General features: G+C 42.2%; 4 protein-coding genes and 1 pseudogene across 7 annotated transcripts; 3 read left to right on the top strand and 2 right to left on the bottom strand.

Moving 5' to 3' along the window:
• The first annotated feature begins 4,016 nt into the window (after nt 1-4,016).
• LOC127184792 (dynein light chain 1, cytoplasmic-like) lies at nt 4,017-4,285 on the top strand (annotated as a pseudogene).
• Nucleotides 4,286-41,106: 36,821 nt separating this feature from the next.
• On the top strand, nt 41,107-52,093 carry Tro (trophinin). Its single transcript, XM_051141209.1, is given in 14 exon segments — nt 41,107-41,239; nt 42,526-42,595; nt 42,840-42,872; nt 42,874-43,995; nt 44,651-44,755; nt 44,850-44,913; nt 45,119-45,198; nt 45,600-45,691; nt 46,375-46,454; nt 46,546-46,588; nt 46,991-47,053; nt 47,411-47,525; nt 48,322-51,746; nt 51,916-52,093. Coding segments are annotated over 12 exon segments (5,256 nt in total). The 5' UTR covers nt 41,107-41,239; nt 42,526-42,550; the 3' UTR covers nt 51,736-51,746; nt 51,916-52,093.
• Nucleotides 52,094-53,393: 1,300 nt separating this feature from the next.
• On the bottom strand, nt 53,394-98,726 carry Pfkfb1 (6-phosphofructo-2-kinase/fructose-2,6-biphosphatase 1). 4 transcript variants are annotated; one of them, XM_051141215.1, is made up of 16 exons: nt 98,594-98,726; nt 97,849-97,948; nt 96,835-96,966; nt 77,871-77,996; nt 73,933-74,026; nt 72,945-73,011; nt 71,889-71,963; nt 71,430-71,486; nt 68,766-68,887; nt 64,865-65,072; nt 63,868-64,014; nt 61,840-61,944; nt 57,756-57,885; nt 54,900-54,962; nt 54,036-54,100; nt 53,394-53,704 (listed from the first exon to the last, which is right to left on the bottom strand). In XM_051141215.1, the coding sequence occupies exons 3-16, from the start codon at nt 96,860-96,862 to the stop codon at nt 53,645-53,647; spliced, it is 1,347 nt and encodes a 448-aa protein (XP_050997172.1). In that variant the 5' UTR covers nt 96,863-96,966; nt 97,849-97,948; nt 98,594-98,726; the 3' UTR covers nt 53,394-53,644. The 4 variants fall into 4 exon arrangements, with proteins under 4 accessions (XP_050997172.1, XP_050997173.1, XP_050997170.1 ...); XM_051141216.1 differs by lacking the exons at nt 97,849-97,948; nt 98,594-98,726 and having other exon boundaries at nt 96,835-97,287; XM_051141213.1 differs by lacking the exons at nt 96,835-96,966; nt 97,849-97,948; nt 98,594-98,726 and adding an exon at nt 92,060-92,922.
• Apex2 (apurinic/apyrimidinic endodeoxyribonuclease 2) lies at nt 98,498-117,645 on the top strand. Its single transcript, XM_051141227.1, has 6 exons — nt 98,498-99,011; nt 99,763-99,846; nt 100,546-100,726; nt 101,212-101,358; nt 102,046-102,115; nt 116,450-117,645. Exons 1-6 carry the CDS (start codon nt 98,858-98,860, stop codon nt 117,362-117,364), a joined length of 1,551 nt encoding a protein of 516 aa, XP_050997184.1. The 5' UTR covers nt 98,498-98,857; the 3' UTR covers nt 117,365-117,645.
• An 869-nt stretch (nt 117,646-118,514) lies between these two features.
• On the bottom strand, nt 118,515-143,560 carry Alas2 (5'-aminolevulinate synthase 2). Its single transcript, XM_051141226.1, has 11 exons — nt 143,485-143,560; nt 137,450-137,645; nt 136,710-136,832; nt 135,749-135,859; nt 132,334-132,556; nt 131,414-131,598; nt 128,509-128,688; nt 125,864-126,028; nt 124,594-124,862; nt 122,437-122,599; nt 118,515-118,788 (listed from the first exon to the last, which is right to left on the bottom strand). The coding sequence occupies exons 2-11, from the start codon at nt 137,628-137,630 to the stop codon at nt 118,625-118,627; spliced, it is 1,764 nt and encodes a 587-aa protein (XP_050997183.1). The 5' UTR covers nt 137,631-137,645; nt 143,485-143,560; the 3' UTR covers nt 118,515-118,624.
• Between the last annotated feature and the right edge of the window lie 619 nt (nt 143,561-144,179).

Raw genomic sequence — 144,179 nt, 5'->3', positions numbered from 1 at the left:
AATACATTTTTAAACATTAAGAAATAAATTTCTTTGATGATGATTCTACTAGGCTCTGGTCCCAGCATGCACTGTAGGCAGGACAAACTGTAGGTCAAAGGTTTTTGTGGCTGTGCTGGTGTCCCAATCCCTTTACTTGAGGCCTTGCCTGGTTACAGAAGGTGGCTGGTTCTGGCACTGTGTGAATCTCCATCAAAGAGACCAGAAAGACTTCATCCAGAAACTGATGGAGCAGTTACAGATGCAAAGTCCCACAGCCAAATATTAGGTGGAACTTGGGGAGTCCTGTGGAGGAGGTGGGGAAGAATAGGAGGAACCAGAATGGTCAGGGACACACCAGGAGAACATGACCCACAGAATCAACTGACTAGCAATCATGGAAACTTGCAAAGATTAGGGATCCTGTAGGGGCCTGACTAAGGTCCTCTATGTATATGTTATGGCTGAATGGCTTGGTGTTCAGTGGGAGTGGGGTATGTTCCTGACCTATTTGGGTTGCCTCATCCAGCCTTGGTGTGATGCTATGTGCCTGGTCTTATTGTAGCCTGTTATGCTGTGTTTGGTTGATGCCCTTGGGAGGCCTGCTCTTTTCTGAAGGGGGTGGGAAATCTAGGGGAGAGTCTAGAAGAATGGGAGGGAGGGCAAATCGCAATTGGGCTATAATATATGAGAGGCAAATTTTAAATTAAAATTTCAAATGTCGTTTATTTTAATGATGACTTAATTTTTCATAGTCTTTTCTAAAATGGAAAAGTGTGTGAATACAAATTAAACATTGATTTTTTAATGTTAAAAGATTTTTTTGGATTATGAGTATATGTGTGTGAGTTAGTGTACATAAGTGCATTGCATGCTGAAGCCAAAAGAGGGTGATGGATCCTCAGAAGCTAGATTTCATGTGGCTGTGAGCCACCAAAGGAAGCACTAGGGACTGAATTTGAGTCCTCTGCGAGAGAAACAAGTGCTGTTTAACTACTTAGCCATCTTTCCAGGCTCTAAGGAATTTCTCTCTCCTTTTCTCCCTCCTCCCCTCACTCCCATTACTTTACAGCCTGATCCCAGCTGTATCCCTCCTTCCTCTCCTCCCAGTACCACCCTTATGCACCCCTCCCTCATTTTCCTTTATCCTTCTCAGAGAAGGGAAAGCCTCCTCATGGGTACCAAACCACCCTGGCACCTCAAGTTGCGGTAGGACTAAGAGCATCCTCTCCAACTGAGGCCTAACAGGGCAGCCCAGCTAAGGGAAAGGGATCCAGAGTCAGGCAACAGAGTCAGAGACAGCCCCTACTCCCAGTCTTTGGGGACCCATATGTTGACTAAGCTGCAATCTTCTACTGATGCATAGGGGGTCTAGGTCCAGCCCATGCATGCTCTTTGGTTGGTGGTTCAGGTTAGTTTACTCTAGATTTTCTTGTAGTTTCCTTTACCCCTCTGGCTCCCTCCATCCTTTCTCCCAGTCTTCCACAAAATTCCTGGAGCTCAGCCTATTGCTTGGCTGTGAGTCTCTGCATCTGTTTCCATCAGCTGCTTGGTGAAACCTCTCAGAAGACAGTTATGCTAGAGTCCTGTCTGCAAGCATAGCAGAGTATCATTAATAGTGACAAGGGTTGGCTCTCTCCTATGGGGTGGGTCTCAAGTTGGCCAGTCATTGGTTGGCCATTTCTTCAATCTCTGCTCCATCTTTATGCCTACACTTTTTGTAGGCAGAACAAATTTAGGGTTGAAGGTTTTATGAGAGAGTTGGTGTTCCCCTTCCCCCCATTGAAAGTCCCACCTGGCTACAGGAGGTGGCAACTTCAGGGTCCTTAGCCCCTGCTGCTAGCAGTCTCAGCTAGGGTCACCCCCACAGACTCCAGGGGTCTCTCCTGTTCCAGAGATGCACCCACACACACCAATTTCCGTTCTCTCACCCAGTCCGTTCCCCATTGCTGTTATCTTCATACCTGATCCCTACCTTTAATTACCTTCTCTCCCACCTCTCCCACCCAGTTCCCTCCATCCATCTACTTCAGTTGTCTATTTTATTTCCTCTTCTGAGTAAGATTCAAGCATCCTCCCTTGGGCCCTCCTTGTTACTTAGCTTCTTTGGGTCTGTGAACTGTAGTATGCTTCTTCTGTGCTATACGGCTCATATCCATTATAAGTGAGTGTGTGCCATGTGTGTCTTTCTAGGTCTGGGTTACCTCCCTTAAGATGATCTTTTCTAGTTCTATCCATTTGTCTACAAATTGCATGATGTCTTTGCTTTTAATAGCTAAGTAGTATTTCATTGTATAAATGCACCACATTTTCTTTATCCATTCTTCAGTTGAGGGACTTTTAGATTGTTTCCAGTTTCTGGATATTACAAATAAAGCTGCTATAAACATAGTTGAGCAAATGTCCTTGTGGTTTCGGGTATATGCCCAGGAGTGATATAACTGGGTCATGAGGTAACACTATTCCCAATTCTCTGAGAAAGCACCAGATTGATTTCCACAGTGGTTGTACAAGTTTGCACCCCCACCAACAGTGGAGAAGTGTTATCCTTGCTTCACATCCTGGCCAGCATGTGCTGTCACTTGAGTTTTTTATCTTAACCATTCTGACCAGTGTAAGACAGAATCTCAGGCTCATTTTGATTTGCATTCCCCCGATGGCTAAGGATGTTGAACATTTCCTTCAGTGCTTCTCAGCCATTAGAGATTCCTCTGTTGAGATTCAGTACAATTCCCATCAAAATTCCAGCACAATTCTTTACAGACCTTAAAAGAGCAATCCTCAACTTCATAAAGAAAGAAAAATCCCTGCATAGCTAAAAAAACAATCCTGTACAATAAAAGAGCTTCTAAGGTGTACTACAGAGCAATAGTAATAAAACCCACATGGTATTGTCATGGAAACAGACCTGTTGATCAATGGGATTGAATCAAAGACCCAGAAATAAACCCACACAGCTACAGGCATCCGATTTTTGACAAAGCCGCCAAAACTATACAATGGAAAAATGGAAGGATCTCTACAAATGTGCTGGTCTAACTGAATGTCTGCGTGTAGAAGATCTGAGTAGATCAATATTTATCACCCAGCACAGAACTCAAGTCCAAGTGGATCAAAGACCTCAACATAAAACCAGATACACTAAATCTATTAGAAGAGAAAGTGGTGATCAGCCTTGAACTCATTGGCACAAGAGACAACTTCCTGAACAGAACACCAATAGCTCAGGTTCTAAGATCAACAATTAATAAATGGGACCTCATGAAACAGAAAAGCTTCTCTAGGGCAAAGGACACTATCAGTAGGACAAAATGGCAGCCTATAGAATGGGAAAAGATCTTCATCAACTATACATTCCACAGAAGGCTAATATCAATATTGGGTTGGAGTGGAAACCCAGAAAACCCACTTCAGATGCTGAAGCTTAAAATTAAAGCTTTATTTTCTGACCTCAGGGAGGTGGTCAGTTTAGTATCGGAACTTCATCCTTTGAAGGGAAGTTGTATTGCATAGTTAAAGCTGAAAAACTCAATTAGCTCACACAGAGGGGTGGATGGTGGAACACCGTGTTCAGCTCTGACTCAAGTTATTTTGCTAACAACAAGATCTTGCTAACGTTGAAAGTGTGCCTGGTAGTGTTTAGGGTACATCCAAAGTGTAACCAAGTATATAGATAGCAAAGTATGAGTTATAACACCATTGACTCATAGATAACAAGGATACAAACAAAGTGTATCTTAGTATAAGGTCAGCTTGACCCTCAGGCTGGGAATTATCCCAGAGCTGGTGGTCTTTGGGATAGAGTTAGGCTGTTTCTAACAAAATGGAGTCTGACAGCTTTTAACATGATCTCTTCACCAAAAATGTATATAGAGCTCAAGAAATTAAACACCAACAAATGAAATACCCCAATTAAAAGTAGGGTACAGAGATGCGCCACGGCTTCCGTAGTAAGCAGCTCTCCCTGCTGCTTCAGCAGCGCCAACACCTCCCTCAGAAGCTCGCAAGAGCCAGCTGTCCCCTACTCCACAGTAACCATGTGCGACCGGAAGGCAGTGATGAAAAATGCAGACATATCAGAAGAGATGCAACAGGACTTGGTGGAGTGTGCTACTCAGGCGTTGGAGAAGTACAACATTGAGAAGGATGTTGCAGCCCATATCAAGAAGGAGTTTGATAAGAAGTACAGCCCCACCTGGCACTGCATTGTGGGGTGGAACTTGGGTAGTTATATGACACATAAACCAAACACTTCATCTACTTCTATCTGAGTCAGGTAACCATTCTTCTATTCAAATCTGCTTAAACGCATGGACTGTGCCAAACACCCAGTGATCCATCCAAAACCAAGGACTCATTCTAACTTCCAAATACCAGAGACTGAATCTTAAGCCTCATTTGATCTGCTGTTTTGTATAGAGCATCATCCTTTGTACAAGTTTGTGATTATAAAGTAATTAGTAAAACAGCTTACATTTGTATTTATTTTTTAGTCCTTACTTCTGTACCCCATTTTTCCCCTTAGGCCATTCCTTTAAAAATTAAACCTGTTGGAGATATAAGCAAGCAAACAAACAAACAAACCATGGGGTACAGACCTAAAATAAATTTTAAGTAAGAGAAGATTTACTCCCTTTTCTGCCTTGGGATAACTGTTGCACATATTTCCACTAAATGAATAATCCACTAAGTAAGCATATTTCATTGAAAGTAATATTATTAGCCTGACAATAAATATTAGTAAAACATTTATTCAGATAGTTCACTATTACTCAAACTTTGATTTATGGTTGTCAGCCAAACATCAGAATATATCTTAGATAAAATTGGTCACAATTAATATTGGTATTTTCTACCTTCTGCATTGCTGATGTTCCACAGCACAGTACTTTATGAAGAACTAGATGAGAGTCGCTATAGGGACCCAAACATGAATAATGAGAAAATCCAGGCCTGCTGGCATATGTCTATAATATCAAGACTTGAGGAATGGAGGAAGAAGGATTTCTATAAGCGCATTTCAAGCCACTTTCAGATGCAGAGTAGGACTCTGCTTCAAAACCACTAAAAAAAAAAAAAAAAACCAAAATGAAAATGCTATTAGTTCGATTTGACTTGTGTATGCTGTGTGCATTTTGAATTATCACATGATACCCAATTAATGAGTGATTACATGTTTAAAAATAAACATAAATGCAGAGTTCTGGAGTCCCACACCTGCAGCTCAGAGATCATTGTAAAAGAGAGGTCGGAAAGATTGGAAGAGCCAAAGGGTGAGGTACTTTGCTTTAGACTGTGTCTCCTAGAAATGGCAGAAGCTACACTCAGTCTCCCCAGCATGACTGTCTAAACATTAGCTGAACACAACAATGTGTGTGTGTGTGTGTGTGTGTGTGTGTGTGTGCACGCGCGCGCATACACGTGTAATAACAATTACTGAAACAGGAGGCCAGGAATTTCAAAGAGAGCAAGGAGTAGGAAAGGTATACGGGGGGGGGGGGGGGGGATAAAGGGAGGAAAGTAGGAAATGATGTAATTAGTTTTATGCTACCTTGACATAAGTTAAAGTCATCTGAGAGGAGGGAACACTGAGAAAATGTATCTTATAAGATCAGTCTGTAGGCAAGCCTGTGGGGCATTTTCTTAGTTAGTGATTAATGGGGGAAGGCTCAGCCCCTTGTGGATGGTGCCACCCTTTGGATGGTGGTCCTTGGTTCCATAAGTAAGCAGGCTAAGCAAGCCAGTAGGTAGTGCCCCTCCATGGCCTCTGCAATAGTTCCTGCATCTGAGTTCCTGCCCTGTTTGACTTCATTTGATGATGGACAGTGGTATGGATGTGTAAGCCCTTTCCTCCCCATCTTGCTTTGGCCATGGTGTTTCATCACAGCAACAGTAATCCTGACTAAGACAATAGTATAATCTCAAAGGAATAAAAAATAAAATAAAATAAATATAGTCAGGTGTGGTGGCACATGCTTTTAATCTAAGAAAGCTGAGGCAGGAGGAGCTCTGTAAGTTCCATGGCACTCTGGTCTCCATAGCCACTCCAGGCCAGCCAGGGCTAGTTAATGAGACCCTGTGCCACAAAACAAAACAAACAAGTATTAATTTAAAAATACTTGAAAACAATTTTTATAGCATTCAAATGTTAATGCAGAGAAAATAATTATGACATAATTAAGACAGCCAGGCATGGTGGCCCAAACCTTTAATCCCAGCACACGGGAGGCAGAGGCAGGTGGATCTCTGTGAGTTCGAGGCCAGCCTGGTCTACAAAGTGAGTCCAGGACAGCCAAGGCTACACAGAGAAACCTTGTTTTAAAACAAAACAAAGCAAAACAAAAAATAACTAAGACTGTTTTGTGGTTGTACTTCAGTAGGGAAGGGTGCCATCTAATCTATTGTAATGGTTTAAATTAAATATGCAAATTTGAGGGCCTTCATTTCAAAAACATGGCAATGCAGTCAAGAAAAGGGCATTTGAGTTGGGAGAAAAATTACACTTACTGATTGAAGCAAGCCTATATCTCTTGATCATGGTGGATGACCTTTTGGATGTGTTCTTGGATTCAGTTTCAAATAGTTTATTGAGTATCTTTGTATCTATAGTCATAAGGGAAATTTGTCTGCTACGCTTTTTTGAGTCTTTACATGGTTTGGGTGTCAAGGTAACTGTGGCCTCATAAAATGAACTGGGCAGTGTCCCTTCTGTTTCTATTCTGTGGAATAATTTGAGGAGTATTGGTGTTAGCTCTTCTTTGAGATTCTGATAGAAATCCGTGCTAAAACCAAATGGGCTCTAATTATTTTGGGGAATGGAGTGGACTGGAAGATTTTAATGATTGCTTCTATTTTACTAGGGGTTATAGGGTTGTGTTAATTGTTTATTTAATCTTTATTTAACTTTGGTAACTGGTATGTATCAAGAAAATTATCCATTTCTTTTAGATTTTCTATTTGGTGAAGTGCAGGGTTTTATGAATTTATGGATTTACTCGGTCTCTGCTGTTATGTTCCCCTTTCTGATTTTGTTAATTTGGATATTCTGTGGCTTTTACTTAGCTGTGATAAGGGTATTTCTATCTTATTGATTTTTTTAGAGAAACAACTCTTTGTTTAAATGATTTTTGTATTGTTTTCTTTGTTTCTATTTTATTAATTTTAGACCTCAATTAATTATTTCTTGCCATTTACTCCTCTTGGGTGTGGTTACTTTTTTGTTCTAGAGCTTTTAGGTAGGCCATTAAGTTGTTAGTATGAATATCTCTCCTTTTAAAAAGATTTATTTATTTTGTATATATGAGTGCCCTATATGTGTGTACACCTGTGTGCCAGAAGAGGGTATCAGATCCCATTGTAGATGTTTGTGAGCCACCATGTGGTTGCTAGTTATTGAAATCAGGACCTCTGGAAGAGCAAATAGTGCTCTTAACCACTGAGCCATCTCTCCAGCCCCCTTCCCTCACCCTCCCACCTTGCCCTTTCTTAATGTAGGCATTTAATGCCATAAACTTTACTCAACACTGTTTTCATTGTGTTCCATAATTTGGGCATGCTGCGCCTTCATTTTCATTAAATTCTGAAAGTCTGATTTCTTTTTGTTTCCATAAGTTTGTAGGTTTTCTGTTGTTTCTGAAGTCCAGCTTTAGTCTGTGGTATTCAGATAGGATGCAGTGTGTTATTTCAATTTTTTTTTTTTTATCTGACTTGAGAAAGTTCCATGACATGCTGAAAAGAAGATATATCCTTTTGTGTTTTGGTAAAATGCCCTGTAAATATCTGTTTGGTCCATTTGTTTTATAATGTCTTTTACCTCCAGCATTCCTCTGTTTAGGTTTTGTCTGGATGACATGTCCATTGGTGAGAGTGGGGTTTGATAGGTCCCACTATTGGTACCTGAGGGTCAATATGTGATTTAAGCTGTAGCAGTCTTTCTTTTACAAACTTTAGAGACCTTGTGTTTGGGGCATAGATGTTAAGAACTGAAATGCCATCTTGGTGGATGTTTTCCTTTGAAGAATATGTAGTGTGCTTTCCCATCTCCTTTGATTAGTTTTGTTTTGAAGTCTAATATGTAAGATGTTAAAATGGCTATACCAATTTGCTACTTATCTCCATTTCCTTGGACCTTAGGTCCATCTTTTCCAAACCTTTACCCTGAGGTAATGTCTATCCTTGATGTTGAAGTATGTTTTTGCATTCAGCAGAAGCATGAAACCTGTTTCATATCCATTATGTTAGTCTGTGTCTTTTTATTGAGGAATTGAGATAATTTATATAGAAAGATATCAATGGCCAATGAATGTTGATTTCAGTTATTTTGTTGGTGGTGGATGTAGTGGTGGGGGAGTGTGTGTTTCCCTTCTTTTGAATTTTCTGGTTGGAGATTATGTATTTCCTATGTTTTCATGGGCGTAGTTAACCTCCTTAGGTTGGAGTTGTCTTTCTAACATCTTCTGTATGGCTAGAATTGTAGATAGACACTGTCTAAATATGTGTCTATCCTGCAATGTCTTATTTTCTCTATGTATAGTTAATGAAAGTTTTGTTGGTAGTAGTCTGGGCTGGCATCTGTGGTCTCTTAGAGTCTGTAGTACATCTGTCCAGGTCCTTCTGGCTTTTAGTGTCTTCATTGAGAAGTCATGTGCTATTCTAATAGGTCTGCTTTTATATGTTATTTGCTCTTTTTCACTTGAGGCTTTCAGTATTCTTTCCTTGTTCTGTATTTTTAGTGTTTTCATTATTATATGGCAAGGAGACTTCCTTTTCTGTTTAAATCTATTTAGTGCTCTGCAAGCTTCTTGTGTCTTTATAGGCATCTCTCCTTTAACTTTTTTAGGTTAGGAATTTTTTCCTCTATGGAGGACATGGGAGGCAACAGGCAGTGGTCATGGTTCAACCTCTCACTGTCTCACGCAGTATTCCTCTTGCTGCCTCTGTGTCTGGTTTTATAAAAACCTATACATAAAAACACAGACACAGTACTCCTTAACAGGATATCATCTAATATTTCAATACATATACATTCCATAATACTTAAAAATTTATATCTTCAAACGTTTATCATTTCTTCATGATAAAACTTTTCAAAACTCTTTCTCTCCTCTTTTAGAGATGTGTAGTAGATTGTCATCTCCATTCATACACCATGCTTCTTGCCCCTGTCCACATCTTTATTAATATTTCCTCCATTCCACACTCCCTTTCCTTGTCTTCTGTGTCCACTGAGTCCCCTTCACTTTAACCACCACTGCATACAGCTGAAGTGGACTGCTTCCCTTCTAGTACAACAGGGAGGGGAGAAGCCTATACTTATATCCTCTACCAGTCACCGCTTCGAGACTACTGTTTTTCACCAAACGAGGCACCTTGGAAAACTTTAAGGTCCATCACTGGAGATGTGGAGTTGAGCAAACCTGGACAAACAGTGAGAGAATGGACTCCAGAATTGACACTTGGTCTCCATTACCTAGCTACAGAAGTATGGCCAAGTCCCATAGTTAGCTGAGGTCTCTAGACTTAGAGGTGCCTGGAATATCTGACATGAAAAGCACACACACACACACACACACACACACACACATTTGTACTAAACAAAGTGAAACTTAAGCTTCAGATTGCTGAATGGGATGAAGAATGTTGCCAATGATGACAACATGTTCCATTTTCTGATGGAATCATAACAACATAAGAGCCAAATTCCTACCACCAGAAGCATTAGAACAGGAAGTAGAAACATGCGTTTACTGTAGACATTTACATTGTTATGTTGAAACAGAGCACATCGCACAAAAAATAAAAGAAGTGAATTAGCTTTTATTGGTGAAGTATAATATATAAATACGTCTTTCTACACAAAAAATAAAAGAAGTAAATTAGCTTTTATTGGTGAAGTATAATATATAAATACGTCTTTCTAATAAGGACAATGATTTTTTTTCTTTATATAGTCATAAAACATGTTTTTGAACAACCACCAAGCTTTCATAATCTGGCTGGCTTCTGCTTTCTAATTTGGAAGCATCAAGATTACTTAGACTTAGCTTCGTGCCCTTGGTGAGCTAACCATTATTGATAAGGAAGATATGAAGAAAGCAAGTGACAGCAATAATTGGTCTGGATGACATTAAGACATCAAAATTAACTTACTGAAACACAAGGAAGACATTCTCCCTGCTCTGAAGGTGAGGAACCATAAACAGAGAAACAAAAAGGCTTCAGAGGGGAAAATGTCTATTTCAGTTGAGATAAAACATAAATGAAGCCTGACTTTCATTCCATGGGCATAGTTCTTCAAGGATGCTTCTAGTCAGAGAGGACAGCATGTGGAGAAACGTACCACACATAGAAGACCATGAAATAGCATGGCAAGTAGAAGGAAGCCTTTCACCCCTCAAAACAGAGCAGAGTATACTGCCACCAGGTGGCTAGAAAAGTCTTCTTTTTCTCTGAGGCAGAGGTGATAGTTAACTTAGAAAGTTTGGGCTTTTCCACTTATAACTATTTCTAAACTTACCTATATCAACAATACAAAAATCACACATCACATTAAAGGTGTAAGTTGTGCTCTATTTTATTTCTAACACTGATCCTTTCTTTTACTGTTGCATTGGATGGTGGACAATTTCATTTATTTATTGACCCCTTTCCCTTTGAGCCTCTGTTGCTGATATTTAATATCTAGAGTGGATGTGAAATGAGCATCTAATATTCCATGCTCTTTATCTACCAATGCTCTTTATCTCCCAATATCATTGAGATATTCTTATACGGCTTTTGGTCATTTGTTTGAGCTAGTCTCTCACACATCTTCCTTTTCTGATCATAGACTTCAGTTTCCTTTCCTAGGAAACGTGCCATTGTTTGTGCGCTGCTCCCACCTACAGGAAATATGAATAGGTTTATTTGCCTAAATCCTATAGAGACAATTCTTTACTCATGTAAAGATTTTGGAACCTTGCCAGATACTTATTCTCTATACTGGGGGTTGGGTGGGGTGAGAAGGGACAGTACTTTATCCTCTTTCCAATTTTCAGACCAATATGTAAGCTTTATATCTCAGCTTATGTTTTACCAGGCTTATCATTTCTGTCTTCAGAGTCCATGGTGACTAGATATAGTTTCTAGATAGGTCATTTTTACTATGGTGAGAATAAGGATTAAATTATTTTTAGTCTATTTCTCTTTACTTTATTCCTATAATCTTTTGAAATCTAAATGTTTCTTGTGCTCTTGGCTAAAATATAGTGTAAATCCAGATTCCCCCATCTGATACTGAAGAAATTTAAAACAACCTTAAAAGGGGGGGGAAAATGACTAGGGGATGCTTTACTGACAGATTAAGGCTTTTAAAATTCAGAAGTCAATAATTGACTTTGCTTTCCTTCTCTATTTCATCCCTGACCCAGTTGTCCTTGAGTAGAACATTGTTCAGTTTCCATGCTTTTTGTTAATTCTATTGTTGTTGATGCTCAGCTTTAGGCCGTGGTGGTCTGATAAGATCAGGAGATTATTTGAATTTTTTTGTATCTATTGAAGCTTGTTTGATGACCAATTATATGCTCTATTTTGGGGAAGTTTCTGTGTGGTGCAGAGAAGGAGGTATATTCTTTTCTATTTAGGTAAAAAGTTCTGTGAATGTCTGTTAGGTCCATTTGATTCACGATCTCTGTTAGCTCGATTATTTCTCTATTTAATTTCTGCCTTGAGGATCTGTCCATTGGTGATAGTGGGGTTGTTGAGGTCTCCCACCATTATTGTGTTGGGAACAGTGAGTGATTTAAACTTTAAAAGTATTTCTTTTACAAATGCAGGTGCCCCTTTCTCCACATCCTTGCCAGCATGTGCTGTCACTTGAACTTTTTATCTTAGCCATTCTGAAGGATATAAGATGGAATCTCAGAGTCATTTTGATTTGCATTTCCCTGATGACTAAGAATATTGAACATTTCTTTAAATGGTCCTTGGCTGTTCAGTGGTCCTCTGTTGAGAAGTCTCTTTTTACCCCATTTTTAATTGGGTTATTTGGTTTGTTGGTGTCTAATTTCTTGAGTTCTTTATTTATTTCAGATATTAGCCCTCTGTCTTTTCAACATGGTACTTGAAGCTCTATCTTGAGCAATAAGACAACTAAAGGAGATCTTTTCCCAGTTTGTAGGCTGTCGTTTTGTCCTATTGAGTGTCCTTTGCCTTACAGAAGCCTTTCAGTTTCATGAGGTCCCATTTATTAATTGTTAATCTTAGAGCCTGAGCTATTGGTGTTTGGTTCAGGAAGTTGTCTCCTGTGCCAATGAGTTCAAGGCTCTTCCCCATTTTCTCTTCTATTAGATTTAGTGTGTCCAGTTTTATGTTGAGGTCTTTGATCCAATTGAACTTGAGTTTTGTGCAGGATGATAAATATGGATCTGTTTGCATTCTTCTACATGTAGACATCCAGTTAGACCAGCACCATTTGTTGAAGATGCTTTCTTTTTTCCAATGTATGGATTTGGCTTCTTTATCAAAAACCATGTTTATAGGTGTGTGAGTTTATTTCTGAGTCTTTGATTTGATGCCATTAATCAACCAGTCTGTTTCTATGCCAATACCATGTGATTTTTTACTACTATTGTTCTGTACTACACATTGAAATCAAGGATGATGATATCTCCAGAAGTTGTTTTATTGTACAGAACTGTTTTAGCTATGCTTGTTTTTTTTATATGAAGTTGATAATTGCTCTTTCAAAGTCTATAAAGAATTGTGTTGGAATTTTGATGGGAATTGCATTGAATCTGTAGATTGCTTTTTGTAGGATGGCCATTTTTACTATGTTGATCCTACCAATCCGTGAGCATGGAACATCTTTCCATATTCTGATATCTCCTTCCATTTCTTTCTTCAGAGATTTGAAGTTCTTGTCATACAGGTCTTTCACTTGCTTGGTTAGAATTATACCAAGATACTTTATATTATTCGTGGTTATTTAAAGGGTGTTATTTCTCTAATTTCTTTCTCAGCCTGTTTTTTGTTTGTATAAAAGAGGGCTACTGGGTTTTTTTAGTTAATTTTTTATCCAGCCACTTTGCTGAAGGTGTTTAATAGCTGTAGGAGTTCTCTGGTAGAATGTTTAAAGTCACTTATGTATACTATCATATCATCTGCGATTAGCGATACTTTGACTTCTTCCTTTGTGATGTGGATCCCCTTGATGTCCTTTAGTTGTCTTATTGCTCGAGATAGAGCATCAAGTACTATATTGAAGAGATATGGAGAGAGTGGGCAGCTTTGTCTTGTCTCTGATTTTAGTGGAATTGCTTTGAGTTTCTCTCTATTTAATGTGATGTTGGCTATAAGCTTGCTGCAAATTGCCTTTATTATGTTTAGTTATGTCACTATGTCCCTTGTATCCCTGATCTCTCCAAGACTGTTAACATGAAGGTGTGTTGGATTTTGTCAAAGGCTCCTTCAGCATCTAATGAGATAATCATGTGGGGTTTTTTTCTTTTAGTTTGTTTATATGGTGGATTACATGTATGATTTTTGTAAGTTGAACCTTGCCTGGGATGAATCCTATTTGGTCATGGTAAATGAGATTTTTTATGTGTTCTTGGATCCAGTTTGTGAGTATTTTGTTGAGTAATTTTGTGTCAATGTTCGTAAGGGAAATTCTCTTTCTTTGTTGGGTCTTTGTGTGGTTTTGGTATCAGGGTGACTGTGGCTTCATAGAATGAGTTTGGCAGTGTTCCTTCTGCTTCTGTTTTGTGAGATAATTTGAGGACAACTGGTTTTAGCTCTTCTTTGAAGGTCTGGTTGAATTCTGAGCTGAAACCACCTGGCCCTGGGCTTTTTTTGCTTGGGAGGTTTATTAATGATGCTTCTATTTCCTTTTGGGGTTACAGGTATATTTATATGTTTACCTGATCTTAACTTAACATTAGTAAGTGGTATCTATCTAGAAATTCATATAATACACTTTGAGCAGATTCAAAATACATTAAAATATGCTGACCCCTCTCAGATGTTTTCTCATACATTAAGAAGAATGGCATTACCACAAAAGAGGTCACATTATTACAACACACACTGTGGCATGCCCTGCTTCTGAGAAGTGATTTCCAGACTCCAGCTAAACAGTTGTCTTTGTTATAGTTTATTCTGAAGAGGGTAAGGCTAGGTGCACCATACTTTATTACAACCAGGAGACAGCCTCTTAGGTAAGTCAGGAAAGCAAGTGGGAAATGGTTTTGTTCTACGCTCCTCATAATCCTCCCATCAGTTCATATTTGGGAAGGACAGACATTCAACCAAGACTGGCATTAAATAAAGTTAGATATGTGCGGTATATTGATTTGAGGCCAATCTGAGCTTCATAAGGAGCTCCTGTTTCAAACACCTACAATTTAAGCCTTTGTTTATATGATCATAAGGAGGTCAGAGTGCCATGTCAGAGACTCTGCCCTACTGTCCTCCCATCTCTTGTTTCCCTCTGAAGAAGGAAAAAGCAGGATCTGGCTCTGTAGCCAAAGGGTACCTGATGGCAGGGAAGAAGATAGGGTACTTTCCCAGAGTCTTCCTAGGACTTCAGGCCTCACATTTAACACTATAGGGTAGCCTCAGCCCCCAGTCAGTCTTGGACTCACTGGCCTAAGTAGATGCTGGACCTTGGAGGTTGTGGTGGTGAGAGTGGGGTGTTGGCCTTCTCCCTTCCACTTGTCTCCCTGACCCAGTCCTCAGGATCTGCAGAGGGAGAGGGGGAGTGAGGACAATGGACCAGCAGCCAATCACATCAGGACAGCCTGAGGCATCCATACCTGACAAAAACCAATTGTCTCTGGACAGACAGCTCAATTGGCCTTTGATGCACCCCTACCTATCTTGCTGTGCCCAGCAACTGCAGAAAATGGGAGAGGAGAGCCACCCAGGCTCCTAGCCCCCACTAAAGAATGGAGCTGTGCTTACATATTTTCTATGACTACATAGTCCAGTCTGTCCTCAAGCTGGCAATATTTGGCCTTAGTCTCCTGCATATAGAATTACAGGCATATGCCACCACAGTTTCTAGGTTCATTCTTTGGTGGAAAGAACACATTTGCTGGTAGCTCCTAGAGCCCAAGATCATCATGGTTACATACCCACGAGGACACTAGTGTGTTCCTAACACTTATATCTTGTTAGGAGGGAGGAAAGAGTAGTGGGGGGGGGGGCGGAGTGGAATATAAAAGAACCTATATTCAAGGTTCACTAGCCTCAACTTAGCTGGAGAGATAGAAATCTAAAATTGGAGAGGAACTCATTTTCCATGTTTCCCTTGCCTTGCCTCAAAGAATGATGGTCCTTCTCCCCACTACTGGGCTGACCTGTAGACTTTTATTTCACCACTATAGCTCCAACGTGGATTTGTAATAGAGACCATGTGCTGTCAAAGGACAAGTCAGCCACACAAGAAAGGGCCTGGAGCTATGAGATTTTTGTTGTGTTTGTTTGTTTGTTTAGTTGGTACCACCAGTCTAGGAGAGATAATTAAATCTCCTGTGCTTCTGAGATGGTCTCTAGAAAAGTACTTAGCTTTGGAAAAACAAAGTTCCAGAATGAAAGCCTCAACAGAGGACTAAGAAACAGGACCTTGGGACAAAGAAGAAAAGGATAGCAATTAACGGTTCTGTGGACCTGGCTACTGTACAGGAGGGTTCCAAAGATAGATTGATAATTTTTTTTTCCATGAGAAAAAGTCTGTCTTGTCAGGCCACAAAAGGGCTAAAAAATGGAAGGATTCTTGCAAAAAGATTCAGCAGAGGCCTCTGTGGTCAGCCTTTGCCGTTAGGATGCCCAAGAGGGAGAAGAAGTAAGAGAGAGCAGAACCTCTCACTGTGCTGATAACACTGATGCTTTACCCACTGATTTCAGTGCAATCTTGACCTGATCCCACCTGCTCAAAAAAGGTAAGATCAGGACACTCTAGTCAGAGCTTGTTGGGGATTTTATAACCACGCTGTCAAATTTTCTAATCTTTGGGGCTAGAGGCTTAGCACTTAATAGAACTTGTTTTTTTCAAGGGACCTAGGTTCAATTCCTAACACCTGCTTTGCTTCTCACAACTGTCAGTAACTCTAGTTGCAGGGGATCTGATCCCCTAACCTCCATGGCTACCAGGCATGCATGTGGTGCACAGACATACATCCTAGCAAAACACTCCTACACAGAAAATAAATCTTTAAAAACAAAAAAAAAAACAAAAAAAAAAAAACAAACAAAAAAACAACCTTCTCAGATCTTTTGGAAACCGAGAAATAAGCTACTGTGGTGTTGAGCTAAACCCATGGGCATGTTGGGGAAATGACTTTAACTAGATTTGGCACTGACTCAGATTGTACAATGGAATGATGTAATTTTTGAGTAAGTCTTCTGGGGCCAATGCATGTTCAAGTGCTGCTAAATGAACTAATGCTGGTCAATGAATTGCAGGAAGAGATGTGTTAAACATGTGTAACACTTCTCTTGTTTCTAAGGGATGTTCCAAATGGGGGTCATTCACAGTTCTAATAACAATAGAAGGATAAGTGCAGCACTGAGATCCAATTAGCTCCCCCAGCCCAGCCACACAGTCAAAATTCTCAATTGTCTTTTTTCTCCCTTACAGAGTCACGGACTACATAACAAATTGACAGCCACAGTGAAGGAAAGGTTAGATTTTGAACAGAGACGAAGGAGAAGCTGGGAAGACTAGATCATAGATCAGCTTCTAGTCTAAACAAAGAGCAGAAGTCCTTTTAAGAGCAAGGGGAGAAAAAAGGGGTAGGCAATGAGGGAGAAGGTTAGACTTCCTCACAGAAGGTGTCTTTTATATCTCAAGTCCATTTTGTCTGGTTCAGTTCAGGACCTGGCTTTGTAGCAGTAAGCAGCTAGCACCCCAAATGTCTCTTTGGCTGGCTAGGTAATGTCTTGTAAGAACCAGAACAATGGTTAGCAGGAGGACTTGTCGCTCAGGGTTTGAGACGGTGTTTTTCTAGAGACTTTAGAGACAAACATACTTAAGAAAATGATTTTGCAGACTTACAGTCATCCTCAAGAAGCCATTCTTAAATGTTCCAAGTGTCAGTGACTGACAAGTGGTGACAATGCCATGTGGCCAGCAGAGTATGTCTTCTGGGGTGCTGGGCACAGCAGTTGTCATACATGACCACATAATACACCCCATTTAGGTTGTCACGAGAAGCTAATAAGACTATTAGAATCTAACAAAGCAATAATCAGTATTGTGATCCTTGGGCATTACTACCATGAAATAGGTCAGAAATGAAACTGCCAACAAAGTGGTTGCTGCCCAGAAAAGTGATTGATACTAAGCAGAAGTGATATATCAAGAAATAAAGAAAGTTGAGGGTTACAAAGTCTTGGCTATGTAAAAATTTAGTTGGTTATATTCTAGATGAGTACATCTTAAATGTGGGGTCTATGCTGGTACCTTGGACTTTGGGGACTTTAGTGTGGTAAGGTCCTAGAGGATGTCTAAGCCTGCTTCACAGGTAGATCAGCTAAATTCAAAGCCAAAGGGTCCTAAGTCATTGCTGCTGTGGTGCTCCAAGAAAGCTATGCATTATAACTGTGTGTGGAACAGGAACCTCTGTGGTCAGTTGTGTTCTTCCCATGGTTTTTACCCTAGAGTGAACCCTGCTACACCTTTAATGATTCATGGGCAGGAGTGGAGAGGCTGACAGTATAGTGCTTAGAAGTAAGATGCCTAAACAGTGACACAGCCTCCTTCACGAAGACAAAATACTACTGCAGAAAATTACACAAGAGCCACAACCCCTGTTTAAGACCCACATGAACACCCAGTCCAAAGGATTCTTTAAGGATGAGCATCAAGGGCAATACGGGATAATCAAATCAGCACTACACAGAAGCATACATCTGGAAAAGTTCCCACTCAGTTATAGCCTTGCACAATTGTGATTTAGAACTGAGCCCCAAAATCAAGATGTAGTGATCTCAGAACACAAAGCCTAAAATTCTGGCAATTATGTCTAGACAAACAGCACATAGCTATGTGATAAAGGGAGGTCTGAGGCACATATTCAAAGGCACCAGACCTGGCCAGTTATGGAAAATGGGGTACCTATTGACAGCCTACCCGTGTGTGTGTGTGTGTGTGTGTGTGTGTGTGTGTGTGTGTGTGTGTGTTACTGAAGATTGAACTGAGGGCCTCATAGATGCTAAGCAAATGCTTTACCACTAAGCCACACCCCCAGCCTCCCCCTCCCTGCCTCTTGAAGATAGTACTGGCTTTTACAGATCATTTTTTGTACATCACTGCCATATCTCTATCTGCTTAGCAAATGTATTGGAGAGTATCTGATGAATCTTAGATTATGTTACATGTTCGGATTGTTCTGAACATATTAGACATTAATTAGCACTGCCTTTACAGCAAAAGCTGTTCAATAGAAAACAGGTCCACAGATATGGCTTATTCTTTTAATACTGTGTATCACCCTAAGTAAAACTGAAAGATAGGGTAGCCACTTATGTGTGTGTATGTACACACACACACACACACACACACACACACACACACAAGTGCAATGCACTCCAAGGCCAGAAGAGAATATTAGATTCTCTGGAGCTGGAGTTAAAGGGAGCTGTGAGCCACCTGACATGGATGCTGGGAACTGAGCTCTGGTACTTTATAAGAACAGCAAAACGTCTTAACCACTGACCCATCTCTCCAGCTCCTAGGTAGGCCCTTAAAGGAGAAAATCAATCCTTGAGGATGGCCATGACATATCTATCAGTGGACATACACTTAATAAAGCAGTTGGAGTTGTGATGCAATAAGGTACATGCATTTAAACTGAACGTTTAAGTATGAGTTTTGGCAGAGTAAAAAGATCCAGACTACTTTTAAGAGAATGAATTCTAGATTTTTCCCTGTCGTATCTACCCTTATGGAAAATGGGCATTGGAATTTGCAAATATCAGACTCAGTTATGTACAAGTAGGTGATTCTTCTAATTTGTAAAAATATTTTATTAATGCACTGTCTTCATTAGGGTTTTATTGCTGTAAACAGACACCATGGCCACAGCAACTCTTACAAAAGAAACCGTTTACTTCCCGTTACAGAGGTTCAGTTCATCATCACGGCTGGAAGCGTGGCATCCTGCAGACAGACATGGTGCTAGAGAAGGAACTAAGAGCTCTACATCTTGATCCTCAATCAGCAGAAATGAATGCCACACTTGGCCTCCCATGAACATATCTAAGACCTCAAAGCCCACTCCCACAGTGACACAGTTCCTTCAACAAGGCCACACCCCCTCCAATAAGGCCACACCTCCTAACAGTGCCACTCCTTATGGGCCAAGTATTCAAGCACATGAGTCTATGGGAGCTAATCCTATTCAAACCACCACAAACATTCATATTAACATTATACACATATTAATGTGGGTTCTATGTGGTATTTTAACACATTTGCATAATGTGCTTTTATCAAATTTTGTGTTTATCAACCGTCTGCCTACCCTCTAGTAAGGACCATTCCATAGTAGGATACTTGCCTTCCTGTTTCTGGTTCATTTAATAAAACTTAATGTTCTCCAGTTCCATTTTGCTCCAAATGTTAGTATTTCATTCTCTTATGGCTCATATATCTATGCCTATCTGATCACATTTTCTTTACTCATTTATCCAAACACCTAGATCTATGCCATTATTTTAGCTATTGTGAATAAACATACAGGTATCACTTTATAGCATCACTGTTATAAATAATAAAAACAATGTAGATAAAGTCTTAAATATTTATTCGAGTGTATTATTCTTATATAAATGGAAGAATAAGCTTAATATTTTTAGACCAACATGACTGTTAAGTTTTATATAATATCAACTCCATACAAGAACTGGGATATTTTCCTAAAGCTTATGGCATAGTTAAAATTTCTTCCCAAATCAAACTATATACACACATACCATCTGTGTGTGTGTAAATACACTTTAATGTTTTTATTGATTCTTTGAGAATTTCACACAATATGTTTTGATCACATTCTGTTCCTTCCCTGAGATCTTACCTTATGTATTAGTAGGGTTCTCTCAAGGAACAGAACTGATAGAATGGATCTATCTGTATATTTATAGGAAGGGGGTTTATTCAAGTGACTTACAGGCAGCTAGTCCAACAATGGCTGCATACTGATGAAAAGTCCAAGAATCCACCAGTTGCTCAGTTCAATAAGCTGGAAATCTCAGCTGGTCTTCAGTATATACTGGAATCCTGAAGAAGTGGGTTCTAATTCCAGTGAAGGAATGGATTTGCCATGTAGAGTGAGGGCAAGCAGACAAACAGCAAAAAGCCTCCTTCTTCCATGTCCTTTATAAAGGCTGTCACCAGAAGGTATAGCCTAGATTAAAAGTGGATCTTTATACCTCAAAAGATCTCAATGAAAGGTGGGTTTTCCTACTTTAAGTGATTTAATTAAGAAAAATCCCTCACAGGCATACAGAGCCAGTTGAGTTTTAGCTAACTCCAGATGTAGTCAAGTTGACATCAAGAAGAGCCATCATACCATCACACGATACCTCCCTATTCACCCAACTTTACTTTCTCTCTCTCTCTCTTAAAAAACAAGCAAGCAAGCAAACACCAGCTTTCATTGGCCAACTACTCCTGAACACGAGGTCTTCCCTGGAGTACACTTGATACACTCAGATCACGCCATTGATGCTAACTGATTTCCCTCTCCCAGTAGTAATCAATTGTGTATAGATTCTTGGTAGCAACTGAAAAAGAAACAATGGAGGGGTGCTGCTTACTGGCTTGCTCTCCATAGATGCTCAGTCTGCTTTCTTATAGTACCCAGTACCACCAGCCCAGGGATGACACTGCCCAAAGTGAGCTGGGCCCTTCCACATCAATTATAAATTAAATAAATGGTCCTAAAGAATTGCCTACAGGCCAAGCCTATGCAGGCATTTTTCTCAACTGAGGTTTGTTCTTTTCCCCAGATGACTCTAGCTATGTCAAGTTGAAATAAAACTAGCCAGCACTCTAGAATTGTTGAGCATTTTAAAAACATTTCCGAGCCAAAACCAATGGTGTATATTTACACAGGACTATTTATGACAACTTTACTCTGTTTGATTGGCCTATGTATCTATGCTGTTTTGGCTACTATTGCTTTGTAGTAATGTCTTGAAATCAGGTATTATGTCCCCTTCCTGATTCTGTTGGCTATATGGGCTCTTTTGTGATGCCATATGAATTTTAGCATTTTTCTACTTTTTTGAAGAATGTCATTGGTATCTTGATGGGATTCACATGGAATTTGTATATCATTTTGGAAACGTAACAATTTTAACAATGTCAATTCTGCCATGAACATGGGAAGTACTTTTTTTTTTAGATTTATTTATTTATTATTTGCACAGTATTCTGCCCTCATGTGTGCCTGCATGCCAGAAGAGGGCACCAGATCTTGTTATAGATGGTTGTGAGCCACCATGTGGGTGCTGGGAATTGAACTCAGGACCTTTGGAAGAACAGACAGTGCTCTTAACCTCTGAGCCATCTCTCCAGCCCGGGGAGTATTTTCTATCTGTCTTCAATTACTTTCTCCAGTGTTTTGTAATTTGCACTGTAGAATTTTTTCACTTCCTTTATTTGTTGCTGTGATTGAAGATGGGATTACTTTCATGATTTATGTGTCAGTCATTTCATTACTACGTATAAAATATTAGCGATGCTTGCATATTTTTGCATCTTGAAACATGACTGAATTTATTCATTAATTCTAATAGTCTTCAGGTGGAGTTTATAGGGCTTTCTATATATAATATATCTTCTGCAACAGATAATGATTTCTCTTTTTCCTATCTGTATGCCTCTTATTTCATTCTCTTGTATAATTCTTTTTTTTTTTTTTTTCAAAGCAACATATTGTCTTTACTACAACACAGTTTGAGAGGATCACAAATTTGGACACAGCATAGCTGGATTGTATAGTTTAATTTCTTTCAGGAGGCTACAATCCAGGTGCCTGGTAGGAGCTAGAGTCTAGTCTGAAGGCTCAATAGAGGAAGCATTTGCTCTAAGTCTAGGGCTGAAGCCCGATTAGTTTGTTCAGGCTGTTGTACTAAGGGCCTCAGCCTTGTGGTAGCTCATAGTCAGTTACCTTCAGTTCCTGGCCAAATGGGCCTTGCTTTATCAAAGGCAACAAGGGAAAGCCCATAAGCCAGCCTCCTTCTTTTAGACTCAGTCTTCATCTCCTTATTCCCATGTTCATCAGCCACAATGTCCCAAAGATGGGGACACTGCAGTGTCTCTCCTGTCTGAGATTCTGTCTACACACTTGTTGCAGTTGCTCTCAAAGGGGTTTCTCTGGGATGGTGGTATACCAGGAGGCAGGAAAAGTCCTGATTTGTAGATTCTGCCACTTTCCATGGTGTAACTCCTCCACTTTGTCACACCATTGACACAGTGCTGAGAAGAAATGCTCAGCGGCTCATCATCACAGTCCAGACACAGTTAAAAGTAAGATTCTTAGAAACGTGGACAATAGTGAAACACTTTTCCCTTTCTTCATCTGTAACGTGAGAATAATCAGAGCAGCTAGTGAGCATAACTTTTGTAAAGATTCAAGGGTATATGAGTCTGCTGTGTGCTTAACACAGTGTTAAGTTTTATTACTATTATGACTCGTGTTTCTTTTTGACCCAAAATATTGCGGGATCTATAGGTGTGATCAGAGGATAAAGGGTCTTAGATCTATAGGTGAAGGATTTGGGGGGCCCACAAGAAACCATATAAAAGAGCAGGGACAGGTGTGTGGCTGAACCTGTGCTGACGTGTCTGCTACTCTTTGGAGAACACCTTGGGTGTAGAGGTTAGGGGCACTTGGTAGTGTACAGTATGGATGCATATCAGCACCTGAGCAAGGGATTTTCTGAGTATTTTCTCACACGTAGCCATCATCAAGTATTAAACTGCATTAAAATCAAAGACAACCCATAGAAGGGAAGCTTTCCATTCCCTAAACATCTTTCAATGTTTTAGTCTTGGATAAGGCTTTTTTTCTAATTTTTTATTAAGTTATAAATTTCATAGCTACCTTTCCCTCCCTCCTCCCCTTCCAGTCTCTCCCTTCCCTCTCCTATCCCTTCCCATAACCATGCTACACTCCACAGACCCAAAGAAGCTAAGTAACAAGGAGGGGCTATGGGAGGATGCTTGAATCTCTCTGAGAAGGGGAAATAGAATAGTCATGGGGGAGAATGGAGGAAGCTAACAGGGTGGGAGAGGAGGTGGAAGGAGGAGCAGGAGCGATTAACCATGAAAAGGACAAAGGGAGAAAGAACTGGGAGGGAGAACTGAAATCGACTGAGATGAGCTAGAAAACCAGGACAAGGGAAACTCCAGTAATCAGTGAGGGTGACTCTAGCTTGTTTAATTCTTATGGTTTGAGCTCCTAGTACTGTGTTGAATAAGAACAGAGATAGTGAACATCTTTGTCCTGTTCCACAGTTCATTTCAGCATTTCTTCATTCAGTATGCCTACAGGCTTATTATACATATACTTTATTTACTGGCAAAATTTTTTTGTATGCAGTTTGTTCAAGGGTTGCATCATAAATGAATATTTAATTTTATGAAATGCTTTTCTGCATCATTTAAGTTGGTTATGTAATTTTAATTTTCTTTGACTTTTTTGTTTGTTTTTTGAGACAAGGTTTCTCTTTGTAGTCCTGACTGTCCTGGACTCACTTTGTAGACCAGGCTGGTCTCGAACTCACAGCGATCCGCCTGCCTCTGCCTCCCGAGTGCTGGGATTACAGGCATGGGCCACATTGTCCAGCTAATTTGTCTGTCTGTCTGTTTGTTGTTTATTGAACTGCTTTTGTTGAGCAGCTCTTGTATCCCTGGGATTAATGTGATTATGGTGAATGACATTTTTCATGTGCTAATGTGTTTGGCTTGCTAGTGCTTTGATGAAAATTTTTTGCATCTGTTTATCAAGACCAATCAATCATTTTCTTTTCATCATACACTTGTCTTGTTTTGGTGTTAAGGTCCTCAAAGAATGAGTTTGAAAGGTTTTTCTCCCTTTCAATTTGTTAGAAATGTTAAAGATGAATTAACATTAGTTATTCTTTTAAATTTGATTGATAGACTCAAACAATAATGAATGGGGTTTTTGGAGACATTTTGTTATACACAGAATATCTTTTAGTTTCTGTTTGCTTTTTGTCTGTTTATGTATTTATGGAAGTGAGTTTCTTGAACATGGTATATTGTTCAATTTTTATCTCACTCTGTCAGTCTTGAAATTTGAAAGCTTTATTTGTATCCAAGGTTATTTTCAATATGTGGGAAGTTATTCTTGTCACTTTGTTCAGTTTCTTCTTGATTATTGTTATATTTTTCTACTCTCTCTCTCTCTCTCTCTCTCTGTCTCTCTCTCTCTCTCTCTCTCTCTCTCTCTCTCTCTCTCTCTCTCTCTCTCTCTCTCTCTCTCTCGTTTGGTGCATTGTAATCTATTTAAACCTTTTGCATAACCATAGCCCCTCCAATGAGACCTACTTTAGTTCTTAGCCTAACTGTAGCTCCTCTGTTAGCACCTACTCTCACCCTTAGCACAATAGAAGTCATCTTGCCTTCAAGTCTCCATTTTGATCATAGGGTGAAATAAAGTTCAAGTTCTCAGGCTCTAGCTGCCTGAGAAAAAGAAGAGCCTTTACTTACAATCAATAATCCAGCACTTGCTGCCTAGATAAAACAATAGTTGATGAATACATGTTCTGGTTGGGTTAAAGATAAATGTATGTTCTCTTAGAGTTAAACTGCAGCATCCTGCTATGTTCCTGTCTCCTGGAAAGCTGGGAAGCCCCCAAGAGCTTGTCTACCCTAAAATGCCAGCCAATCACCTTAAAGTACTTTTCTAGCTATGAACTTAAGACAAAAATTAATACCTCTTGCTTGAATAAATACAATGAGCCTGTAATAGAAATGATTTTTCCTGCTTGGTTGTGGTTTTTTTTTTTTTTCCTTTAAAAACTCATTTTGAAAGTGACTTGGGGATACAGTCTGGTTCTGGAGCCTAAGTTGTACACCTGACCATCAGTTTTTGGTTCAGTGTTCAATAAACTTCTATCAATCTGAGTCTGGTGTTCGGGTGGTCAGTGTAAACCCTAATTGTGAACCCTAACAGGTGGCTTATTGTATTGATACAGTTTGAGTCTTTTCTAATATTCTCTTATGATAACACACTAGTAGAGGAGGCTTCATACTTTCATAAGATTTTATGATGGGAGGGAACTTTTGCTTCTGAATGGAGGATTTCTTCAAGAATCTTTTGTAAAGCTAGTATAGTAGTGATGAATTTCTTATACTTGCTTGTCTTGAAAAAAGCTGTACCCTGATTTAGTTTTTCTTTTTCTTTCTTTCTTTTTTTTTTTTTCTTTGCCTTTGAAGGATAGCTTTATTCAATGTAACTTTCTTGGTTGGGCTAGTTTCTTTTCAGAACTCTGAACTGTGGAAGATGTGGTACCAAGTCATTGCAGTTGGTCAGAATGCCATGCGTAATGGGGTAGTTTAGGATCCATACACGTGTTTTTTTCTGGGCCTCATAACTTATAGAGGAGTCTTTCTTGCTCATACCCTGCACCTTACTCTGCTTGTATGGTTGCCTCTCAATTGAAGGAAAGATGTTCTTGGGGATATTACTTGCAAAAGCTGCTTTGTAAATACCAGAGCCTTTGTCAATAAGAGTGCAACAATAATCCCAATCATGCTGAGCTGTGTGGTCGGTACGGACCTGCAGCCATTAATGGACTATGATAAGAGACCTGTTTTCTGGGGTTATTGCAAGTGTGGGTTGGTGATTCTAAGTGCTGCTTCTTTGGCATCCCAGATATGCCTGAATAATTTAGATAAATATAATATTGATAATAGTTACAAGTATGAGGGAACAACTCCAGAGATACTCCTATCACACAGCTAATATATTAGGAGTTAGGAGATGTTCTAGGAAGCTATAAGAAATATAAATAAAAATTACTGATGCACTCAGGGATATAAGATCGAAGGACTGGTAGATGGAAGACATGAGAGAATCACAAAAGCAATAAAATGGTTGCTATGGGCACCTGTCATTTTGGCCATGTGAGCATAGAAAGAGAAAAGCATCCCTGAGTCACATTAAGAGAACATTTTTACTTGTGGTGATGGAAGGTCCATTTATGAATTCATAGCTGTTTGCACCACTAGTATGTGTGACCTAATTAGAGGAAGTAAGTCACTAGGTACATCCCTGGCTCTTTTTTTTTTTCCCCTCCCAGTTTCTTGTCTTCCATGAGGACTTCATGGTCTCACCATCATGACCTGCCTTGTCTCAATTTTAAAAGAAATGGAGCCATCTGACCATGGACTAAAGCCACTGAAAAGATGATCCAAAATAAATGTTTCCTCCTTTGAGTTGTTGTTCTCCAGTGTTTTGTCATAGTGATAAAAACTAAGAGCAGAGAGTAAATGTCAACGAAGTGCTCAGCCACAAACGGGACATCTATCTCACCCCTTTCCAAGGCTCAGAGATCATCACAGGAAAGGAGACAGAAAGATTTTAGGAGCCAGAGATAGGGCAGGACTGGAGTAAAGTAGTGTCTTCATTGAACTCACAGCAGCTGAGGCTGTCTGCACAAGACCTGAATGAGATCAGCCGATCAACATTCTAGCATGAGGAGTGGAAGAGTCTCACAAGCTTCCCCTCATACCTGAAAGGCTATTGGTAGTTAATGGTCTCTGGGGGAGGGAAAATCTTTTTTCTGTAAGGGTGTGGCCTCTATAGACTAGGTTGACCAAACTCTAAGAGAGATGGCCCTACACCCGTGAGTATGTAGGCAGTACAAATTAGACTTGATGGGTTTTTTTCCAGAGGAAGGTGAGAAATCAGGGGTAGATCTGGGAGAAATTAGGGTGAGAAAGGGGTAAATATGATCAACATATATTGTGTGAAATTATCAAAGAATCAATAAACTATTATATTAGACACACCTTTAATCCCAGAACTCAAGAGGCAGAGGCAGATGGATTTCTGTGAATTCAAGGCTAACCTGGTCTACATACAGAACTTCAGGCCAGCTAGGACAATAAAGTGAAACTCAGGTTCAACAAACAAACAAACATCTCATTAACACAGTTGCCCACATGTTAGCATCTAGTCAGAGAAGAAATAACTCACTAAGTATTCTCAGAAATTTTACACCCACTAACTTTCAAAAATGACCAACCTCTACTTAAAACAATAAAGCACTAAATTTTTTTGTTTGTTTTTTAACTTTAAGCTTTAATTTATTCATGTGTATAAAAACAGTAGTGATAATTATGTTTGGGAGAGCAAAAACTGACAAACACCTCCTTGTTCTTACATTTTCTCTGAATTTTTACAATCAATCACATAATAGTAATCACTTCTGCCATAATATTCAGTCATGTATATTATTAAAATTTATTATTTAAGTAAATTTATTTAAAATTTGTCATAGCAATCAAATATATATCTCCATTTACCACACACCACTTCCAGGTCCTGGAGTAAGTTTAAATTTTAACAAGTACTTAGATGCCAGAATTTTAGGCAATGTGTTTAAAACATAAAGTTTCTCCACTTTCATAGAAGTTAATCAAAGCCTTAGGAATCAATTTGTTTTTGAATGGTTTTTATATAAAAAAAAAAAAGCAAAAGAATTGCTCAATACCCCATTGCTATGGCAATATACTAAATGAAATAGGGACAAAGAAAGTCACTCTAACGCTCAGTTGCTCAGAGTTCTTGATTCATCTTTATCTCCTAAATGGACTGACTGCTACCAAGTTCCTGGAACTCTGTGTCACCACTGAAAATTCAGACCAACTCAGCAAAAAATATATACTTTGTTCCTTGGTTCTATTTTCAAGCCTGAGTCTGAGGATCACAGAAGGCTGAGACTAGTGGTCTTCTTTTTTCTTTTTTATTAATTTATTCTTGTTACATCTCAGTGGTTATTCCATCCCTTGTATCCTCCTATTCTTCCCTCCCTCCCATTTCCCCCTTACTCCCCTCCCCTATGACTGTGACTGAGGGGGACCTCCTCCCCCTGTATATGCTCATAGGGTATCAAGTCTCTTCTTGGCAACCTGCTGTCCTTCCTCTGAGTGTCACCAGGTCTCCCCCTCCAGGGGACATGGTCAAATATGGGGCACCAGAGTACGTGAGAAAGTCCTATCCCACTCTCCACTCAACTGTGGAGAATGTCCTATCCATTGGCTAGATCTGGGTAGGGGTTTGAAGCTTACGGCCTGTTTTGATATATTATCTCTAGCCTTATGCTGTTGTCAGATACTTGTTTGTTTAGATAATATTATTTTAAACTCTTCATAATAATAACAAATTATATTGCTAAGGAGGGTTTTGCTATAGATGGGGAATGTGCACTTTTCAATACTTCCTACTGTGCCTAGGTGACATATTTAGCAATCCTGGCTCGATTTAAGAGCTTGGCTCTGGCTTATCTGCCAAGTAGACCCAAGTGTACTAAAAACGGACCTAAGGAATCTAATCTAGTTATACTAACCTAGTTACCCTATGGAATTTTTTAGTTTTATCTGTCTATGTATCTACTATCTATTATCTATCTACCTATCTATTGATCAATCTATCATCTATTGTTAGCAATCAAACCCAAGGCCCACTGCATGCAATACTGTACTTCAAATTATTAACAATTTGCAATGAGAGTAGGTAAATAAATATAATATTTATATTACAGGCTGCACTATAGTTATTGCTGCTTAATCTACTGCCCCTTGTAGTGTACTTGATAAGTGATTATTCTTTTAAAAAAGTAAGGATGAAAAAAATATAGTACATACTTTAGGGTATTAGGATGCATGTATTCAATAGTTTTTTAAATGACTCTATAAGTTTACTGTGATTAAAAACACAAGCCTGCAGAGCTGGTTGAAAACATAATGCTGCACTCTTTCCTGGGGAGCACTATTTCTTCCACTCTCACCATTCCTTAGTTGCCTGTAGTTTATTGTTTGTTGGTGTTTGGCCTTGTTCGGGTTGGTGAGACTTGCATTAATTGGTTATGCAATACCAAATGGTCAGCCCTGAAAATATTTACATACAAGTAACATCATACAGACTTAACAGGTTGTATTTATATATTTAGGAACACACACATATGTGCACACACACACAGACACACACACAGACACACACACACACACATGCACCAATAGAGTGCTTCTGGCCTCCATGCTCTCTCTCCCTCCCTCCCTCCTTCTCTCTCTCTCTCTCTCTCTCTCTCTCTCTCTCTCTCTCTCTCTCTCTCTCTCTCTCTCTGTGTGTGTGTGTGTGTGTGTGTGTGTGTGTAAAACGACAATTAAAGAAAAGGAGACTATGCATTTGAAGAAAAGGGGTTTGGTACATGGGAGGTGTTGGAGTAAGGAAAGGGAAGGGGGATACATGAGCACACACACATGTATAAGCACACATTCAAATAAAATCTTTAATAAATGTGGCTAGGACTTATTTAAAAGCTGGACCTTCTGTTTGCTGCATGTACAACTTCATGCTAAGCGAATTTAAGTTGTAGCAAAAATATCTTTTATAAGATTGGATTTCAAAGTGATAATCTATATGAAAAGTGAAATTTACTTTACCAGAAGCAAATTTGTATCTATGTTTAGTTTATTATTATAATTTTTTGTGGCACAAATTTATCAGCTGTGTTGGTACATGCCTTTAATCCAGCATTCAGGAGGCAGAGACAGGTGGATTTCCATAAGTTAAAGGCCCACCAGATCAATAGGGTGATTTCCAGGACTATATAGTGAAGATTTTGTCTCAAAACAAAAACAAAATAAAAAACCAAACCAAACCAAACAAAAAACAACAACATCTCGAGGTACAGGCTTGAATTGATTATGTTGACAAAGGTTAGTTTGAGAATCATTCTAAGATAGCTAAGAGTGAATAAATCTGGCTGGGTGTCGTGGCACATGCCTGTAATCCCAGCACTTGGGGAGGCAGAGGCAGGTGGATCTCTGTGAGTTCGAGGCCAGCCTGGTCTACAAAGAGAGTCCAGGACAGCCAGGGCTGCACATAGAAACCCTGCCACCAAAACAAAACAAAATGTAAAACAAAAAGAGTGAATAAATCTTACTATTTGCGTGAACAATATCCCAGTTTTCCAGGACCTTGTCTGATTTTTCGTACTAAAAGCCATGTATCCCAGGAGTACTCCTAGACAGACTACTGTGATGATACCCTAGGCAATCATATCTACAACCCACATTTCTAGTGGAATTGTTGGTTACTAATATCATTTCCATGTCTGTAAATTTTTTTTATTTGTGATTTCTTTTTCCTTTTCTATTGAAAAAAATTTCACACAACATATTCTGACCAGAGGTTCTCCTCCCTCCAACTCTTCCCAGATCTTTTCCCATCTCCTCGCCATCCCAACTCCATGCTCATTCTTTCTCAATGGCTCAATGTTTCTCATAGTCCCAATCTGTTTACCTCAAGAATGTAAATATCTTGTTGACTATAATAAAGTGTTTGAGGCTGACTATGTTTGTTATCATGCCCCATTCAACTCTGAATATCTTCTATAAGTCACACAAGAAAAGGCTTTTAACTACAGCTTATATGAGCATAGGTGGAATGTCTTGCTTATGTCATAATTCGAGATAATGGAAGGTCTGTGAAGACTTGTCATGTGACCATCTCACATGCCACAGAGCCTGGCTTTAAATTGCTTGGCTGAACTTTCAAGTTGGTTTCTTGGCACTGCTGTGTCTCATAATTATTTGCCCCCTTTCATTTTAAAATTCTTTTTAGTATACAGGTTAGGTATTTCCTGAGCTGGCATCTTTAGATCTTCTTTCTATCATTGTCTATGTATTTCATAAACCGTAAATCTAAAAGTAGCTAATCCATTGGCAAAGCAGTCAGGCCTTTGCATAGGACAAAATATTTTTAAGAAGTCTTCAGTTTTCTTTATCATGTTGTTTACAGTGCTAAAGGATTAGGGGTGCTTTAGGGCTAGCAGCTGGTTCGTTATCACATTACATTCTAGCACTATTTTCTGCAGATGACCCTTGTATGTTCTGGCCCTGGACTGCTAGGAATGTATGTTTATGTAAATGTAAAATGCAGCAGCACACTTGTATGCAACCTTTTAGTGCCCCAGAACAACTGATCTAGACCACCCTCACCCTAGTGAGAATGTTGGGAAACAGGAATAACCATTCATCTCACAAAGACTTGTAGGACTATGTTCAGTGGCTAAAAAAATTTTGGTAAAAAATAACAGCAAAAGAGTAACAAGAAATATTTGTATACTTTATGCACTAGCTATTTCTATACTATAGAAATTTGTTCATGTGCACCCCACCACAACAAGAATACCAAAGCAGTATTATTTTGGAATAGCAGAAAGAAATGCAAATATCCACCAATAGAATGCAAACAAGAATGTGGTGTTTTTATATAATATGAATTTCAATTCTGATTTCCAATTCTGGTGTTTAAATCCCTATGAGTATTATTTTTTTCTATACAGTAGCATAAGTAAGGTTGTAATAAAATGTATGTAAACATGTCATTTTTAAAAGGAAAAACACACATGTAAGGTCAGATAAAACTGACCTTGAAATTTCTATAATCTTTTTTTTTAAATTAATTTATTCCTGTTACATCTCAATGTTTATCCCATCCCTTGTATCCTCCCATTCCTCCCCCCCCCATTTTCCCATTATTCCCCTCCCCTATGACTGTTCCTGAGGGGGATTACCTCCCCCTGTATATGCTCATAGGGTATCAAGTCTCTTCTTGGCTACTTGCTGTCCTTCCTCTGAGTGCCACCAGGTCTCCCCCTCCAGGGGACATGGTCAAATGTGAGGCACCAGAGTACGTGAGAAAGTCATATCACACTCTCCACTCAACTGTGGAGAATATTCTGACCATTGGCTAGATCTGGGAAGGGGTTTAAAGTTTACCTCCTGTATTGTCCTTGGCTGGTGCCTTAGTTTGAGCGGGACCCCTGGGCCCAAATCTGCCTATCATATTGTTCTACTTGTAGATTTCTAGGACCCTCTGGATCCTTTTATTTTGCTATTCTCCCATGCGTCTCTCATTTAGAGTCCCAATAGGATGCCTTCCCCTCTGTCCCAGTTTCCTGGTAAGTGAAGGCTTTCGTGGGACATGCCCCTTGGGCTAGTATGCAGATATAAGTGAGTATATGCCATTTGATTCTTTCTGCTTCTGGGTTAACTCACTCATTATGATCATTTCTAGCTCAATCCATTTATCCACAAATTTCGGGAATTCCTTGTTTTTAATAGCTGAGTCCTTGGAATATACCCAGAAGATGCTCCAGCACACAACAAGAAACTTTGCTCAACCATGTTCATAGCAGCCTTATTCATAATAGCCAGAACGTGGAAACAGCCTAAGTGTCCCTCAGTAGAAGAGTGGATAAAGAAACTGTGGTACATATACACTATGGAATACTACTCAGAAATTTCTATAATCTTTAAACAGAGTTTATTTAGGAATGAGTTCAGATTTATAGGAAAGATTCAAAGATGGTGCAGGTAACTCCCGTCTACCATTTACTAAATTGTGACTAATATTATTACTTTGTATTACCATGGTGCAATTGTGAAAACTAAGAAACTAATATTGGTATGTATTCCTAATTAAACTCTTGCCTTTTGGTTTTGCCTGTATGTGTGCTTTTCAGGTTTTAGAATCCAAATCAGGATGCATTTCTTAGCTCCCACTTTCCTTATGTCTGTAACAATCTTTCCTTATTCTTCATGACACTAAAAAGAGTGCTGGGCTAAAGAGTTATGAAGAGTTTGTTACTGTCCTTCAATTTGGGTTGATCTGATGTCTCTCTTAGCTCAGCAGCCTGTGGTTAGGAACTTTCACATCATCTTGGGAGTGCAGGGCAGCCACATAATAGTGGTGTCAGACTTGTGCATTTGCTTGTGGTACTATTTGCTAGTTTGTGCACTATAAAGTTATGATTTTTCTCTTTTTGTGTTGTATTCTTTTTAGAATGCACTCACTTCATGCAACCCAAATTGAAAACGGGGTGGGGGTGGCATGGTTAGCACCATCTCCTGTAAGAGGGGATATTTTACTTGAAATTCTTCTACATTTAGTCATTCAGTTGTTTACTTTCTATTGGTGAGGACGTGTGGATGCTTGAAACTTTGCATATGCATATTCTTCTATAATCTAGTATTACAGCATTTACTTTCTCACTCAAAGTGAGCTTTGGCCACTGGGAGATCTTGTGGATAGGCAACAGTGATCTTTTGGCATAACCCTTTCTATGTGTGTAGTTTGGGAGGAGGGAGAGCATTCTTCAATAGCTTTATTGAGATTCAAGACGCTTTTCATTTGCTCCACAATTTGAAGCCCATGGTTTACGGTGTGTTCACCAAATCGTGCAAATGTCCTTACCATCAATTATAGAACATTGTCATCACCTAAGAAATGCACTCTGTAACCATTAGCAGTCATTCCCAATTTTCTCCCTCTTTCTACCTTTTTTCCTCCTGAACCCCCGACCAAAAATAATCATTTATTTACATTTTGCCTATTAAGGTGTGTTGTTTATGTGTTTTTCCTGTTATGAAGTTTTCTTTTTTATATATATATAAGTGTAATTGCTTATTCTTGTACCAACAACCCTTTCCCAGCCACATAACCCTTTAGAAACCATCATTCTATACCATTCTATGACAACAGCTAATATAATTTCCACATGAGTGACTTTATGTGGTACTTATCTTTTTGTGCCTGGATGATTTCACTTAACTTAATGTCTTCCATGTTCACCATGTTGTCTCAGATGACAGGATTTTTCTTTATTTTATGTTGATGTGTATGTAGTTATGAATGTACGCACACATCTTTATCCATTCATCTGTTGATAAGTACCTCAATTCATTCTCTGCCTTCATTATTGTGAACAGCACTGTATGAACATGGGAGTATAGGTAGCTCTTTAAGATGCTGACTTCATTTTTGGATATATAATGACAGTAAGAGTAATGGGCTATACAGTAGCTCTGTTTCTAATTATGTGAGAGACCTCAATACTGCTGTTCATGATGCTATGCTAATTTATAATCCCATGAACTGGGCCATGAGAGTTCCTTTACTCCACATCATTGCCATTATTTATTTTTTAAATACATTCCATTGCAATAAGTATGAGATGAAACTTATTCTTGTTTTAATTTCCCTGAGGGTTAGTTAAGCTAAGCATCTTATTATGTACCTCTTGGCCATTTGTGTTTTCCTTTCAGAAATGTTTATTCAGATCTTTTGCCCAACTTAACTTAGCTGTCTGGCTTTTGCTATTGTTTTGTTTGAGTTCATTATATAATGTGGACATTAACCCCTAATCAGATGTATGGTTGGTATCTAAGGTTGTATCTTTATTCTGCTAATTGCTTCTTTAACTGAACAGAACCTTTTCTGTTTCAAGTAATCCAATTTGTGTATTTTCCTTTTTGTCTGTTATATGGAATGGATATCACCACTCAGACCAATAACATACATAATTCTGTGATACTTTCTTCTAATAATTTCTGCCTTTTATTCACTTTGAGTAGTTTTTTCTATATGGTAATAGACACATCTACTTTTATTCTTCTTTGTGTATACATCAGTTTTCCAATATCATTTATTAATGAGATTGTCCTTTTACCATTTTGTATTCCTGTCATCATGGTCAAAAATCAGTTTGCTGAATTGTTTGCATATGACATGAAAGTAGAAGGGGCACTATTGGGAAGAAGAAGTGGCATATAAGGAGGGGGAACAAGAGAAGGCTATAGAGGTAAGAAAGACAAATGTCACATTTGTTCTTAGGCTGAATCTGAATCAATACTACTATCTCTCTATGACTTGAAAGCAAAAGAGCGACTATTTCATGAAGGGGGAGGCCTAGCAGGAGGTACAGGAGCAGAAGAGGACAACGAGGGATGAATATGAGCAAACTACAAAGACGTGTGTATGGGTATATCATAATGAAATCCATTATTTTGCATGATAACCAAAAGTCAAATAAAAAGCATTTGGCTGTAGAGGTGTGGATTTATTTCTAAGATTTTTTATGTTGTTTAAACCTTGCTCTCTGTTTTTATAGCAGTACCATGCTGTGCTGTTCTATATAACCTATTAGTATATTTTGAAATCAGACAGAGCAGTATCTACAGTTTTGTTAAACAATGTTTGACTATTTGGGCATTTTGTGGTCTTAAATAATTCTAGATTTCTTTTTTTTATTATTTGTGGAAAACACACTCAGTACTTTAATTGGGGTTATATGAATATGTAGATTATTTTGATTAGTATGAACAGTTTATTGATCGTGGCTCTTTCAAATGGTGAGCATTAGATATTCCATATACTTTCTCGAATTTCCTTCATTCATGTTTGAAAGTTTTCTGTTCTTATATATAACATAATGTATAGTGTCTGATCTTATATCTCTTTGGACCACTTTACCCCTAATTATTTTAAAATTTGTAGCTATTGTGAATGGGATTTTAAAACCACATTTTTTATAAAAAGTTTTTATTATGTATTCAGTATTCTGCCTTCAGGCTAGAAGAGGGTATCAGGTCACATTATAGATGGTTGTGAGCCACCATGTGTTTGCTGGGAATTGAACTCAGGACCTCTGGAAGAGCAGCCAGTGCTCTTAACCTCTGAGCCATCTCACCAGCTCGGGATTTTAAAACTTCTTTTTCATTAATTCACTATTGATGCATATAAGTACTGTTGACTTTTGCATGTTGACCTTGTAGCATACAGCTATCTCTATGTATTGGATCTGGCCATTTCAACTGATACTTAGAGTTTTTCTCATAAGATTACTTTGTCTACGAGCATGGATAATTGAAAATTTTCCTTCCTTGTTAGTTACTTTGGCTAGTTAAGTACATCCAGTATTGTGGTGAAAAAAGGTCTAATGACAAACATGGCTGTGTTATCCCTCATAGGGAAAAAAACACAACTCTCCATTCAGCTTTCCCCCATTAGTATAATGTTGACTGTGGGTTTTTCACACATGGCATTTATTTTTATTGAGGTATATTTCTTTTTTTATGTTTTGAATATAATATGTTCCACTAAAGTTTGGTTCCAAGGTAATGAATGGTAATGAGAGGTCTTCAGGGGTGTGGTCTAGTGAAAAGTTCTCACGGGGATACCACTTTTGGAATAAGTTAATATGGTCCTTATAATGCTCTTACTTTCCATGAAAACAGGCTTCTATTAAGTGAAGTTATTCCTTAGGTATATCTTACTCTGCTAATCTTCAGCTCCCTTCCTGCTTCCACACTATGTCGTAATGCATCATTAGACCCTCACCAAGATGATAGCACCATGATCCTTAGGCTCTCCAGGCACCTCAATCATGAGCCAAATAAATCTCTCTACTTCAGAAGTTACTCAGATATGGGTCTTTTGTTAAAGCAATACAAAGCCGACTAAAAGGGAAAATTGGTATTGAGGAGTGGGATGATGTTATGAAACTTGAAATTATAAAGACAATTTGGGTCTAGATAATGAGCAGAGGTCAGAAGAATTTGGTAGAAGAGGCTTCAAAAGGCGCATTTTGCTTTACATGAAGAATATGAGCAAATATAATGAGAACTCAGAAAATGAGAAAACTAAGTATTAGCTAGAACTGCCTAGAGATGGGCTATGCTGCTGTGATCAGAGTGATGAACAGCGTATAGACAGGAAGAGACATGCTAATAAAGGCTCAAGAGGAAATGAGAACCATGCTGTTGGAAATTGAAGTTAACACCACTCTTAGCACACTTTTGCAAAGAATATGGTGCTTTGTGGAGAACTGAATTTTATAATGACTTTTTAAAAAGCTGATGAAAGAAATTTCTAAACATCAAAGCACTCAGGCTGCTACTTGGTTACCTTTACCCACATATGCCCAGATAAGAAATATGAAGAAGAATACAAGGACTAATATTTAATAAAAGAGTAGCAAAGCATTCAACTTTGAAAAACCTCACAGCCTCACCAGAGAAATAATAAAAGGTACCTAGGAGTGTGGTTCAGTAATAAATGTTAAAATAAATCAATAAATGAATAGCAGTAATAAAAGAAGGATGGGTGGAGAGGAAGGGACTTAGTTCATGGGGACATTACCATTAAAAGAGATTAATATATTTCATAAAGGCAGATGCCAGACACTCCACATGCATGGACTTCTTTTCATGCATCCAATTTCCTCTCTATTTCTCTGGCATGTTGTGATGTATTTGGGGACTCTTATTAAAGTGAAAGTTCCGTGCTACTTGGACCCTTCAGGCAACAAGAATTATGAGCCAAAAATGTATTTCCTCTTTAAGTTATTTAGCCTCTGTTATTGTTTAATAGAAATATAAAACAAAGACACATTATATATAAAATTTGTTAGAAATACACACACACATACATACACACAAAATGAAGGAGTATAGAATTCTGTTCAATACCTTTTCCACATCTATTGAAAAGACAAAGACATTTTAGTCCTTCACTTTGTTGATGTGATGTTGTATCCCCAACGTGCATCCTGCTGAACTATGCTGAATAATATTTTAAACAGCTGATGGAATTCGATTTACTACTATTTTGTCAAGGAATTTGTATCTATGTTGATCACACACAGCGTGTCCTAGTAGTTTCTTTTTTTAATTGTTACTGCTGTGTCCTTGGCTGGTTGTGATGTCAACTTAATGTTATTGTTTTACAGTGACTTTGCAATTATTCTCACCTCTCCAGTTCTTTGAAATAACTTGTATTAAACTTGTAAATATTTAGTAGAACTCAGCAATGAAATCCTGAGGTCATAGACACTTCTTTAATAGATGACATTTTACTGCTGATATAATTTCTTTCATTATTAATCTGTTTCATATTTTTCTATTCTTAATAACTAAATCTTAGTAGATTGTGTCCAGAATGTTTTCTATGTTATCCAACTTGTTGGCATACAGTTGTTTCTTATAATCTCCTATGTTCCTTTCTTTTTCTGTGGTTTCAGTTGTCATGTTCCACTTTCCAGCTGTGATTTTATTTGGCCCTGAGTCTACCTAAATATTTGTCAGTTTTGTGTAATTTTTCAAAACCCTCCTGTGTTCTTTAAACAGCTCACTTGAGTTTCATGGTGGCACTGTGAGGTAGCAGCTTGGATCACAGAGCACCTCACCATGTGCTTTTCCTCTGAAGTAAAGCAGCTTGGTGTGGTCCAGGCAATTCTACAAATTATGCTAAAGGCCTGAGAGGACATCAGAGGTGTCCCATGGCAGAGACCATAGGTGTCTACAGCAATAAAGAATACTAGAAGGCGTCCCTTTCTTACCTTCTCCTCCACAGAGAGAAGTCTTTGGTGGTTTCAACTGTGAAGACAGAGTGACAAAAGACAGAGTGTTTTGATGCTTGATTCAAATTTCTGTGCTCCATGAAGTTCCTGCTCACTCTTGTACTCCAGCAGTCTCCTTTGATTAGTGCAACCAACCTGTAGGTGTTTATCATTGTTTTTATCCTCTTGTGTATGAGGGACAAGTGTTCGGTACCTCTAGTCATCCATCTTGTTAATGTCCTTTCCTTGATGTATTTCTGTTGTCATTTTGTTCTCTTATTATTCTAGTCTTCTTAGGCTTATAAGGCAAGATGGCTTGGCCAGTAGAAGTGCCTGCTGCCAACTCTGACCACCTGGTTTGGGCTGACATGGTGGAAGGAAAAAAACCAATTCTCACAAGTTGTTCTCCAACTTGTACATGCATGCTGTGGCATAGACACACACACACACACACACACACACACACACACACACACACACACACACACACACAATAAATAAATATTAAACATTTTTAGAATTAATTTACTAATTTTCATACATATTTAGTTTTGATTGATTCCCCTGCTGATTTCTGCTCCCCCCATTTTGCTGTCCCCCTCTTTCCCCTGTGTACCTATCTGGCTCCATTATTCCTCCCTGCACTTTGATATTTTATGAGCTCTATGATCCTTCCCATCACCCTCCTTTACAACCTTTCTATTTTGTCTTGTTTGGTTATCTCTTAAGAGCCTGTTCTTTTCTAATGAGAGACAGAAAAGGAGTGGTTCTGGAGGGCTGGAGGGGAAGGAAGGTCAAGGGTTCCTTGGCTCATATTTTTAGTTTCCAGCCAATCAGTTGTCCAAATATATTAAGGTAAACTGCTCCTTTTTTCACCTTTCATAACATTACCTAGATGCTTTCAATAGTCAGTTGTTTTTTGATCCTTCATTAGAAAAATGTATTATTACAGGATACCTTTATAATAAAGTTAGATTTACTTGTCACAGACTTTATTTCATCAAGGAATCACTTGTATGCTGTGGTTAAGTTTTTGTGTATATTAAAGTTCACATTTTGTGATGTACAATCCTATGGGCTTTGGAAAATACTCTCCTTAGGTTTGGTAAGACTTGTTTTGTGGTTCTACTTAGGATTTGTGCAGAAGAATGCTGCTGCGTGTAGATTTGAGGAGAATGTGTATTCTGCAGCTGTTGGCTGGAATGTTCTAGAGATGCCTGGTAAGTTCATTTCGCCTGAAGTGAAACTCAAGTCCAGCCTTTCTTTACTGCTTTTCCATCTGGATAATGCCTACATTGTTGGAAGGTGGGTATTGAAGTCTTTTCTAGTAATTTACTGTGCCCTATTCCTCCATTCCTTCTTAACATTGTGCTTCAGTGTTGGATTCATATATATTTGTAATTTTTATGTGGTCCTTTTGAATTATCTCTTATTGTATAGGCTTTTGTTGTTGTTTTGCTTTTTGATACAGGACCTCACTGTATAGCCCTGGCTGGCTTCTGAACTCAAAGAGATCTGTCTGTTTCTGCTTGGGATTAAAGGCATGTGCCACCATACCCAGTCTATAATGTCATTCTTTTTATAATGTCTCATTTTAGTTTTTGAATTACTGGCTTTTTTCTTTATCTGACATAATGATCTCTATTCAGTTTGGCATGATTGAATGAAAAAGGTGAATGTCACAAAATGTTTCCTGCACTGCGGAATAGTGCGCTATAGCACAAAAGACAGCCTAAGTCCTTGCCCAGTGCATCAGTCAAAGAAGAACATGAGAAAAAAAAAGGCATGTATATACTTGTATGTATATATATATGCATGTATATGTATATATTTTTAATATAGAGTCTCACTGTAGAAGGCTGTACTTGAGTTCAAGATCCTTCAACATCTCCCTCCCAGGTAGTTCTGGAATTATATCAGTGTTTTGTTAAATGCCCACTCGAATATTTTTCAAATAATTTGCTTTTTAAAAGGCATCAATGAAATTATTTTGAGATAAATAGGGATTTTTATTTATAATAAATCGAGTGTGTGTGTGTTCGAGCACATGTGTGCATGCACATATATGTTTGTGTGCAAGCAGAGTTGAGAAGACCACCTGTGGGAGTAGGTTTTCTCCGTCCGCCATGTAGGTTCAGGGAATAAAATTCAGGTCCTCAGGCTTGGTGGTAAGTGCTTTTACCCGCCGAGCCATATGACAGGCTCTAATTGATTTTTCTTACATCTGCTTTAAAAATATATATTTAACATACATTTACTTATTTATTATATATTATTTAAGTATATACGAATGATTTGGGAGCATCCTTAATGTTTAGAGCCTCTAAATATCTTAATCTAGTCCTATTTGAGAGTCAGTAATGAATGTGACATAATCCTCTGTTCTCAGTGTATCACGCCATGTAATTAGTGTTATCGGGACAGCCGTGGGAGCTCTGAGGTCATTCTCTTCAGGAGAAACAGAAAAATCAAACAGAAACAGGGACTCAGAATGGGGAGCGGAGAAATGAAATGGAGAATAGGTGTGAATACTGAACAAGAGGTAGTAAACAGAAAAGAGGAGCTACACAGAGGCGATCGGGAAGTCCTTAAGCAGGGAGGGGGCGGGGCGGGCCGGTAGGGACGGAGACCCCCCTCTGGAGGCGGAAAGAGGCAGGACCACTTCCGGCCAGGGGGGCGGGTAACAAGCTCAGACCTGAGGAGAGGCTTGGAGGGAGCAGACGTCCTCTCGACTCACGAGGGCGAGGTGAGCTGAGGTGGCCAGCTTTGGTAAAGACCCTGCAGGGGCTTCAAGGCTGCGGCTTCGGGGTCACTGGCTTCATACATTAAGGTTTGAAGAAAACCTGCCGGGATTCGGGATCTAGCGACTTCGATGTGGTGGGTTTAGAGGTGCCTGGACCCAATTCTCACGGGGTAAAGGTGGGGGTGCGGGTGGGGGTGCGGGTGGGGGTTGGGGGTGGTGGAAGGTCTGGACTCAGATTGGGGATGGAAAGAAGAGATGCAGACCTGGTTGGGACTGTGGAAAGGAAACGTCTAGAAAACGTTCTAGCTGGAGCAAAAGGGGAGCAGGACCGAGTTCGGGAAGGAGGTAAGGGACCTGGATCAAGCTGAAGAAAGGGGGCTGGACCCCATTTGGGCTACGGAAAGGATGGATCGGATCGGGACCAAGAAAACAGCAGCAGCAGCAGCGGCAGCAGCAGAGTCCTCTTTAAACGGTCAAAAGACCAGTCTCGGAAGGGAGAAAGGGCGGGCTAGGATCCGGTTAGCACTGGTTTGAAAGGGGGAAATGACCTGGGAGGGTTAGGGAGCTGGGAATCAGGAAGGGTATCCCTGTTGGATTTGGGGGTGGGGTATCCATGTTGCAGAAAGCGGGGCGGGGCCCTTGCAGACGTGGACTGAGGTGGCGGGGGGGGGGGGGATAGTGTCGGCGGAGGCGACTGCGGGCGCGGGGGGGGGGGGGCTTGCGGAGGGGTGGGAGGTGCGGAGGACTGCGGAACCACAGCCAGGCCGAGTGGCTGACAGGCGGCGCACGGCCGCGGAGGAAGGGGGAGCGGGCACGGAGGGGGGGGGGGACGTTGCTAGGGGAGGAGGGGGCGGCTCGAAAAGGCCCTGCGGAGTCTGAGCCATTCTTAGGGGAAAAGGTGGACTGAGAAATGGTGTAGTTAAAAGGAAGAGGAGGCGGGTGGGACTGAGATGTTCTGTAGCTTTGAGAGCTGGGGGCATATGTGGAAATGCGATGGTTAGAGATGGTCCTGTCCGCCAAAGCGCATGCGTACTGAGGACCTTGAGGACCAGGCGCATTTGGAAAACCTGTTATCCTGAGTGTGTGTGCGCGCGCGCGGGAGCGCGCGCTCGCCCCTACTCTCTGCGCATGCGCACTGTCAGGTTGCGGTGTGGTGGAGGGTATTAAGGTGTAGGTCGTAGGACTGATTTGCCATCTTGGAAGCGAAAGACGCTGGAGCTCAGAAACCAGGTGTCCTAGGCTTCTAGGTAGGCAAACCCAGAAAGGTTTGGGTTCCAAAATTAGGCAAATTCTTTCACCTTTCAAATTTATCAAGATTTGACGAATCAACCCCTTTTCCTTATCCCCCTCTAACTCAGGCCTATTTTCTTCAGGCTCAGCTATTAGCCTCTCAGAAAGATGGATAGAAGAAATGACTATAATTATCGGATGCCCACATTCCAGGTGAGACCTCTCTGAATTCTTACCAGGCTGTCTGTCCTGCCCTGAATTCACTTACCACCCTGAAGCCCATTACCACTGTGTAGTTCCATAATTCCCTACCTACCCTGTCTCAGTCTTCCTTTGCATGGTGCTCCCTCCCCCTTTCCCCATCCCATTTCAATCAAACCGCTGGGAGGAGAGGCCATTGTAGAGAGGGGTGGTTATAGGGAGGTCTGGTGACCCACAGGATCATAATCCTATGTAGGGCCCTCTGCCTCCCTCTGGGAGCCTAGGGCTTTCCTTTCTCTCCAGATGTACAGACTGAGACGACAGAGAAGGACAGTGTCCTGCTGATGCATACCCTGTTGTCGGCAACCAAGGACCCACCAATTGCCAGCCGACCTAAGAAAAGCAAGACCAAGAAGACTTCTATTAAGGCTATTGCTAAGACCACACCCGCTCCCCCTCCAGTCCCATCTGCCAATGACATTGCTAGCAACAAGCCTAAAGTAACTTTACAGGCTTTAAACCTACCAATGTTCACCCAGATCAGCCAGGCTTCAGGTACTACTGAGGCAGCCAATGTCCAGGCTTCAGTTACTTCTCAGACCAAGAAAGCCAAGACAAAGAGAGTTACTCCCAAGGTATCCCTAACTGGCAGTGAGGATGTCACTCCACAGCTCACATCACCCCTACAGGCCCTAAACCTACCAGTTACCCCACCGACTGTCCAGTCTCCAGTTGCCAATGAGTCAGCCAATTCCCTGGCCTTGATAGCTGTCAGCAAACCCAAGAAAGCTTCTAAGTCAAAGAAGGCTGCCAATAAGACTGTACCTAGTGCCGCTGAGATCCCAATGGCTTCAACTACTGCCCATGCAGCCACAACCCAAGGCCAGGCTGCCAAGGAGACAGGTAGTATCCAGGCCTCAGCAGCCACTATCCGAACCAGGAAAACTTCCAAAGCTAAAAGGACAACTACTAAGACCACAAATACTGACACTGAATATGTAGAGTCCTCAAATGCCATCGAGGCCTCTAGCAGACAGATTGAGGCCTCAGCTGTAGTTCTAAGGCCCAAAAAGCCCAAGGGGAAGAAGGTTGCCAATAAAGGCTCAAATTCTGCTTCTGAGCTCTCTGAGGCCCCACCTACCATTCAAATGGTAACAAACCATGCGCTGTCTGTCACTGTACGGATCAGGAGAGGGTCTAGGGCTAGAAAGGCTGCCAGTAAGGCTCGGGCAACTGAAAGCCAGGCTCAAGTCACTGACCAAGGAAATCAGGCCAAGATGGCTACCTCTCAGACCAGCATAAGTGCCCTTGAGACTCAGGTTGCTGCTGCTGTCCAGGCCTTGGCAGATGACTATCTGGCTCAGTTGAGTTTAGAACCCACGACAAGAACCCGGGGCAAGAGGAACCGGAAGGTGAGATCTGGGACATTATCCTTAACTTTGTGCTTCTTTCCCATTCCTATCCTAGGTTGTTAGTTTGTCCTATTAGTGTTTCCTGGACCATTTCACTTCGAGAGAGACTCTGTATGAACAGGATATAGGATCTGCTGAGAAGAATGGGATACAATTTTGTGTCTTCTAGTAGGTCATAGATTGGTAGGGAAATACATTTGTGTATTTAGTCAAGGCCTACTTGTGACTCACTTTGGATTTACAGAATGTTTAACCATGTGCCAAACTTGGTGTCACATACCCAGGTTTTATGTGGCTATCTTGAAAAGAAACTCTTATTAACTGGGGACCCTGAGTCCCAGTTTTACAGATAAAACAACAAAGGCCTAGAATCCATTAACCCATCTCAGGCCTGTAATTAGCTGAGTTTACTGGTAGCCAAAGAAAAGAGGAGAACCCCAGGCCATGCACGGCCTTGGTTAGCTTGTGAAGGACACTCTTGCCTGGAAGCCTGTGAAAGATAAGCCTGGGAGTCAGGGTAGCCAGGGTTACGGACCCTCCCCTTTGGAGGGGGAGGGTCTAGGCCCTCTAGGCTCTAGGGGGCATTTTCTAGAAGAAACAGCCTTCTCTTTCATTTGGTAACTCCAGACATTGTTTTTCTTCTCCGTTGATAAAGTCTAAGCATCCCAATGGAGAAGAAAGAACTGGGAGCAATTACAGGCGGATTCCGTGGAGCCGGAGGCCTCCCCCACCCCGAGATGTAGCCATTTTGCAGGAAAGGGTAAGAATCTAATCTGCCAAGGTCCTGTTTTTCTGACATTCTTGCAAGCTTTCTGCCACTGGAGTGATACCTCCCTCAACTATTCCTTTTTTAGGCAAATAAGTTGGTGAAATACCTGCTGGTTAAGGACCAGACAAAGATCCCTATCAAGCGCTCAGGTAGCCTTCTTGAGCATTCTTCTCCACTACTCTATTTCCCCATGGCCTGTGGGTAATCGTTTACATCCATCACCTCTTCTCATACTGCCTCAGCTGCCACGCTCATATTACACTATTGCTGCCTTGGCCACACAGGGCTGGTAGAGGACCACAGTCACCTGGCCTTTGTACAGTTTAGCATCTCCTGTCTCCTCCTCCTTTGTAGACATGCTGAAGGATGTCATCCAAGAATATGATGAGTATTTCCCAGAGATCATTGAACGAGCAAGCTACGCTCTGGAGAAGGTGAAGGGGCAGCCGTGGGGGATGGGCGCACCTACTGTATCACCATCACTGTGTAGAGGAGCACATGGTAGCCTAGGGACGGACCACCACTGACCACACAGCAAGTCACATGGAAACACCGCTAGTACTAAAGCCATGCAGCTTAGTCCTGGCTTCTGTCTGCTGCTGGATACCCCATCACATGTATTGCAGAGGTCACTAATAACAAAGATGTTGTGGATGTCTATCTTATGTATGTTACATGTTTAATGTGTGCTTGGTACTGAACTATATGCTTTATATGCATTTTCTTTCTCACACACAACCCTTACTTAGGGATACAGTGATCTGCAGAATCCCCAACACACTAACTGATATCTGATCTATTTTGAGAACTCACGGGTTATTCTTTTACTTGGCAGATGTTTCGAGTCAATCTGAAGGAAATTGATAAGCAGAGTAGCTTGTATATTCTTATCAGCACTCAGGAGTCCTCTGCGGGCATACTGGGAACGTAAGCTGGGAAAGTGCTAGGGTGGGAACGGGCTTCTGCTTCCAGCCATCCCTCTCTCCATATCCTCTTAGGAGCTCAGGGAAGAGGGTCTAACCGCCCCTGTCCAGCTCCCACATGCGGCTGGATCGCTGTGGGCAGTAGTGGGGCCAGAGTGTGACTTGAGAGAAGGGTTTCAGAGCCTGGAGTGGGGCATTCCTGCTGTCAGGTTGGCTTTCTTCCCAACAGACTCCCTGGACATGAGCCTGCTGTTGTTACTTGTGCCTTCTACCGAGTGCCCGGCCTGGCTGTGGAAGCGCAGCTTGCAGAGGAGGGAGGGGTTTCTGGTGTGGACCATGGTGCCTGAGGGCGGGAGTGTCACTAGGGCTCCATCTGGGAGCTTGGGGCTTTGGGAGAGAAAGAATGGCCCCTGTTGACTGAATGCCCACGTGGCCTAGGTTGACAGCATTCTTCCCTGTCCCAACCCTAGGTGGGGTAGGGTAGCAAGTGGTTTCCTGTTTCCGGGAATGGAGTTTGGCTCTAGAGTGAAAGCACCTTGCCTGGGGCCATAGATAGCTGGGACTGAAGAGTGGCGGCCGGAAGTCTTTGTATCTGAGGAATCTGGGAGAGGCTGACCTAATGAGTTAGGCCTTGAGCTATAGATGATTCCTGGATACAAACTTTCTCTTTGTCCTGTTACTTCCTAGGACCAGGGACACACCTAAGCTGGGTCTCCTCATGGTGATTCTGAGTGTCATCTTCATGAATGGCAACAAGGCCAGTGAGGGTGAGTGACTGAGCATGCAGTTGAATAGGTGACTGTTGTGTGAATTCCAGGTGCTCATTTTCTGTCTTTGTCTCCTTGCCTCCTTTTGCAGCTGTCATCTGGGAGGTGCTGCGCAAGTTGGGGCTGCGCCCTGGGTATGATTGGGCTCTCTCAACACTTGCTGTCCGTGTTGTCTTTTGGCAAGAGAGGACGGTCCCAGGATTGCTTCAGCCTGGTGGTCTGATGGAGGATGCATGGGGCAGGGATGGCGGGTTTCTTACCTGGCTGAATGACAAAATGGTTCTGAACTCTGCTTCTTTTCTCCTTTATGTCTTCTGTCTGTTCTGAGATGAGGTGTAAGGTGGACCTTTAGGCATCCCTGACAGTGCCATCAGGCCTCCACTGATTTTTTTTCTAGTGGCCTATATGCTCACTACTCTCTTCACTTCGCTGAGACGGCCTCATTGGCTATAGACTGTGTTCTATCTAGGAAAGATCTCTGCCTTCATCTGGGTAGTTCTGGTTCGTATTCACTGATTCTTTTTCTCCTTTGCTAGGGTAAGACATTCCCTTTTTGGAGAAGTGAGGAAACTCATCACAGATGAATTTGTGAAGCAGAAGTAAGTAGTGTTCGAGGCTTTGTGGCATCCTGTGTCCTAGACCAGAGTTCTGTCTAAAATTCCTGTGGCGAAGCCCTATTAAAACCCTTGCAGTGGGGTGTAGTCAGAGCAGGGCCCCACAAATGGCCAGTCTATTAACAACACACTGACAAGAATCTAGGGGTTAGTCTTCATAGGAGACAAAACCCATCTGACTTCTGCATAAGTATTGCTATTAGCTACTTTGCATGGAACCATGCATAGGAATGAATCTGGATCTGGAAAGCCTTTGTCTAGAGGAGATTGTTTCATCTGAGGCCTCGTCGTTAAACAATAGTTTTGCTTGTTTAGAAGCAAGTTTCATTTCCTTTCTCTAAGATATCTGGAATACAAGAGGGTCCCCAACAGCAGACCACCTGAATATGAATTCTTCTGGGGCCTGAGGTCTTACCACGAGACTAGCAAGATGAAAGTCCTGAAATTTGCATGCAAGGTAATGAACTTCCTGAGCTTGGCACTTTAAGGGAATGGGATGCTCCTGGCTGAGGCAGGTTGTGTGCAATGATAGATGTGGGACAACAAATGGTCTGCGTATAAATATATAAAGCCTCATCAATGTCCTGGATATATACAAGCTATGTATCTTTCATTGGCTAGTTACTTTCATATATTTATTAGTCGATTCAGGCTGCTATTATAAAATATTATTAACTGGATGGCTTAAAATACAGAACTTGATGTACTCACAGTTCTGGAGATAGACACCCTAGGCTAACATCCAGTACAGTCAATTTCTGGTATAGGCTCTCTTTCTGACTTGCAGATGCTACTTTGTCTCCATCTTCTTTCACATAGCATAGAACAAGCCCGAGTTCATTTTCACGTCTCTTCTTATAAGGACACTAATTCTATTTGATCAAGGCCTCACCCATTTCACAAAAGTTATACCCATGAAAGGCCATGTCTGTGAATACAGTTTGATGAGTGATTGGATATTCAACCTAAGACTTTTGGGTAAACACACTCAATCCACCATGCTTAGTCTCTTATCATTTCCCATATTACAAATGGGGACATTTGAGCTCAGTGCTATAAAGTAACTTGTCCAAGGACATAACTCGGGTGCCTAACTTAGCAGAGCTGAAGTTTGACATCCAAACTGACCCATTAGAACTCTAGAATTTTTCTACTTATCACTATTAGTTTTGTGTGGATCCCATAATGGGTGCTTCGCACATATCTCTTAAGAGCTATTTTTCTTACAATAATAATTACAATTTCCATTTTAGGTACAGAAGAAGGATCCCAAAGACTGGGCTGCTCAGTACCGAGAGGCAGTTGAGATGGAAGTTCAGGCTGCAGCTGTGGCTGTGGCTGAGGCTGAGGCCAGGGCTGAGGCAAGAGCCCAAATGGGGATTGGCGAGGAAGCTGTGGCTGGGCCCTGGAATTGGGATGACATGGATATTGACTGCCTAACAAGGGAAGAGTTGGGTGATGATGCACAGGCCTGGAACAGATTTTCCTTTGAAATTGAATCCAGACCCGAAGACAATGCAGATCCCACTACTAATGTCAACTTCAACCAAGGAGCTAGCACCAGAAATAGCTTCAGTGACGGTGCTAGTATTAGCTTTGGTGGACTAACCAACCCCAGTGGTAGCTTTGGTGTCATACCCAACTCCAATGGTGGCTTTGGTGGCAGAAATGGCATTACCTTTGGTAGTGTACCCAGCACCTCTGCCAACTTCAGCAGTGCAGCGAGCATTAGCTTTGGTGACACACCCAATACGAGCACTAGTTTCAGTGGCGGAGCCAGCATTAGCTTCAGTGGCACACCCAGTACAACTGCCACTTTCTGCAACACAGCAAGCATTAGCTTTGGTGGTGCATCAAGCACTAGCACTAGTTTCAGCAGTGGAGCCAGCATTACCTTTGGTGGTGCACCCAGCACTAGCACTAGTTTCAGCAGCACAGCCAGCATTAGCTTTGGTGGGGCACCCAGCACTAACACTAGTTTCAGCAGCACAGCCAGCATTAGCTTTGGTGGGGCACCCAGCATTAGCAGTAGTTTCAGTGGTGGATCCAGCATTAGCTTTGGTGGTGCTCCTACCACCAGTACCAGTTTCAGTGGTGGAGCCAGTATTAGTTTTGGTGGTGCACCTTGTACCAGTGCCAGTTTTGATGGTGGAGCCAGCAGTGGCTTTGGAGGCACACTTAACAGTACCACAGCTAGCTTTAGTGGTGCACTCAGCACAAGCACCAGTTTTGGCAGTGTACCCACCACAAGCACTGTCTTCAGTGGTGCAGTTAGTACCACCACTGGCTTTGGAGGCACACTTAGTACCAGTGTCTGCTTTGGTAGCTCTCCCAGCTCAGGTGCCGGCTTTGGAGGCACACTCAGTACCAGTATCTGCTTTGGTGGTTCTCCTAGCACCAATACTGGTTTTGGTGGTACACTCAGCACCAGTGTTTCCTTTGGTGCTTCTTCTAGCACCAGCTCTGACTTTGGTGGCACACTAAGCACTAGTGTGAGCTTTGGTGCCTCTTCTGGCACCAGTGCTGGCTTTGGCGGTACACTCAACAGCAGCACCAGCTTTGGTGGTGCCATTAGCACCAGCGCTGGCTTCGGCAGTGCACTCAACAGCAGTGCCAGCTTTGGCGGTGCCATAAGTACAGGTTTTGGTGGTGCACTCAATAGCAGTGCCAGCTTTGGCGGTGCCATCAACACCAGCGCTGGCTTCAGCAGTGCACTCAACAGCAGTGCCAGCTTTGGTGGTGCCATCAGTACCAGTTCTGGCTTTGGCAGTGCACTCAGCACCAGTGCCAGCTTTGGTGGTGTACTCAATGGTAATGCTGGCTTTGGCGGTGCTATCAGCACCAGTGCCAGCTTTGGTGGTGCACTCAATAGCAATGCTGGCTTTGGCAGTGCCATCAGCACCAGTGCCAGCTTTAGTGGTGCACTCAATGGTAGTGCCAGCTTTGGCGGTGCCATCAGCACAAGTGCAAGCTTTGGTGGTACACTGAATAACGGTGCAGCCTTTGGCGGTGCCATCAGCACAAGTGCCAGCTTTGGTGGTGCGCTCAATAACGGTGCTGGCTTTGGTGGTGCCATCAGCACCAGTGCCAGCTTTGGTGGTGCGCTCAATAACAGTGCTGGCTTTGGCGGTGCCATCAGCACCAGTGCCAGCTTTGGTGGTGCGCTCAATAATGGTGCTGGCTTTGGTGGTGCCATCAGTACGAGTGCCAGCTTTGGTGGTGCGCTTAATAACGGTGCTGGCTTTGGCGGTGCCATCAGCACGAGTGCCAGCTTTGGTGGTGCGCTCAATAACGGTGCTGGCTTTGGTGGTGCCATCAGTACGAGTGCCAGCTTTGGTGGTGCGCTTAATAACGGTGCTGGCTTTGGTGGTGCCATTAGCACCAGTGCCAGCTTTGGTGGTGCGCTCAATAATAGTGCTGGCTTTGGTGGGGCTATTAGCACCAGTGCCAGCTTTGGCGGTGCAATCAGCACCAGCCCTGATTTTGGTGGTGCATTCGGTAACAGTGTTGGCTTTGGTGGGGCACTTAGTACCACTGACTTTGGTAGTACTCATAGCAACAGCATTAGCTTTGGCAGTGCTCCCACTACCAGTGTCAGCTTTGGTGGTTCTCACAGCACGAACCTCTGTTTTGGTGGAGCACCCAGCACCAGCCTCTGTTTTGGCAGTGCATCTAACACCAACCTATGCTTTGGAGGCTCTTCCAGCACCAACTCCTTTAGTGGTGCTACCAGTGCCAGTTTCAGTGAGGGGCACAGCACCAGTGCCATTTTCAGTTTTGGGAATGGGCTAAGTACCAGTGCTGGTTTTGGAAATGGTTTGGGCACCAGTGCTGGCTTTGCCAGTAGCCTAGGTACCAGCACTGGCTTTGGTGGAAGCTTAGGCCCCAGTGCTAGCTTCAATGGTGATCTGGGAACCAGCACTGGCTTTGGTGGGGGACTAGGCACCAGCACTGATTTTGGTGGGGGACTAAGTCCTAATGCTGACTTCAGTGGGGGATTGGGTACCAGTGCTGGCTTTGATGGTGGACTAAGCACTAGCACTGATTTTGGTGGTGGACTGGGCACTAGCGCTGGCTTTGGTGATGGACTGGGCAGTAGCACTGGCTTTGGTGGTGGACTGGTTACCAGTGATGGCTTTACTGGTGACCTGGGTACCAATACAGGTTTTGGTGGCACACTTGGCACTGGTGCAGGCTTTAGTGTAAGCCTCAGCACTGGCGATGGCTTTGGCAGTGGGCCTAATGCCAGCTTCGACAGAGGACTGAATACCATCATTGGCTTTGGCAGTGATTCTAACACCAGCAGTGGCTTTACTGGTGAACCTATCACCAGCTCCAGCTTCAGTAATGGACCCAGTTCTATTGTTGGCTTTAGTGGTGGACCAAGCACTGGTGCTGGTTTCTGCAGTGGACCAAGCACTGGTGGCTTTGGTGGTGGACCAAGTACAGGAGCTGGCTTCGGCGGACCAAGCACTGGAGGTGGCTTTGGAGGACCAAGCACTGCAGCTGGCTTTGGTAATGGACTGAGTACCAGTTCTGGCTTTGGTGGTGGACTGAGCAGCAGTGCTGGCTTTGGTGGTGGACTGAGCACGAATGCTGGATTCAACGGTGGACCAAGCACTGGTACTGGCTTTGGTGGTGGAACCTGTGGCTTCTCCTACGGCTAGCGAAGTTTCAGGTAACTGCAACATTCCCATAGCTAGAACCCATGGGGAGTACTGGAATAGCTAGGAGACACTGGAAGAAACCCTAAGATAGGAGGGCCAAGTGAGAAGATGAGGACAAGAAAGGAAATGTGAGCAAATGGGCTTTCTGCTAGTCTCTGGGTATTCTGCTTTGTTTTTCAGGTCTGTTCCCCATGTTTACAGATAAGGCTAACTACAGCAGTACTTCCCATGGAGCCAATGTGCAGCTTTGGAATCATCATCCACACAGCAGCCTAAGCAGCTACTACCCATCAGCTGAGTGAAACACTATGAAAAAAAAATCTGCTGTTCCTGCTTTGTGTTTGCTTCTTGTGTTGTTGTCATATTTTGGTATCAGAGTAACATTAAATTTGCCAAAGGAACCTGAGTTTATTCCATCCTTTAATATGGTTAGATGTGATGTTTTGGGGTTTACAGAACAGCTAGAGTTCAATTTAGATTTTGGGGGCCTGTGGGGTTCCAGCTGAAAGATAGGTATTTCTCAGGGTCAGAGAGCTCTGGGAAAAGTGTGGTAGGCCAAAGGATAAATAGCTTGAGCATATGGAAGGGGGAAGCCTGAGATACAGGGCAAACAGAAAGAGCTATGGATAGTAAATTCACATTAGTTTTGGGTTGTTGTGTCAGAATATAGGAATAAGGGAAGGAACCAGGAGTTGACATGAGAGCAAGAAGACATTGAAAAATCAGTATGGAGGGTAGGGCCAGAGCCAATGGAGAGGCTGGGGATTGATATGGAAGAGTTAGGGATTGACTGAGATGGTGGAAAGGGACAGGGTGCCAGAAAATACAAGGTGACCCTGACTTTGAACAGGATTTAAGGGTAGCTGTAGAAGTGGATAAATATATGTGTTTCAAGCAGCAAACTACAAGCCTAGTAAGTCCCAGAGGGGAAAAAGCTGTGGATAATTCAAGGCTTGAATCTTCCTGGGTGGTTGTGATGAAAGGAATAGGGGACAAAGACAGCAAGATTATGAGCCTGTTTATCACAGGGACACTAGCACATGACCTATGATGGTTGTATGGGCAGTGGCTGAATACATAGGTTCAAACTGGTTAGGGATGGAAGAATATTAAACTAATGAACTAGGAGAAAATGGAGGGCTCAAAAGGAGCATACTGATGAACGAGGGCAGGTGCTGTTCACTAAGAAAATACCACATAGATGCCTATCGTGTGGAGGCATGTGCTAAAGTCTTAAGCATGATACAGTTTTATGGACTCATGGGAAGTTTTCCATCAATAAGTTAGCTCAGAGAGAGGATGCCATAAATAAAATCAGATAACCACCGAAGTTGAGGAAGTCACAGCCCAGGGAGGGTGCTGATGGCATCATTAACATAGGCAATGAGATTACTCAGAATGGTAGCAAGAGTTGGAGGAGACCGAAGCCCAAGTACTGCATTCTTCTCTGAGTGTTATGGTGAACCCTGACTACCAGGGCACAAAACCAACAGGAATTCACAAGGACCTGTCTTTTCCATCTTTGAGGGTGCTACCCCAGGACTCTCCCATCTCAGATGTCCTCACCCATTCTTCACCAACAGCACCAGAGTTGGGTTAGAATTGAGATCTTGAAAACAATGGGAGAAGTCTTATAACCCCTCCCTGTCCTATAGGCAGGAAGAAACATCTTTATTCATCAGAGAATAGTTATTTTTTATTTATCAGAGAATAGTTATTTTAAAAGAACTTTATCCATCATTAGGTAGGCTCTTAGGAATTGAGGCCTGTTTGGGAGCTGCTGCGAACTTCTTCACTGGAGGTAGGGCACTCTCAGGCCAATGCCAGAGTTTGCATAGGGAGAACAAGGGCAGCAGTTCCTACAGGCAGAAGGCAATGAGGACAGAGCGTCTCATTACTTGGAAATGGCTCAGTAATGGGCCGGGACAGTGTCCAGGGCTTCTTCAGGTTCGCGGGTGATGTCCACGTTCTAAAGAGAGCACCCAGGGTTAGTATGAAGCATAGGGCCCTAGTCCCTGACCTGTCTCCTGTCCTTACTGCCAGGCATCCCTCTTTCAGCAGGGCATGGGTCCTGGCCCTCTTCTTAGGCATGCCTGGGGAGTCAGCCTGAGGCCTACTTGGCAGAGACTGTCACAGCCCCGAGTCTCTGGGCCTGGACTGTGGTTCTTGCCAACTCTTGAGTTCTGGTTAATTTGAAACATCTGGGATGCCTGGGGCAGGAGACAGCCTTTCCATGTGCGAGAGTACTTTCAGCATGTACCTGGTTAACAGTTATCTTGGGTACAGAGCATCCCACCTACCTCAGGCTTGTCCCGGTGTGTGTTCACAGCCTCCACATTCAGGTAGATGGACTCCAATCTGCAGCCTTAGAAAAGAACAAGTCATATGTCCATAAATGCTCAGAGGCTCAGGTCTTCCCTAAGGTATCATAGTGCCCTTTCCCATCATCACTGCCCACACCCAGGAGATGATCTCTGTGACCTCCCACAACTCTTGTGACCTATAGACAGTGATGGAATCTCTGTATGATGCACAGAGTGCTATGGATCCTCTAAGCCATGGTAGGTGGAAGAGTCCTGGACTGCAGTACTCAAACCTAGGCAAGGTTTATTTAGAAGACAATTATAGCCATACCAGAGGTGATTCCTGGAAAGTTATATAGAACCCGAAGAAAGGCCCAGGGCTGGCAGAGGAGCACCACTGTTTAATGGTAGCCCCTTCAGCACCATTCCTTTAAACTACAGGGTTCAGTAAGTCCTTTTACCCTGTTCACACCCTGGACTAGCCTTTTCCTGCTTATGAAGCTTTCACAGTTAACTATGACCCAGTGGTGTCTAAACTGTCCAGAATGTTCTTGGAGCTCTTTCTGCAATATTGCCCCAATCTATAATTTTCCTGAGGTCTCTGATGGGGACACCTCTGCCTCAACACAAATAGAACAATGTTCTGTACTCAGTGTCCAGGCAGAAAGAGACAGAGCCAGGCTCCAGATTTGGATACTAACCTAGTTACACCTTGTTATCTTACTGTCACCAGCCCCACCTTTATCAGGACATCCTGCCAGCCACCTAGGGAACCTCACCCAGGAGCCTTCTAGTGTGAACGGTAGAGGCAGTCCCCTGGCTTGTACGTGCCTTTCCATAGATGAAAGTGGGAGTACTTACCATAAGCCACAGGTGTGAGTTTGAGCACTGTGTGCAGAGGACACTTGAGATAGGGCAGCTCATCTGGAAAAGAGGAAGCAGCAGCCCTGAGAGATGTGCCACATTTGGACTGGTTTGGTACTTGTACCTCCGCTTCCTACTTGGGCCCCAGCACAGATGTATACATGGTATTCTCTACAGTGGTATGTAGTTGTGAGAGAAAGATAAACAGGGCTAAATAGAGCAACACAAGCTGCCTGGGAACAGGGACAAGACAGCCTTAGGAAAGGTGGACAGAGTGTGACCCCCCCATAGCAGGGCTAGCTACCCACAAAGGGGCCTCAATTCTTGACTCTCAGAATCAGCAGGAGATGAAATCAAGCCTCCCTCCTACCCCAGGCCAAGTTTCCATAGACCCCCTACAACAACCTCTACTTCACGAGGGTTCACAATTCTGGAACCTTCCTATGTGCTACTTGCATGGCAGAGGCACATGTGGCATTTGACTATTCCTACAGTCTTCTCAGCTCATGCAGCAAGTTTTCATCCTTGTCTCCCCCCCCCCCGTGTGTGCGTCTTACAATTTGTTTATGGACAAGACCTGATTGATTCACTGGTTTTTACTGGTTTCGTTTATTGACGATTATGCAGAAAGTGACTCTGAACATTTATGTACAATTTCCTATTTAGACCAGTGTTTCTACTTGTCAGACAGACTGAGAGGGGTGATCTAGCTCATTCCATAGATAAGGAAATAGGCTTCAAGGGAAAACATACCATGGCTTGGGAGTGGCAGCCTGGGGCCTCAAATTTAGGGTAATCTGAAGATAAGATACCTATTCTGCCCTTGCAGTCTATAGCTGCCACCATGGAGGAATTTAGAGTTCTGGGGATGCACACCTTTCTAGGCATTTTATCCTGATATCCACCTCACCATTATCCAGGCTGCAATAATATCCATACCTTCCTGATTTAGCTGGAATGCTATCACATGTATTGACTTCTTGTCCCTTTGGGTTAACTGTAGGCTTTGAAGGCATGCCAACATCCTCCCAACATCCTGATATATCAGGATGGGGCATTTTCCTGAAAATTTATTCTGTTCCTCCTCACTGTCAATTATAATCAAGCTCTGTGTGTGTGTGTGTGTGTGTGTGTGTGTGTGTGTGTGTGTGTGTGTGCGCGCGCGCGCGCACATGTATAATGTACCCTCATGATGCTCTGGGTCCTGTTCACTGTCACTTTCCATATGAAGAAACAGAGTCAGAGAACAGAAGTAACTTATCTAAAGTCTCTGAGCCAGCTCTGCCATGGTTATTCCTCTCTCTGGCCCTCAATGTGCTCATTTTAGAAAACAAGGTTAGATTAGGTACAATCTGAAGGTGTCTTAGCCCTGTGGTTCTGTGGGTATGTATTCTAATTCATAGAATTTCTCTGGGCTTTCTTCCACCACTCTCCTGAATAATGAAACAAAACCACCTGTCTAACCCTGTGTAGACTCTCCCCGGCAAGTTCTGAGCAGCTAGAATGGTCTCTGTGTGAAAGAGGGTAAGAAACGGAGACATAAATAAGGAACTACAATGCTCCTGTATATTTGAGCTGGGAGGGCTTCTGGGATTAACTCCCATCCCATGAATTTGGGAAAGTCACTTTGCTGCTCTGTGCCTTAGTTTTCTCAACTAAGCAATGGGAATATACCCTGCCTCACACTCAAAAAACAATGCTCTAAAAAGCAGAAATGTGAACATATCAGAATTCTAAGACTGAAAGAATCTCCATCACACATTCCACTACCTATTTCAACTGAGAACACTGAAGACCAGGTAGAGAATATGACTTATCCAATGTCAAGTTCTCAAGTTCCCTGGATTCTAGTCTTGAATTATTCTATACTTTATATATTCTTTATTTTGAAATTAGCATAATGAAATTGACTCAAGAGTTCAGGACACTGTAGGCATTAATTAGTATTTAACATGGTTTCTAAACACCTTCAAAATATCCTGGAAATTCTAACATTTCAGTATCCACATTAGAAATGGACTGTCATACGAAGGTGGTGCCAGGCCACCTAAGAAGTAGATATAGTATATATAGTCTTTGTATACATGCATATAGCAGTATATGAAGTCTGTGTATATATAATGTATGGTAACATGTGTAGTATATGTGTGTGTGTGTCTGTACTGAAAGTCTGTATTTATACATATGGCAATATATGAAGTCTTAGTGTGTATATACACACACACACAAATACACAGCAATATATAAAGCCTGCATATATAAGCAAGACAGCATAGAATAAGTAGTCTGTGTATATATACATATATATGTATTGCAGTATATAAAGTGTATATTCATACTTTCATAAATACAGGGTCTAGATATTTTTAAAAGACAAAGTACTACTTAAAAATAAATTATAGACATTGCTATTTTGAAGAAATTATTTCTATAACAAGGCACAGGTTTCACTACTAGCTGAAACTAGTGTGCTTCAGAGATCTACTGGGTCAGTAGTTGTAGCTGTAGCAGACTGTTTATGATGGCTTTCAATATGCAGATTCTGCAGATTAGCTAAAGTAATACTAATAATGGCAATTATAACCCATATAATGCATCATACATTATAGGCTTTTAACATGTTTATTTCAACTGTATCATTAATTGTCTCCATTTTCTAGTTGAGAAAGCAGGCTGTGGGGCAATAACAGTACCTCTTGAAGGTAGCACAGATGTCTGCAACAAGTTTGAACCTAGATATCCTTATTTTAAATATTGTACATTGAACCATAAGATACAAACTTCTAATTGCTAGGATCAGAATCTCAAATCATATCCAGGTCTTCATAGTAGGAACAGACAGGAGGGTGTTACCTGAACTTTTATCCAGGAAGTATGCCAGAAGGCACCGCATGACAGCCTGGTGACAGATGACCAGTACGTTTTCTTGCCGTTCTAGCTCCATTATAACTGGCTCAAGACGCTGAACCAGATCCTCATAGGACTAAAGAAAAGATAAATCATTGGTAAGAATGGGGGTGTGGAAGCATATTCACCAAGAGAAGAAAACTTGGTCAGGAACCAGAATTGCTGACCCAACAGTTTGACTAGGCAGATCATATGTTTCTCAGGACTTTACTTTCTCATCTGATAAATGAACCAATCAATAAGTGTGGGCTAAAAGACAATATGGCCCCAACTATAAAATATTGACTTAACTGTACAACTGGCACTTCAAAAAATAAGAAAAATTCTGGTCTGTAGTATTCTAAAATTAAAAGCTAAAACAAGAAGAAAGAAAGAAAGAAAGAAAGAAAGAAAGAAAGAAAGAAAGAAAGAAAAGAATAAATGGGTATAGATGCCACAGTTATCCTGGGACATTTGGCAATATCATTAAACAAGGAGATAGGGTTTCAAAAAACTTATAGAAATAGAAGTTAAACTAGGAGTTGGGACTCAACATAAATGTAAGACATATCATTATACCCTCCCTGGGAGTTTAAAATGCACAGGAAAAAGGGAAACAGTGAGAAAATGTATCTGCCTCTCTTTGATTCTGATGGAAAAATATGGAAAACTTCCTGTAAAAATTTATTTTAAAAGGCTGATGGTGTAAAGGACATGTAGAAAGTCTTGTATGTGAACCTCAGACCCAGAAAGAAGCAAAGAAAGCAAGAGAGAAGGAAGCAAAGAAAGAAAGAAAGAGGAGATAAAGGAGTGGAAGGATGTCAAAGAGAGGAGGAAAAATAGAAAATGGGGGGAGGGAGGGGACTAAAGAAATGTAGGAGAAAAGTGGAGGAGAGAGTGGGGAGGAGAAGGAAGAAAGGGGGAGAAAAGAGGAGAGGAGAGGAGAGGAAAGAGAGGGGATGAGGTGGGCAGGGGGAAATCAAGTAATATATACATATAGAAGAGTGAAGTTTAAAGCCAACGAAGATATAAAGACTTTCCAGTTACCTAATGAGCAAAAGAAGCTGAAAATTTTCTTAGCCACAGTACAAACAAAAAGACAATGAGAGAAGTATCTTTAAAGTGCTGAGAAAACAACTGTCAACTGAGAAATTTATATTCAACCATTTACCATCAAGGATTGAGGACACACCCAGAGGCTAGTTTTGGATAAAAGGAAGAGTGAAAGTACTACTGACATATTTTTAGTAGAGAAACTTCTAGAACAAGGTAGGAAAAAATGGAGCTTGAGATAGAAGCAAAATGATCAAAGGATCAGTAAACAGTTAAATGAATCATAAAGTAATATAACAAGGACAATGACAGTAATAGTTCATTTAGGGGTTAAGGTTGAAGCCACATGAAAATATAAAACAACACGCAAATTAGGAGAGGAAGTTAGCAAAGTCTGAAAGATCCTATATTAATTAGGGTATGGAATGGCAGGGTAATTGATTTTAGATCTTGTCAGTCATATATATTAAAATACTAAATGTTCCTATTCTAGTTTCCCCTTTATCTCTCCATAATACTATATTCTATTTCCTTTTTCTTGGGGAGGGGTATGAGAAAGCAGGGTAAAAGAGGGAATATGAGGAGAGACAACTAACACTCAAGGCCTTTTGAAAAACTACATGTACACCTACTACCATAGAAGCTTCTTAAAATATATACACATATGAAAGCAATTTAAGTGAAGTCACCATATAATAAAGGAGACAATTTCCCAATTAGACATCTTATGCTACCAAATAAAACTTCCAGTCCCAGAAATGGGGCTCACAACTGGACAATGTGTGAGAGTGAGAGACTTTGGAACACGCAGTCCTAAACAGGATTCCTTCATCAAACCCTTCCCCTCAAGGCTCAGGGATCTTATGCTGAAGAGGAGGTAGAAAGATTGTAAGAGCCAGGGGTGATGTATGACTCCCAGGAAACAGTGTCTCCCAGATACAACAGGGCTGATAACAAATAAGAGACACTGACAGCATGTACAAGACCTACATAGATTCAAACCAGACAGGGTCCCAGCACTGAGAGAGGGAAGTGGACATGGGCTCCCGCCCCTAACCAAGAAGCTATTTGCAATTAATACCCACCGGAGAAGGGAAAATCAATTTTCTCCAATGGATTGTCAGTGGATATCAAGCACATTTCAGAGCAGACCCTAAGACTCTATACTCGAGTAGCTGGCCAATACAAGATGAACTCCATGTTTTTATTTTTGTTTGTTTTGTGTGTATGAGCTTTTTGTTTTGTTTTGGGATTTCTGTCTTACTGGTTTTAGTTTTCATTTTTATGTTTTTGTGAATTTTCAAAGGTACAGAGAGGGGGAGGAAGGGAGGGAGAGAGAGGGACAGAGAGAGGGAGAGAGAGGGACAGAGAGGGAGAGGGAGAGAGAGAGAGGGCAGAGGGAGAAGGGAGGGAGAAAATGGATAAACAACATAAAGTTAGGCAAGTAGGGAGGTAGAGAGGATCATGAAGAGGTTGGGGGAAGGGAAAACATAATAAAATATATTGTATAAAAACATTTAATTAAAAAGGAGAATGGAGAGGAGGCATGAGGGTGGGACTGGGAGGAGAGGAGGGAGGGGCTGGGATCAGGCTGTAAAGTGATTAATTTAAAAAAAGGATGACTGTATAACACAATACACAACACACTATTGTGAGTGATTGTAAAGTACAATATTTTGACCTCATACCCTTAGTGGGATATCTTCAAAAACAGAAAGAACCATGATGAGTTTTTTAAGTTAAGCGTAACCTCCACAAGAATCTGGAAACAGATTATAACACATAGTGATGAAAAACTCACTCCTGAGGAAAGCAAGAGAAAAATAAAGTAAGCATAGAAAGTTCAAGACAATAGAAATAAATGTTACAAAGTCAGTAATACCAATAAAAATATATGTACCAAGCTTAGCATTCAAAAGTCATATCCTGGTTTGGATTAAAAACAACAAAATCCAACTATAAACTGCTTATAAGAAACAAATAAAACAAAAGTACTAAGAAAAGTTGAAAGTGAGTAAATAAAGGTGAACTCAACAAATGGTTAGAAGCCAACATGTAGAGCTAGATTTGTGTTAGAATACATTTTAGGTAAATAGCATTAGTAAGAAAAAAAAAGTTTAGTCACTCTTACTAAAAAAAAAAGTAATTCAATGAGAAGACAACACTGCTTTTAATTTGTATGCTTCTAATAACATAGTCTAAAAATGTATAAAGGAAATGAGAACAAATTAATATTGACTTTATAAAGTCCATTCTGATGATGAAGATGAAAATATTAAGGTGATTTGTGACTGAACATAACATCTACTGTTTTATATCCCAGCTGTCCATATTTTCATGGGGTTTTGGATCAGAAATGGAGTATGACTAATAAATACATTAAAATGCAGAACTGGCTAAGTAGAGGCTGGATTGAAAGCAATAAGCATTCATCTCATATAGAGACAGGAAAATTATAGTCTGGTAGCCAAGAAGTTGATTAAACTAATAGCTTTTGTTCTTTGGAATGATGCCACCTGCGGAGAGAGCCTGGAGCATTAGGCAAGTTGGCAACAGAATATTACAGAATTAGAGTATATTGAGCTATTTCAAGTTGTCCAGTAAGGAAATGACAAATACAAGGCAGTGGATAAAGTAAGTACGTAGTGCCTATAAGCAGGCAAATATGTAGCTTTTACAAAAGAAGAGTAGCAGGTCCTAGCACCTGCTCTGCTCCCCAGGATTCCCATGGTGAAAAGAAAGAACCAAGTCCCATGGCTTGCTCTCTAACCTTCACAAGCACACAGGCCATGGCATGCATGCACTCACACACTGAGTGAGTGAGTGAGTGAGTGAGTGAATATTTTTTAAAAGAAGAGGAACTGCTTGCCTACAGCTAAGGACCAGATGATCATGTACCTTGATGGATGGCAGCTATTGAAAACATGCTTCGTCTTGTTTCTGAAGCTCTTTAAGAAATTCTGGCTGTTGGAAGTTAGGCCACCCCTTCAAACTTTACCTCTCCCTTGGGATAGCGGTAGCGATATTTATCCTGGTCCCGTAGTGCAAATTCTTCAGGGTAGTGTTCCTGAATTTCTTCATAGGTCATCTCCTCACAGACACCCTACAAAAAAGTATTTGTGAGCAATATATTCAACAGTGGAATCCGTTTAGGTACCAATGATTATGGAATCGTATACCTGGATTCCTGTTACTGTAACTCTTGGGTTATACCTGTTGCCTGGGTGTGTATGGGTGTGTGGGATACATGGCTTGTGTGTGTGAGGACAAACGAATGGATGTGTTCAGACCGAGTAAATGGTATGTTCCTATGATTCCTTCAATAGTTCTGTATGTGTACACTTTATATATAGGTACATGTTACTATAAATACGTAGAAATAAGGACTTGGTACTGTGTTTGTAGGCATGTGCAGTGCTTATGTGTAATTAAGATATGTTTAAAGCCTTGTGTTTGTGGGTATAGTGTATATCTCATTATGCGTATGTAGTACACTTGTATTCTGTGTGTATGTACAGGGTGTCTAAGCATCTGAGAACATGCCCATGTGGGTGAGTCTGTGGTATGTGTCCTCGTGTGTGTGTCGGTGGCATATATCCATGAAAGTGTACATTCTGAATTATGTTTCTGCTATATATCTGTATTTGTATGCCTGTCTGAGGTCTGTGAATCTGGAATAATATGTATGAAGCTATGTATTAGTGCTGTATATATGTCACTAGTTTGCTCACTTGTGTTCATATGAAATGCATATATATATATATATATGATGTGTATACACTTGTTTCTAGATGCATGTGCATATACGGTGCAGGCAGGATTAGCAGAAGAGTTCTGTAACTGTGAAGTGAATTAGTGCGCGCGCGCGCGCGCACACACACACACACACACACACACACACACACACACACACTTGTGGCAGGTGTCTGGAACGCTATGTGCAGTAATGCTCTCCCATTGTGTAGCCTTTCTGGCCTGCCCATATTTTAGTATTGCTGGGAAAAATGTATCCACAGGTACTTCATAAGGCAAAAACTAGTAAATTTTTAATGGTTTCAGAGTGGGTCTGAGAAGATAAATTCTGAGAGCTTCCAAGTCTACTGAAAAATCCCCACAGGCAAGGCTGCTGTTTCTGACATTTCCTTCAAAGTGTGTGAGTTTCAATTAAATCCTGCTTGTTTGGTGCTCATGGTCACCAGACTCTGGCTGTTGTCTTTTTGGTCTATCTGCCAGGCTTCCTTCATGGATAAGGAATAGAACACTTGGAATTTACAAACAGCTCTACAGTGTCAGGCTTTCTGAACAGACATTGCTCATAGGAGAGAAAGAACACAAAGATCCTTTTAGACTGCTCTCAATCTTCTATTCTGAGGCTTATTGTGAGGCTTTAGCCTGTCGAGATACCCATTGCCTTCTTGTTTTCATTCTAGGCGACCTACTTAACCTTGCTGAGTATTATCCTCCTCATCTGCAAAATGTAAAAAATAACAACTACCTTATACAAGTTGTCTAGTTTGGTTTCTCTTACTGTGATAAACCACAACCAAAAGCATCTTGGGTAGGAAACGGTTTATTTCAGTTGACCCTTCTACATGACAGTTCCTCATTAAGAAGTCAGGGGAGGAACTCAGGCAGGAACAGCAGCAAGAACCATGGAAGTAATATGATTACTAGCTTACTCTCAGGCTCACATTAAGACAGCTTTCTTACTCAGCCCAGATATACCTGCCTATGGATGGTACTATCCACAGTGAACTGGTCCTATATATAAATTAAATATCGTGAAAATGACCAACAGACATTCCTATAGGGCAATCCTTGGATTGCCTGGCCCTCAAAAGATGTCCATGACACAGAATATTCTCTTATATGTAGTTGGCTAACAAAAAACAAAAACAAACAAACAAACAAACAAAAAACCACCAAAAGATCTGATGGACTAATTAAGTTCCCTGGAGTAGAGGTAGCCCATGAGATAGAATTACCCCCTCTCTACATGCCACGACATTAACCCTTCCCATCTTACCGCATCAATCTCATTCAGGGCCTTCCACTGCTCATAGGGAACACCCAGGGCCTCAGCTGTCTGAATGGTCCTCTTCATGTGGCTAGTCCACACCTTCAGAGATCTGATGCCTTGAGACTTAATGAAGTTGGCCAAAGCATAGGCATACTAGGGGTACAAAGGAGAGGAAGGAAACAAAAAGAGGGGTGAGAAAGGTAAGACCAAGGGAGGAATAAGAACATGTTCAAATCTCTTGTGGATGGCAAAGTACTAATGGACAAGCAAGGAAATGGGGATTAAATTTATATAAAGATAAACCTGGGACTATAGCTCAGAGGTAGAGCACCTGCCTAACAGATATTGAGGTGCTGGGTTCTATTTCTAGAACTACAAAAAATTACATAAAGACTCACTCTTGAGAGGGTGAGATACAGACAAGCTGATGTTCCCAAAGGCCAACGACAATCCACTTCCCTGGGATGAGAAGTGGATAGGGAGGACTTCCTGGGGGACTAAATCTTGGAGCAGGAGCTGAGTCTTGGAAGGTAATAGAGAGAGAAAGAAGAGGCAGTAGAGTGGGAACCATGTGGTTTCTCAAATGGAGTAGGGGACAATGTCAAAACAGCCATGGAGAAGAGGGAGTTAGGCTGAGGCCCTCAGGTCTATCTATGTGTTTGACAGCTACCAGCTGGCAGAGGAACCGAAGAGGACAGCAAGGTGGGCATAAGCAAAGGACAGAATGGTGAGAATTATGAGCGGAGACATCAGGTAGGAGAAGGCACTGTGATGGAGTTTGGGAAGCAGCCGGATTAGGGCAGCCTTGGAGGACCGGTCTTGTAGAAGCAGTAGGTGTATGGGAACCATTCATTGTCTGTGACAGGACTAATGGCGGAAGAGAAGGACTGATCATAATTAGCTACTTTCCCATCAAGGGCTACTTCTCCTCACAACCCAGTCATTGGCCAACACAGCTGGGCTGGCCTAGTGCACCCACCAGGGTCTTTGGAGCCCTTCTTACCTGCTTGCCCCGAGATGAGAGGCCAGAGTCACCTCCAATGCGGCCTCTGAGGTTGAGTTCACTCTCGCCATGACGGCATAGGTAGATGGAACGAGGAGTGACATGGATGTTCATGAGGTAGTAGGCTGTGCGGCTCTGAACATGGTCCTGCACTCGATTTACCATGTAGCGTGTACCCACGTCGAAGATCTTGATGTAGGACAGGTGGCTGGGACAGACCCAAGCAGGAGCAAGCATAGCTTAGGTACTGAGATTAGGGAGGGGTGATTCCAAGAAAAGTCCCAACCACACACCCTGCTTCCAATTCTCCTCTGCAGTTCAGCTGCTACCTAACAGGATGTTACACCTAGTCTTGCTCTGGGTATATTTCCTAGAGATTTTGCTCCTGACAACCCCAAGGAGCTCATCACTTGAGTCAACAGTCATTTGACCTTTCCTAATTTCAATGCAATGGGCCAAGGTTCTTCTCTATAGTCTACACCTGCAATTCACAAGTACTTTTATCTGAATAAAGCACTGTGCTTTGGGTAGAGGTTAGCTACCCTTTGGGAACTCTTAGAGCAGTCAGAAACATACACTTGGAAATATGTGAATAATAGCCAACATTCTTGTCACAAACAACACAGTATGCAACTGTTGGTGTGAAGGGATACAGAAATGGTCCAGAACATCACTGGCAAACTTGAGGTCCTGGCCCCAAGTTCCGGGTGGTCTCCTTAGTTATGTGCTCAGCTCTAGGAACTAAACACTGAGTGACAATCAAATACAACAATCTGTCTCTGAAGGAGCGGGGAAGCAGGAGTGAGGATACGAATGGGTCAGAAGACTTAGAGTCATGCAGTAAGACTTCTACATCTTCGGTAACAGCCATAAACCCTCTAGTTATGTAGGAGCTGACAGAGCTCCGAGGGAAGAGACGTGGGAATTGGAGTCATAGGGTGGCACAAGCAACCCAGGGCCCATCAGGCTGCTGATGGTTTACACTTCAGAGAGCTTCTTCCTTGCCCTTCCCTAGAGAAGTCCTCTGTATCTACAGCCTCATCCTTCAGAGCTCTGGGATCCATGTGCAGTGGCTCCCACAGAACACTTGCATTTGTTGAATTTTTTTTTTTTATATCTTGCAGAGACTGGGGGATTTTAAGATGTATGAATCCTCACAGCCATCATTCAGAGAAGAGACCATCATGTAAAACTCTTAAGCACACAGAGAAGTGATTTGCTATAGAATGTGTCCCACTTCAGTCATCTGTCTTGGACCCCCTGCCCCAGAACCCAAGAGCAGAATATCTCTGATACAATCTTGTTGCCTGGTTACGTGGCTCTAAGGGGACTTTTGTCTGACATCCTAAGTGGTTTTACTTGCTATCTGCAGTTGGTCTCACCTCACAGCACCACACTTTACCCATGATGTTTTAATTCTTGTATTGCTGTTGCATTTGGAATACTCTTTGTATTATTCTTTTTGTACTTAGAGCTAATTAGGCCAGCTGTCACAAAGCACTTTTCATTTTGCTTGAAAGGATGTTGCTTGCCGATTTCCAAAGCTGAGCTCCTATGTATATATCTTTCAAAAGTCAGGGCATTTACTATCTCTAAGAAATCTTGGAGATTAGACCTATGTAATGCCATTTATAGTTGCTCAATAGCAATTATTATAAAAGTTCCCCAGCACTTGGGAGGCAGAGGCAGGTGGATTGCTGTGAGTTCGAGGCCAGCCTGGTCTACAAAGTGAGTCCAGGACAGCCAAGGCTACACAGAGAAACCCTGTCTCGAAAAACCAAAATAAATAAATAAATAAATAAATAAATAACTTGTGTAATTTAGTTTGTTTGGGCGGGGGGAGACAGGGTTTCTCTATATTAGCCTTGGCTGTCCTGGACTTGCTTTGTAGATCAGGCTGGCCTCGAACTCACAACAGAGATCCACCTGCCTCTACCTCCCAGAGTTCTGGGGTTAAAGGTGTATGCCACCATGCCCAGCCCAACCTATGTGATTTAAAATAAAAAATATAAACTGTACTAATGAGGCCCTATAAAATTCTGGGTCCCACCCTGTTTTTTCTTGTTGTTACTTTTAAATACTAATTGTCAAATGGCTGTAGGATAGTTTGCTTCTTATTTTTGGAAGATCGGTATCCTGAGCACATGTTTCTTGCCTACTGAATAATCCAGTTCTTCCAGATAGTCTCCCTCCAAGGTGGGCCAAGCTCCCTGCTTTGAGTTCCTCTAACCATCTGGCCTACTGCTTCCACAACTAGGGTCAACTGTGTACATACCACCTTCTCCAAATTACTGGGTATTCTAACAAAACAGGGACAGTATTGCCTCTTTGGCTTCCTTGATGCATGAACTATAAATGTCTATTAATGAAAAAACACTTAAATAAGGCTGGCCTTCTACATCTGCCTTCTTCAGGCCCAATGGGCTCATCAAAATAATAACAGAAACAAAACCCAACAGTGCTCCTCTAGGTCTCTAGACTCAGGTCTGGGGGCTTCCTTAATGCCATTATTTCTCTGCATCACCCTTACTTCAAGATCCTTTCAGTATATGCTGTTAGCCCACAGAATGCCTCTATAGAGTCTGAAAAAGTCACACTTTCCTCAAAGCATGAACAACCCCATTCTAACACATGTCTTCCTGAGAGAAACAAGTGTATCTGTGATCAGGGAGCAGGTACAGTGAGTAATCTCTACATTAAGCATGAAGGCCATGCCTCTTGCACTGAATGTGTGAGTCCCATCTGATATTTCTTATGATACAAAGATGTGAGGGGTAAAACTAAGTTGGAATTTGGGAAATGCAGGCCTCATTTCATATAGACTGTATTGCAGACTGTGAGGCTACAGGCAAGTCTTGACCTAATCCTTGGGTATCACTTTCCGAAACTATGAAGTGATATACCCATCACCTTACATGTCCATTGGATAAGACTGGAAGGACGCTTTGAAACTTCTTAGGGTAATAATGACCACTTATGGGCTTTTTGTGCTTTAAACTTGGGTTTCAGAGAGTATGGGCAGCCAGAGTCTGTTTTCATTAGAACTCATTTTGAAGATAGGGAGTTTCTTTGGACACTTTCCATCTAAACTAACATCTGTCTTACACTGCCAGCCCATATTTGTCTATCTGTAGCTGGTATTATAAAAGAAATTTTTTTGTTTCCTTCTGTAATGAGCTGCTTTATTTAAATTGACAGCATTATCATGTCTCACCATCTCTGCACTTGTTTTATTGCTTATACATGGGTCTTTCCTTATGCTGAGACTCTGTAGAATCTAACTTATTTGTCCCTATTTACACCTTCTGTGAGCAAAGCTTTCAAAGACTTGTTGATTAGAGAGATGATACATGAGGGTTATGAGAGACAGAATGAGTGGAGGAGACAGACTGTATTGTTAGACTTCTAGCCCCACTTCTGACTTATGGTGGAAGCCTTGAAGTAGCTTAGCTCCCCAAGACTCAGTTTCCTCCTTTTGGAAATTTATGGTCATCAGATCTACTGCAGCCTCCTTAATGGAGGTACCATGGGAATGTGATGAAAGAAGGAAGGTGAATGTGTTTGGGGAATGAAGTGCAATCCATGTGAAAAGAGTATGTTTATAAAAACAACAGCAACAGCCACAGAATGAAAGCATTTGTCCTCAGAGAGCAAAGTCCCGATTTGTACCTACAGCATAGGAAGGCATAACATAGGCAATTCAGGAATACTTCCCACATCAAGGTATCACTGCCTCGTTGAAAACTGGACAGCAGAGAGTCATAAAGACATATCAACTCCCACTTCTGATATTATAATAGAAAAGTTAAGGCTCCCAAAAGGAGGGCATTTCCTAGGTCCCATAAGCCATCAAAACTGGACTAAGGCTCCAGCTCCTGACTATGGGGTTTTGGGTTCTTACCTGTCCAATTCCTCATCCAAAGGTTGGTAGTTGATCTCATAGCACTCAATTCTCTTTAGAAAGTCTTCCAAAACCTTTTCTTGGTCACAGTCTGTGTAATCAGGACTGCCGAGTTTCACTTGCTGTGAGAAGAAGATAAATGCGGGGAGACAGAGACCCTGATATTGTACTTGGAAAAGGCCTTTATAAGACAACTACCATCCACCCCATTACAAGGGCAAGGAAACAGTTTGACAAAGGGTTACTTAAGTTGACAAAAATTAGGCAAGAGAAGTTGGGCTGTATGGTACAATGTATTTCTTCCCAGAGCACACAATGCTTAACAACATTTGTAAGAAGACAGAAAATTGTGATGCAGAAGAATCAGGTATCCTGACTTGATACCTACCATAAAGGCTTTCATGTATTTAGTCATTGCTGAGAAAACAGGCATGCTGTCATTGGATTTCACAAAGGCTGGCATCTGCTAATCCCCCAAAATCAACCATCTCCCCCCTACCTTTCCCACTCCTCCACTTGAGCCTGCAGGAAGTCTCACTTGCTAGCAGGAACTAAGCCTTGCTAATCTCTTGTAAATAGCCATTCTCTTTGCCCATGTTCACTTAAGCTTTGTGATTGATTGCTGGCAGCCAGAAAGATAGTCCTTTTTAGATTTAATTTCTTCTTCTTCTTCTTCTTCTTCTTCTTATTTTCATGTCCATGTGTATGATGTAGTGTTGCGGGACATATGCTTGCCGTGGTGCATGTATGGAAAACAGAGGATAACATTGTGGAGTCGGTTTTCTCCTTTTACATTTATGTGAGTTCTGAGGATAGAACTCAGGTCAGGAAGCTTGTATGCCAAGCATTTTTACTCATGGCCCCAGAAGAATGTTTATAACATGGACATTTGACAATGAGAGTCTCCTATTTAAACTCCTTCACTATTTCCATGTGTCTTTTAGGAAAAAGCATTAAGTATTTTAGCAAATTGATCATGACAACTAAAATTGCCTTTCACTACCATCTCTTCCTTTTCTTTCTTTCTTTTTTTTTTTTTGAGACAGTGTTTCTCCACTGCACTGGCTGTTCTGGACTTGCTTTGTAGACCAGACTGGCCTAGCCTCTGCTTCCCAGAGTTCCGGGATTACAGGCATATGCCACCACATCTGGCTCACTACTATCTCTTAGTGCTCTTCTATTTGGACACACATTTGCCTTATCAAAGCTAAACTACTTATAGTTCCCTGGAGATATCATATTTAGTATATGTTACTCCCCATATGAATTGTTTACCTGTAAAAACTCCTATACATCCAGCAGGGCACGGCTGTTACATCTACTAGGGGCATACCACCATGGCATACCACCACATGCAAGATTGGCCCTCACCACTGTCTTCCTACAACCTTCTTTTTCCCTTTACCTCAGCTCTAATCTCAAGAGTTCTGTCAGTTTCCCTAACTAGACTGTGAGTTCAATGGAAGGGCTTTCACTAACTGTTTCTATATCTTTAATACCCATTACAGTTATCCAGATATACATTTTTACCTGAACACCTGCATCAGTAAGTGGAGGGATAATTGGGTAGATAAAGATGAAAAAGATTTGAACATGCTATATATTCCAACAGATAGAAATAAAACCCACGGGGCGAAGTTACAGGGAGACAAATTTCACTTTGATTGGGCTACATTTTTAAAAATAATGAGTTGTTAGTATAGGTGTGAATGGAAAATATAGACAAATACTTAGCTGAGATTTTAAGTATGTGGTGAAAGGTTGAAAGAGATGGTCTTAAGGCCTCTTATGCTCCTAAGCTTCAGTAATTTGAAAGGGTAGGGAACAAAAGTTTGTGAGTGATCTAATTCTAGACCATGCAGTTAAGAGGCTAAAAGTAGCAATGATTCTGAAGCAAATATTGGGTACATGGGCTTTTGAGAAAGACATTCAAGCCTGGGGTGCATTCCTACTTTTGTTTTTCAAACCATACCAGTTTTTGCCAACTCACTGTGAATTGCAGTTTCCCCTCTAAAACAGGGAAAGAATGCCCAACATGCAGGTTTGTTGTTAAAAAAAAAAAAAAGTTTAGTGCTTGATCCATTCTCAGGGCTCTCTATATGCTGGCTGAAGCTAACTTTATAGGAACACTGTGGGCAAGGGTGGTCAGAGGAGTGCTTCTTCTACAAGTGGGAGGAGCATCTCAGGGGGAAATGCTTTCTTTAAGTTTATAGTAGTCTTTTAGGTATGACCTCAGCATGAGACAAAAGACAAAGGATGACGGGTTGGAGAGATGACTTAATGGGTAAAGAGCTTGCCACACAAGTATGAGGGCCTAAGTTCAGATTCCCCAAACCTATATAAAGTACTGCTTCTCAGAAACGAGAGGTGAAGATAGGAGAATGCCTTAGAAGCTTGAGGGCCAGCTAGCTTGGAATATGCAACAGAGAATAAGAAGAGACCCTATCTCAAACAAAGTGGAAGGTGAAGACTGACACCTAAAGTCACCTCCACATATACACTACGGCATGTGCATTCCACATTCACACAAGAACACACATATGTATAATATATGTGTACATATATATGTATATGTATACATATATACATGCAGATTTAAAATGTAAATTAAATTAAAATTTCTTTTTAAAAGAATAAGGAAGAAAGGTAATTGGTGTTCCTTACCTTGATGTTTTCTGCAATGATGTCAGGGTCATTACAAATAGACTCAATAAAGAAGACCTATAAGAGAAAAAGAGAGCTTTCCAGCAGGGGATTATGTTTTCTGGGAGCCAAACAGTGTTGATAGCCCTGAACCATCCCTAGGGACATTTCCAAAACATTTCACACAACAGTGCTCTCAGGATTCTGACTCCTATGAGGAGCCTGGCTCTAATTGGACTGCCCCAGATTTTTGTTGGCTTTGGTTCTCACATATGTTTCTCATGACTCCTTTGTCATTGCCACCTTACTATCTTTAGCATCAGCCTGTCTATAACCATCTTCTACTGCCCAATGTGGCACCTCCCCTGTTCTGTTCTGCTGTTTCTGAATCTACCATGGAGGGCTAGGTGTTGAACCCATGGTGTCCAAATTGCACTTCTTTGAATTTTGCTCCAGATAAACATGGCCATGTCACTCTACCTTGTAACCATGTTCTTTAGCAAACTGCAGAATCAATGATCGGCGTTCTCTGGTAGTGTTGGTGGCATCAAAAACCTAGAGACATGTAATAATTGTATCAATCTACTGTTGACACAATAGCATTCTTTGTTTACTCTTTTTCTAAGTGGAGGGCTTCCAGAAGGAGGCAGAACTTAAAGAGATCCTTAAAGAAAAAGAAGGGTTTGGAATTTGCTTGTGTCACTTTCAAAAGCATGCACTGAGCCCTTACTATCATGCTCAGAAATGTCCTCAACCTATGACTGTGGGGTTCTATTAGGATCATAATATAGGTCACATAGCAGGTCTAGAGGAAGAGCTTGCTCTCACAACAGCCATGGATGATTTACTGCTAGAGCATTAGTAGAGCTGGTTCTCCAGATGAGGCGTTTCCTTCCTAAACCCTTAGAAACTCCTGGGAATAGGAAAAATTCCTTATACTTAGCACCTGAGAAGGGGTCATTCGCATATTTATCTCTAATCCAAGGATTTAAGATACTAAATTGCCAAGATATTTAGGCAAATCTCTATTTAGGAAAAAAAAAAAAGCTTTACAGCTTCTCTTCTGCATTGTATAGAAGTTCATAGCATTGCATAGACGTTGGGCCTTGTTATTTTGGTATGGTATGTTTGTATTTGTTTGCCAGGATTTTTAATAAAAAAGTTTATAACATTTTGAAAGGAGAAAAGAAAGCAATGTTTGTACTACAGCCTTAAATTTTTATAGCACTGTATTTTGATGGCAAATCAATAAAGAAGAGGGCTTAGGAGTATGGATTTTGCAACCGTACAATCTGGATTCCAGTCCTGGCCCTGCCACATATATATTGTGCTGCCATTGGAAATAATCTTTCTGTGGTAATTATTTTGGAATATAAAATAGAGAGCATAATAATGATACATCTCATGAGACAGTGTAAATTATTAATATAAACAAAGTACTTAGAATAACATATGGCATAAATAAATACTTAGCATGTATTATCTATTTTCCATACTGACAGATAGTCCGAGGGGCAAAACCGGAAGATTATTTACCGCAACATGACCTTCCTCACGGCTGAGGTATTTGTGGACATCCTTTAGGGCTGCTAGAGCACATTGCCTGAAAAACAGAGAAAGACGCAGAGAATCCCTATCCCAAAGATCAGGCCCCCTCACTGCTATTCTCAAGCCTCTCTCCTATGTCTTATAATAACTATCTACTGACCATCTACACAGTGCCCTTTGGTCCAGCAAAGTGGTCAGAGTTGAAATTGGTTCTGTGTGTAGAGCTTAGGGGTGTGTATAAGATGGCATACCCAAGAAGAGCAGAGCAATGAAATCATCCTAGTTTTAGGGTTCTAATCATGTGCTACTGGAGCTCAAGCTGAATTGGTTATAGAGTACAGGTATGGCATAGGGATGTGCTCTCTGAGCTAAAATCAATTCCTGACATAGGCAACATTGTAAGTACAGGTGCAATAGTGACAATGTACCTAGGTTTTCAGCACACACACAAAAAATCTTTATTGGTTGCTGGGTTCTATAACGAGCACCAGGTTGCATGTAGAAGTACTTACAGGCACAGAGGTAAAGGAGACTTTAAAGTTGAAGTGATGCACTGCAGAGGCTGAAGAGGCTGAGCTACTGAAACACTCATCTCAAAGGCTACAGTAAGAAATTTCAATGCTTGCTTACCAGAAATGGAAGACTGTAAAATCTTCTTGATAGGGAACAGCTTCAACTAGAGCAGACTTTCAGCAGGATGACAGAAAGGTTCAACTCATGCCTTAGGATAACTATGAACTATGGTCCAACACAAATCATGTGGACCTAAACACGATTAGAATTTTTGCATTTTTCTATTCATAACTTTATTAAGGAGTCCTTGAGCATGAGCACTGCAGATGACCACACTATATGGTAATGTCAAAAGTTTAGACACTCTGGAAGAGCAGGTTACTCTATACTACTCCCCTAGGATGTGAAGAAAGATCCCCCTTAGCCAAAGGGCAGCACAGGTTCTTAAATGTTGGCTACTTACTTCCTGATAATTTGGGCCTCCATGTTGTCTGGGAGAAAGAATTCATAGTTCCTGTAGCTCACTGCCTCTCGTCGATACTGGCCTAAATTAAACACTGAAAACAGGAACCCCCAGTGAAAAGGTTGGAACCCCAAGTGAAAAGGTTCTTGCTGGAAGGAGTCTCAGAGGTAGAAGGCATAATGAATAGCTGGAAAATGTATATATAAAACTTCAAATTATGGGTACCAACTCATTTCCTCCTTCATATTAATCCTGCAAAGTAATATTAACAATATCACCTTTACAAATGAGGAAAGCAAAGCTCAGAGGTGTAAAATGACTTTCACGGTTAATTACTGGCAATCCGGAATTCAAACGCAGGTCTATTTTATTCCAAGCTATTTTACTTTATATACTAGGTCTCCTGACTCCCAGTTACCAAAGGTATTTTACTACTTTACATCATGAGGGAAAATCTAAATGTAAATCTTGAAACAGCACTTTCCTGTTAATAATGGGGGAAAACAAAGAAGGAAGGGAGAAAGAGGATAAGCAGCCAAAGAAATCACATTCCATTAATTCATTTGCCCAACAAATAACCTTAGGATACTGTGCTGGTTTGAATAAGAATGGCTCCAATAGGCTCCTATATTTGAATGCTTAGTCATGAGGGAGTGGCGCTATTTGAGAAGGGATAGGAGGTGTGGCCTTATTGTAGGAAGTAGCTCACTGAGAGTGGGATTTGGGGTTTGAGAAGCCAAGCTCACAGTCACTTTCTCTTCCAGCTGCCAGTGGATCTGGATAAAGAACTCTCAGGTACTTCTCCAGTGCCTTGTTTACCTGCATGCTGCCACTCTCCTTGCCATGATGATAATGGACTAAGCCTCTAAAACTTTAATCAAGCCCCTAGTTAGATGTTTTCTTTTATAAGAGTTACCTTGGTCATAGGACAGTAACAAAGACAGAAGTTGGTACCAAGGAGCTGGGTATTGCTGTGACATGCTTGGCCATAGTGTTTGAGGAATATGGAAGCTTTTGGGACTTTGAACCAGAAAAGTGGTTGGATGCTTTAAGTGAAGCTTAATGGGCCATCCTAGTAAGAAAATGGAAGACAGTGCTAACAGTGATTTGAACTATAACAGCCCAGCTCAAGTTTCAGAGGGGAAGATAATTAGTAAGTCACCTAGAGACCATTCTTGTGATGTTTTGGCGAAGAAATGTAGCTGCTTTTTGTACTTTTCCTAAAAATCTGCCTGAGGCTAAACTGAAAAGTTTTAGTTTAATGGCACTGACAGAGGAGATCTCAAGGCAGCCAAGTACTGACTGTCTTGTAGATATTGTAACCACTCTTATGCAGATCTATAATAAAAAGGAACACGCTGAGCAAGGAAAAACACAACATGTACAGTTTGAGGAGAAAGGGGCACCAGGAAGTGTAATGAAGTGAAGTGTTGTGTTCAAGGAGATAACATGTTTAAAGAAACGCCTGGTGCTAAATGGAATAAAGGGAGTGATGATCTCTGGGAAAGTTTACACCCAGCTAAGCTTCCAACTCGTGAAAAGGGATTAAAGAAAAGCTTCAACAGTGAAGGAAACTGTCAGGAACAGAAAGCTGATGAAAAAATATATTTGAAAGAGGGGGCCAAATTCCAGCCCCAGCAAGGAGAACTTGGCAGCTTTGGCCACATGGTTCTGGCTTTAGAGTCCAGGATATAAGAAAGGAGACATGGATTCTCCCTCTGTGGCTACGGAAAGCAGCTAAGGCCACATGTGTGGCAAGGCAGCTCCTGAATGGAAGCCCAGAGAGGCCACTGCATAGAGCTGTGAAGTCTGGATAGTGTTGTAGACCCCCAAGATGTTGGAGATGGCAGAGTTGTAGGATACCTGCCAAAGAGAACTTCAGACTAGGTGTGGAAGCAGCCCAGGAAAGAAAAGGATGCTGCAGTCAATAGGAGTTGGATTTCTAAAGAATACTTCAACATTAGACAAGTTGGTGCAAAATTTGGAGTTTGCCCTGCTGGGTTTTGGTCTAGCACTTCCTCAGTATCTCCCTACCCCTCTTTTGGAATTGTAGTTTGTATTTATTCTGTGCCATTATATATTGGAAATGTGTGATCTACTTTTTTATTTAATGGGGGATACAGTTAAGTGATTGCCATGAATCTCAGAGGAGAGTTTGAACCTCAGACTTTTAAACAATGTTAAGACTGGGATAGACTAGGGACTTTTGAAGTTGGAACAAATGCATTTTTTTTTGGTTTTTTTTTTTTTATTATGATATGGCTACAAGCCTATGGGGACCAGGGAATAGAATATGGTGGTCTGAATAAGAATGGCCCCCATAGGGTCATATATTTGAATGCTTAGTCATCAGGGAGTGGCACTAGGCACTGTTTGAGAAGGATTAGGAAGTGTGGCTTGTTGTAGGAAGTGTGTCACTAGGGGGTGGTCTTTGAGTTAGAGAAAACAGTATTTGAATAAGGCCTTTTAGGATAGGTGTCTTTTATTGGTAGGTATGAGTGTGAGGGTGAGGAACAAGGACAGTGTAGGTAGCCTACAAGTAGGTATACAGTATTTGAGCAAAGGCAGAACATCTGCTGAAGGCAAAACATATTTTGGGGGAAGGGGTCAAGCATTGTGGCTGGGCCTGCAAAGCTGGAACCCATCAACTGTGGATGGTCTTGAAAAGAAGTAAAGAGGCTTGGGTTCAAATCTGTAGACCAAAGGAACCCTTTAAGACTGCGGGTATTACCAGTCTTGTACTTTGAAGTATGATTCTGAAGGCCTATGTGAGCAGTTAAGTTGAATAGACAGAATAAAAGGCAGATCAGGACAGAGACCTATCTGCCACAATGCCATGCACCTCTTCAGTAGAGGCGCCTCAGGCTTGCAATTCTGTATGAGAGTGGCTCCTTCCTGCCTTTGCTTCATCAAATGTTCCCCTCTTCCCACAGGACCCATCTCAGACATATTCTTATTCATGAAGCTTTTGATGCCTGTCAGTCAGTAACTCCCTCTGTGAGCACCCTCAGCACCCTGTCTGAGAATTCCTAGTCCAGTGTAGGTCATGTTATGGATACCATTTGGAGTTAGAACTCTTCAAGGGCAGGGCATGAGTCTTACCTCTTTTTATTTCTTTCCTATTGCTTGGCATGTGTTTTGGCACATAGAAAACTCTAGTGAATTAATTAGATAAAGTGGATGAAGAGAAAAAAAGGATAAATTTGGCAAGGGGGGAGGCGGAGATTTGATGCCAGGTGTAACTCGGTGGTGGAGTGTTTGCTTATCATTAAAAAAAGCCCTGAATTCAAACCCTAGCACACAAAGAAAAGGAGAAACAGAGAGGTTTGAGGGGAATGAGGGAAGGGTGACTGGATGGAAGGGAGTAGATACAGTGTTGGGATGAACAAGAAAAAGGAAGAGAAGAAAATGATGGATGAAAAGAGAGCGAGCACAGGATCCCTCTCTCTTCCTTTCAATGCAGCCATGCATAGACCTAGCAGAGAATGTCAAATTTGAAATCAATTACATCCTGCCTCTGTCACTTATACTGCATCCTTTAGGAAAAGGTATTTCACCTCTTTTTTTAAAAATATGAAATGGTAAAAATTATGATGAAAATAGTGTTATTGCTTAGATAATATAGTTGTGATTTTTAAAAATGCTTGAAGCACTCAGAGTGTTGCTTTGCATTTGTGAATCTTCTGAAGATTTAGTTTTAATACTAGTTTTTCTATGCCTAAAACCAGCATGGTATTAGGTACAGAAGACATTCCATGAAACGATATGATTTAAAAGACCATCATGACAGTGATAGGAGTTGTGGTAGAAGTAGTTCTAATCCTGGAAACAAGGCTGTGCAGCATTTTCAGTACTGAAAGGTTTGGCCTTCTACCTTCCTCAGTGCTCAGTTAGTGGCCTGCAGTGGGGGTATATAGCAAATGATTTCTGAGACATACCTTTAGTTGGTGTTCCTATCCAGTTGAGATAGCGTGTGAGCTTCGTAGAGATGTAGGTCTTGCCTCGAGCTGGTAAACCCACCATGATCACCATTGTGGGGGAATTGGTGAACTGTGGTATGGTTGCTGGAAGACAAACAGATCCTCAAAAGCTTATCTCACATTTGGAGGCTCTTCTGCCATGACCTTAGAGATGTAGAGTTAGAAACCACACTGTTTTCATCATCATGAGGGGGAGGTGGAAGCTTTAAAATGGGCATCACAACTTTTTTATACTCATCAGAGAACTGAGGTTGCAGTGCAGATAGACAATTTAAACTTGTAAAAGCAGCCATCTGCAGAGGGCAATAGGACTCAGGCATTTCTTAGTTGATATGGACACTGCTGAACAACATACCAACACATAAGAAGGTCCAGATAAAACTAACTAATGAATTGCTAAGGCTGGTTGTGGGCCAATGTGAAGCTCAAAAGGACTGCAAACATAGCTAGCTTTACATATTTTTCAATTTTCCTCCAGGTGCTGGCAGAGAAGATTGAGAAAAAAATCCTGAGAAAAGTACTGTATAATTCTGGCTTGAAGAAGACAACAGAATAACCACTGCTTAAATTCTGCCCAGAATTTTTTCTCCATGTTCCTGTTGGGAAAGCCTTACTATTCCAAGGGAACGGTAATAAACTGTAGCTCCAAAGTACTGGTGGTAACTTACTGCACCTGGCAGCAAATCCTGATCAATCTACCCCTGGATTTCTCCTGGAACTCAGGCCAGATCATTTTACCTTCTCTCACCTGGGAGGGAAAAACATCTCAATCTGCAGAAGGAAGGAAACAGAAGTTCAGGGCACTGATGAAAATTCTCTGAAGTGGAAAGAAATACAAAATGTACCTACTTGGCAGGGATATGAACTGTGCTAGGCTTACTCGTTACACTTGGAGGGCAAGAACACTTTAGTCAGTCACACCTCCAATGCTCACGGTAAGCCTGCCTAAGGCTGAGACTTGCGAACATAAAATATCTCAGTTCCCCATTCTTCAGCATGGTACAGGGCTTCCTTGCAAACTGTAGGGAAGGAGGCTGGAGAGATGGTTTAGCAGTTACGAGTGCTTGCTGCTCTTGCAGAAGTCCAAGGTTCAGTTCTCAGCAATCATGTGTCAGACAACAACCACCCATAATTACAGTTCCATGGAATCGGATGCCCTCTGCTGACCTCCACAAGCACATACATGCAGCAAAGTACTCATACACATAAAAAAATGTAAAGACATCTAGAGCCGAGCGTGGTGGCGCACGCCTTTAATCCCAGCACTCGGGAGGCAGAGGTAGGCGGATCGCTGTGAGTTCGAGGCCAGCCTGGTCTACAGAGTGAGTCCAGGATGGCCAAGGCTACACAGAGAAACCCTGTCTCGAAAAACCAAAAAAAAAAAAAAAAAAAAAACAAAAACAAAAAAAAAAACAAAAAAAGACATCTAAAAAAGAAAAAAATAGTAAAATGTATTTTTAAGAGATACAAGAAAGGGTGGTGCCGGGGGTACACCTTTAATCCTATCACTTGGGAGGCAGAGGGAGGCAGATCTCTGTAAGGCCAGCCTGATCTACAGAGTAAGTCCAGGACAGCCGGGGCTACCACAGAGACTCTGCCTCGAAGAAACAGAGGGGTGTGGTGGGGAGATGTAGTGTCTCTAGGAAGCACCACAAAGGGAAGAATTAAGACCAAACAAAAAGGCTGAAGAGAGAAGGAAACCATCAGAAACTGATGCTGGAATTATCAGACTAAAGATTTAAACTAGCTATGACTATTATGTTAAATGCTTTATATGAAAAGGTAATCACACAGGATCAGACAGTTATCTACCACTACTTTACTAAAACAGATAATCTCTAACAATAATCTAAATATCTGCCCTTATTCCCACAGATAAATACAGTCTTCTCCCTTCACAAAAGAAACTTTTTTTTTCCAGACAGAGTTTCTCTGTGTAGCCTTGGCTGTCCTGGACTCACTCTGTAGACCAGGCTGGCCTCGAACTCACAGCGATCTGCCTGCCTCTGCCCTCAAGTACTGGGAGGGATTAAAGGCGTAAAGGCATGCTCCATCACGCCCAGCAAGAAACTTCTTTTTGCAGCATCCATAGACCATTAAAGAAAACCACAATCAATCAAAATGCAGAGTTGTGGTGCCCAGTACCAAATGAATACATACACAAAATAACTCTCTTATCTAAGGCTCAGGAGACATTGTGGAAGAGAGGGCAGAAGGACTGTAAGAGCCAGAGGATCAGGAAGCCCCTAGTAACGACAGGAAGTCTCATCAGCATGACTGAATAAACATGAGCTGAACAATGATGACAACAATAAACACACCAAAGTACAATGGGGAAAGGCTACGAGGCCCCAGCCCTACACAAAGAACTACATACAGGCAACTAAGGGGTGCTGAGAGCAAGAGCAATGTCAATTGGTAAACCAATACCAAATGGTCAGTCCTGAAAACGTACATATGAGTAAAATTATACAAACTGAAAAGGTTATATTGAGGAATATATGTGTGTACACACACACACACACACACACACACACACACACACACCAGCGATCAATGAAAAAAGAGCCCATGAATTTGAAGGAGAGTGGGAGGAGTATATAGGAGGATTTAGAGGGAGGAAATGGAAGGAAGAAATTAGGTAATTATAACATTAAAAATAAAAGAAAAATACAAAAGTATGCAACCATAATAAGGAGTAAAATAATGTACTTATATTATACATAGGGCAAAAGAAGAGACAGAAGAAATACTTGGAAGACATGATGGACTAACGTTTCCAAAATTAGTGACCGACACCAAACTGTAGATCTAAGAAGCACTGAGACTCTAAGTACAGTGTGTGTGTGTGTGTGTGTGTGTGTGTGTGTGTGTACACAAGTACATGTGTACACATGCACATGAGGATAAAGAACTATGGAAATATGGAATTAAAATTAGCACAATCAGCACAAAAAGAAACACTTGAAAGCAGTGAGGAAAGATAGCATGATTGAGGAACACTTTTCTTACTGAGAAACAAGAATTATGCTGCTTTTTCCTTACTGCCCCTTTCAATACATCATTATAGGCCATCTCCACTCCTTTGTCACCCGTTGACCTGCAGAACTACTGTTTACCAGGATCCTCAGTGGCTACACTAGGCTGAAACTCAAGTAGATGATGACCTTTATTATCCTTCTGTTCTCCACTATGGTCTCTCCAAAGTTAGTGATTATACTCCCTTAGACCTCCTGCAGCCTGCCCACAGGAGCCCCTCTTCACAGGTCACCTTCATCCCCTCACAACTCTGCCTCTTAGTGTGGACCCAGGACGGACGTAGTTCTTTCTGGCCACCCCTTTCCGGCTTCCCTCCTATCCTGTATCTCCATACTTTTGTGATATCTACTGACTCCGTAAACATTCAGCACCAAGGGACCTCCACAGCCACAATACTTGGCTAGGACTCAAAGTGAGCAACAGCAACCAAAGAACAGACCACTCACCCAATACTGACAAGACTAGTTATCTAAGCCAAGAAATAATCCAAACATCATTACTTTAGCTGCTTAGAACTCAACACAAAAACACAAGCATGAACAGCCAAGATAATATGCCTTCTCCACAAACCAGCAACTCTAGTGCAATAGGTCCTGCCTGAGAAAAGAAATTTGGCTGAAGCACAAGACAAAAAGTTCAAAATAAGAATTATAAATATATTCAAGGACCTTAAAAGGGGTATGAATAAAATGCCTTAACAAAGACTGCTAAAATACAAAGAGTTAAATGAAAAAATGTAAACACTTAAAGATATGAAGGCAGAATTTAACAAAGAAATAGAATCACTAAAGTAAACTCAAACTGAAATAAAACTGCAAATGAAAAATTCTGGGTGTCAAACAAAACCTCAGAGGTAAACCTCACCAATAGATTAAAAGACATGGAAAAGAGAAGTTCAGGTCTTAAAGACAAGGTAAAAGAAAGGGATAGATCAGACAAAGAAAATGGTAAGTCTACAAAGTTCCAGGCACAAATGTCCAGGAAATTTGAGACACTATGAAAAGAACAAACCTACAAATAATAGAAAAAGAGAAATAAGAAACCAGGTCAGGGGCTGGAGAGATGGCACTGGCTGCTCTTCCAGAGATCCTGAGTTCATTTCCCAGCAGCCACATGGTGGCTCCGAACCATCTATAATGAGATCTGGTGCCCTCTTCTGGCGTGTAGGTGTACATGCAGGCAGAGCACATAGTACTAAATTAATAAAATCTTTAGAGGGGAAGGCATCCTATTGGGACTCTAAATGAGAGACGCATGGAAGAACAGCAAAATAAAAGGATACAGAGGGTCCTAGAAATCTACAAGTAGAACAATATGATAGGCAGATTTGGGCCCAGGGGTCCCGCTCAAACTAAGGCACCAGCCAAGGACAATACAGGAGGTAAACTTTAAACCCCTTCCCAGATCTAGCCAATGGTCAGAATATTCTCCACAGTTGAGTGGAGAGTGTGATACGACTTTCTCACGTACTCTGGTGCCTCACATTTGACCATGTCCCCTGGAGGGGGAGACCTGGTGGCACTCAGAGGAAGGACAGCAAGTAGCCAAGAAGAGACTTGATACCCTATGAGAATATATAGGGGGACGTAATCCCCCTCAGGAACAGTCATAGGGGAGGGGAATAATGGGAAAATGGGGGGGGGGGAGGAATGGGAGGATACAAGGGATGGGATAAACATTGAGATGTAACAAGAATAAATTAATAAAAAAAAAAAAAGAAAGAAAGAAACCAGGTCAAAGGCAAAGAAAGTATTTTCCACAAAACCATAAAAGAAAAGTTCCCTAGTCAAATAAAACAGATGCCTATAAGTTACAAGAAACATATAGAACACTAAAAACACAGAACAAAAAAAATTTCCCATGATACATAATAATCAAAATATTAAATATACAGTAAAATGAAAGGAAAGTAAAAGCTACAAGAAAAAAAAAAAACACCAAGTCACATATAAGGCATTAAAATAGTACCTGACTTTCCAATGGAGGCTTTGAAAGCCAGGAGGGTCTGAACTGATGTTCTAAAACCTCTGAAAGATCACATATCAGCCCAGAGCGCCATGTCTAGTAAAACTATCAATCACAATAGATGAAGGAAGAAAAATATTCAAAGATAAAATCAAGTTTAAGCAGTATATACTGAACAATCCAGCTCTACAGAAGGCACTGGAAGGAAAATTTAAATCTTAAGAGGTCAACTACTACCAAGAAGAAACAAATAATAAATAATCCCAAAGCAGTAAATCAAAATGGGGGACATTTACATCACAACAACAAAATAACAGGAATCAATAAACATTGACCACTGATGATTTTCAATACTAATGCTCTCAATTCCCCAATAAAAAATATAGACTAACAGATTAGACTCCAAAACAGAATCTAAATTTTGGGATGCACATCTCACATCTACAAACAAATGCATCCAAGAAGCAAGCAGGCATAAAGATTTTAATATCTGTCAAAATGACTTCAAACCAAAACTAACCAGAAGATAGGAAAGTATATTACACACTTATTAAAGAAATATCTACCAAGAGGACATTATAATTCTAAAAATTAAGGAGCCACAGAAAGAGCCCAAGTTTATAAAACAAACAAGCCAAAACTCAAATGAAACAAAACAAAAAATACCATTGCAGCTAAAATCACATATTGAACCCAATACAGTTATAGTGGGTGGCTTCAATACCTGCCTCTTACCAAAAGACAAGTTATCCACACAAAAGCTCAATAAACACTAGAGTTGTATAATGTCATAAATCCAATGGCTATAACAGACACCTAGAGAGCACTCCACACAAACTCTAAAGAATATAATTTCTTCTTAGGGGGCCATGGAACTTTCTCCAAAACCGACCACATATTAAGGCACAAAGCAAACATCAGCAATTGCAAGATAACTGAAATAACACCCTGCATAGTATCTGACCATATTGGATTAAAACAAGATATGAACAACAACAAAACCGCAGAAAGTATGCAATTCATGGAAAATTGTGTCAAGATAGAAAAATCACTTGCAAATGCACAGGCCACTACAGACTTGAAAGTAGGTAGGCTACCTGCAGAACTTCACCTCTCCTGCTTCCCAAAAGCAATCCACCAGTCTCATCTCCAGCTCTGCAACAGAAAACCTGGTGCAACCCTACCCTAAGGTGGAAGTTTTGGTTTCTTTAAAACCCAGTTACTTTATGTTTTTGTTTTAATCCCAAGTGTGGGATACAGAGATGCTTTTAGTTTCTCCATAGCTCATAATTTCCTAGTGAGGCTCAGAGAGGGGTGTGGTCTTTGCCAGCTGCTGTTAGTTTAATTCTGAGGAGAGAGAAGCGGGGGGGGGGGGGGGGGGGGGGGGGAGAAGAGAGGGAGGGAGGGGGAGGAGAGAGAGGGGGGGGGGACAGAGAGAGGAACAGACTAAGCAGATCCTGGTGGAACATCTAGCTTTCTTTCCTCTTCAGAAGATTCCCCACCATTTCAGCTCACCCCCACTCCTAAGTCTTAGGTGTCAATACCCGGAAAAACATTTTACCTAAACCCCCACTGCCAATACCTATCAAGATACCAGAAGAATTTCCTACCAGGTAACACATAGCCACCACACTCTCCTAAGAACCAGAGAGTAAAAGGAAATGAAGGAAAAAACACCCACCCAACAAAGACAAGACAGCGCCTGGAATTAGAATCTTCCCTAAACCAGAAGCCTAGGTGCCAGTGTAAAAACACAGTAACAGTCAGGATAATATGTTTCCAACTACAGCCCAGAAACTCTATCATAGCTGTCCCTGAGTGTTCTAACATGGTTGAAGCATGCACACACATATACCTTAAAACAGACAGCAGAAAATAATCAAACTCAGGGATAAAATCAATAAAATAGAAACAGTACAATACAATGAATCAATGAAACAAACACTTGGTTCTTTGAGAAAATCAGTAAGATTGACAAATCCATATAAAATTAACTAAAAGGCAAAAAGAATATCCAAATTAACAAAATCAGAAATGAAAAGGGGGACAGAACAACAGACACCAAGGAAATCCAGAGAATCATGAGCACATATGTTAAGAACCTATACTCCACCAAATTGGAAAATCTAAAAGAAATAATTTTTTTCTCAATAGGTACCACTTACAAAAGTTAAAGGAAATTCGGAAAAGCAATTTAAAGAGACCTGTAACTGCAAATGAAATAGAAGTATCCAGGAAAAGTCTCCCAAGCCTAATCCCCACCAAAAGCCAGGGCCAGATGGTTTTAGCACAGAATTCTAGCAGACATTCAAAGAAGAGTCAATGCCAGTATTTCTCAAATTATTCCACAAAATAGAAACAGAAGGGACTATGCTCAGTTCATTTACGAGGCTATAGTTTCCCTGACACCCAAACCACATAAAGTCCTAACAAAGAAAAAGAATAAAAGAACAATTTCTTTATGAACATAGACACAAAAATACATAATAAAACATTTGCAAACTGAATCCAAGAACACACAAAAAAGATCATCCACCATGATCAAGTAGGCTTCATCCCAGAGATGCAGGGATGGTTCAACATACGTAAATTGATAAACGTAATCCATTCTATAAGCAAACTGAAAACAAAAAGGCCTTTTAAAAAAATCCAACACCCCTTTATGATAAAATTCCTGAAGACAATAGAGATACAAGGACATATCTCAACATAATAAAGGCAGTTTAAAGAAAGCCCATCGACAACATGAAATTAAATGAAGAAAACTCAAAGTATTCCCACCAAAAGCAGAAGACAACGTTGTCCACTCTCTCCATACCTATTGCATACAATACCTAAAGTCTTGGCTAGAGCAATAACTGAAGGAGATCAAGGTGATACAAATTAGAAAGGAAGAAGTCAAAGTATTTTTACTAGAAGATGATATGATAGTATACATAAGTATATATACCCTAAAATTCCACCAGCGAACTCCTACAGCTGATAAACACTTTCAGCAAAGTAGCTGGATATGAAATTAATTCACAAAAATCAGTAGCCCTCCTATATACAAGTGATAAATGGACAGAGGACAAAATCAGGATAACAACACTTTTCACAATGGCCTCAAATAATGTTAAGTATCTAGTGTAATTCTAACCAAGCAAGTGAAAGGCTTTCATGATGAAAGCTTCAAGTCACTGAAGAAAGAAATTGATGAAGATATCAAATAGGAAGATCTCCCATTGTTGATCTCATGGATCAGTAGGATTAACAGAGGCCATAGTAAAATGGCTATCCTGCCAAAAGCAATCTACAGATCAATGCAATTTCCATCAAAATTCCTACACAATCCTTTACTGACCTTGAAAGGACACATTTCAGCTTCATTTGGAAACACAAATGCACAAGGTCTGAATAGGTCTGCACCAGATCCTCTGAGTACATATTATGACTTCCAATTTAGTGGGATTCCTGACTGTGAATGAGTAGGTCCCTGAATCATATTCCTTCTCTTGGGTTCTTTTCCTTCTGTTGGTTTGTCTTGTCCAACTTTGATGTCACAGTTTTTATAATATCTTATTATATTATATTTAATTTTGTTATATTTTTTAAATGAATAAATTTATGAATGAAAACATAGCAGGTATGGCAAAAGTTAACAACTGAAGTGTCATTTATACCTGCTTGGAGAAGGGAAATCAGTTTTCTTTAATAGAGTGATAATGGTTATATCAACTACTCCATGACAAGCCTCATGCTCAGAAGGAGTTGACCAACACATAAGAGAGAAGATCCAAATTCCAAATTAATAAAAAAATTTAAAATGATCAGAGGAGAAAAGTAATCATCAATTATTTTCCACCTACAATTTGTGACCTATAACAGAGACCTACCTGCAAGATATACTAGTGATATAGCTCCACAAACATTATGGTAATAGCAAACCACTTTTTGATTGGATTTAAGGCCCACTCCATTAGAAGACTATATGACATTACTAAAGAGTAAAAAAACCTGAGACTAGATAGGTCTAGTGGTAAACCTATTATTTTACTAAAGGCATACAGCCATAAATAATTTCAAATGACATATTGCTTCATCCACACAGCAGATCATCACTCAGGCCTAACCAGAGAAGCTTCTTTTTAAAAAAATTTTTTATTAATTTATTCTTGTTATATCTCAATGGTTATCCCATCCCTTGTACCCTCCCATTCTTCCCTCCCTCCCATTTTCCCCTTATTCCCCTCCCCTATGACTGCTCCTGAGGGGGATTACCTCCCCCTGTATATGCTCATAGGAAATCAAGTCTCTTCTTGGCAACCTGCTGTCCTTCCTCTGAGAGCCACCAGGTCTCCCCCTCCAGGGGACATGGTCAAATATGAGGCACCAGAGTATGTGTGAAAGTCATATCCCACTCTCCACTCAACTGTGGAGAATGTCCTGTCCATTGGCTAGATCTGGGAAGGGGTTTGAAGTTTACTGCCTGTATTGTCCTTGGTTGGTACCATAGTTTGAGCGTGACCCCTGGGCCCAAATCTGTCTATCATAGTGTTCTTCTTGTAGGTTTCTAGGACCCTCTGGATCCTTCTACTTTGCTATTCTCCCATGCTTCTCTCATCTAGAGTCCCAACAGGATGTCCTCCCCTCTGTCCCAGTTTCCTGGTAAGTGAAGACTTTCCTGGGACATGCCCCTTGGGCTAGTATGCAGATATAAGTGAGTATATACCATTTGAGTCTTTCTGCTTCTGGGTTAACTCACTCATTATGATCATTTCTAGCTCAATCCATTTATCCACAAATTTCGGGAATTCCTTGTTTTTAATAGCTGAGTAGTATTCCATAGTGTATATGTACCACAGTTTCTTTATCCATTCTTCTACTGATGGACACTTAGGCTGTTTCCATGTTCTGGCTATTATGAATAAGGCTGCTATGAACATGGTTGAGCAAATTTTCTTATTGCAGTAGATGGTGATTAACAAAAAGATCCACAACTGGACACCCTGTAGAGTGTGAGAGACCGCAGAGCACTTAGCCTTAAATGGTATGTCTTCATTAGCTAACCCTCTACCCTCAAGCCTCAGGGAAGAGGAAGCAGGAAGACTCTAAGAGCCAGAGGTGAACTATGCGCATCCTTTCCCCGAGGCCAGACAGGACAGCACAGCTCTGGGGGAAAGACCATGCAGACAACAGGGTCAGAGATAGCCCCACTCCAATTGTTAGGGGACTCACATGCTGCACATCTGCTACAAATGTGTAGGGGGTCTAGGTCCAGCTCATGCATGCTCTTTGGTAAATTGAATGTAGATATATTAGTATAAAAGAAAAATAAGATTGCAGTAGGACAACAATAACCAATGATTTGCTATTAACAAAGATATAGCAGTATCAAATTTATCTGTAACAAGCTGGCAAAACTAGTAGAATTATTAGGAGACTTTAACACATTTTCCACTATGATAGGCAACCCAAACTCCAGCAGAATATTATAATACTTTAGCCAGATTAACAAGTAAGATTTTATTAAGATAAATGCAACACAAATGTAAAATATATGTTCTTTTCGAGTGCCCAGAGAACAGTCACCAAATGCCCCATAAAGCAGACTTCAAAGACTTTGGCTCATACAAAGTTTGTTTTCTGGCAGGAATGGAATTTGAGTAGATATGGCAATGACACTGACCTATGTAAACAGAAGCTGGCTCAAGGGCTGGCACTAAGTCCACGAGGTGCCCCGCTGTTCCAAGCATTAACCTCTTAGCTGCTACATGACAATCAGTAGGCTCCTGGCAGTCCTGGCATAGAGACTGAGGCAATGAGGGCAACTGGGCAAGCGATAGACTAAGCAAGTCTATGGCAGTGTCTATCAAATGGTCTGGAAGGATTCATGCACATAAAGAGCACAATCCCTGTTTGGTAGGCCAATTGTAGATCAGAATAGAAGAAAGCTTGAAAATAAATGAGATGAACACCTAACTCTGTTACAAAATGTTCAAAGAAAGCAAGATATGAATACTTATAAAGATAATGAATCAAAAAAAAAAAAAAAAAAGATACAGCAGGAACAAACAAACAGAAACCCCGAAGCTTAAAAAACAAAACAAACCACAAAGCTGATTTTTTTTTAAAGAACCAAAACCCGAAACTTTTCACAAGATCTGTCAAAGGGATAAAACAAAGGTACAAACGAACAATATTGTTAGAGAATATAGTGTGTGAATATTTTTCAATAAAAAATATAATAAGTGAACCTTAGGAAAAAAAGAACATATAACAAGACAACAGAGCTTTTTAAAAGATGCACATACAAACTTTAAATAAACTTGAAAACTTGTGAAACAGAAAATTCTCAGAAAATCATTACTTAACAAGTCTGATAGAAATACAAGCAGCAAACAAACAAACAAAAATCCATAACTTTCAAAGAAACTGTAACAGTTAAAAGTTTTAAAAGACACACTAGGACTAGACTGTTTGATCTGGAAGTTCTGCCAAATATTTGAGGAACAGATAGTTCTCGGACAAACTCTGTCAGAGATGGAAAGAAAGAAAATAGTTCTCACCTCATTGCATGATGTTAGTATAACCTTGACATCAAAACCAGAAAATGGCAACATGGGAAATAGAATCTCTCTACTGCTCTAAGATACAACTTTCTACAAATAGACTGCTTATAGTAATAATTGAAATAACCAAGAACTGTTTAAAATGGCATGCAAGCCCTTTGTAGAATACATAAATGTATAATAAATTATAAAATGTCACTCCAAATAACGTGAAAAAAAGCCAAAATTTGTGAAGAGATATATCATGTTCAAGGAAAATTAAATGTCACAAGATGGTTATTCTCCCCATATTGTTTCACAGATTGTGATTACAATCTAGTCCTTAAAATATTGTCTCTCTGTGTATATAACTTGAAAAGATGATCTCAAAATTTATGGAGAAGAGCAGTTGGCTAAGAATTATCCAAGATATGCCATAAGAATGGCAAGATGGAAGGACTTAGTGTACCAAGATAAATGTGCAAGCATGTCCACTGCACTATTGTGTAAAGCTAAAATTTAAAGTCACCTAAATGTTCATCAGTAGTAAGATATATACCCACAGATAGTCACAAAATGGGATAGTACACAGCAAGAAAAGATACGCAAGCTATGAATACACACAACAATAACAAGGGTGGCTCATAAATAGAACGTTGGATAAGACAAGAGCATATGCAGCTACCCAAGCACTTTGCACATGGTTATACATCTAACAGTCAGAACAAAAGTCTTGATTCTATCCTCCAGAGAAGATGCTATAAGCAAGGGGTGACTTAGACCTTTCTGGAGTCAACAGCCTGCTGACCTAGCCTGGGAGGAAAGGTGGACATTGTCAAAGACCATAAAAATCAGTTTTTATGGAGCGTCTTGTCTATACAATACAATGGTAAAAGTAAAAGTAGTCAAGTGATCCTTTACAGAGCATCTGTCCTAGGCCAGGCTCACGTCTTCATGCTAGCTATGATGGTGAATAAGAGCAGCAACCATGTTTCTGTTTTCTGAGTGCATATTATGCGCTGGTCATTCTTCCAAGCACATCACCCACTTCAGTTTATCTAATCTTTTCAACAATACTTTTAGGAACATCAGTTTACAAAAGAGGTTAGTTAATGGGCTTGTCTAAGTTTACAAAGACAAGAGGTGGGCCTCAAAGCTATATAGCCTTGCATTTGGTAAGTATTCCTCTTATGCACACTTAAACAAAGTGGAGCTCAGAATGAAAATAAACACATTTTTCTGTTTTGTGCGGGTTTGTTCTTACATTGCTTTTGGAATGGAGTCTTGCTATATAGCCCTGACTGGTTGAGAACCTACTGTGCAGAGAAGACTAGCTCTCAAACTTGTAGCACATCCTTCTGATCTGCCTCCTGAGTACTGGCCATGGCCAGCTCCATTCTCTACCTTCTATATGACTGCAAGCTCATTCATGTACATGGTCTCTTCAACTTGAAAGGCAGATTTCTCAGGAATATAAGGGTTTTCACTCTGGAAGACCCATGCATACATAACAGCATCGCTGCTTGTCAACTAAACCCAACAGAATCAAGAGTGGCTGGATGGGTAAGGGTGGAATGAGGTTCTATCTCATCTAGACACCTACATCTCCAGATGAGTAACTGGATTGCTGATGGAAAGAACAACGGAGAACAGGATGCTAAATTTTGTCCTCCACTCTACTTCTATACATATCCTTCATCCTATGCACTAATCTAATATCCTCCATCTTCCTGGAACTGCTATGATAATGTATTGCTCCCAGAATGCCTTAGGCCTACCCTCCTCTAGCATTTTGAGAGTCTGGCAGCTTCCTCAGCTGCTGCCTGAGCTGTCCGAGTCCTGCAGTCCACAGATGTCTTATCTCTAGCCCCCTTCTGGTCTCTCAAGCTGGGCTGAACACACATTGTTGCATGATTATCCTCGCTTATCCCTGTGAAACTGAATACTTCAGTTTTAAAGCCCATTTACAAGTTTTGCTTATGTTCCCTTTGCCCGTGCTCCTCCTTAAAATTTCAAAGTGAATAATACACTGGCAGGCTGGGCTTGGTGATACTGTCTTTTCCTTCAACTCCTCAGGACAGCTAGACTGTCTATACATGCCAAGACTGACCAAGTACTCAATCTTTCCCAGCCCAGGCAGGTAGACTTATTTTAAAAAAGATAGTGAAACAGGACGGGCAATGCTGACCTATACTCTTAAGATGCGATGCCAGGAACTATCACCTTATTTCACCCTGGCATAAGTTAAACAAGAGCCATTTCTAGATCTTTCATAAAAGAAAAATAAAATATTCCCAGGTAGCACTATACCAGAACCCTCACATTCTGGACAAGAAGTATTCTCAACAAGCTCTTCATTAAAGGGGGACAGCCCTTAGTCAGGGGTCCCTGTAGCTTGGGTTCTCTTTATCTAATCCTCATTCTTTGCTCCTCTACTTGCCTTTCTCTTACTTCCTTACCCATTCTCATATTAGCCTCTTGTTATGCTCTAGCTATTTCATTCAATTGCTCATCCACCCAACCTCTATGTGAGGGTAGGAGTACATAGGGAGCACCATTTGTTCTTCCAGACCCACCGACCACCACCACCCACAAATGTAAACCCCCACTTACAGCCCCTTCGCTGCTGCAGCCTGCTGCTACTGCTGCTGTGTGGAATCCAGATCTTCTGTAACCTGGTTTGAGTGAGCTCTCCCATCTCTTGAGACATCTTAGCCGTTGCAGTTAATGACACCACTGCCCGCAAGGTAGTGGACCTTACTTCCTTTGTGCCTAGCTGTCCTTTCTGTTGCTGTGGCCACAGCAGCAAGTGGGCAGAGCTGAGACAGAGGGATGTACTGAGCTTCTGAGCCTCTCACAAACTATCTCCAGCTCCCTCTTTTCCTTCTGCTCCTCTACGTACAAGTGGGGATATGGGTGCTGAAAGGCAGGGGCCAGGCAGAAGTCAGCAGAGGCCTCTGAACTCCACGGGCTATGTACACAGAAGATAAGTTGGAGCCCAGCAAGGAAGGCAGGCAGCAAGACAGCCGAGGTCTGGCCAGTTACTTCCCGCCAATGAAGACAGGACTAGTAGAGTATGCAAATAAAAGACCAAAGATCATGTGCTTACATCCTGTGTTGTGTGGCATGGCAAAGGTGATGGAGACAGGTCTAAGCTTTGAAATAAAAGAGCAGGTCTAATTAGAGTGTTAAGCTCCACCTCAGGAACAGAGTCACACCAGAATTACAAGGGTCCCCAAAACAAAAACACAAACATAATGCCCCTAATTCAAAATATAGTGGTTTGAGCTAGCAATTAAAGGCCCAAACTGGAAGTAGACTTTCACTACTTCAATGCTCACCCTATTCAACCGAACACGGCAAAATTGTCTTTCCCTAGAGTCTGCTGCCTGCCTCTCCACAGGACCTCTCCCTCTTAAAGAGATTGGCACTATCTGATCATCTTTATACTCTCTCCAGCCAAGGTTAAATAAATCAGAGTAAATCTGACACCTTGGGAATAGGAGTGAGTTCAGCCATTGCTGGGCAGAGAGCCAGTAAGTAAGCACAGCTCACATGGCTGCCAAAGCTATGAGATGACCCAGCAATAAAGGTATCACAACCTAATCCAGACCCTGGCTAAAGCTCTTCATGCTAAGGTGTTGGGATGGGGGCTTTGGAGAGTGGAAACTGCACTGAGGAGAGCGTGAGGCACAAGAGGCAGTGACCTCGATCTAAGCAGCACAAATCCACCGGCCAGTGCCATCTCGTCCAGATGTCTCCCCTTCACATGTCCCCACTCTTCTTGCCATTCGCCTGGCTATTTTGAGACTTTTATCTGCAGAATTCATGCAACTGCACCACTTGCCTGGAAGATGTCCAAGTGCCCTTTGACTTCATTCTTTGTAACCTTCCCACCCCGCAACAGACCTCCAGTGATTGGGTATTAGGAAGCTCAACTTTCTTCCACTGAGCTGGACTACGCAAGGGCAACCTCTCGGGAAAAGAAATTTCCAGTCCCCACCCTCAAATGCTCCCAGCATTTAGGAAGAAGCTTCCTGAAATATCTCCTCAGAACCTTAGTCTATACAAGGGTTAGATTGGTAGATGTTCCAGTTGCTGTGCATCCATCATATAAGCCTTTCAACAGCAAAGCCCACCTAGCTCAATGAGCCTCCTGAAGCAATGGCTCACAGCAGCTAAGAACAGTGGAACCTGGAACTGGGAACCACACTGGCTGGGTGGAATCTCATTCCTGCCCATTGCTGGACCTGAGAAACCAAGGAGAACACTGAACAGAAGACAGTGCCTTGGTTGCCTTTTGTTTGCTTTTTCAATTGGTATATAGGGAAGGACAGTGGTGCCCATTCCCTCAGTGTTAGTGAAGACCCAATGTACTGATACACATGAAGAAACCAGGGGAATACTGAATATATATTATTCAACACTGTTGTTTCCTTTGTGAAGTAAATGATTCATCTTTTTTCCCAAGTAATCTGTAAGTTACAACATGGTATTATGACACAGGACTGACATTTATACTGTAAAGAGTTCCTGAGAATTAATTAGAAAAGTTAAACTCATTTCTAGGTTTCTGTTAACTAAATCTGGTATAAAATTTCAAATACTAAAAAAAAATAATAATAATAAAATAAAAAAATTTTAAAAAATTCAAATACTACATCTTCTTACTTGTTTGGCAAACCTAAAAGATGTTGGTAACAAATGGAGTATAGACTAGTGGGAAAAGGAGAGGGAGAAAGAGAGAACAATAAACAGGTGTGGGTTCAGGTAAATTGGAGGAATGACTTCTGATGTTCTAGAGCACATTAGGATAACTATGGTTGACAACAGATAATTATATACTTCAAAGTAGCTGGTAGCGAGGCTAAATAATAAGCATTTGAGGTAATGCATATAGCAATTAATCATTGCACATTCTATGCATGCACTGAAATATCATACAGCATCACAAGGATGAACAATTATGTACCGATTTAAAAAACAAAACAAAACTAATTAACCAGATCTTCCAGCTTAGCAGAGAACTCCTAGAGTCTCAGAAACGGACATGAGTCTCTTAATCCTAGTAAGTCACATACTAGTGTAAGTCTGTTTCAGTGATCTTACCATGACTTTGTGTGCTTTCCAATGCCCACAAGGCAATATGTCATTTATCTTATTTGTTCCTTTCACACATCCACAGTAATAGCACAGGGAAATGGGTCTGAGGAGGGAATGATAATCTAGCCAATCATATGAACATGTCTTTTATGTTTACAATTTTGTCCTTACAACACTGCCAAGAATCAGGAAGATAATTTTAGTAGCAAGAAATCTGAGCTAGGTGGCTAGAAGGCCTCTGACAAGGTCTGAATGGGTACAACTCAGGGTCCGGGTTTGACAACCTCATTTAACCCTTCCTGGAACCCTGAAACTCTTCACCACTGTTGCCAATTCTGAGCCCAGAAACAAACAAAAAGCCTTTGATTAAATGCCTCAGACTAGCATTCAAGCTACCTATGAGGCTTCTATCCTGCAGACCCCTATGTTTAACTGCACTGGCTGATTCACCGGGCCCCCAACACAGCATTTTTCTATCTTTAGGCTTTTGCTCAGCCTGGAGTGTCTTCTATTCTCACTGAACCCCATCTTGCCCATCAAAAGCAGGTTTAGTGTTTACTGCCTCTGGCCTTCATAGGGCCCATGTGCCCCTATGTGAGCAAGGGTTTCTATGTCTGCTACTTAATTAGACTGTGGGCTCCTTGAGGATGGGGCCTGGATCCCTGTCATCTGCTGACTGCTCATTTCAGGCCCTGGTACAGAGGACACTTGTTCGGTGACCATGTTCATAATCTACAGCTCTCCGGCTGCAGATGAGATAAAGGCAGCAACAAAGAATCTGTGGTAGATTTTATAACCGCTTTTGCGCAAGTAGACGGGGGAGCTGGTTTGTCTGAGGTAAATAGTGGTGTCTCAAAAACTTTTAAAACTTTGGGATGGAATAGAAAAAAAAAACAAAAATTATGAAATTCTCTCCATGAAGTTTTTTTTGTTCTGTTCTGTTCTGTTTGTTTGTTTGTTTGTTTGTTTTGGTTTTTCGAGACAGGGTCGCTCTGTGTAGCCTTGGCTGTCCTGGACTCACTTTGTAGACCAGGCTGGCCTCGAACTCACAGAGATCCACCTGCCTCTGCCTCCCAAGTGCTGGGATTACAGGCCTGCACCACCACACCTGGCATCTCCAGGAAGATTTAATGTTACTGGTTATAGACACAGGGTTCACCCACCATCGGATTGAAACACTCAAGGCTAAAAGCTGAATTTTAAAGCGGGACTATCTTTAGAGAAGAAATCTAGGCAGTGTAGCTTTTGGAGCTCCCCTTTCCAAATACAGAATATGGAGAGGAAGCTCACTTAAAGCATCCAGATGGTACAGACAGACGAGAAAATCATAAATGGAGTCTCCTTATTGGTAAGTCTTGAAATGTGTGCTTGTGAATGCATTTGTTACAGGCTAGAAAGCTGGTGGATGGTTGATCACAGCCTTGCAGGTTAGATTTGTGTATGAGCACATTATCAGGACTTCCGTGATATCAGGACAGCAGCCTAGAATCCCTTTGTTCTCAGCTACTGCCCTGGCTCATTATTCCACTATTTTTCAGACACATGTCTAGTCCACAAAGCCCACTGCATTCTAGTCCTAGGAGTGGCTCTCCATTGACCATAGTCAGTGAAGAAGAACACGTAGAGGGTTGTGGGTAGTACTACCTGGGGATGTCACGTAATAGCCAAGAGCATGAATATCAAACACAGCAAAAAAGTCCTGAAGCCAAAGAGCTCTGGGTTCTGCCTTCTGCCCTATCTTGATCATCAGGCCAGTCCTCTGTGGGAAGTAGCCTAGGGGCTTTAATTTCTATTTTACTCAGGTGTCTATTGATACCCAGAGAAACAACAGAACTTGTTAAAAATGTCACAGCAAATCAATCTGACTTTAGACACCAGAGGAGAGGACAGAGACACACTCTCTACTGTGTATTTAATTTAAAAATATACTATATAGGTGGAAGCTATGCGGGGAGGACCACACATGCAGCCATTCTGGGCTACACAGAAGGCGTCAGGTCTACATGGGAAACATAGTTAGACTTGGCTTCCAAAACTCAATAAAATAAAACAAAAGTTGGAATTTCAAAGATAGTAGGGGATTGACCCTTAGGCCAGTGTCCTCAAGAGTCAAGTACAACTGGATCGTAAAGCAGCCAGATGGATTTGCTACAGGTATCATCATCTCCCACCCCCTCTACTATAGCTCAGTCAAATTCCAATGCAAAGAAAGCCTTCCAAAGAGGCTGAAGCAACGATTTTTGACCTGTAAAACACCTCTTTACTTTTCCATTTTGCTCACCTACCTGTTCTCTTAGAGGCTTTTTCGTCCATCGCTAATTATCCAATGGTTCTCCTGCATTTACAGACCCCCAAAGCAGGTCCAGTGGGTGGCATCAAATAGGAAACCCGGAGACATCCATTGGTTCCTGGGAAGGCTGAGGAAGCGCCCTTGTTAAGGGGTGTGTACAGTGTTGAAATATTAGCTGCCTTAGTTGCCAAAGAAGTTCCTGAGCCACCCGGAGCCTTTTCTCTTCAGTCCAACCATGTGTTCACTTTGCCCCAAAGGTCAGTACTAATATTAACAAGCCACTGGAGAATGGAGAAATTAAAACCAGCTATTGAGGCTAGTAAGAGCTGGATTTCCTTGGGACCAGGCTTCATATCTGACTTTAGTGCAGTATGGGCAAAATCTCTTGCTGAAAGCAATCTGGCAACATGAAGAGAAAATGTTCCTTTCCCTTGTCCTAGTTAACCCACTCCTGGGATTCAATCCTGAGCCAGTAACTCCCAAAGCACGTGAGAGCTCAGGTCACAAATCTTAATTACAGAGCTATTTTCTGGTGTCAATAGCTAGTAACTTTTAAGTCCTCTGGGGGGTCAGGGAACAGCCCACCGTGGCTCTCTGCGGCCACTGAGCATGATGGCTCAAAGGCTGGGAAATTCTGAGGGGGGTGGAGAGGTGTTTGAGTGTGAATAACTCTCCAGCAATTTTCAGTGGAAAAAAAAACCCCGTAGGATGCAAAGTTATACTTTTCTCCGGAATTCGGGCAATGCCTGTTAATACTGCTTCTCTGCTCTCAAAAATAAGTCAAGAACCCATTGCTATTGCCCGTTTATGTTATCACAAATGCTGTCTCGGAGACGGCCACTGCATTTAGGCTGTTGGCAGTCTAGCGACAACAGAAACCAATGGGAGTTGTGCCCTGTGGCAAATACTGTTACAGAATGGGCCACAGAGTGCAGCGGTGCCCACAGGAAAAGACCTACACACAGACGTGTGTGCACAGAAGAGAGGAACTCGCAAACCCATGGTTTACCTGATTTAGAAGGGTTTAAATCTTGGTTCTACCACTTCCGTGAGGCTGAGACGAATTTACTCAACTTCTACTTAGCTTCAGTACCTCTTCCTGGTTTATCCTAAGAACGAAATGACACAAGTGTAGACAAGAAAATCATAGCTGCAGCGGGAGACAATCCTTAAATGTTCTAGGCCTCGATTTTGCTCATCTGAGAAATGGAGCCAAACCCAAGTACGTATTCTGTCTCATCCTTTACACGCTATGAGAGCCAAGACAAATATGGCTAGACAGACAGGATCTGAGGTAGTCTCTTGCTTCCAGATCCCATAAAAACGGAGGTCATTCTCCTAAGTCTTATTCTAGTAGCTAGGTTCTTAATTGCTCTATCTTTCAATTAAAAAAAAGTTCTCTTTCCCACCGCCCAAAAGGCCTCCAGGGGCCTCATCCACCGCCAGGGGCCGCTGGCTTAAGCCTGTCTCGGCCGGCTGGGGTGGGGTTGGGGGGGGGTAGGGCAGGGCTTTGGCAGAAGTTTGTTTCCCAGGAGGCCCGCCCTTTGACAAAGTGACAAAATCCCTTTTGGAAGTAACCTGACACAGCAGGGGGTTTTGTGTAGAGAAAAGCAGTCAGATTCGGGCGTCCAGGCCGGCGTGCAGCCAGAAGAGAAGGAGCCCAAGCAGAGACGCGCCTCTCACCAGTCACTCTTCCCACGTTTTGGACTAGGTCCTGCTAAGTAGCCCAGGCTGGCCTTGAATTCGTGACTGACCCTGTCTCAGCTTCCTGAGTACTGGGGTTACAAGCTTGCACGACCAACCCCGGCTTCCCACAGCTTCCAGCTGAGCTCCGTCTCCCGCCTCAGCGAACTGAACTCGCAGCCCCGCCCTGCGTGCGTCCTGCCGTCGGAGGGGGCGGAGGAAACGTGAGAACGCCTGCGCAAACGCGAGAGGAAGGCCGGGACCTAGGTCATTTCCGGGCGGCGATGTATTTTCCCCGCCTAAACTTGCTTTAGGAAACAGCACAGTTTACCAAAATGTTACGCGTGGTAAGCTGGAACATCAATGGGATCCGGAGTCCCCTGCAAGGGCTTGCATGCCAGGAAACCAGCAACTGTCCCACGGCCTTGCAGCGCATTTTGGACAAGCTGGATGCTGATATCGTCTGTCTCCAGGAGACCAAAGTGACCAGTGAGCACTTGAGAATCCGGGATCGCTACCGTGTTTTTCGTTTTCTGCTAACTTTCCCTCCTTGTTTCATCTCATTTCGCTTTTCCCATACTTAGAAACTCTGCCCTTGGAGTCTTCTGAAAGTCCTGACCCCTTTCCTCTTAAACACCCCCACCACAGCTAGAGCCCCTAATTCCCACTCCTGTCCTGCTTAGCCCCGTTAGAACACTCCTACACAGGTATCCATCGCCCCAACTCGGTGCCTTGAAATTTCTCCTTTCATACTCCTAAACCAAAACCCTGTTTTCCCTCCCTGCCCCCACCTCAGTCTTTTAATCCCCACCTAATCCTTGCCCTCAACCTAGCTCTTAACTTCTTCCCATATCCCCAATTCCTCTTTTCCCTTCCACATCAGAACTCTAGATTCCTGTTTCATGTCTTGCCCCAAACTTAGACCTCTTAATTTCTTCTCCCATCACCCCCAGCTCATATTCCTAATTCTGTCTCCTACCCTCACTTGAGATCCCCAGTCTCCAATGGCCAACCCTTTTCATCACCTAGACCACAAGACTTAGCTCTGACTCACTCTCCTCAGCTTTCCCTGCTTCCCCATCTAATTTGAATATCATTTTCCTTTCTGACGTTTCTATCTTTTTAGCTCCTGTCAACGTAAACACTTCTCCCACCCCAACTATAGCTCTGATGTATGCTAGCCTCTAACTGTAATCCCAGTTTTCATGGGGCCACAGTTACCTCTGATTTTTTTTTTCAGGAGATGTACTGACAGAGCCCCTGGCTATTGTTGAGGGTTATAACTCCTATTTCAGCTTCAGCCGCAGCCGCAGTGGTTATTCTGGTAAGTGGGGTCTTCTGGGATTGTTAAGCTAGTGTTGGTGGTGGAGACAAGGAGTTTTGGTATTTAATAAAAAGGTAATACATTCCGACTTTTCGTTTCCAACTCTAAAGCTGCATAGTCTTAGGTTATAAAAAAGCCTAGTATTTATGTACCAAAGTACCCTTTTGGCCCTAAGAAGTACAGTGATGTCTTGGTTAATTGTGTGTGCTCTGGAGCTTAACTGCTAGGGTTCATGTTAACTTCCTAGCTATGTGTTCTCTGGAAAGTTACTTTACCTATGTGTCTCAGACTTCTCACATAGAAAATGAGGACAATGCTTACTTTATAGGCTCTTACAAGAGTTTAGACATTTTCATGTATGTGATTATAATAATTAATATTTTACTAGCATTTGTCATGTATCTACATTATTATTGTTCTTGTAAACTATAACACTATTCTGGGGCTTTTTTTTTTTTTAGATGAAATTGAAGTCTCAGGGTGTGGGTTAATTGCTTCAGACTCTGTAGAACCATATATGGCCCTTGAGTTAGGAAGACTGTTCATACATTTTCAAACAGTTATATTTAACAAAGATAGCCAAAACTCTTCCTTATAACCAGAATCCTTCCTTGTATGGGGACAGTTGGAGTGGAACAGGCTGTACAGTAGTAGTGTGTTGGCTTCCAGTCCCATTCCAAATACTTTCTCTGTCCCCAGGTGTGGCTACCTTTTGTAAGGACAGTGCTACGCCAGTGGCTGCTGAAGAAGGCCTGAGTGGTGTGTTTGCCACCCTGAATGGGGATGTTGGTTGCTATGGAAACATGGATGAGTTCACCCAAGAGGAACTCCGGCTTCTGGATAGTGAGGGTCGGGCCATCCTTACACAGCACAAGATCCGGTAATAAGTCATATCTTCCTAATACAGGTCATTACTAGTTCTAGCATACAGAATATAAGGTCCTTCTTACAGGTGTGCAATTGCTGTAGCAAAGTTCCCCGAACTTGGCTTCCTGGACTCTAGTCCTGGCTGGGCTGAGTGACCCTGGGAAATCATGCTTCCTTCTGAGCCTTGCGTTCCCCTCTAGGAGTACAGCTTTTTAGTCACCATAGGCTCTTCAAAAGCAGCTTAGTCAGTATAGAACTCATTGCCCCAAATTAGGTTCCTTCTGGATATCTTACCATCATCAACAGCAGTTGCTCTGGGTACTATGGCGTCCTTGCCTCACCCAGAGTCCATCCCCAAGACCTGCTTTTTCCCCATCTCTTTTTTTTTTCCCATCCCGAGAACAACCATTACCTGGAAGCTGCATGGCATGGGTATGAAAGGGAAGCCTTGAAACTGACCTCTTTGGGGTGGGGGTCGGGGGTCTCTTTTCTCCTCAGCACATTGGAAGGGAAGGAGAAGACCTTGACCCTAATCAATGTGTACTGCCCCCATGTGGATCCCGGGAAGCCTGAGCGGTTGACCTTTAAGATGCGCTTCTATCACCTGCTGCAGATCCGAGCAGAGGCGCTCCTGGCAGCCGGCAGGTATTGTAAACATAGGGAACCAGGCTTGGTTGAACTCATCTTGGTGGGACTGGCCTGTGTCGTGCTCTGTGAAAGGACATAGAATTTTGTCTTTGTGTTTGTTTCAAACACTGTCATGGGGCCTGAACAGGCCTTGTTGTCTTAAGAGCCAGGAGGACAGGGTAGAGTGACATGAACACAGACAAGGCTTGGACTCTGCGCATGTCTTCTGGCTCTTGCTGTAAGCCTCAAGGCTTACAAGCTCTGTTCCATGTGTTCTGCAGTCAAATGCCTGTGTGAATCCCTACCCCGAAGAAGATTTTTGAGGACAAAATGAAGGGAGGGTGGTAAAACACCTAGTTCCAGGGAGAGACAGGAAAGTGGGGGTAGGTTAGAGTAATCAAGGGGTGCTTCCTCCAGGAAGTGGTGTCTGAGCTCAGCTCTGAAGGATGAGTAAGATGGCATTAGGTAGAGATCATTGGAGCATTCATGTCATATAGAACCATGTTGGCCTTGTGGCTCAGAATGTGTCGTGTTTGAGAAGCATCCAGAATGTGTCAAGACAGGAGAATAGAAGAGGCACGCTGCTATGAGCAATTGGTAACAAAGCCTCTGGGCAGCCTCTCTGTGCTCTTGGGCCTGAGAGAAAAGTATATGGGGCTCTCGTTCTTGAATGTCCAGTTGACAATCCCACATTGTGTTTTTCAGCCACGTGATAATCCTGGGGGACCTGAATACAGCCCACCGACCCATTGACCACTGTGATGCAGGCAGTCTGGTAAGGCTTCCTCTAAACCATAGGCTCCTGTTCTGTTCACCCAGCCAGCACCAATACTGGAAGTTTGGCACAAGTGGTAGCTTCTTTTGTGGAAAAATAGTGCTTGGTTTTGAATATATGATTTTTTTTGTTCTGAAATTAGTTGTGATAACTATACATATTTAGAGAGTACCACATAATATTTTGACGTGTATAGTAGTCAAATAGGGTAAATTGCCTTATTTGTCTCCTCAAACACTTCTCTTTTCTGTGAACATTCATGCTTTTTAAAAACTACCTGGTGTGAAATACATAGTAATTATTGCTAGCTATCACTATACTATAGAACAGTTGGCCTTTTTTCTCATATCAAACTATTCACCCTTTCTTCCTACCTCTTCTGGACTCTGGTAACAAGTATTCTACTCTGCTCCATGAGATCAACTCCTTAGACTTCCAAACATGAATGAGATCACATGGCATCTGTCTTTCTGGGCTTGCCTTGTTTTCATGTCTTCATGTTCCATTCATTTTGCTGCAGATGACAAACAAATTTTTCTTTCTGGCTAAATAGTATTGTGTTCTCTGTATTATATTTTCTTTATTTGTTCATCAATGAATATGTAGGTTGCTTGTGTATCTTGGCTCTTGTAAACGATGCTGAAGTGAACAGGAGTTGAGATGTCTGTCATTCCGATTTTATTTCTTTGCTTATATATCTGTAGTGGGGTTTCTGGATCACTTGGTAGTTTTACTTTAAAATTTTTGAGAAACTTCCATAGCGTTTTCTAAAATGATGGTGATGACTTATATTCCCACCATCAGTGTATGAGAGTTCCCCTTTGTCCATATCCTTGTCAGCATGTATTTCTTGTCTTTGATTAAAAGCCATTCTAACAAGAGTGAGATAATTGATAGTTAAGCATTTTGTCCTGCCTGTACACATTGGCCAGTTGTTTGAGCTCCTTATATGCTCTGGATATTAACCCCTGTCCCATGAGTATTTTGAAGATCTTTTCTGTCATTGTCTCTTCACTCTACTGATTGTTTCCTTCACAGTGTAGAAGCTTTTTAAAATTTTATATAGTCCTACTGAAATACTATTCTACAAGGATTTAGATTTGGTCCTTCATCCAATAGACAGTATTGACCTTGCCTTGGCCTGGCCCTGGCCCATGTGCTGGAGGACAAGTCCAATCTAGCTCCTGGCCCCTGAGCCTTCAGGAGTTGAATGGGCCATAGATGACATTATTGTCCAGTTTGAGAGTGATGTCTTCAGGGCGAGGTGGCATCCCTCGGAAGCTAGAGGAACATGGGGTGGGATTCCTAGGCAAGCAAAGACATAGCCAGATAGCTAAATCTTTGAAGGTTAGTAGAGCCTTCGTGATGTGGGGAACATCCGTTCTCATCATTTTTAGAGTGTCACAGGAAGGGAGGTGAGTGGCAGGAGGTGGGGCAGCAGAGTCCTTTGCAGGCATGGTAAAGATTTTGAGGACAGCTTTCTTCGATGCAACCCACCCTTACCTCTGTGATGTGGAGAAAGCATCGAGACCAGGCATTCAAGGTGCCTTGGTTAGTGCCCTGTCTCCATTTCCACCCTCAGTATCTCTGCACTCTCCTCCCTCCAGACACACATCACTCCTCTAACCCACTGACAAAAACTCTTTTCATCCTAGCTGTTTTTCACTCTCACCCAAATTAGCAGCCTTCCTCTCTCTTCTCTCTTCTTACATGAACCTCTTATTCCTTCTAGGCCATTGTTGAACCCTTTACTGTGTATTAGAGCAAACATCCCAACACCTTAATAGGACACCAAAACAATGGAATCAGAATCTCTTCCATGTAGCTCCAGGGTGTTGGATTGTTTGAAAAGTCCCACAAGAGGCTTTATTATACACACAAGCTCAAAAACCACTACCCTGGAATGTAGCCAAGCATCCTCATCTTGACCAACCTCATAGAAAGGAATGCTGTGCTAGAAAAGCAAGCTGCCTGCTCCATGTGAGCTCAAAAGGTGCATGGGGTTTCCCCTTTCTTCCAAGCAGACAAGCAGCTCTTTGGCTGTGGACATCAGCTAGTTGTCCTGTCATGGTGTTCAGTGTTGCCGTATTGGGCCCAGACATGGTCAGAGGCCATATGTTGGGACTCCTTTCCAAGACCGTCACTTCAAAGCCAGTCACAGTTGGAGCTTCTGAGCTACAAATTGAGGTTCACACAGCCCCATCCTTGTGTTCAGCTAACTTGCTAGAGCAAAGCAAGTACTAAGGCAACCACTGTCACTTATGTCTAATGATTAGCTACAAAGAATATTTTAAATGATATAAACAGACGGATGGAGAAATGCATGCAGAGGAAGGTCTGAAAGGGCCATAAGTGCCAAGCTTCTGTTCCTGTGGAGTTGGGGTGGCCCATTCTCCCAACATATAGATGGGTCCTTGCTTGTCTTCGTGCACCTCCATGCACCTCCATGTGTTCAGCTGTCCAGATGCGCTCTGAACTTTGTCCCTTGGGTTTTTTGTTTTTGTTTTTTGTTTTTCGAGACAGGGTCTCTGTGTTAGCCTCAGCTGTCCTGGACTCGCTTTGTAGACCAGGCTGGCCTCAAACTCACAGCGAGACGCCTACCTCTGCCTCCTGAGTGCTGAGATTAAAGGTGTGCGCCACCCTAGGGGTTTTATGGAGACTTCACTGCATGAATATAAATGCTGAAACTGGGATCGGGCAAACTAGCAAGGCCTGTGCAGGCTTTTCATTTTTTTTTCCTCAGTGGTTCAGGCATCGATCCCCTGGAATGAAGGCCTTTTGTTTTATTGAAAATAGTTTTTTTAAGACAATATATTCTGATAGTGGTTTACCCTCTCTAATCTCCCATATCCTCTGTTCCTCCCCACCTATCCAACTCTATACCATCTTCTTTCTCTTTAGAAAACAGATGACAAACAAACAAACAAACAAACAAAGCAGTAGAAGCACACAGAAAGGGAAAGAGAGAGCTACCATAAGAACACAAAATCAGAAACCATAATATGTTAGCAAAAGGCCAGTAAGGTTGAAAAAAAAAAGAGAGAGAGAGTAGACAAAGATCTAAAAAAAAAAGGACCATTGTGTTCCTTTTGTGTTGGCCACCTGCTGCTGCACATGGGGCCTGCCTTTCAGTGTGGTTAACATATTCAGTGAGACTCCATTGGAGAAATTTGTTTCCTTTGTGAGCAGTTGTCTACCAGAGATAGCGTCATGGTTCGGGATGGAAGTGCAGGTCTATTTCCCACTGAACCCCATCAGCCCTGGACTGTGCAAGCTGCCCCAGTCTCTGTAAGTTCACGTGCATACGTGTGTGGAAGGCACTGTTTTCTTGTTGTCTTCTATCCCCTTTGATTCCTACAGTCTTTCTCACCCCCCCCCCCCCCCCACCTACAGTCTTTCATCTACCTCCTCTTCGTATCTCTCTGAGCCCTGAGAGGAAGGGTTTGATGAAGAAACCCCATTTAGGACTGAGTATTCCAAGGTCTTTTACTCTCTTCACATTGTCCAGCTGAAGGTCTCTGTCTGTGTGTTTGCTCTTATACTCTGCAGGCGGGAGCTCCTCTAATGGAGGCTGAGCAAGGCATTGACCTATGGGTGGAACAGAATGTTGTTACTAGTCACTCTGTTCCTACATTCCTTTAGCAGAGCACTAGCATCTGGTTTTCCCTTGGTCTTTCTCTAGTCTTGGGTTCTTGGCCCCCCAGGTAGTGTCAGGCGTGGGTTGCTTCTCCTGGAGTGTACCTTGAATCCAATCAGAGAGTGGTTGCTTACCCCCATGATTTTTGTGTCACTGTTGCACCAGCGCACCATGAATGCAGGTCACCATGGTTTATCAAAGGGTGTATAGCTGAGATGCTCTTTGCCTTCCTCCTCTGGTAGTGTTCAGAGTATCTTTCAGTACAATGAACACTCTTCAGTAGAGGTGAAGGCTCTGGTCAGGCACCACCCTGACTTTTTTGTGTTCAATAAGATAGATATGTGTTGTCTTTGACAATAGTGCTTTCTATCAGTTTGTAGAAAGCAATCAATTACCTGAATTGTTTGAGGGTTTCTGTGGGGCTCCTTTGGCCAACAACTCACTTAAATGCAACTCATTCTATATTTCTTTCATTTATGTATCTATAGTAATAAGCTTCTACTGTAATGGATTTAAGATGACCCCCTGGGTGGCCTTCAGTTTTAACTGTCACTGACTGTATTCTTTCTGATTCTCTTCTTCCCTCTTCCTTTCTATTTAATCCTCTCATTTGAGGTCTGCCGTCCCCTACTGCCATCTCTCCATAACCATTAACTGTATTCTATATATTGTATTTCCCAATCCTTGGAAAATCTTTCCATCCCTTAGTCCCTTCCCCTATAAGTTATAAGATTGTAGCATGTCCACTGAAGGCTTACAGTAATATAAGTGAATGCATACCATATTTGTCCTTTTAGATCTGGGTTACCTCACTCTGGATGGCCTTTTTCCTAGCTTTATCTATTTAACTATGAATTTCATGATTTTGTTTTTAGAACAGCTGAGTAATACTCCATTGTGTAAGTATATCACATTTTCAATATTCATTCATTCATCAGTTGATGGACATGTAGGCTGTTTTCAATTTATGGCTGTTATGAATTGAACAGGAGTAAACGTGGATGAACAGTGTCTATAGTAGGGTGTAGAGTACTTCGGGTATATTCCCAAGTGTGGTGTAGCTGGATCTTAAGGTAGATCTATTTGTGCTCCCGCCTGCAATGATGTGTGTTCCCCTTACTCCACAACCTTGCCAGCATGAGTTGTCACTTGTTTTATTCATCTTGGCCATCCTGACTTAAGATGAAAGAGTTGTTTTGATTTGCATTTCCCTGATGACTAAGGATGTTGAACATTTCTTTTTTTTTTTTAAAGATTTATTTTATTATTATGTATACAGTGTTGTCTGCTTGTTTACCTGTAGTCCAGAAGAGGGCACCAGGTTACATTATAGATGGTTGTGAACCACCATGTGGTTTCTGGGAATTGAACTCAGGACCTTTGGAAGAGCAGATGATGCTCTTAACCACTGAGCCATCTCTCCAGCCCCGAACATTTCTTTTAAGTGTTTCTCATCCATTTGTGTTTCATCTTTTGAAAACCCTCTACTTAGGTCTGTACCCCGTTTTTAAATGGGTTATTTTCTTGGTGTCCTTTTTTGAGTTCTTTACATATTTTGGATATTAGCCCTCTATCGATGTGCATTTAGTAAAGATCTTTTGCCATTCTGTAGGCTGCCACTTCATCCAAATGATGGTTTTGATGATGTCCTATTTATCGATTGTGCTTAGTACCTGTCTTGTCAGCTTTCTGTTCAGAAAGTCTGACTGCCATTGAGTTCAAGGCTATTCCTCGCTTTCTCTTCTATCAAATTCAGGGTTTCTGGCCTTATGCTGAGGTCCTTTATCCATTTGGAATTGAGTGTTATGAAGGCTGATAAGTATGGATCTTTGTATCTGTTTGCATTCTTCTACATGCAGATATCCATTTTGACCAGCACCAGTCGTTGAAGATGCTCTTTTTTAAAAAAAAAAAAGTATTTATTTTAAATTTATTTATTATATATATAGTGCTCTGCCTTCATGTATACCTGCAGGCCAGTAGATCACATTATACATGACTGTGAGCCACCATGTGGTAGCTGGGAATTGAACTCAGGACCTCTGGAAGAGCAGACAGTGCTCTTAACCTCTGAGCCATCTCTGCAGCCCCCAAAGATGCTCTTTTTTTATGTGTATTTCTGGCTTCTTAATAAAAAAAATCAGATGTTTGTAAGTGTGTGGTTTTCTTTCAGGGTCTTCAGTTCTATTCCATTGACCAACATGTCTGTTTTTGTGCCAGTGCCATGCTGTTTTTCTTACTGTAGATCTGTAGCACAATGTGTGATCAGGAAAGGTGATACCTCCAGTAGTTCTTTTGTTATTCAGAATTGTTTTAGCTCTCCTGGATATTTTGTGTTTCCATATGAAGCTGAAGTTTTTCCTTCAAATTGCTATGAAGAATTATGTTTTGATGGGGATTGTATTGAATATGTAGATTGCTTTTGGTAAGTTGGTCATTATCACTGTATTAGCCCTATTGATCCATGGGCATGGAAGATCTTCCCGTCTTCTGGTATCTTCTTTAATTTCTTTCTTCGTGGACTTTAAGTTTTAATCATCAAGTCTTTCACTTGCTTTGTTAGATACTTTATATTATTTGAGGCTAGTATGAAAGGTGTTGTTTCCCTGGTTTCTTTCTCAGTCCATTTGTCATTTGTATAAAGGAGGGCTACTGATTTTTGTGAGTTAATTTTGTATCCAGCCACTTTGCTGAAAGTGTTTATCAGCTGTAGGAGTTCCCTGGTAGAATTTTTAAGGTCACTTGTGTATACTATCATATCATCTGCAAATAAAGAGACTGAATTATTCCTGTTCTATTTGTATCCTTTGATTTCTTTCAGTTGTCATATTGTTCTAGCCAAGGCCTCAGGTCCTATATTGACTAAGTACAGAGGGAGTGGACAGCCTTGTCTTGTTCTTGATTTTAATGGTAATGCTCTGATTTTCTCTTTGTCTGAGAAAGAGTACTTTCTCAAGGCTGTGAGCTTGTTTTAAATTATCTTTATTATGTTGAGATATGTTCCTTGTATCCCTAATCTCCAGGACTTTTATCATGAAGCATGTTGGATTTTGTCAGTGTCCTTTTCTGTCCCTACTGAGAAGATCGTGTGGGTTTTTTTTTTCTTCCAGCCTGTTTATGTGATGGATTATTTTATCTATTTACATATGTTGAACCACCCCTGCATCCCTGGGATAAATCCTACTCGATCATGGTGGATTATCGTTTGCTGTGTTCTTGGATTTACTTTGAAAGTATTTTTGTTTCGCCGGGCGTGGTGGCGCACACCTTTATCCCAGCGCTCGGGAGGCAGAGGCAGGCGGATCACTATGAGTTTGAGGCCAGCCTGGTCTACAAAGTGAGTCCAGGACAGCCAAGGCTACACAGAGAAACCCTGTCTCAAAAAAGGAAAATATTTTGTTGAATATTTTCGCATCTATGTTCATAAAGGAAAATGGTCTGTAATTCCCTTTCTTTGTTGGATGTTTGTGTGGCTTAGGTGTCTGGGTAACTGTGGACTCTTAAAAAGAATTAGGCAGTGTCTCTTCTGTTTCAGTGCTGTGGAATAATTTAAGGAGTTTTGGCATTAATTCTTTGAATACCTGGTAGAATTTTGCACTGAATCCATTTTACCCTGGGCTTTCTTTGCTTGGGAGACTTAAAAAATACTTATTTATAAGTACATTTGGTATACTGTATGAGGGAGTTGGAGCCACTCAAACTTGAGTTCTGAACAGTTGTGAGCTGCCATGTGGCTGCCAGGGATTGAACCCAGGTCCTCTGAAAGAGCAGTGAATGCTCTTAACTGCTGAGCCATCTCTCCTGTCCTTGATTGGGAGACTTTTAATTGCTGCTTGTATGGCTTTCACTAGGGATTATGGGTCTGTTTCAATTGTTTATCTAGTCTTGATTTAACTTTGCTAAGTGGTATATATCAAGAAATTTATCCATTTCTTTTATTATGTATTCCAATTTGGTCAAGTATTAATTTATGTTCTTCCGATCCTCGAGGATTTTCTTGGTATCTGTTGTTATGTCCCCTTTTCTTTCTCTTTCTCTTGATTCTTTTCTCCTACTACATGCCAACTGCAGCCTCCTTCTCTACACTCTTCCCAGTCCCCACCCCCCAGCCTTCCCTCCCTCCACTCGTAGGCCAGCCTCCCTTCCCTCCTCCCCCACATCCACTCCTCCTCTGTTCACTTGAGAAAGTAGCAGGCCTCCTAGGAATATCAACCAAACACGGCATAAGGAGATGCAATAAGACTAGGCACAAACCCTCATATCAAGGCTGGGCAAAGATAGGAAGAAAAGAGTCCCAAGAGGGGACAAAAGAGTCAGAGACACCCCTCCTCCCACTGTGGAGAGACCCAGAGAAACCCCAAGCTAAATAGCCATAGTATGTGTGCAGAGGACCTAGCACAGTCCATGCAGGCTGTGGTTGTTGTTTCAGTCTCTGTGAGCCCCGGTGAGGCCTGCTTAGTTGATTCTGTGGGCCATGTTCTGATGTCCTCCACCCCTCTGACTCCTACCGTTCTTCCTCCTCCTCTACCATATAGTTTCCTGAGCTCCATCTGATGTTTGGGCGTGAGTCCGTGCATCTGCTCTTATCACTACCTAAGGAAGCTTCTCTGATGTCAATTAGCTATGTCCCCCTTTCAACTCTAATTTTATTAATTTGGACCTTCTCTCTCACCTTTTGGTTAGTTTGGATAAGGGTTTGTCAATCTTACTGATTTTTCTCAAAGAACCAACTCTCTGTTTTATTTATTCTTTGTATTATCTTGCTTTGTTTATTTGTTTGTTTCTATTGATTCAGCCCTGGGTTTGATTGTTTCTTGCTGTCTACTCCTTTTCAGTCTGATTTCTTTTTGTTTTGAAGCTTCCAGGTATGCTGTTGTTACAAATATGAGATATCTCCAGTTTTTTATGTAAACATTTAGTCCTATAAACTTGTCTCTTAGAACCACCTTCATTGTGTTTCATAAGTTTGCGTATAATGTGTATTCATTTTCATCCAATTCTAGAAAGTCCTTCATTTCTTTTTTGATTTCTGTCTTGACCCATTTTCTTTCATTCCATAGAGAATTGTGCAGTTTCCATGAGTTTGTAAACTTTCTGTTGTTTCTGTTGTAGCTTTTTAAAAAATGATTTATTCACTTTACATCCTGATTGTAGCCCCCATCTGAGTCCCATCTCACATACCCCTCCCCCCATTTTCTCCTCTCCTTCTCAGAGAAGGGGGAGGTTCCCCATGGGTACCAATCCTCCCTGGCACATTAAGTCACTACAGAACTAGGCGTATCCTCTCCCACTGAGGCCAGACAAGGTAGCCTGGTTAGGGGAATGAGATCCAAAGGGAGGCATCAGAGTCAGAGAAGGCCCTGCTCCAGTTGTTGGGAGATCCACATGAAGACCAAGCTGCGCATCTGCTACATATGTGCAGGGAGCCTAGGACCAGTTCATGCATGCTCTTTAATTTGTTGTGGTCTAATAGGATCCAGGGTGTTATTTCGATTTTCTTTTCTTTTCTTTTTTTTTTTTGTAAAGACTATGTATATGCAGTCAATTTTGGAAAAAGTTCTGAGGTACTGAGAAGAAGGTATATTCTTCTGTGTTTGGGTGAAATGTTCTTTAAATATCTGTTAGGTCCATTTGATTATGACTTTATTTAGGTCCAGTATTTCTCTGCTTTTTCTCTGGATGAACTGCCCATTGTTGAGTAGGGTATTGAAGACTCCTACTATCAGTGTGTGAGGTACAATATGTGATTTTAGCTATAGGATTTCCTTTACAAACTTGGGTGCCCTTATGTTTGTGGCATCACTGTTGAGAATTGAAGTGTCCTCTTGGTGGATTTTTCCTTTGAGTATGAGTATCCTTTCCTATCCCTTTTGATTAGTTTTGGTTTGAAGTCTATTTTTCTCAGATATTAAAATAGCTATACTTGTTTGCTTCTTAGGTCTATTTGCTTAAAATGTCTTTTTCTAATTCTTTACCCTGAGGTGATGTCTATCCTTGATGGTACGGTGTGCTTCCTAGGTGCAGCAGAAACATGGATTCTGTTTTCAGTTTTTTTAGTCTGTGTCTTTTTATTGTAGAATTGAGACCATTAATATTGAGAGTTACCAGTGATGATTTTGTTGCTCTGGTATGGTTTTTTTTCTTCCCGTTTCGATTTACTGGTTAAGGATTATGTATTCCTTGTGTTTTCTTGGGTGTAACTAGCCTCTTGAGATTGAAGTTTTCCTTCTAACGCCATCTGCAGAACTAGATCTGTAGATATATACTGTTTAAATTTGATTTTATTTTGGAATATCTTTCTCCATCTGTTGTGAGTGAAAGTTTTGCTGGTAATAGTAATCTGGATCTACTATCTCTTGGAGTTTGTAGAATAACTGTCCAGTTTCTTCTGTGTTTTAGAGTCTCCCTTGAGAAGTCACGTAATTCTAACAAGCCTGCCTTTATATGTTACTTGGTCTTTTTCTTTGGCAGCTTTTAATATTCTGTCTTTATTCTGTACATTTAGTGTTTTGATTAGTATCTAGTAGAGGGGACTTTCTTTTCTACTCCAGTCTATTTGGTGTTCTGTATGCTTCCTGTAATTTGATAGGCATCTTCTTTGGGTTAGGGAATTTTTCTTCTATGATTGAAAATAATTTCTACACTGAAAATAGTTTTAGTCCCTTTGAACTGTGTTACTTCTTCTATTCCTTTTTTACACAATTTATTTACTTTACATCCCAATTGGGCCTCTCCCTTCTCTCTTTACAGTCCCACCCTCCCTGTCTCTTCCCCCCTCCCCTACTCCTCAGAAAAGGGGAGCCCCCCAAACCCACCTCAACACATCAAATCCTATCAGGACTGAGTGCATCGTGGTCTTTTCATAGTGTCCCAGATTTCCTGGACGTTTTGTGGCTGATTTTTTTTTAGATTTAACCTTTTCTTTGACTGATGTATCTATTTCTTCTACTTTGTCTTCAGCCCCCAAGATTCTCACATCCATGTCTTGTGTGCATTCTGTTGGTGAGGCTTACCTCTGTTGTTCTTTTTTGAGTTCCTACATTTTTCATTTCCGATTTTTATCTCAGTTTGGATTTTCTTTGGTGATTTAATTTCTCCTTTCATGTCTTGAAGTGTATTCATTATATCATTTCACTGTTTGTGTTTCCACAGATTTCATTAAGGGACTTATTCATACCCTCTAAGGTCATAACAGCTATTTTGAACTCCTTGTCTTGTCCTTCAGTATCGCAATCTCAGGGTCTACTGTAGTAGAGTGACTGGATTCTGATAGAGACCCACTGTCCTGGCTGTTACTGACTGGATTTAGTAAGATTGTAATTATAGGTGCTGATCTCTGGTCTCTCCTTTGTTGGATGGGTATCCCATCCCTTGGTTTCTGTTGCTCTCTCTGGATCTTATGAAAGTGTGATGGCTGTGCGTGTGTTGCTTGATAGAGTGCTTCTGTAGGCCAGTGGGGTGACAGAGTAGAATAGTGTTGGGTTGGGAGGAAAGACTGAGAGAGGCTTCAAGAAAGAGCCAAGGGAGTACTGTTCACACCTGGAGGTAGAGTTCACATGGAGTTGGGAGGGATGATTTGGGTGGGTGGGTGGGTCTGTCAAGCAGGTTGCAATAAGGTAAAGAATTATCTAGAAAGGCAGGCATGAATGGGCTGTGTTGACCCTGGGTCTGAACCAAGTGTTGGAGTTTCCAAGTTGAGGCATGAGGAGGAGCACTGTCGGCAGGTTGTTACTGGGCTGAGGGTGAGAATGAGATTGTAATGGAGGAAAGGAACTACAGTATGAGTCATCTACTTGAATCCCTGCCAGGGGTAGCTACTGTAGGTTTCTGGTAGAAAGTGTTTTCAGGTGTTGGAGGCTGACACACAGGAAGGAGGATGGACTAGAAGGGATGTGGGGAGAGTCTACAGGAAGGAGGCAAACTAGGGCTGCCACAAGGTTTGGTGGAGTCCCCAGGGAACAGAGGCAGATGGGATGACCATCCCCTACAAGTGCTCTGTTACAGGGTTGGGGATAGGACCCGGAGAATTGCAATGGAGGACAGGAAGGGTGAAGATGGGCTACCTGCTTCCCAGGACAGTAGGACAGTGTGGGTACTTGGCTCCTAGACAGATCTCAGCAGTTGACACAAAGGAACAGGAATGGCCTTGAAGGTGTAGGGCGTGGAGAGGGCCCACAGGAAGTAGGAAAGCTGGGTCTGCCTCAGAGTCTGGAGGAATCTCCAGGTAATGAAGGCAGAGTGGGAGAACCATCTGCTACTAGCGTTCTGCTGCAGGGCTGGGGGTGAGACTGGGGACTGGCAATGTAAGGTAGGAAGGAGAGCGAAGATGGCCTACCTGCTTCCAGGCCAGCATGGCCACTCAGTTCCCAGGTGAAGTCTGGAATGAAGGTCTCACGCTCTAACATCAGACAAGGTTTAGACCAAGAATCTCTTCCTGGCTACCTAAGTTGGCTGCAAGGTTGTGGTTCCTAGCATTGGCTTTGAGGAAGGCATTATAATTTAGGAAACATCAATGAAGACAAAAGTGTACGTCACAGCGTCAATGGCATGATCGGGGTTGGTGTAGTACAACTCAGCCCTGGAGTTGCTTCAGAAGCAGGACATGGAAAGATTCCTTAGTTGGTGTTTAAAAGAGCCACAAAGGGCCGGGTGTAGTGGCGCAGGCCTTTAATCCCAGCACTCGAGGAGGGAGAGGCAGAGGCAGGCGGATCGCTGTAAGTTCGAGACCAGCCTAGTTCGAGACCAGCCTGGTCTGCAAAGTGAGTCCAGGACAGCCAAGGCTACACAGAGAAACCCTGTCTTGAAAAATCAAAAAAAAAAAAAAAAAAAAGAGCCACAGAAGCATAGGTGTGGCTCTTATCAGAACTGGGCTACCTTGAATGTTTCTTGCCCACCTTTCTCATTCTTCCAGAAAAAGAACTAGTGGTACTGGTGTAGGTGATAAGCACAGTCCTTTCATAACAATAGCACGTGCCTGCTTCCCACCAGACCTGCTCTGTAGCCTTCACATCCTTCTCTACCCCTTCCCCACAGCCAGCCCCTCAGCAGCCTTTATTCTATCTCCGAATTACGTCATGATTGCATTTTTTTTTTTCGAGGCAGGGTTTCTCTGTGTAGCCTTGGCTATCGTGGACTCACTTTGTAGATCAGGCTGGCCTCGAACTCACAACGATCCACCTGCCTCTACCTCCAAGTGCTGGGATTAAAGACGTGTGCCACCACGCCCAGCGCCATGATTTTATTTTTTTATGTTCTCATTGGCACCATGCTAGTCCAAGTATCCATCACCTTTTGCCCGATGAACTATGGCATTCTGATCCTACTAGAATCTTCAGCCTGGTTTCTGCTCAGGTCATTGAGATATTTTGCACCTTCCTTCCACAAGCCGATCACAGAGCTGTTCTTTCTGTTTGGAGTCCCTTCTACTGAAGTTGCTACCACGCGGCCCTCACATCTTGTTCCCATATCATTTCCCCAAAGTGACCCTCCTTTGTTACCAAGGCAATATTTACTTTACCACTAGCATCAGTTCTGTCACACAACAGGCATTCTGAATGTGCTGTTGCACTAAATTAGTAGATGTGTTAAGTGGGTGAACTGGATAAATGCTTGGGTGTATGGATCAGGGATCAGAAGCAACCCCCCATCCATGGATGCCTGAATCCCCTAAGCTCCTAAGTGAAGAGGGGTGTCATTGAGGACATTGACACGTATGAGATAAGCCACTTAGCAGGGAGTTGGGGGGCTTAAAGAAAAAGCAGCACTCTTCCACCTCCTGATATTGGTTTACTACCATGTGGAGGCAACCATTTTTCTTGTTTGTTTATTCGTTGAGACAAGTCTTACAATCTTATAATATAGTCCAGGGTGGCCTGAAATTCATGGCAATCATGCTGCCTCAGCCTCCTGAGTGCTAGAACTACAGGTGGGACCCCCATGCTTGGTTGTGTTTTCCCAGGCTTTTGAAAAGCAATTCTGGGAACTGCTTTCATTAAGCAGACAGTGGAGCTTAAGACTTGGCATTTATGCAAGGCAAGCATAGTGAGATAGACAGACACACAGGACATTTTTAAAATAAGTATTTTTATCTTATGGGTCTGTGTGTTGCGGGGGTGGGGGGACACGTGCACATAAGCACAGGTGCCCGTAGAGCCAAGGTCATTGGATTCTCTGGACCCAGGGTTACTGGTTTTGAGATGTCTGTATTGGTGCTGGAATCAAACTCAGGTCCTCCGCAAGACTTGTACACATTTTAAGAACCTTCTCTCCAACCCCAGGCTTTGATTTCTAGCACGATTTATTTAAAAGTTCCTGCTTGTCCATGCTAGAAAGATGGTTCAGCTGTGAAGAGCACTTCGTCCTCTTGCAGAGGACCTAGGTTTTTCTTCCCAGCATCTACATGGCAGCTCACAGCCATCAAAACACCAGTTCCTGAGAATCTGATGATCTCTTCTGGCCTCTGTGGGTACTGCATGCACATGGTGCACAGACATAAAGAGGCAGAACACACATACACAAAAATCAGTAAAGGAAGGAAGAAAGAAAAGAAACCAAATTCCAGCTCTTCCTGGTCTGGGCTATATGACCTTGAACAGGAGTCTTCTTTAGGACAACCAAATTTTCTTCTTTGTAAAATGAAGCAGTCTAAATTTCTTCCTGTTCTAGTTTTGGCTTTTTATTCCCTTTCCCTTCCCCAGGAGTGCTTTGAAGAGGACCCAGGGCGTAAGTGGATGGATGGCTTGCTCAGTAACCCGGGGCCCGAGGCTGGATCCCACATAGGGCTCTTCATGGATAGCTTCCGCTGTTTCCATCCGAAACAGGAGAGGGCTTTCACCTGCTGGTCAGTGGTCAGTGGTGCACGCCATCTCAACTATGGCTCCCGACTTGACTATGTACTAGGAGATAGGAGCTTGGTCACAGATACCTTCCAGACATCCTTCCTACTCCCGGAAGTGATGGGCTCTGATCACTGCCCTGTGGGAGCTGTCTTGAATGTATCCTGTGTGCCAGCAAAACAGTGCCCAGCTCTGTGCACCCGCTTCCTCCCTGAGTTTGCGGGTACCCAGCTCAAGATTCTTCGCTTCCTCGTTCCTCTTGAACAAGAACCTGTGCGGGGGCAGCCAGTGCTACAGCCCGGCCATCAAACGCAGGCACAGAAGCAGCCAGGCAAAGCCCGTATGCGCTCAACCAGGATTCGGAAAAGTCAAGGTGGCTCCAAAAGAAGCCAGAAAAACCTGATGAGTTACTTCCAGCCTTCCTCTAACCTTCTGCAAACTTCTCATGTGGAGCTGCCTGGCCTGCCTCTGCTGGGCACTCTTACCGCCTCAAAGGCTCCAGAGGTGCTGTCAGCGGCCACAGTAGTAGAAGAGAGGAACAATGTGCCAGAGGCCAAAGATGAGAAGGAAGTACGGACCTCCTTCTGGAGGTCTATGCTGACTGGGCCCTCACCCATGCCCCTCTGTGGAGGCCACAGGGAGCCATGTGTAATGCGTACCGTGAAAAAAGCAGGACCCAACTTGGGTCGTCATTTCTACATGTGTGCGAGACCACGAGGTCCTCCCAGTGACCCCTCATCCCGCTGTAACTTCTTCCTCTGGAGCAGGCCTAGCTGAACAAACTGAGGCCTGGCGATGTCTGGTGTGGTCACCCCATGTCCAGGGTCTGATGCCAGGTCCCTACCTCTGAAGCTGCCTTCTCCCCGAGGCTTCCTTTCTTTCCTTGCTTTCTCTTCTCTCGTTTCCCTCCCTCCCTTCCCTTCTTCCTCTAATGCCTCCTCCCTCTTGTCACATCTCAGTTTCTTCCTCTTTGTACATATAGAAAAAGGGAGCTAATTTAGAGCCCTTCTGCCCTTGCTGGACACTTGATTCATTCATAAATAAACTTGCTGGTTTTGTTTTACTGTGTGGAGTGGATATTTTAAATGCACCCTAGAAAGTAGAGGCAGTGCTGGGCTTGCTGGCTTCCTTTAGCCCAGGAGGGCAACATGGTGGGCCGAGGAACTGTGTTCCCCATGAAGGAGTCCTGTGATCTCTGGGGTTTATCTGCAGCTCCAAGGCTGCATCAGTGAGGAAGGTGGGTGTGGTGTGGGTTGTGTACACTTAAACAAACGGTTTCCAATTAGTGTGCTCTTCAGCTGTAACCAGTGAGTCACCAGGGAGAAAGAAGAGGGGGTGTTTCAGCCCTCAGAGTTCTAGAGCCTGTGATACCCTAAGTCTCAGGGAAGGTGACCGACCACCTTGGCCATCTAGTTACTAGTTCCCTGTTGGAGCCTTGCTGTGAAAACACTGTAGACTGTAGCTAATCCTTTTCCTTTACTTTGACAAGGCTAGTAAATCCTGTAAGATGCTATTGGAGGAAAAGAGGATAGTGGGTCAAGAAAGAAATCCGTTCTGCATTCTGGAAGATTCCTTGCTTTGGGGAAGCCATCATTCCTGAAGAACAGTCATTCCTTAGCTGAGACCCACTCTGTCTTCTGATCTCAGAAGCTACCTGGGGCTCAGCTTTCCAGGTCTCCCAGTGAAGAGTAGAACCCTATATTTTTGTTGAAACTATTACAAAAAGCCACTTCAGGTCAGCTTAGGGGCTTAGCTCTTTGTACAGCTTCCAGTACAGTTTAGGAGCATTTCTTTTCTTTTCCTGTCAGTAAATTAAAGTGGTCAGACCAACAAGTAATCTGTAGTTTCCTCGTGGGACTTGTCTGAGTGAGTCCCTGTAGTACAATGGTCTGCTCTTCGTCCAACCAAAGGGCTGCAAATGTTTCATTCAGATTGCTTTTTATTTATAGAATCAAGCAAGCGAGAAGCACACAACAAAGCAGAGAGCAGGAAGAAAGCCAGCCCCAGGTGGAGTGGGCATGCAAGGCAGCTGGCTTCTTAGGCATAAGTGGTAACATATTGGGGCCCCATGTTCCCAAAGTAGGAACGTTCCCACTCACTCATAAGCTCGAAGTGCACAGGGCGATGACAGAAGTTGCATGCAGCCACAGACACATCTTGGAGGGGCAGCCCTACCTCCGTCCAGGCTAGCAGTAGCTTCCCTGAAAAGGGAGAAGAGAAGAGGGAAAGAATTTGTTAGACTTGGCCTTTCGAAACCCTTGTTGCTACAGATGCACCAAGATCTTGAATCCCTCAATCCTCTGAGGTAACTTGAGTCCAGGGGAAGATTGATTTGTCTGTTTCAGTGTGACCCACAAATGCTACCGTTTATCTGTGGGTGCTGAGCTGTATAAAACACAGGAAATCATGCCTGTGACAAGGATTAAGACCATGCAGTGCTAGCCTGTACCACTCCATACATAAAGGACATATGGAGGCCTAACAATGAATCTTTCTCCTTAGAAGATCTCTAACCTGGTAAACACTGTGACATTGGTGTTATGAGACAGGGTAAGGGCATATTCCTGGGGTGTGTAAGGGCTCACAGGAGGGAACCTGACCCCGCTGTAGGTAGTGCTTCAAGTGTGTTGCTGATCTTTTAGCCCTTTAGCCCTACTTCTGCCCATCACTTGCTGCTATGGTCTACTCTTGTGTTCTTAACACCATCTGTGTATGAGTCTGAATTTTTACTTCCGGTTTCCCCAGAACTCAGTCTCATTTTCCAGACTTGTACATTCAGTAGTATTTCTGTGTCTCTGCTTGGTTGCCTAATAGCTATAGCTAACAACATGGACACAACCGGACTCTTCACACCTCTCCCCTCCACCAAGCCCGCTCTGCTCACTTTTTTCTGCTATTTACCTCTACCGCTCGATTCACACCCATCTTTTGTTCCCCAAATATGAAAGGAATTATTTTTGTCCTTGGCATGCTCGGTCTCTGTTCTCTGGCATGTTTGTTAGGTATTCACCTAGCTGACCTCTTTATCTCCTTCAAGTCTTTTGTCCAGTGTCACCTCAATGTTTTCTACCCCTGACACTTGGGGTCTACGGCCCTCCTCCAAGCCAGTGCCTGCCCACAGCACGTCTTGTCCACCTTTTCTGTTGTATGTTTTCCTTTAACACTTTGAACTAGAATGCTAATTGATTTGTTTATTTTTTTTAAGTTGATTGTCTCTTTCTACTAGAATTGGGCTCCAGAGGGTAGAATTCTGTGTCTTGTGCATTCCTAGGTCTCTAGCACAGTGTGGAGCCCATAGTCTGAACACAATAGACATCTACTGAAAGAGTGAGTTAAGTCTAGAAGAGGAAAGGAAGTGAGCTACAGGGCATAACGGGTGACTAAGTCAAGAGAGCAAAGTCTAATGAGAGAATTTTACTTCACTGGACATAGCTGGAGAAATAAAATACATGTGGGCAAAGAGGAAAGGCCAAGCCAGGCCAACACAAATAGCACCGTGTAGAAGCACAGAAGGCCATATCAGGGAGCTTCAACTTTGTTCTGTAATCAGAGATCTCTACAAATTTTACCTAAACATCCTTATTAGTCTAAATGGTTTAGCAGGAACCTCCAACCTGTGTATTATGTGCATTTGTCATTATCATTTTGCATATTAAACTCTGATGTATTTTCTCGGCCTGAGGATCATCTTTTTTTAAAATATATTTTATTTAATTTTAATTCATGTGCATTGGTGTAGGGGTGTCAGATCTTGGAGTTACAGACAGTTATGAGCTGCCATGTGGGTGCTGGGAATTGAACCCAGGTCCTTTGGAAGAGCAGGCAGTGCTCTTAACCACTGAGCCATCTCTCCAGCCGCCCCTGAGGATCATCTTGACTGCCTTATGTGACAGGCAATGAAGAGGCTTAGGAAATGGAGCAATGTTGTTGGGCTTTAGAAAAATCCCTCTGCTGGTTAGGGTGAAGAACATTTTAGAAGGGACGAAGAGAAACAAGGAAATGAGAAGGAAATCTATCGAGATCTTTTCAAGAAACAGCAGCAGAGAAAGACTACATCTGAAGGAGATTGAAGAGAAGATGTGCAGGATTTCAGGGTAAATTGGCTATGGGAGTAAGGCCAGATGAAATAGTGGGAGATGTCGCTAGAATATCTTTCCTGCAACAATGAACACTCAGATCCCTAAAGACTGAGAGCTCTGTAGCTGAATGCCAGAGCTATAGAAGAGACTGAACCAAAAAGTCTAAGAGTGTGAACCATCCATCCATACAAGCCTAGTAGCTACAGCCATGGAGGTAAGAACAGTCAGGACCCCTAGTGCCCATGTGACCATGGGCCAGTAACTGTTTCTATGCTTCAAAATGGACATAATACAAAACGAAAATTAGGAAGGCATCTCAATTCCATTGTATTAGATCGGTTAATATGTTTAAAACTGTGATCGGCACATGGTAAGTAATGGATATTAGGCAGCTTTATTTGACATTTTAAAGTGAATGGATGGATTATCTTCCTCAGATTACGCTGCACACACTCTAGACAGAATGACTTGTCAACACACGCCCTCTGCTTTCCTGTCTCAGTATTGCTCCTGGAATCTTGGCACTATATCTACACGTAATAGTTCCATGTGGACCACAAAGCCTTGCTCACTTACAAACCTTTTCTACTTTTACTCACACTCCATAGCCACTCAGCTCATCATACTGGACTAGTGTTTTCTGTGTCTGTCTTCTTTGCCATTGATCGTCTACATATATTTCATCCAAGACATGTAGAATGAGCACCTGCTGTGTGTCAAGTTCTTTGTTAAAAAAAATACCCTGCCAACATACATTGATGTAACATTATGTAGAAGCAACAGGTTATATTTAGGAATGTATGTGTATATACAGAGACATATATGCTTGTAATAACTGATGAAAATAGAGGCCATGAGTTGGAAGGAGAGCAGGGAGGGGTGTATGGAAGGGCCTGCAGGGAGGAAGTGGAAGGGAGAAATGCTGTAATTAAATTGCCATCTCAAAAATGCACCCAAAAGAAATACAGTAAACAATGGGTGAATTCACCAAATTGCTGCCTTTCGCCTTTCGGGGTAACCCCCAAACTGCCCAGTTCAGCTCTTCAGGCCTCTAAATATAGTGCTTGTTTATGTCGCCTTTGTAGCTCATAGCTTGACACCCCCCGCCCCACTATCCTCCATTCCAGTAATTCCTCTTCTTTGTTGTTGCTTTTGAGACTTGGCTTTGAGCAGCTCATACACTAACCTCAAACTAGCTGAGGAGCCAAGGATGAGCTGGAACTCCTGATCCTCCACCTTCCACCTCCAAAGTGCTGGGATTTGGGCATGCGCAACCTCACTCAGCTGCCAATGCTCTTCACATATTGTTGCTCCTCACCTCCCTCCTTGCTTTTCTTTGTGTTCTTTCCTCCTCTAGGAGTACCTCTTAGCATCCCTCTTCTCTTGGTCCAGAGCCACCCACCTAGCAAGATTCAGCTCAGGGTCCCTTCCCCTAGGAAGCCTATCTTGAATCCTGCAGGTTAGGTTAGTCCCCTCCTCTCTGCTCCCACAAGTTCCCCGGCTACTGTCTCTGTCAATCTGTGATGTCACCTGATACCGTTGTTTGTATCCACTATTGTTTCTGTCTCTATTGATTACTCCAACCAAACTAGAGCCCAGTGAATCTTGGGGCTGTTTCCCATTCATTTGTGACCCTTGTTAGAGAGCCTGGTACACAACAGATGCTTTTAGAAATCTTCTCCAAATCAAATGGCACCTCTCTCTCATCTTTCTTTTCTCATCCTAGGGCTTAGGGGTAGGAAAGTGTAGACGCCCATGCTGAGGACTTACCCACAAAGTTTTCCATCATCTGAGGGCTGTGGTGAGGGGAGGGCGCCAAGCGCAGAAGCTCCTCACCCCGAGGCACAGTTGGGTAGTTGATGGCCTGCACATAGATGCTGTGCTTGGAGAGCAGGAGGTCACAGATCTTGCTGTTGAGTGCGGCATCACCCACCTGGGCTCAAAAGAAAGGCCTTTCAGAACCTCACCCTGGAGCCAGCATTGCACACTAGCTCTGTTAAGCAGGTAGAGGGAGCCAGATCAGGGAACAGGGACCAGTTGTTTTTCATAAAGGGCTTAGGCAGTGACAGCTCCACAGTCTCTATCAAGGGGGATCCCAGAGTCAGCAATGAGATTTGAAGGAGGCATGAAGCTGGCATCTTGTCTTGATACTATTTGTACATTGGTTAAATTGAGATGGTTGGAAAGCCAGGGCACAACTGGGTTGCTGTCCCTAGGTTAATTTAAACATGATATCGTTAAACCCAAGAACACCAGTTGGCTCTCGGTCTCTCTGTATTCTTCCCTCAAGTATTCATCCATCCTCAGATAATATTTAAACATCTGTAATGTACAGACTCTCCTTGTTGATATTTCCCAAAAATACAGTTTAACTACTAAGTAGTTTTTGTTTGAATTTGGTATTATTGGTGAGCTAGAGGTAATTAAATGTATATTAGAGGGCTGAGTAGATTATCTGGAAATGTGACCCTGTTTTGTACAAGTGAACCCAAGCATTTACGGATCCTGATGTGGGCCTTGTGCAGAGCTGGAGCTAATCCTCCATGGATCTTGTGGAAACTACTCTTCTTTCTCATCCACAAAATTGTCATAAGAAGTGTCCTTCCCGGATCTGGGCCCAGGGGTCCTGCTCAAACTATGGCACCAGCCAAGGACAATACGTGCAGTAAACTTCAAACCCCTACCCAGATCTAGCCAATGGACAGGATATTCTCCACAGTTGAGTGGAGAGTGGGGTCTGACTTTCACACGAACTCTGGTGCCCCATATTTGACCACATCCCCTGGATGGGGAGGCCTAGTGGCACTCGGGAGGGATAGCAGGCTGCTAAGAGACTTGATACCCTATGAGCATATACAGGGGGAGGAGGTCCCCCTCATACACAGTCATAGGGGAGGGGAGTAAGGGGGAAATGGAAGGGAGGGAGGAATGGGAGGATACAAGGGATGGGATAACAATTGAGATGTAATATGAATAAATTAATAAAATATATTTTTAAAAAGTGTCCTTTCCACACTGAGTTAACTGACTCCCATAAATATATGCCACCTAAGAAAGGAGCAGTGAAGCCGGGCGTGGTGGCGCACGCCTTTAATCCCAAACTCAGGAGACAGAGGCAGGCGGATCTCTGTGAGTTCAAGGCCAGCCTGATCTACAAAGCGAGTCCAGGACAGCCAAGGCTACACAGAGAAACCCTGTCTCGAAAAGCCAAAAGGGGGAAAAAAAAAAAAAAGGAGCAGTGGTTGTTTTTAGAAGTGAGAAGCAAGGGATCCAAAGTACCAGCTATTTCTATCGGTGTTTGCTTTATTCTTTCTACCTCAGCTGTACGTAACAAGTATATTTTAGCATATAATCAGATGTAAATACATATAAACCTGAACAAATGGATAGATAGCCTTTACTTTTGTGTTGTATGCTCCAACATCTATTTTCCTATTTTTAGTGCTAAGTGTAACCCACTGAGCTGATTCCATGACCCACTGATAGTTTTTAGAAACAATTTGAAAGCCACTACATTATAAGTAATAGTGGGGCAATAGTTGATACAAAAAAGACAGGTTGGGTTGGATAGATGGCTCAGTGGTTAAGAGCACTGCCTGCACTCCCAAAGGACCGGAGTTCAATTTCCAGTAACCATATGGTGGCTCACAACTGTCTGTAGCTCCTCCTGTTCAGGGGATCAGTACATACAGTCAAATACCAATGCACGTACAATAAAAATAAATGAATAAAAATATTTTTAAAAACCAGGTTAATCTATAATGGCTAAGTTTTCAAAACAGGGACCAAAGATGACAGTAAATGTGTGTGTATGGGTGTGGCGAGGGGTGATAGGAAAACAAAGTGTTGGTTGAAGGAGCAGGTTTCAGTTAGTAGCAAATGGAAACAGGGACGCGGGGAAGGAAATGGGCCTGGTGGAGTCCTCACCCTGATTGGGATGATGTGGCTGGGACAGGGGATGACAGGAAACCCCCTGTCCATTAGTAGCTGGCGCATATGCTTGACGTTACGCTGATGTGCCCGCCTCAGGGCTTGGCCCTCCATTCCCTTGAGTAGACGGACAGATTCGAGAGCCCCAGCGAGCACCATGGGAGGCAGTGAAGTGGTGAAGATGAAGCCTGCAGCGTAGGAGCGCACCATGTCCACCAAGTCCCGAGTGCTGGCAATATAGCCACCGACGCAGCCAAAGGCCTTGCCTGCAAACAAGCAGTAGAAAGTTGTGCATAGACCCCATAATCAGTCCCCAGAGGGGCAGGATCATGGCCCAGGTAACACAGGCAGGTACACCAGAAGCTGGGCCTCTAAACTCCCTTCTCAGTCCTCTGTACATCTCTCCTGTCCATGTCAGAGCTGATAGTTCTGTGGTTCTGAGATAGGACTGTCATATGCTGCCATATGCGGTGACAAGATAGGCAGGAACAGGGTGGGGACCTTTAGTTGGTTAGGGCCTGGAGAAGAACTAAGATGAGTCTCAGAGCCAGGGTGGAGAGGGAGACAGTTTTCTACTTAATCCAGTTGAACCCAGCTGTTTGGCATAGTTCAAGAGCCTTTTGAAAAAAAAATTTTTTCCTTGATTACTATAGTGGGATGGGAAAGAGATGATTTGGTAGAGTAAAAGCCTCGGGTTATAAAATCTTTCCAAACAACTGGAACTATGCACAGGAAGAGAAAATGGCTCTGCTAGGGCTGGTTCTCTGGATTGTATATAAGGGAACCCGAGATGTTTGCTACCTGCTGGCCAGCTTCATATTAACTTGATCAAGCAAGAGTCATCTGAGAGGAGGGGAAATGCTTCTATAAGATTGGGCTGCAGGCAAGCCTGTAGAGCACTCGCATAATTAGAGATTGATGTGGGAGGGCCCAGTCCTTTATGAGTAATAACACTCTGGGCTGGTGGTCCTGGGTTCTATAAGGAAGCAGGCTAAACAAGCCATGAGGAACAAGGCAGTAAGCAGCACCCCTCCATGGCCTCTGGATTAGCTCCTGCCTCCAGGTTTTTACCTGGTTTGAGTTGCTACCTTGGCTTGCCTCTTCCTGCCTTGGCTTGCCTCTTCCTGCCTTGGCTTGCCTCTTCCTGTCTTGGCTTCCCTCGAGGGAGTTGTGGTTCAGGATATGTAAGCCAAATGAACCCTTTCTTTCCCAAGTTGCTTTTGGCCATGATTTCATCACTAATACTAACCCTAACTGAGACACTCACCAAGAGTTCCAGAGATGATGTCAAGTTTGTGCATAATTCCATCACGCTCCCCAACCCCTGCACCCCGGTTTCCATACAGTCCTACAGCATGGACTTCATCCACGAAGGTCAAGGCCCCATACTGGTGGGCCAAATCACACAGCTCCTCCAGAGGACAGATGGCACCTGGGAAAAGCCAAGGGAAAGGAGTAGTAAGCATAGCCCTTCCCTGGCGACATTTCCTATATGACATTTCCCTCTCACTTATGCTTACTTTGATGTGGAAAAGGGTGTTGCACACAGGGAGGGAGGTGTCTGCCATCATTTGGGAGTATTCCAAATACCAACTACTTGACCCCACCCACACCCCAGTGATGGTGTTCTCCCCTGCCCCGTGCATTTCCTCATTCTCTCATTATTTTTACTTCATTCTGACAAGTTTGTTTCTATCGTTTTCAACTTCTGGGCTGCCTTTCCCCACTATGGGGTTATAGATTTCTATTTAGTGGTGACAGTCGCCTATATTACACCTATGTTTAACTTGAAAAAAATGTCACTGTCTGCTCTAGCTTGGTACACTCCTCACTTCAGACCTCCTCACCCCCTTGGCCATGGACAATTGATAACCCCTGTGGATTTTCATACTTCACTGGCCCTCTTTGTTTCTGTCTTTTTTGGATTTCTGTCACTATCTTCTCTTTGTGCTCACATGCATGTTTGTTTCTATTTTTCTGTCTCTACCTTTCTTCTCTCTCTGCTCTATTTTTCTCATCTTTTTGTCAGTGTATTTCTTTCTTTCTTCTTCATGCTTTCTTTGTATCCTTGTGCTTCATTTCAAGTTTCTTTGTGTTTCTGCATGGTTGAATTGTCTGTGTCTCTGTGAGGGTGGTTTTTCTTTGAGGAACTTCTCCCTCAGGCTCAGTCACAAGATATCAAAGTAGAAGCTATTTCATAGTCTCCTCATTTTCCATACCCATTTACCACTTCCCATGTTATTTTAGATGTCATGTGAACAGACTTTGTGGCCATTCTTAATATTCTAAGACACTATCCTTCCACTCCCTAGAAATTGCTGAGGTAAAGAGAGTTGTAATACAGAAGAAATTTCTTCAGATGGAAACAGGGGCCCTAGACCAGGAATAAAGACTATGGGGGTGGGGGTAAGCATAAGAACAAACAACAACAGGAGATGGAACCTGAGACAAGACACTTCAGTGGTTCTGGGATCATTTCAGAAGGAGAAATCCATCTCTAGAATTGACAGGTTAGGCAGTTCCCACCAAAAATAGATAGATAGATAGATAGATAGATAGATAGATAGATAGAAAGAAGGAAGTTCATTTATAGGCAGAACTACTGTGATTACAGCCCTTATTTTCCACCAGAAATTTTTAAATAGGTATTCCATGTTATATGCAAATGTGTTGGTTTCTGTGATTGTTGAAATGTGCTAGTGGACATGACAGTGAGTTCCTCATGTGTGTGACTCCATTTAGTCCAGGGCTATTCAATTATTGTTACCATCAGTTTGCATAAACACTACCTGCAACACAAAACAATTTTTCAAACTCGCACAAGGAGTTGGTGAAAAGGCTGAGCAGACGAGAGTGCCTGCTGCACAGCCTGGGGGGGGGGGACCTGAGGGAGATCTCCAGAACCAAGATGGAAGGTGTGAGCCAACTCCACTGAGTTGTACTCTGACCTCCAAATGTATGCTGTGTCATGGGCACCCACATACACATCACACACAATAATACCAAATAAAAATAAGTACTCTTTAAAAAAACTTGTTCAAGCTAATAAGTTGTGCTAGTACTCAAACATGAACAGTGTGTGGTTATATAAATCAGGGCCTATGAAGGATCCTCTCTTGTTTCTGTTAGAAAAGTGGCACCTTGGAATGAAATGAGGACCGTTTCCCTTAAATCTGGAAACATACCTAAAACACATGACTTCTGCACAGAACCAATAGACATCTCTGGGCCTTATTTCAGTTGCTATAAGAAAGGAGGTGAGAAACTGAGTGTGGTGGTGCACACCTTTAATCCCAGCACTCAGGAGGCAGAGGCAGGTGGATCTCTATGAGTTCAAGGCCATCCTGGTCTACAAAGTGAGTTCCAGGACAGCCAGGAGTACACAGAGAAACCCTGACTCTGGGGGGAAAAAAAGAAGGTAACTTCCCGGCCTGGTTTACAAAGACAGTCCAGGACAGCCAAGGTTGCTTGCTACACAGAGAAAAACCCTGTCTTAAAAAACCAAACCAAACCAACCCCCCCCCCCCAAAAAAACCCAAAAACAAAAAACAAAACTGGGCGTGGTGGTGTATGCCTTTAATCCCAGCACTTGGGAGGCAGAGGCAAGCGGATTGCTGTGAGTTTGAGGCCAGCCTGGTCTACAAAGTGAGTCCAGGACAGCCAAGGCTACATAGAGAAGCCCTGTCTCAAAAAACAAACAAACAAACAAACAAAAAAAGAAAGGTAGCTGCCTCTCCTTTGCATTTTATTACTCTGACTCCACTTGTTCATGCCTAGGTTTCCTCATGTAGTAGTAGTAGTAGCGGTGGTGGTACATGTTTTTGTGCGATATCAATACTAGCATACATGATATGGAACATATACTTACATACATACATACATACATACATACATACATACATACATACATACCATCCATGGAATGAACAGTCTCAAAAGCCACAATTTTGGGTGTTTGGGGACTGGACTTCTCTAGAAGTTTCTTCAGGTGGCCTGGGTCATTGTGCTTGAAAACAAACTTGACTGCACCACTGTTGCGAATGCCTTGGATCATGGAAGCGTGATTGCCTGCATCTGAGTAGATCTCGCACCCTGAGGAAACAGATGTGTACTTCTTAGGCTTCTGTCTCAGTATCCCCACTTTACCCTTCAGGTGTGACCTGGCAGACCTGGTCTTTTTCTTCCTTCTCTGGAAACCTCTGTGACATGCCTCTTCCTCCTTCCAAGGCTGCCTCATTGTTGTCTCTGACTGGTTTGAGGGGAAGAAAATTCAATTTCCCAGGAACCTTGAGTTTCTCTATGCCAGAGTTTAGGGTCAATTCTCCACACTTGGAAAATCAAAGCTTGGGAAAAGAGTAGCCTTGGAAACTGCTTGTAAATTTGGACTGATGCTAGATTCTCCCAGGTCTACTTGACACTTCACCTTTGCCAGGTAGCACCCATCTGGTTATAGTTACAGGGATGGCCGCTCATCGGGTTTCACTGTTGGCAGTTCACAGTAAAACAAGCAAGCAGATAAAGACCACGTCATTGTACAGGGCAGAAAGCCAAGCACCAGGAAAGGGTTTTCTCCAGGATATGAAGAATGCAGAGATTTTTAAAAACTGGGCCATACTGGGAGGGCAGGGAGGTATGAAATGTGGAAAGGGGATCTGTCTAGTCCGTAGAACCCTCAAATTTCACAGACGTCAAGGAAGTGTGGCCTTTAATAAAGTTAGGGACAGCTTCTATTTGTGAAAAATGAACCATGGCTTCTTCCATAACTGGGCTTGTCTAGCTGGAAGTGTCTTGAGATCAAAACCCAGATCTTTTTATCTTTATATCCTTTGTTCTCAGTATAAGGCACAAATGATGCTAAGGAAATATCTTCTAATGAGCAAATGAATAAACAAATGACTGATTTATACATAAAAGAAGGATGTCAAAAGGCGAAGTTTACTCTGGTGCCTGGCATTTCATCACTGCTCCTTGGTGGAGACGCCCTGTGGGAACACAAAGGAGGGGGGAAGGAGGCTGTCTGGATGAGACCTGATAGGCTGTGGTCAGATGGTGGGGGAGGAGGACCCACCTGTCAGAGGTCTAGGGGAGGGGAATAGATTGGAGTGGGGGGATGGTGGGAATAGGAAGATTAAGAGCGAAGAGATTACAATCTGAATGTAATGTGAACAAATTATAATAAAAAGGAAGAATTCAGGTTTCTGTTTTTTGAGTTCGGTTCTCAGCCTGTAATTCAGCATGTAGTCCTTTGACCCAGCCTTCCACATACTGTGGTTACAAGTGTGATCTTCCATGCCCAGTTTAGGGTTCAGTTTGGTGGGGAGCCATGGCATGGAGTTTACATTTGATCCTAGGCCTAACAGGGGCCCAGTAAAGAATTTTGAACAGGGAAAGGGTAAAGATACATTGTTATAATGAAACATTGTTCTGAATGTATGAAGCATATGTTGTAGGAGGGGAAAGAACAAATCAAGAAAACGATGTTGGTTCAACTAGAATGGTGGTGGTAGAAATAAAAAGGTATTGAATTGTATTGGTTGAGGAGGAGTAAAGAATTGACCAAAAAGTGATCCTCAACGTGGAACTTTATTTAGGGTCTGGATAACCTTAGGAAAAGCATTTAGGAAGTAGTGCTGTGTTAGGAACTAGGCAGAGAAGTAGCAGACAGCAAGTACAAAGACCTTTCTCACATACTTTGCCTCGTATAGACAGGAGAGGGATAGGCCAGGAGCTAGTGAGTGATGGAGGGGTTGAGGAAAGAGACTTCTTTAAAGAGAGTGAAAGGCTAAAGATATGAAGGGATCAGGAGCCAGGGTGCAGGGGGTGGGGGTGGCACCCACGCAGAGAGAGGAGGGGTGGTGAGAGGGAGAGAGCGACAGACAGAAAGAGAGACAGAGAGTTTGATTGGAGGGAGACGTGCGAAGTTCTTGAGTGGATAGTGGGCAATGACCAGCGCGCCAGTGGAAAGGTTAGTCAACAAGGCAAAAAGGCATGTCCTGTTCTGTTACAGGGAACAAAGTGTGAGATGACAAGTGCAGATGCATGTAAGTTGGCAGGTGTTTTGTGGCTAGAAGTTAAGGATAATGCTCTCTCGTGTCTTCTACTTGTAGTGGAGTAGGAGGTGAGGGCATCTGCTGGCAGGAGGGAGGAGAAGAGGATTTGGCAAAACTATGCCAAGGGATGAGTAGAGGTTAAGGAATGTGACATTTCCATGGCCTCTCTCTGAGCACTTACATGAGCCAAGGACTGATGTAGATGTGGAGCATCTGTCCATCTAAGATTCAGACTGATGGAAGACATCTGGAGGGATGACACTGACTAGAGAGTGGGGAAGTGGGAAGATGGGCTCTAGCATATAGGTGAAAGGATGCCTTTAGGCACAAGGGGAGAGAGTTATTTCACTGTAAAGGGAAACAATGGAGCAATATCAATGTGCAGATAGATTTGGTTTCATGTCAGTAAGTAAGGAGAAGCTATAAGTAGTTTTTGTATTATTCCTGCAGTAAGACATGAGTTATATGGCAAGAGTGAAGGATAGAGATACAGGTTTCAGATTTTAAAAAATGTGTTAGAAAATGATGACTTTATGGCGTTACTGTTCTGTGAGGTTAACATGCTATTCCCTGGTGCTGGCCCTCTAACCGAGGGTGTGGAAGGTGTGACAACAGAGGATTGTGATCATGCACTTTTAAGATTGCATGTCAGGTGAAAAGGAAGAAGAGATGAAACAAGTGAACTCAAAACAGTGGGGGCAGCAAGTGAGACCGGATGCTCTGTTGCAGGGCACCAGCCTTGACTAAATCTCAGAGCTTGTGCTCACCTGGCAGAAGCTTGGCCAGCGTAAAGAGAGTCGAATCATTGGCCACAAAGCAGGAGGAAAAGAGCAGGGCTGAGTCCTTGTGGTGTAGTTCAGCCAGCTCCTGTTCAAGCTCCACATGAAACTTGCTGGTACCCGAGATATTGCGAGTGCCACCGGCGCCTGCTCCGTGATTCTGCAGGGTCTCCCTGGCCCCCAAAGAAAGGGAAGACAGGGAAAAACAAAAGGAAAACCAGAACAAAGCCTTGTTAGGTACTAAGGAAGGATGAAGTCCTTCCTTAACGGGGTCAGTACTAACTTAAGTGGTCCTGTGTAGATGGTGCTCTTTGGGACTGAGTACAAGAAAGAATGAGAACTGGATCTCTGTGAGTTCGAGGCTAGCCTGATCCACAAAGGGAGTCCAGCAAGGGCTATTACACAGAGAAACCCTGTCTGGAAAGAGAGGGAGATGGGGAGAGGGGGAGACTCCAGGATGGAGGTGTAAATTAGATGTACCTTGAGTAGTTTGGAAAAGCTAAAGAAAGCCCCCTCCTACCTCTCTTCCTCACTCCCTCCTCCCTTTCTCCCTCTTCCCATATCCCTACCCACACGCACACCCCTAACCCTAACCCTGCTTTCACACACACACACACACACACACACACACACACACACACACACACACACACACACACACACGTCATTCTGTACTTTGGTTTCTAGCTCATGGAATCAGCGAGCCTTTCATAGTTTCTACTATCACATCTCTCACACCAGACAATCATTTAGATGTGTTGACTGATTTAGTTCCTATCTGAAGGAATAGCTCTACTCGGGAGACCTAGTACAAAAGAAGTGGTGACAGAACCAAGGCGTCCACTGCTAGTGTGGCTCTGGGTCTTTAAATGTGATGCACAGCTCATAGTCCACACTCTCCTACTCACTGTATGGCCTGCAGCACACGAGGGTGCCGGCTCATGCCCAGGTAGTCATTACTGCACCAAACAGAAACATCCTTTGAGGCCATAGATCCCTCGGAGAAGTGTTGGGCAAAGGGGTAGGCATCAGCACAACGATTCACGGTCTTGAACACTCGGTAGGTGTGGTCCTGTTTCTTCTCCAGAATCTTGTTTCTAAAAAATTGGTCGTAACCAAACGCCTGGCTTCCTGCAGGAGTAGAAACAAAGATAAGAATAACTCAACTTCAATCTCTTCCTGGGCAGTCTTTATTTTACCCATGTTGTTAATTTTGAGTTTTCTGTCTTCCCATGTATTCATTTATTTGCTCCACAAATGTCTTACTGATGCCCATTTACTCTCTCTTTTCTTTTATTGTTTAATGTCATATGCGTATATGACTATGTGCACACACACATTCATGTGTGCTCATGCCATGGTGCATATGTGGAATTCAGAGACCAGCCACAGACGTCAGCCTCTCTTTTCACTTTGGTTGAGAGATGGTCTCTTGTTCACTATAGTATTACAGCAGACTAGTTTGCCCGTCAGCTTCTGGGGATTTTTCCATCTCTCAGTGGAGACACACTGAGATTATCAACATCTGTGCTACATCTGGCTTGTATGCGGGTGCTGGGGTCTCAAACTCAGGTTGTTGGGCTTGCACAGCAAGCATTTTACCCGCCAAGGTATCTCTCCAGCCCTGGCTCACATGAACTCTCTGCTCTTACATTCAACCATCCCTTCGCTGGTACATTCACTCACTCAATAATTCATTCACAAATTTAGTCAAGTTTTCTACTCATAGCATGGCCCCAATTTTCTTTCCAGACTCAGTGTGGACGATACCTTACAGGAGTTGCCACGTCAGTCCCAGAGAAAGGAATATTACTAGACATAGTTTCTAGTCCTGACTCTTCTTACCGGATAGCTATGTGGCCCTCAAGACTCCTCTCTGTTGCAAAAATTAAACACCAAGAAATGCATAAATCATCCAATTGGTAAATGGGCTGATGAACTGAATAGGCAATTCTCAAAAGAACAAATCAAATAGACACTAAATACTTTACATCCTTAGCCATGAGGGAAATGCAGATTTAAACTACTTTTCAGTTCCATCTCACTTCAGTCAGAATGGCTATTGTCAGGGAAACAAATGACAACTACATACTCTGGCGAGTATGTGGGCGAAGATGAAATCTTGTACACTAAGGGTGGAACATAAGCTGATGCAGCCGCTTTGGAAATCAGTGTGGAAGTTGCTCAGAAAAATAACAGGGCTTAGAGAAATGACTCAGCAGTACACGCTGTTCTTGTAGAGGACCTGATTTTGGTTCAGCACCCACATCAAGCAGCTCACAGCTGCCTATAACTCCAGTTCCAGGGGATCTGAGGCATCTGGCCTGCAAGGGCATTATCACACATGCACATACAGACACATGCATGCATAACTTAGAAATGATACAAAATAAAAATGTTCAAAGGAATCAATTAAAAGTAGACCTACTATATGAATCATTACTCCTGGGCATATACTCGAATGACTCTTAAGTCAGTGCACCACAAAGATACTTGCACATCCATCATTACAGCTACACTGTGCATGATAGCTAGGAAATTGAACCAGCGTGGATGTCCATAAGCAAAAGAATGGATAATGAAGATGTGCTACATATACAACAATGTAATTTTGTGCAGCTATAAAAAAAATGAAATAATGACATTTGTAGAAAATGGATAGAGGTGGGAATCATTATGTTAAACAATATAAGCCAGACAGAATGGCAAATACTGAATGTGTTCTTTCATATGTATGTGGGACCTAAATTTTCAATTGTATGTATAATGTATATGTTGGTACATGTGTATTTATAGGTCAAAAGTCAGAAAGGGAACTGTAGGTGGAGGCAGGATCTTAAAGGAAGTGAGAAATAGAGAAGGCAACAGAATACTTGTAATAGGAAAGAAAAAAAGAGAGGGCTAACTAGGTAAAGAAGGGGAGCCAGGTGAGAAAGGAACAACTGAGAATAAAATAACATATATGTGTGATGATGATGCCTTGTGAAACCCATTACGTTGCTTGCCAACCAAAACAATGTAATTTAAAAAAAATTTTTTAAAAAGAATCCTTTTTAATGCTTTAATGTAGAATGGAGCTTAGAATTCTTTCCTTCTTGAATTGTGGAATCTGATGACAATACTAATATTTGGTATGATGTAATGATAGTATCATCAGAAGCATAATAATAATAGTAGTGGCTGTGATTAAAAATAGTGTCTTATACTGGAAAAGGTAAAACCATGCATTCTTTGGATGTATTCATATGGTTGTAAAACTAATATGCAATCTAAAGTGGAAGAATACAAAAGCAATAGAAACAACCTGAATTATAGATTCTAGATTAGGTGAATGTAATGAATCCACACCACAGAACACAATTCAGCCATTAATAACCATTGTATAGCTCTGTGTTGATGGACACGAAGTGATAAGTGATATGAAGTCACATTGTTAAGTGAATAAAGAAGACCATAAGTTCTGGAGGTAATAAGGTCAGGTTTCTGAAAAACAGCATAAGTAGGATGAAGAGAGTGGATAGGAAATTCTGTGTGTGTGCGCATGTGCCTGGGCGAATGAGTGTATGCTTGTGTGAGTGTGTGAATGTGTGTGTGTGTGTGTGTGTGTGTGTGTGTAGCTATAGGAAGGAAGAAAATATAACAAACAGTTAATAGTAAATGGTAATTTACTCTTTATTTTCCTGTATCTGTTAAAAATAATTTTTATTCCTATATTAGAAAAGTGAAGCCAGGCGTGGTGGCACACACCTTTAATCCCAGCACTTGGGAGGCAGAGGCAGATGGATCTCTGTGAGTTCAAGGCCAGCCTGGTCTACAAAGTGAGTCCAGGACAGCCAAGGCTACACAGAGAAACCCTGTCTCAAAAAACAAACAAACAAACAAACAAACAAAAACAAGGAAAGAAAAGAAAAGAAAAGTGAAGCAAATTCCATTATGAAAAATAAATATAGGAGACAGAAAGGCAGTCTGTGATGGGTGAGAAACTTTGAGGGGAATATGGAAAAGAAATAATGGAGGAATGGAGGGAAGCCAAAATTTTAATGGAATGTTGTAACTAACTAGAAACACTGCATTACTATAAATGTAATTTTATTTTTTTCCTTATCATAAATGACTGAGATAAGTGTTTGCGTGGAGTGACTTAATTACAGAAGGCACAAATCCAGCAATGCCAGCACTAAAACCTAATTTTAAAGTCTCTTTGGTTTAAAAAAACAAACAAACAAAAACCCTCCCCATTTCATATCTTGTCCTGCATCACCCACCCTTTCAGCAGCTCCTGCCCTGTGCGCATGCCCTTTATCTCCATCTCAGCAAACTCACCAGTCATGTTGTTCTGAACCAGGTGGGTAACTGCCCCCTCAGTCTGCTCTGGATCCTGGAAACTAGGGACCAGCTGGCTTGAGGTGGTTGAATCCAAGGAGTTCTGCAGGTCTGAGAAGGAATATGGAGTTCATTGGCATGAAGAGAGAAAACAAGACAGCATTTTTGTGCTCTTTAGGTTCAGTGTGATGTATAGATATTCAAGGCCAGAAAGCATAGACGGCTCATGGAGGGTGTGTCTGCAAAGTGAGCATGCTCTCATCTCTCCAGTAGCAACCCCTAGAATACCCAGAAACCTTCTTTAAGGGGAGTCACGTTTCCCACTGGGACTGCCCTTCATGTGAGGTAACCAGGGTATGTGACCAGTGCCCTTTAGTTTTCTCTTCTGAACATCATTAAATTTGAGTCTTTAACTTTTTTGTTCTTAGTGATAACTCAAAATGGCCGGTGAAAGATGTCAATCGTATGGTCATCGCTTAAGTCTTGGGTGCCCTGCCCAGCTTGCCCTTGAATGCTATACTTTATTTGAATTTGTTTAATAAAACTGATAATGCAAAATACTTTGGTGGGAAGAAAGGCTAATTAATGGACTGTGTGGTGTGAAAACTAAAGGATGTATCTATTCTCTGCCCTTTTTTCTTCATATAAATCCAGACTCTCATACTATGGTCTTGTTAAATTCCGACCCCAGCCTTTTAGATTGCATTTAGCCACTTGGGAGAGGGGAGGGCCCATTTTAGACTGACAGCTACAGGTTATGGGGACTTGTGTATGTGTTGGGGAAGATGTGCTTCCATACAGCTTCTAATCAACAGCCTATTGTGGCTCCCCTGCAAAAGGCTAAGACTTCCCATCACGGAGTGTACACTAGCTTCCCTTGGATTTGCTTAGCTCACGAACATGATAAAGTAGGTTCAGTCATTAGGAATAGAGATTGCATAAGATGGAGGCTGACTCTGACCTTTCTTGAAAGTCTTGACATCCTCTTGGACTTCTGGGGCTGCCCTCTGCACAATCTTGCTCTTCCCATCTTGGAGTTGTGACTGCATGAAAGGACAGTGGCCCTTGGTCGAAGAAGAAGAATCTACATAAAGGTAAGAGGGGAATTGGAGGTTCATTCTCAGTGCTGCCCTCACCTCAGCAATGACTACCAAGCCTTACTATATCCCAGAGCTAAGTGAATCTGGTCTCCATGCTATGGGAGTTCCTAAGCAGGAGAAATAGCACACACAGACAACACCTTGGGAAAAGTGGGCTAGGAGGGAGGACGGGCCAAAGGAAACCTAGAGAATAGAAGGGATGTGACCAAGACTTGTATTAGTTAGGCTAGGAGTCCAGACAGGCTTTGCAGAAGCCAGAACGCCCAAATTCGGTGTTGAATGAGAAGTGTGAGAGGATTTAATAGTATAGAAGAAGTTCATATGTCAAGAGCAAAGGCAAAGACTCAATGAGAGCAATAATAACCTCTTTCAGCATGGCTGAACTATAGTGTGTGAGGAACATGGTAGAAAGACTCTATACAGACCCTGGCAGAAGACACATCTTTTGTATGGTTCTTAGGTGAGTTCATTCTGCCTTGACATTTTTCACATTAACTCTCCAAGCTATTAGATAATGAGAGTCAGACTTGGCGCCTTTGTGCTCCAGTCTTTATTGTCTTTATGATCCAGAAATTCCCATTTGCCAATAACCCCTTCTTACCTCCTCCAGCCTTGGTGGCCTTAAGATGGATTTGAGAACAGATTGGTCCATGAGTGGCCAGGATGGGGCAGTGTCCAATACCAAAGAAGAACTGGTAAGTTTTAGCCACTTTGCCTAGAAGGCCTGTGGGGCCCCGAGAGAGCACTGGGCAGGACCGTAGCAACACAGCTGCTGCCACCATCTTGAACCCAAAGTCCTGTAGAAATTATGGGAGAGATGAGATTCCATCACAAGAGCCTGGTCAAGAGCCAAAAGTCATACCTATGTTTCATTCTTGGCCTTTAGTTTCCCAGTCAAAGCTTGTTGCCTTCCTTAGAGATGCCTTTATAATCCTTCTCAGCAAGGAATCCTAGTGTTAAAATGTGAGGGGGACGGCTAGAGAGATGGCTCAGCGGTTAAGAGCACTGACTGCTCTTCCAGAGGTCATGAGTTCAATTCCCAGCAACCACATGGTAGCTCACAATCATCTGTAATGTGATCTGATGCCCTTTTCAGCACTGTATGCATAATAATAAATAAATATTTTTAAAAAAATGTGAGGGGGAGATGAGAAAACCCACTAGATAAAGGTACAAGGGAGAGAGTTCTAACTAGAGGCCAAAAAACCCAGATTCTTATTTATTCTGCCACCAGCTGCTCAGTGACTATGAAGATAATTGAAGTGGCTTTGTGTGGCAGAATGACAGCTGACAATCAACCTTTGAACAACACCTGAGGCTACTGTCTTCCTAAGACTGTTATCTGCTTCCGCCTACTAAGGCAAAACAGGCGCCCTTCACCAAAACTCCAGAGGCTAGTCCTGCTGTGTCCTGAGAATGCTCTCCAGACAGCAGGAAGGAGCTTGATGCCAACTGTCAACTTAAGAAGACAGGAAACAGGAAAGGGCAATCATGGGCCCTACAGGTGATGTACCACCAGGTTGGTATGTTTGATATGTTTGGATTTTCTCCTGACTTTTGGTTAAATGCAGATAAAGGAAGAGGTGAAACTAAGACTCAAAGAGGCTGAAAAACTACCTCTGTAGATCAGTGAGGAAGACAAGAAGACAGAGGCCAAGATAGAGAAAAGAAGGGGCCTGAAGAAAAAAATAGGAAAGAATCAAAAAAAAAAAAAAAAGACAAAGCAAATAATAACTCTCAATGAGTATTGGCTGAATTTTACAGTAAATTAATGAATAGCTATGGTTGTTAATGGGAGAGGGAAGGCAAGTAGGGGAAAACTCAAGACAACTTCAGAAAGATAATGAAAGAGAGAAAAAACAAGTGTGTTGGTGGAAGAGGGAGAGCAAAAACTGAGAAACTGAGAAAGAGGAAGGAGAACAAGGTAGAGATAAAAAACCAGACATGTAGAGCAAGCCAGATGCTGAAAGACAAGACAAGAGGATGATGGGACATACAGGAAACAGGGAAAGAAAATAAGACAAAAGGAAGAGAAACAGAATATACCAGTAGTGGCACAGGGACACAAAAGGGACATCAGGTAGCCTAGAGTAATATATAAAGACTGAAACTTAAGCAGGAGAGAAAAGAATCCAGCAAGGGCAGTGGGACACCAAGATAAAGGGGGAGGGTTAGACAGTAAAGACTTAGGGGGAGGGGAGCAGGGCCCTGCCAGGGATGGTGGGAGAGAAAGTGAATGAAAAAGAGAAAGGGATTTCAAAAGATGAGCCAGCAATAAGGGCAGAAGAGATGGCTCAGTGGTTAAGAGTAAGTACTGCTCTTCCACGTTTGATTCCCAGGACTCCTGCTGTGTGCCTCACAGCTGCCTGTAACTCCCGCGCCAGGAGATCTGATGCTTCTGGCTTCCATGAGCCTGGCACTCACATGTACGTGCCTATGCACAGACCCACACACATACCCAGAATTTAAAATAATAAGTCTATACTTAAAAGGGAAACAGGTGGGCAAAGAGGAGGAGGAGGTGGAGGGGGAAGGAGGAGGGGGGGAGGAGGAGGAGGCCTATAAGGAGGTAAGATTGAGATGTACCAAAATGCAAGGCAGAACAAGAGTGAGAAACAGATTGGAGAAAAAGGGCCAATTGTAGAGCCAGAATGAAAGGGTAGGGACAAGATAAAGGACAGTAGAATAAATAGGGGAGATATGAGGGAAAGTGGGAAGACTGAGACCCCAGCTTTGCCAAGAAAGCTACTGAGCAAAGCCTAACAGCACCCTCAGTGTATCCAGCCTTCCTATGTGAGGGGACAGGGCATAGGAGGGGTCCATGGCCTATCCTACTGCTCCTTTTTTTTTATTATAAAATTTAATTTTATTTAATGATTAAAATGATAGAATAAATTGCATTTTTAAGACATAATAAGAGCAAGTTCAAGATTCCATGTTTTCTTACTCAGTTTCCAATAATGGAAAAAATGTCCCAACCAGAGTGTGACATCATTATAGTCAAGACAGGAACATTGCACTACCAGGGACTTCCTTATGGCACCCCACCTTCTAAGCACACCCCTTTGCCAACCAATGATCAATTCTTTGCTTCTTAAATTGTTGTATGAATGTGGTTAAAATTGGCTTTTTCACCCAGTCTCATTCTTTATAGATTTATCAGGGTTGTAATCTCACAGAATAAGCACCCACCTCTTACTTTATGAAGCAACCCAGTCATTGTATTCCATCTTAGAACATCCTCTCCCCCACTCCCCCGCTTTCCAGGCTGTCACAGCAGCTTGAGTTAGTTTGTGGGGCCTGGTCACATGGACTCTATAATGGTAAAAAGTGGAAAGCTGGTTGGAAGGATTCAATGAAAAAACAAAACAAAAACCCTGAACCTTTCAGCACACTACCTGGTGCATTAAAAAGTTAGATTCTTTTCTTATTTAAATATAGCTTCCTAGCTTCTTTGTTCAATGTTTTTGGGCAAGGCACTTCTCCTTTCTGGGTCTCAGCTTTGATCAGTTGTCAAGTGTGAGGTAATTATGCCTACATCACACCGTATGCCATTGATTGGATCCAGTGCCTACCTCATAGCTAGAAATAAGAGTCTCCCTTCTGTCTGCCCATGAAGGCTAAAGCACTCAAGGTTGAGCCTGCAGACCTTAGATAAAGCCACCAGAGTTTATTTATCACCGTCGGGGTCTGGCCACTCCCTAAGATGAGCCTAGGGTGTGGGAGAGGAGAAGAACCCCTTCCTGGAATCACGACTGAGCATCTGGTCAAGGCTGGCTCTGGCAATCTGTAGTGAGTCCAAGATGGATGGCCCAGGTTCCTGCGGGTTCCTACAAACTCCTTCTCCAATATCAACACTGACGACAATGGCAACAACACTGAAGTATGTAGTGAGAAGGCAGGCCCTTAGGCTTAGAGGCAAGAGCTGGGCGCGGTGGCGCACGCCTTTAATCCCGGCACTCAGGAGGCAGAGGCAGGTGGATCACTGTGAGTTCGAGGCCAGCCTGGTCTACAAAGTGAGTCCAGGATATCCAAGGCTACACAGAGAAACCCTGTCTCAAAGCAAACAAATAAACAAAGAAAACAAACAAACAAACAAAAAGGATTAGAGACAAAGGGCAGTCCTGCCTTGGAATGATGATTGATTAAGGCCTGCTTTCCATGTACAAAACTGGAGAAAGTCCCCTACGCTCATCATTTCTGTGGGGGCCATGATGTACTGAGGATCCTGGGGAAAAAATAGAGTACTTCTTGACATGGATGGAATCCTTGAATTATTTTAAAGCTCTAATTACAAGTTCTCTTGTCCCACCTGATCTTCCTGAACATCACTATGACCCCTAACTTGATAATGCTTTGGACTCTTATTTCCATTCCAGAACACAGCTTAATCCGAGGTGGGAATGAGTGAAATTGAATGAAGGGAGCATTTCAGGCAATTGAGGGTATTAAGAATACAGACTCTCAGCTACCCAGCTTAACACATACAGGGAGCTTGAGATGGCAGGGTCCTGAGTTCTACGCTGGCCTGGGCTGCAGAGTTAGTTCCAAGCCAAGCCAGTCAGGGCTAAGTGGCAGATCTTTTCTAAGACAAAACATTAAAAGAAAGAAAGAAAGAAAGAAAACACACGCACGCACACACACACACACACAAGCCCACACACACACACACACACACACAAATAATAAGACAATAGACATTTCAGGAATCTAGAAAAAAAAACCTATATACTCTGGAGCCAGAGTCACATCATGCATATGTCAAGCCAATTCTGGAAAGCTGGAGATAAGATTTTTTTGTCTCGCTTTTATTAAAATTTACTGTGTGCGTGAGCTTGGACTCCCCGCCACACTGTCTGAACCTTGCCATCTCCCCAGACATGGGATTAGATAGAAAAGTTCATCGTTTCTCTTCTGGTTCTGATACTCAAACATTTACAGAGCTCTCACTGTTGTAAATGCTGCTCATACGTTGACTTATTCTGGCCTCAGGACAGTGTTGTGACTAGAAACCCAGGCCCCCAAAGATCTAATGACTCACCCAAGTCACAGAGCTGATGAACGAAAGAGGCAGGCTTTCAACTTAGGCAGTCTGGCTCCAGAGACCCCAGACTTAGCCACTATGAATCCATGATCCAAACTGTCCGTTATGTTCTTAGCTGATGGCTTGCCTCTGTGCCTCAAGCCACTCTGCTACCAGAATACAGGCCCCTTTATCGTGCATTTCTCTTTTCTGACTAGTGCTTTCCCCAAATGTTCTAATGTTGGAATTTAGGTACTATTGAACATTTATTAATTCATTCCACCATTTAAGGATTTATACATCACACTGCATAGAAAAGATTGCCAGCAATCTTAAAACAAAATCAAAGAGATAACAGTGAATTTTCAGGGCAAATGGCATCATTACTCAAAGGTTTTTCCTGCGTCTCTACAATTCCCTTTTATGTCAGCACCCAATTTGCAGTTCCATGGGACAGAAAGACCAGCACGACTCCATCCCTTTAGAGAAGCCAGAAGCCACTTGTGCAGATTTTCCATCCCCTGTCTCCCATTACGTGTTGCCTGCTTTTAAGAATTATTTAGGTCTGGAGGAGAGCCTGTTACTTCTTCCAGGAGCTGGAAACATCAGACCTCACCTCCCCTCTTAGTACCTTCTTTCAAACCCTGGAGAATCAAAACCAGAAAAATTTAGACCACAAAACCAGAAGTAAAAAAAAACTTGTAGAAATTGCAGACAGGCCCTTTTGTCAAAGGATAAATGACTTGTCCTGGAGGTGAGGGGATGGGGTGGTGTGTGTGTGTGTGTGTGTGTGTGTGTGTGTGTGTGTGTGTGTGTGTGTGTGTGTGTGTGTGTGTGTTTTCACAATCACTTATGAGTGAGACTACACATCTATTGCTTTTTCAACACAATGACAACATTCCTCTTCTACCCTCTTTCCTTTATTGCTACTAATTATGCAACCTCTCTGTTCTTTCTTCCCCTACCATTGTTTTTTGAGACAGGGTTTCTCTGCATAGCCTTGACTGTCCTGGACTCACTTTGTAGACCAGGCTGGCCTCGAACTCACAGAGATCCGCCTGCCTCTGCCTCCCTGAGCGCTGGGATTGCAGGGGTCCTCCAGCACGCCCGACATTGCCTTACAATTCTTCACCATCTCCAGAAACCCTCCAGCTTGTCCTTCACTAGCTCTGACCCCCAAGGCTCTGAGAGCTTGAGCCCTGCTCTCGGCCAAGCAGACTGAAAAGGGTCAAGTGGGGGAAGGGGGGCTGGAGAATTTGGGGAGAAATATTAAGATGCATTTCTTAGAGAAGCAAAGGAGAGGAAGAGACAAAAAGACAGAAACAGAAGGAGGCTAAGATACAGAGTCAAGGAAGGAGACAGAAACAGGGTTTTGCGGGGTGCGGGTACAGAGAAAAGTCCCTTGGAAGAAAAGGAAGAACAAACATGAATGTCAGTGAATAATAGAAGTAAGATAAATGATACTGAAAACAAATTTTTTTAAAACGAGGAGGGAAGGAAAACCCCAAAGAAGAGACAGTTTCTGTGAGGGTCAGAAATCAGGTCTAGTCAAGCAGAATCAACATGCATTGTGGGTGAGAGCCCAGAAAGAGGGCTGAAGGCAAAGCTCTTACCTGTTGCCCTGCACTGAGGACGAACCAAAGACGGTGAGTGCTGTGAGCTGCCAAGTATATTTCACTCCTGCCTCCAGCTCAGCCCCGCCCACCCCTGCCTCCTGGTTGGCCCTAAGGTGTCTCAGGCCTCTGCCAAAGATAAAAAAGAAAAGTAGCCTCCTTCCGCATTCTCACCCCCTCTGTTCTGTCTCATCTCTTTGCCTTCTGGGTAGCAAAATGAACTTATTTATCCCGAGACCAGACTAGGGCACCTTTAGGACAATCACCCCGCTGGCCTTCAGTTTCCTCAACCAGGAAAGGAGGGCGGGAAAGCCCAGAAGGGTTAGTACAAGTGGAGAGCCCTAGAGTCAGACCTAAAAACCCACTGGTTCTTAAGAGTTCCAGCTGTCAGCCTCCATGGGAAGCTGTGACAACTCAAAAGGTCTTGTATCACTCCAACAGATGAACGAACAGTTGGCGCAGTGCCTAGTTTGAGAAAATAACAGTGTTGGTTCACTGGTTTTCCTTTGTGCCTCACCCTGGGAATTGCTTTACATTGATTAGTTTAGCCTCCTAAGACCCTTAAGCCAGAGGCATGCTTATCTCTGTGTTACAGATAAGGAAACTAAGGCTGAGGAGGGGGAAGAAGACCTACTAATAACTACCCATTTGGAAGGCACATAGCCCGGCTACAAAGTAGACAGGGTGCTGCCCAA

This window comes from Acomys russatus, chromosome X (assembly GCF_903995435.1).
Source record: "Acomys russatus chromosome X, mAcoRus1.1, whole genome shotgun sequence".
Taxonomy (NCBI): Eukaryota; Metazoa; Chordata; class Mammalia; order Rodentia; family Muridae; genus Acomys; species Acomys russatus.
The sequence above is the reverse complement of the archived record's forward strand: the minus strand, read 5'-3'. Positions and strand labels throughout refer to the sequence as shown.

What these genes read in the sequence shown, in the direction of transcription:
- Pfkfb1 (XM_051141213.1), bottom strand. Translation starts at nt 92,156, where the DNA reads ATGTCTCAAGAGATGGGAGAGCTCACTCAAACCAGGTTACAGAAGATC. An exon ending in GTGAGGAAGGTCATGTTGCG is followed by an intron (nt 71,964 to 72,944) that starts GTAAATAATCTT and finishes ACATGTCTCTAG; the next exon opens with GTTTTTGATGCCACCAACAC. An exon ending in ACTCACACCTGTGGCTTATG is followed by an intron (nt 54,101 to 54,899) that starts GTAAGTACTCCC and finishes TTCTTTTCTAAG; the next exon opens with GCTGCAGATTGGAGTCCATC.
- Apex2 (XM_051141227.1), top strand. Translation starts at nt 98,858, where the DNA reads ATGTTACGCGTGGTAAGCTGGAACATCAATGGGATCCGGAGTCCCCTG. An exon ending in CTTACACAGCACAAGATCCG is followed by an intron (nt 100,727 to 101,211) that starts GTAATAAGTCAT and finishes TTTTCTCCTCAG; the next exon opens with CACATTGGAAGGGAAGGAGA. An exon ending in GCGCTCCTGGCAGCCGGCAG is followed by an intron (nt 101,359 to 102,045) that starts GTATTGTAAACA and finishes TGTGTTTTTCAG; the next exon opens with CCACGTGATAATCCTGGGGG.
- Alas2 (XM_051141226.1), bottom strand. Translation starts at nt 137,630, where the DNA reads ATGGTGGCAGCAGCTGTGTTGCTACGGTCCTGCCCAGTGCTCTCTCGG. An exon ending in GGTTCAGAACAACATGACTG is followed by an intron (nt 132,557 to 135,748) that starts GTGAGTTTGCTG and finishes CTACTCCTGCAG; the next exon opens with GAAGCCAGGCGTTTGGTTAC. An exon ending in GACTGTTCATTCCATGGATG is followed by an intron (nt 126,029 to 128,508) that starts GTATGTATGTAT and finishes GGCTTTTCCCAG; the next exon opens with GTGCCATCTGTCCTCTGGAG.